Source organism: Cupressus sempervirens, chromosome 7 (genome assembly GCF_028749045.1).
Source record: "Cupressus sempervirens isolate cs-2001-9-10 chromosome 7, ASM2874904v1, whole genome shotgun sequence".
NCBI lineage: Eukaryota > Viridiplantae > Streptophyta > Pinopsida > Cupressales > Cupressaceae > Cupressus > Cupressus sempervirens.
In genome coordinates, this window is record NC_143124.1 from 668064328 (window position 1) to 668208506 (window position 144179).

General features: G+C 36.2%; 1 protein-coding gene across 1 annotated transcript; it reads left to right on the forward strand.

Annotated features, from left to right (window-relative positions):
• Positions 1-38033: 38033 nt before the first annotated feature.
• Positions 38034-101552, forward strand: ATPQ (ATP synthase D chain). Its single transcript, XM_089792506.1, has 5 exons — positions 38034-38252; positions 55524-55605; positions 87023-87087; positions 100981-101067; positions 101172-101552. The coding sequence occupies exons 1-5, from the start codon at positions 38091-38093 to the stop codon at positions 101271-101273; spliced, it is 498 nt and encodes a 165-aa protein (XP_089648632.1). The 5' UTR covers positions 38034-38090; the 3' UTR covers positions 101274-101552.
• Positions 101553-144179: the final 42627 nt, after the last annotated feature.

Below are 144179 nucleotides of genomic sequence, written 5' to 3' on the forward strand. Positions count from 1 at the left end.
AGCTATTTTAGAAATCCTCTTCTGAAGGATTCTTGTTTTGTTTGTTTTGGGAGCTATGAGCATGGGATCTTCACGAGGTTGGTCTTGTTGGATTTAGTTCGGGGAGTTTATGCTTTGTCGTCCGTTTCAGCAGATTTGGTGGGTGATTTATTTTATTGTGCGAGTTACTGTCTCTGCCCCTTTTTCTGTCAGGTAGGGCTTTCTCGTTTTATTGTTTTCACTCCATTTTAGCTTCTGTTTCTTGTAGCAATATGTTAGGAGGTTGAGAACTAGTGATCCCCTCTATTTCTGTATGTTGGTTCTGCCTGGTTGGTCGGATATGAACGTTTTCCCTATTTTTGAAATGTAGGTTTAGGTTTTTGAGCCGTTATGCTAGCCATTTTTGCATACGGTGTCTAATTTCAATTATTTTTGGATTTTCAGGGTTTTTGCACCCAAAGGCCAAATGGGTTTTAATTTTAGATTTTTTCCAAAATTTGGGATTTTTACCTCATTTTGTGTGTCACGGGCTATTTTCTCAGGTTTTCTTGGCACAATGTGGGTTGTCGACTTGAATGATCTGTTTGGATATCCCTTAGACCACTTTTGCACTTTTTGTTGCATTGAGAAGCATGTAACATCCGTTATCCCTATTATGTTTTCGGTTGATTGACTTTCTATTTGTGTTCTCATCTAGTCCTTGTGTTGATCTTCATGACAATGGTGTGCCACACATGAGTACATTGTCGGGTGACCTACAGGGCCCGATCTTCCGTGGTACTTCTGAAAGTTTTGATTATTTGGGATGGGTTGGGAATCTTGCATGCCTATGGGCACTCATTGTTGGATGAGCATGTGTAGGGTAGGGTAGCATATGGAAGGGGCTTCTACCTCGCAGCCTGGTGATCATTGTGCCTAGAGGGTTGGTGAAGGAAGCTTTAATTAAGTGATAATTAAATAAAATACTGGGTGGTAATAAACTTAAGATAATAAAAGATTTGGGGTGCTAGAGCCTTTCCATTGAGGGATGTTGAATCTGCACAAGTCCGAGCTTGGGCTTTTTGATGCCAAGCGACTCTCCATGATGTTAGTCCCTACATAGCAGCCCATCAAGATGTCTGACCAGGACCTATAGTTTATGCATTATTTATGTCTTGGATTCAGTCATCGTATTGCTTGGTGTGTGTGTTAGCAATGGATGTTGTTTTGCGTGTGTTTGTGGTTGGTTCATTATCTCAATCAGCATGATGGGTGTAGACCTACGTGTGCCACGTGATTGGGAGGCATAGCTACCTTCACCATTACTAGGGACCAGTGTACAGAGACAGTCTTGTATCCTAGTGCAACCATTGTTGGATGTTATCACTTGGTACTTCAGTTTACGAAGTATGTTTTCTTGTGATTTATGCTTTCATTGGTATGCTTGTATATCATGTTTAGACGATGATAGTTACTATCACATTTCCTTATTATGATTATTAGCATGTGATAGGTGAGGTGGATTATCTTATGCTTACTACTAGCATGTTAGATTTCCTTATGCTTATATTGTAGCATGTTTAGTGGTGACGTCCCTATCACGATAGTACTAATGATCTGATCGATGTCTTAGGATGTTGTGTATGGGGGATGGCTAGGGCCCACAATGGTCTTATGATGCCATTGATGGTTGGGAGGAACCGCGTACTTAGTTTGGTTATTTTTCTCATTGTGATGTTATTTATGTTTATATGTGATGTTGCTTTCAGTACACTGCGATGTTTCCTTTCTATACTTTCCTTCACTATTGATTAGATGGTTAGACTTTGCTTCTTGTTTTTAGTCTTTCAGTTATGATTCGAGTGTTCTTGCCTCAAAATGTGGATCCAGTACTCCCTAGTGTGGAGGAACTTAGTTTCGTAGTTTCCTTAGCTTTTTATTGCTTTTTGTGTTTGCATGCTGATTTAAGTTCTTGTGCAAGATTGCACTTTCTCATGCGAGGATGCAAGTCTTTGTGCGGTCTGGTGGGTTTCTTTGTGTGGCTGGGCAATTCCTCGCATGAAACCCTACACCAATCTAGGTGTTTTGGTGGCAAGTCTTCGTGTGAGAAGGCACTTCTTTGCACGACACTATGCACTTCCTCATGCTAGAAGGTACTTCTTCAGGCGAGAATTTGGTATCTTGGGCTTCACGCAAAAAATAGGGGCTATCTAGGCTTGTTGGAGAAAAGTTCAAAAATTGGTTTTAGATACCCTTTTTGGTTTTACACCTTCCTAGTTCAAAACAAATTTCCTTAAGGAGTTTAGCATATATCGTTTAAGTTGACATATATTTTAATATATGCAACGATTCATTTGAGATAGGATCCAGACCTCTACGAGCTAAGATAAAGATTCTAGAAAATTTCAAGGCTTCAAAAATCCAGACTTAGCCAATTTTCAGGAGTAGCAATTGTCTGTCAACTTGGTTGATCTCGTATGATATCTTATTTATGTTTTGGTTGGTAGTGGCATTTGGATATTTTTTGGTGTTTGGTTGATTGTCCTTATACTTAAGATATATTTTAATATATGCAACAATTCATTTGAGATAGGTTATAGACCTCTACGAGCTAAGATAAAGATTCTAGGAAATTTGAGGGCTTCAAAAATCCAGACTTAGCCAAATTTCAGGGCTTCAGGATTTCAGACAACCAATTTTCAGGAGTTAGTAATTATCTGTCAGCTTGGTTCATCTCCTATGATTTCTTATTTATGTTTTGGTTGGTAGTGGCATTTGGAGATCCATTGGTGTTTAGTTGATTGTCAGTCTTCCATTGCGATCTTTATGATCTATGTAGGTTGTTATCATGTGCACTTACAATTGGTTTTTAAAAAAATAAAATTATCTTGCTTGTATTTCATCCTTGTTTCCAAGGATCTTCGAGTGGGGCATCACATGCCCTTTAATTAAATAAAAAGACCCCTTTCACCACTTATCCTAAGTTGTACACATAAAATATTTTTCCCAATTTAGAAATAAAATAAAAGATTTTTTGTCTCACATGGAGATGCAAAAGTCAACTCTTTCTTATTGATGGAAATGATCTTGCACATGGATCATACAAAAGTCAACCCTCCACCCTTGATTAGATCTTCTTGTCTCATGATCTCCACCATTCGTACTTCTTTAAGAAGGAGATCTCTCTCCTTATCTAAGGATCAATCTTCTTTCCATTAGTGTTATTATGTAGGTTTTTCTATAGGTTTAGCCCTTGAAGACTTTGTCTCATTTCTTGCATAGCATTATAGCTAGTTTCATATATTATTAACATAGTTTCTCTTATGCATTAGAATAACACACTTAGCTTAATTAGGAGGTTTGTAAAATTTTCATATTGCTAGCTTAACTTGCAGTCTTTGCATTCCATATTAGTTAGTTGCATTTTCATAGCCTTAGTTACATTTGCATATCATTCCATGGTAGTTCTTTGACACTAACACTCTTTCTTTTGTCTTTGAATCTCTCATTTCATGGTGTACTTGCAAGGGGTTGCATCTCTTAGGCTCAGTTGAGAGCTCTTTATTCACATTCTGCATCCCTTTGCATTCCATGACTAGGGAGCTCTAGGTCACCATTTGGGACTCTCGATCCATGAGATCTCTCAAATAGAAGGACCTAGAGAAGTACACATTTTGGCCTGTACACTTACCAAGGTAAAATGGCATGGCTAAGGGGTGTCAATTGATGCAATTAAGGATCCTATTATTGAGTTTGTAGTCTGAGTAATTGCACACAAATTCTATCAGTCAAGCTGACTAAATAGTGTACCATGTGTAGCAGTAGATTTGGGCTACAAAATTGTAAAGAAATATCATAGCTCCAACCTGGATGAGTTGCAATTGATCCAATTAGCAAAAAATATTTGCACCATTGAAAAGGCTAAGAACACCTCATGTAAGTTTGGCTCACTATTGTTGTGCATATTCTTTTATGTACAAAAGTTATTTCCTACCATTGGAGAATTGTTTTGACAAATCTAGACCTGTAACCGAGTAGATCAATGGTTGCATTAAACAACTAGAAGATAACTTTGAAACTATTTTGGATGAGTATTTTGATGAATTCAAAGAGAAAATGAAGAATAGAATGAGAATCCCTAAGTCATTTGTTGATCATTACTATGATCACATTTCTTTCATGGTGGATATCGACTTCACCTATGCACCGGTAGTCAAACTGAGGGTTGCATGGCTAAGGCCAATGTAATATGAAGTAAATGTTGATGAGATATTTGCAACAATTATTGCATCACTAGACGAAGAAATTGGTAAGAATGCCAAGACATTTGGTGCATATGAAACTGCCAAGGTAAAGATGCTCATGCAAACAAAAGTGCTCAACATGGACATAAAAAGAAAGAAGATGATAGCAGATCTGGAAGGTAAACTTGGAGAGACACCTTAGTAGATCACAAAGGGCAAAGGACAAGTTGAGGTGATTGAGGAAGATGAAGAAGATGAATCAAAAGGAAAAGAATTAGTTGTTGCCAAGCCTCAAGTACCAAAACAAATGACTATTGTAATTTTAGATCCAAAGGTCAGGAGGAATATAAATAAAGGGGTTACACCTCCCTCCTCTACACCTGAAAGGAGAGTAAACATGTAAGGATCTAAGGCAACATCTCCTACAACTGTTGAGCCAAAGAAAGGGACTCTAAAGATTGCAAAGCTAGTTAAGGGCAAGTCCCCAACAAAGAGGAAACCAATAGCTAAAGGGATTAAGCAAGGTCAAAAGAAGAGACCAAGAGGAAAATGATAGTAAAGCCTAATGATGAAGAGGAAGATGAAGGAGAAAGAGCCAAATCTGATGACATGAGCATATTTTTGATTGCTCCCAAGCAACCTCCTTGGGACATTGAAAAGGTGTGTGATAACATCATAAATTCAGCATGAATTTCAAGTTTGAAGCATGTAAATATGATTCTTTAGAGAAAATTGATAAAGAGAAGGTTGAGCAAGCAATTTTGGACATGATGATCAAGTCTAAGTACACACCTATAGAATTGGGTGAGGCAATACTAGAAGATTTGTATAATAAAATGGATTTCAAATGGAAATGAGCATTAGGTACTGAGAGACAAATAAGGGAAACAACCTCAGCCCAAATAATGCTAGATTTAGACAAGACACATATGTCTACAGCCTTAAGATATTTTTCCAAGAAATTTGTACCAAAGCTAAGGGCATAAGAAATTTTGCAAATTAAAATTGAGCAAGTAGAATAAGAAAGTAATGTGGTTTGGAAGAAAGCATTGGATTGTTAGCTACAACAATTGAAGAAGAAAAGGAGGAATACGAAGTTGAATTGGATAATAAAGAAGATACAAATTAATTAGAAAATCTTGAGGAAGAAATAAGGAGAAAGATAGAGGAGAGTGAACAATAGGACGTTGCCACTATTGAAGATATACCCAAGGATACATAGTTAAGAAATACCTTGACTGAGGAAAATCTTAACAATGAAACATTCATCAAGGCAACCTTAGATACACCTCTACAGTGCATAAATCTAGTTTTGATAAAAGTGCATGATTACCCCAAGATAGAAATTACTCCAACTATTGAATTAGCACCTGGTAGTTATATAATAACTACAGTCATAGTTGAAGAAAATAGCATACAAGGTGTAACTCTCAAAGAACAAGGTAGAGCTATAATTACAATTCTACAACCACCGCCTGAGGCAAACCTTGTCATTGATGCAAAAGAAGAAGAGGAGAAAGATAAAGAAGACAAGTCTACAATTGATGCCTCGGGACCTCACATTGATGGAACAAAGGAGGTTGTATAATCAAATACCAAGGAGCAACAAGAGCCTAAAGAACAAGAGGCTATACAGGCACTAGTTCAATTACCATGTGTAGAAACCCCTACACATACTAAAAAAAAAGATTCTCACTACACCTGAACAACTGGTGATTACTACACATCAGGAGTATGTTTCAGTTGGTATTGACACTAGTAAAGGATAGGGTGAGCCGAGACTGAGCATGGACATTTCATCCTTACAACTTGTAGTGCATGTCCCTAGTTTACATTTTGTTATTATTGTTGAACTCTTTTAGGCCAATTTTATGCTTGTTGATTACTAGCATTATTTTGAGATTATCAAATATTATTTTAGATTCAGTTGATTTATGATGAGATTACTTGGTACTATATATTTCATGTATGCATGATGATTATTATAGTGATTTTAGTTATTGATGATGATTAGTTAGATGGATTATCATATGTGTTTTCTTATGGATACTTCAATACTACACGTGTATGGTGTGCGTGTATGTTTTCTTTATGTATGGCATTTCTGATATGGTTAAGGAAGGGAGTTGTAGTCACCTACTAGTCGGGATCTACACGATGCACCACTTCCTACCATTATCTATTTAGTTTAGAATATTGTGTTTGTACATGCATGGATTTTATGCAGATTACAAGTACTGGGTATCGACTTCCCTGAATTGCTAGTGTAGAACAAGATTTAGTGTGCAAAGAACATTAGCAATAAGGAAAACATTCACAAACATAAAATTATATTCCCATGTAAGATTAGACAAAAGAAGGTGTAAGAGAGTGCAAACTAAGAGCAAGATCACTCCAAAAGCCTCCTTGATGTTGTAGATGCATCCTTTGATGTAGATGTATGCTCAAGAATATTGCTCAAACTTCAAATGGATGGATGGGGTGAGTGAAAAAAGGTTTCAACAATGGAGTCATGGAGTGATTTTGCCATTATAATGGTATTTTGGTAGTTTATGAGCTCTCAAAATAGCATTATAACTTTGCATGGAAGGTGAATGATTTTAGTGAAAAGAGAGGGTTCAATTTATAGGCAAAGGGCTTGAGGGATGGAGGGGTAAGATGCAAGGATGGCAAGATGGTGAGGGAGGGCTAGGATGCACTTAAAGGGGAGCACATGGATTGTGTTTGTTTAGCACCAATAGGGAGTGGACACTTGTCACAAGGAGGATGGGTGTGAGAGGATAGGATAAGGGTTGGTCAAAGGCTTGATGAGGGTGGTTGGGTATGTAAGAGCATTGAGTGAGGATGTAAGAGCATTAAAGACTTTGTGGTTGGGATAAAGTTTTATGGTTGGGATATTTTGAGGGAGGAGACTTTGGTTTGGTTTAAGAAAGTCTTAAGCTCACTTAGGGAATGTGACAAGGTTAGGGGGGGATTAGGCTTGGGTTAGGATTAGATTAAGGATGTTAGAGATGTGCAAGTGGATGGCATTCATGAGGGTGGGTGAGTTAGTGGCTAAGCTAGGTTAGTATGGGTGGATGGGGTGGATTTAGGCCATATGGAGGATTAAGAATAAGTTAGGGGCTATTAGATTTGAGGGTTTTATTTATCAAAGTGATTTATTTAATAAATGAGGGTTTTGGAATTAGATAGGAGAATAGGATTAATTGACAAATAGTGGGTTATTTGATTTATCAATTAGGACTATAGATGATTAATTAAATTAAACAGTTAGGGGATGGCAAATGATTAATTAAATAGAAATTTAATTAATAATGCCTTTAGAGATAGCTAAATAGGATTACCAAAGCAGTGTAATCAAATGTAGGTGTCTACATTTTGCCCCTCTTTGACATAGTGTTGAAACAACACTACTTCAAAGAAGTTCAAATGGAGACGACACGAGGAAGATCTTTTAGCAACAAGGTTGCCCCAATCTCGGATAAGAAGAGGAGAGACTAGACTTAGAGATGCCCCCTCAAGAAGGCGACGGAGAGAGAGAAGACGAGACTCGATGGCTTCTTGAAAAGTACAAGAATCCAGGATAAGCAAGGAGACTCAAATTGACAAAGAGAAGGGGCTGAATTAGCTCAAACTCTCACTACAGGAGAATGATAAAGGGAGGTCAGATGCACAAAAGGAAGCAAGCTTAAGACGTTCCAGGATTGGGGGGAGGATGAAGGAGCAGAGTACTATAAAAAAGAATCCAGGATAAGGGAAGGGATGAGGGGATAATGGAGATGAAGGAAATCCATTGAAGCTTTTTGAGCACAGGGATACTTCAAAGAGAAGTACCACCATGTAGTTTAGCACTAGATTTGCTATAGAACTGTTGGTTAATTGCCAAGGTTACCAAGAACATCAAGGTCGTGTCACCAACCATCCAGAGGACTGACGAATGGATGCAAAACAAACACGCAAGGGTTGCCCCAGCACCGCACATGAATCCCAGAGGAAGTAGCATGAAAGTGATACTAGGTAGCCCACAAGCAGAAAAGAAAAATGAACAAAAGATGTAGAGGTGTGATTTAGCTAAAGGATGCAATGGAATAACGAACCAAGATGTGCGATGTGTGCAGTATGTTTGAGCAAGGACAAACTGGCACAAAAGCTGGAGAGATACAATGATACTAGGCTAAAGAGGATGTATAAACAGATGGACCAAGATATGTTACAATGGGACAAGCTTTGTTTTCTTCATGGTTTGGGAAATGGGAATGTTTTTGAAGGGGGGGAAGACCAAGAGGGGTAGTCAGGGCACCGAGGGGGGGCTATAAGGGGTCGGAAGGGGGCTACGAAGGTTTATTGGCACTCAAACAGATGAGGAGATATTGTTGTGAGGAGCTCTACATTGGAGATTACGATGGTGGGTCGTGGGTGACCAGAGCACCAAGCGGACATTGTGCGACAAGTACGAGTACGGGGGACACCAAATCGATCGGTAGGGCCAAAAACCTTGTCTTGCTTTTGCTTCGTTTAGATTTTATTGCATTCCCGCGAAAGCAAAAATGCGATCCCATAGGCATGGGTCCGGTGGGAATGCGAGTGGGATCAGCGGGATCGCGATCTCGCGATAGTAGCTTAGTCGCGTAGGACTAAAATGGGTAGCAGACATTTTGAGCAGAATCACGATCCCGGGGTAGGAGATTTTGCGAGAGCGTTGGAAAACAGGTGGGATCGCGTTCCCGCAAAAATGAATGCAAGTTAGGGCACGGGAACGCATTCCTGTCGGCTAGGGATGAGAAGAGGCAAGGGCAGGCAAAGGCGCATTTTTGGCAGAATATATTTCAATGGGAATGCCAGATGGGAGGTTAGCGGGGAAGCGTTTGCGAAAACGCAAGTCAAAGGCGAATGGTAGAAGAGTCAAAAGGTGTGATCCCGTGAGAAGATAAACCGGTGAGAACGCGATTTTATTGCTGTGGGAACGTGATCGTAGGATTGCTGGATTAAACAGGAAAACGAGGAAAGGTAAAGAAGTGAACTCACGGGAAGATAAGCTGCCAGGAACGAGATTTTGTAAGCGTCACGAGATCGCGAGTTCGCAGGAACGTGGCCGGTGAAACAAAATGCTAAAAAAAAGGTTGGGATGGGTAAAGGGAGGGATGCAGGATGAAAAACTGATATAGAAAGACTGATATCTAGCCGGTTTTGTGGTGTGCAGTGGTCGCTGGATGCTTTAGTATCACGGGAGCGGTGAGCGGCAGTGCTGTGTGCAGGAGGGATGTTGACGCCGGCAGATTGGGCGAGGATTGAGGTGATTGAACTAGGGTACCTGGCAAGGTTGCCCCATACCCGGACTTACATGGCGATGGTCACAGCGTTGTGCGAGAGATGGCATAGTGAGATGGCGATGTTCCACCTACCGATGGGGGAGATGAAAGTGACACTAGAGGATGTGTATCGGATATACAAATTGCCGGTACGGGGGATGCCAGTCATGACGATGAGAGAGATGATAGCGTTATGCGATCGTTCAAAAACTGATGGGGCCAGGAGTTGAGTACAAGATCTGGCGAGGACAGTTTATGCTGGACGAGCATTTAGATCGAGTGGCGGCAGAGAGGAGGATCTACGTTTATGTGTTAGGGCTGGTTTTGGGGTACATTGCCCCAGATGCAGGTGGTATAGGAGTTACACTGGCGCTAATTTCAATGGTGATGCAGATAGTGGATGTGGGGCGCCCAGTGGTGTGGGGTTCTCTGATGTTGGTCGAGCTATACCGAGACCTCCACCAAATAGTGTACCAGGGTGGCAGTTGATAGGGGAGGAGCATTGGGTTCCCTACATTGTTACATGTGTGGGCTTGGGAGCACATTGCCATGTTGAGGCCTTAGGGGCAGAGAGACAGACAGGCGGAGGAGCTAGTGGCATACAGTTGGGCTGAGCCCCTGACATACCATCATACAGATTTAGTAGATTACTAGAGGATGGCCATTGATGAGATAGCAGTAGTGGTGTGGAGGCCATATATGAGCCTAGGACCGTGGGCTGAGGAGGTTGAGCATTTTTCGTACACTATATCGTCGTGTTTTGTGTTTGGACGGTGGGAGTATGTAGCAGAGCAGTACAGGCCAGACAGGACACTCTGACAGTTTGGGTAGTAGCATGTGGCTCTAAGAGAGCCACATTGGTATCAGCGGGTCACATGCAAGCCAGTGTTGATGTACGGGCCATCCTTACAACGCGACGGGCTGTTAAGAGCATGGCTAGAGTTGGAGCCACAGAAGTGGGTTTGGTTTGGGGGGTTAGCAGATGTGGGCTCCACTTAGGAGTATCAGGACACATGGGTGCGATTGAGGCTGGTGAGGAGAGCACAGGGGATGAGGGCGATTGTGGTGGCGAGCGAGCTAGCCCAGGCAGCCCGACAGGGGCGATATGTGGCCAGAGGATTAGAGCAGCGGGCAGTAGTAGTTACCTAGGAGGAGGAGCCAACTCGACAGAGGAGGAGGGTTTGGGGGGAGGAGAGAGGAGCTCAGCTAGAGAGGAGATCGAGGGAGCGGCAGGAGGTGCCAAAGAGAGGAGGAGAGCAGGGGGCAGAGGAGTAGGGGCCGCAGAGGCCAGCAGGAGGAGATGTAGGGGGATCGTCTGCCCAGGGAGGAGATGATGGATTGGCAAGACGTTATGTCTCAGCAGGCTCATGAGGTCGTTAGCCATTTGCTCCAGGATACACAGCAAGAGCGAGATCAGCTCTGGATAGAGCGTGATCAGTTCAGACAAGAGCAGGATGTAGCGCAGGGGTAGGCAGATAGGGCAGGGCTTGAGGTGGGCAGATTGTAGATGGAGCTGGGGCGAACGGAGGGTAGGCTACAAGTGGTGAACCTGGAGAGGCAAGCAACACAGGGGAGGTTGGATGCACTAGTGGCGGAGGTGGCGACATTGAGAGCGTAGGTAGCAGTGGGAGGGGGCTTGGATGAGCTGAGGAGACTGTGGGCCGAGGTGGAGGATCTGAGGGAGAGGGCTAGATTTTATCGGGGTAGGTATCATGCAGCGGTGCCAACATCCCAAATTGAGCATTATAGGTGACTGACTCGGTCAGGTACAACAGGGACACATACAGGGATGTAGAGTGGAGGAGACAGTGGATGGAGCACTGGGGGCTCACAAAGGATAGGCGGATCTCAGCACATAGGGCATAGTCACAGGACAGGACATAGCCAGAGGCGAGACACAGGGATGGGGAGGGATGAGGCAGAGAGCTCTAGGACAGGAGGGGGATTGATGAGGCCACCACCTCCACCACCAGTAGTGCCAGGGGCAGGGAGGGAGGCAGAGTAGTGACCAGTGATAGGCTGAATTTTTGTCATATGATGAGTATTTTGTGTAGAGCGACCATTTTTGGGATACATGGAGATTTGTGTGCAGGCTCAGACCCGTTTGTATGATATGGACATTTGTATATTGATGGACTGTTATTCTTTCATTCTTTCATTGATATATAGATATGATGATTCTGGTGTTATATGTGTTATGGATTGTGTGGATGTTGTTTGTATTGTTACTATGCTATGATATGTAGGATGTGATGTTTGTGATGATATTGCTGACGATTTGTGATGCAGGATGATATATGCTATGTTTTTATGATTGTGCTGACAATTTGTGATGCAAGATGTGATTTTTTATGACATTGTGTACAGGATACAAATTGATTTTGATGTGATTTTAGCTATGATAGTGTAGATATGATGTGTTTTTAATCTATGATATCACAGATGTGATGTGATCCTTGATGACATGATTTTCTTTATGATGTTGTAGATGTGATGATGATGAGATTTCCTATAGTATGATAAGTTTTTGATATGATGTTGTATGATGATAGATACAAACTATAAATGTAAAATAAATCATCAACTAAAGGATAAATAACAGATTTATGATACAGAAAATGAAAATAATGTCATGACACTAAGGATATGTTAACACAAACTAAAAATAGATCAAAGATTAAAACAAATAAATTGGTAAAATAAAATGAAAATACACAAAATGAAGTACAACTCTTAAGGATGAACGTTAATGCTAAAATGAAACCTAACCTGATGAGAAAGGATGATAATGCTAAAAATGAAGCACAATCTAATGATGAATGACTATGCTAAAATGAACCATAATCTAATGATGAATGACTATGCTAAAAAGAACCCTAATCTAATAATAAATGACTATGCTAAAATGAACCCTAATCTAATAATGAATGACTATGCTAAAATGAATCCTAAGAGAGAATAGTGAATTTATGATATGCTAAAAGAACACAAACTAAAAGATACATCTATGATTTATGATAATCCCGCGAGAATAATATAAAAAGATCAAGCATAATGATATTCTGTGATATGATAAAGGATATAAGTGATGATAATATAACATATGAGATTGTTAGGAGATGCAAGACAAATAATGATGGTGGAATAAGATAACCAATGTTTTGACTTAGGATAGTGTTCTATGATATGGAAAGTGATCATAGGAGATACTGACTCTAAGGAGAATAATGTTGGAAAAAGAGTAACCAACAAACTCGCAGTCATGAGGATAGCAGAGATTTGAGAGGTAGGATAGTAATTTATGATAGGGATCACATCATGATGAGAGTAAATAAGTTTTCATGTTCGAGGCTTTGAATCAAATGATTCCGAGGATGTAAAAAGTGATAGTTCAAGGGAGAGGGGTGATGACAAGGAGGAGGATACCAGGGTTTCTAAAAAAAATGAGATGTAGGGGAAACTTGAGCGTGGGGTACTTCGGGAGGAAGTACCACTATGTAGTGTAAACACTTAATTTGATATAGGATTGTTAGGGATCTGCCAAGGTTATTAAGAACGTCAAGGCCTTTTCCCCAAAATTCCATAGGACTGACTCAAACAAGCACGCAAGGATTGCCCCAGCATCACATGTGAGTCTTGGAGAGATCAGTTTTGGAACGATCTTGGATGATCCACAAGCAAACAATATTACCCAAGTGCATCATGTTTTATCGAAAAGATGAAAACATGTTTGAAATATGCAAGGATAATATCAACTAACTCTCAATCAGCGAAAGACTGTGATCGAAACCAACCTTCTTAGTTGCTCCAGTCAAAAACACCATGATATGAAATGATCATGGCGATCTTGAGGAGGAAAGAACAAAAGGTTCGTGGAAACAATCAACCAAAAGGAGAAACAATAAAAGATTCCACAAAGTGAAAAAGGAAACTTTTGCCATAGAGATCAATTGACGAGCTACTAACAGGTTGCAAACAAGACCTGGATAGTATGTACAAGTGAGACTAGTTAAGGACATGGGAACTCGAGATTGGATAGCAAAACATAGTAGGTATATGCGTGACAAGGGAAAGCTCAGGATGAGGAGATAGCATTGTCATAATACATGGTTTTGTTGAGGTGGGTTTATGTAAAGCACGATTTATGTACAGGGGTCTGGATACTACTATATTCATATAGGTACGGTAAGTGGGAGACAAGGTTTAGTGCAGGGGGTATGAGACACATGTTTACATGGGTAGTAAATGTTACATAAGGTAAGGATAAAAAGCATGTGATAGGGTAGATCTAGGAGAGTACAATGGTAGGGTACATCAAGTATGGTACACGGGATGCTATAAATGAGATGGGATGTTACACAGTGTGAAGTGCTAGAGGATGATGTTTGCGAAGTATGGTGAATAATGATAGGGAACACCTTGGAAAAGCGGGTGGGATGAGTGGTAGGATATGGAGGGGCGGTAAAAGAGGTGTGTGTCGATAATAGATAATGGAAGAGTTGTAGTACACCTGGTGCCTATTTGCTAAGTTTTCACCAGGGACCTATCCAAGGTGCTTGAATTGCCAAGTTTTCACCATTGGACGCTTGATTTTATGCCTTTTTTTCTTTCCTTGATTTGCAAATTTTATCCTTAGGCATAGAATTTCTTGAGGTGAATAATGTTGGTAGGATCATTTAAGACTTCACCTTCAAGGGTAGATAACTGGTAGGCTCCTGAGCCAAAGGATGTCATGACCACATAAGGACCAAGCCAGGTGGGCTCGAACTTGCCCTTCTTTTCTCTGTCGGCTTGAACCTTCATATTCTCTTTAAGGACCATGTCACCTTCCTGAAAACTACACGGATGGACTTTCCTATTGAAATTGCGCTTGAGACGACTTTCATAGACCATGAGATGGTCATAGGCCTGTTGCCTTCTTTCATCAAGTAGATCAAGTTGAGTAAGTCGAGCCACTCTATATTCCTCATCAGATATCTGTCCTCAAAGAGAAATGCGAAGTGATGAGAGTTAAACCTCAATAGGCAAGACTGCTTCAGCACCATAGACCAAGGAGTATGGAGTTGTACAAGTGGATGTACAGAATGAAGTGCGGTATGCCCATAGGGCGGGATTAATTTGCAAATTCCAATCACGGCCAGAGTCATTGACAACTTTCTTGAGGATTTTGAGGAGGGTTTTATTAGTTGCCTCAGCCTGACCATTACCTTGTGGGAAATACGAGCTAGAAAAGTGGTGATGTATGTGGAGGGAAGTGCACAATTCCTCCATATTTAGGTTTTCAAAATTACCTCTGTGGTCTGTAAAAATGGTAGCTGGGATGCCAAAGAGACATATAATATGATACAATATAAACTTGGACACCTGAACTCCCATGGCAGTAACAAGGGGAACTGCCTCGACCCACTTAGTGAAATAATCAGTGGCAGTGATTATCCACTTGTGCCCTTCTGAAGAAAGTGGCACAATAAGACCAACAAGATCAAATCCCCAGCAGGCAAAAGGCCATGGTGGTGCAATGAGCTGCAAGTCCTGTGCTGGAGCCTAGATTAAGTTAGCATGTTGTTGACAAGGTAAACATCATTTTACAAATTCACATGCATCCTGTTCTAGAGTAAGCCAATAATATCTAGCCTGAAGGATCTGCTTTGCTAGCACCATCCCGCTCGTGTGAGCACCACAAAGTCTAGTGTGTACCTCTTTGAGAGCCATTGCAGCCTCATTTTGATCTAAACATCGAGAGAGAGTATCATGATAACCACACCAATATAGGGTTTAGGCGATGATAGTGTAATGGGAAGCTCTGCGAATAAGGTTTTGGCACTGGGTTCGTGTGAGGTGAGGAGATATGATACCATGTAGTAGGTAAGCGTGAATTTCATGGTACCATGGAGATTGGGGACCAACCAAGATACATACCTGTATTGATTCGTCATTCTCATATGTGGGTTCATGCAGCTGCTCAACAAAGAATTCATATTGCGTAGCTTCGTGCAGCATTTCCAAGAGGGAACCAATAGTAGCCATAGCATCAGCTACCTTATTCTGGAGTCTAGGTATCTGCATGAAGTGGATCTGAGTGAAATGCTCTGTTAATTGATCAACCAGATCTTTGTAAGGTAACAACTTGTCATCCTTGGTCTAATATTCATTCAATTCTTGCTTGATGATAAGCTGAGAGTCACCATAGACCTAAAGCTCTGTGATATTCCATTCAATGGCGATCTTGAGTCTTGCCACAAGGGCCTCATACTCTGCAATGTTATTGGTACACCGAAATTGTAGTTTGAAAGATTTAGGGATATAATCACCTTGAGGTGTAACCAAGAGTATGCCCATGCCGGAGCCATGAGAGGTATAGGAGCCATCAAAATATAGCTTTCAGAGTGATGGTGTTTCTATCAAACAGAGGTGTTCGTCGAGAAATTCTATGATGAGTGGGCGATCTGCAATTGAGGGTGCATCAACCAAGTGATCTGCAATAGCTTGACCTTTGATGGCCTTTCTGTCAATATATTGAATGTCAAACTCACTGAGAAGCATAACCCATTTTGCCAGACGTCTGGTGTGAGAGAGCATATATTTCAATGGATCAATCTTTGATATTAGTTGCACAGTATGACTCAACATGTAATGACACAGCTTCTAGGTGGAAAATACCACTGCTAAGCATGCCTTCTCCATTGGCATGTAGTTAAGCTCATAGCCCATTAATGTTTGGCTGATGTAATAAATAGCTCTTTCCTTTCCCGCATCATCAAGCTGTGCTAGAAGAGCACCTAATGCTGTGGGAGTAGTTGTGATGTATAGGATGAGCGGGTGCCCTGCAATCGGAGGAACCAAAATAGGTGGATTAGCTAAGTATTGCTTGATGAGCTCAAAATTGCGCTGGCAAGCTGGGTCCCATTTGAAATTTTGATCTTTCTTAAACGAGTGAAGGGTTGACACTTATCAGCAAGCTGAGAAATGAATCATCGAACTGATTGGAGTTTTCCTTGCAAAGAACGAAGGTGTCAGAGTGTCTTAGGGGGAGCCATATCCATGATGGCTTTGACCTTCTTAGGGTCAATCTCAATACCGCGCTATGACACAATGAAGCCGAGGAGCTTTCCTGAAGTAACACCGAAGACACACTTCTTTGGAGTTAGCATGAAACGATATTCTGCCAGTCGGTTAAACACTTCCTCGAGGTGAGATAAGTGATCTAGAGCATTGAGAGATTTGACTAGAATATCATCTACGTAATCCTCAAGTATCTTATGGATTAGGTCATGGAAGATGACCATCATTGCGTGATGATAGGTTGCTCTGGCGTTCTTTAACCCAAATGGCATCATATTGTAGCAAAATGTGCCCCAAGGTGTAGCAAATGCTATTTTATGCTGATCTTCCTCTGTTATACAAATCTGATTATATCTAGAGAAACCATCCATTAGTGACAAGAGTTCATGACCTGCGGTGAGATCCACAATCATGTTGATATTTGGCAATGGAAAGTCATCCTTTGGACAGGCTTTATTAAGATCCCTGAAATTAGTGCAAATCCTGATATCACCAGAGGGCTTGGTAACATGTACCATGTTAGAAATCTATTTAGAATAATCTATTGGTCGAATGATTTTGGCCTCCAATAGCTTCTCTAGCTCTGCTTTGACTAATAAAGCCACCTTGGGGTGCATTTTTCGAAGTTTCTATTTGACGGGCTTGGCCGCTAGATCTACTGCCAGATGGTGTACAACTAGTTTGGGGTCCAACCCTGACATATCCTAATATGACCATGCAAAGCGGCCTATATTTTCACTGAGGACTTCAAGAAGAAGCTCTGCTTGTTTAGAGGGTAAAGAGGTTGCGATGTATGTGATATGTGGTATCTTTGTCAGACTGATATTTATGGGCCGAGTTTCTTCTGTCAAAACTGAAAATATAGGAGGTCGATGCTCCTATGGGGGGAGGATGAAATCTCCATCCTTAGGTGCCTCTGAAAGGTTTTCACTGTTGGATACGTCCTTTATTTCTGTTTCATGTTTTGAGTCACCCAATGGTGCTCAAGAGGATTTTTTACCATGGGATATTTTTCTTTTATCTTTTTGCTTTTGTGTTTCTTTTGGAACTTCATTTTTGCGGCTAGAGATTTCCTCCTCCCCGAAGTAACCTGCTAGATCCAGCTTGTAGACATATGCCAATGGTGGAGGTGGTTGTTTATGTGGCATTTCTGCCCTCATGAATTTAAGGAGCATGTGCTCGGTAGAGAACTCATCAACATGAACGACACTTGGTTAGTCCCAATCTATGAGTTCAGGGTGAGCGAGGGGGAGGTCTATAAGGTTCAAGGATAACTAGTAGAGCATAGAGGCTCCGAGGATTATTTCGTCAAGGAAAATATCATCGTAAGCTTTCTTTTCAACTTCCTTAGGGATGTCTTCAACCTCAACGAGAGTGTTTTGGATGTTCGTAAAGGCGTGGCCTTTCGTTGTAGTGCCCCCAGTTGCGGGGAGTCCATAGCCCAAGCCTTTGGTTTTCTACTCTTGGTGTGCTTCTATAGGCTGTCTCATACCTGATTCCTGGCAGCCTAAACCACCTCCTTGATAATCCCATTGCTCCGTGGCCAAGCGATGTGACCAAGGATATTTCTGTTTAAAGTGATCAAGAAGTGCTTCATTTTTAAGAGGTGGCTCCTTGTATAGCCATGTGTTAATGTCTGGTGTATTTTCTGCTCCATCAAGGATACCTTTGGTGACAAATGTGGTAGGGCCCAACTAGTGAAGTCGAGAGGTAGTTTTTGATATAGGGCCTTAATGTATTGGGCGTCCTTGAGTATGTGGGTCAAGTGGTAGAGCGCCAACAACAAAAGCATTTGTAAGACTATACTCACCACAACCTTGGTAGTTGATCTTAATGGTGGAGAGAGTGGAGGCTAAAATGGTGTTCGAATCGTGGCAGGTGCCAGAGGAGCTGGCCATGGTGGTGCCAATTTCGATCCCAGGACAGTGATTGGTGTATGAAGCTTCAACCGCATTGCAATAGGCAAAGGGTTCAGGGTCTACATGGATGGTTATCTCAGTGCCAATATGCAGAACTTTGACACACTGATGATATGTGGATGGAACGGCCTTCATGGCATGAATCCATGGACGAACGAGGAGGATGTTATACGGAAGATTAAGATCAACTACATGACAAAGTGTTTCTTGAGTGACTGGGCCGACCCTGATAGGGAGCAAGATGGTTCCTTCAGTAGTACGCTCTAAATTGTCATATGCCTTGATGGTGATCACTTCATTGATGATATCTGCTTCAGTATATCCTGCCTGCTTGATGAACTTTAGAGTACATAGGTTGAGAGTTGATCCATTATCTATCATGACACGCTTAATTGCAAAGTCAGAAACCATGACAGCTATGCGAAGTGGGAGGATGTGGTAGGGTTCAACTGTTGGGATATCAGTGGTTTTGAAAGATAAGGCACAGGAGGCCGAAAGATGGCCAACCAAGTTGTGAAACTCAGTGGCGTTTATGTCGGAAGGGACGCGTGACTCATGTAGAGTACTGTCAAGGATCTCTTGATAAAGTGGGCTTGTTCGTAAGAGATCCATGATTAAGATTTGGGCTAGCGTGTTTCCAAGGTGTTCCAAGATGTTATATTGTGGCCCTAGTGAAGGTGATTCTAATGGAAATGCTCGGGATGGAGGTGGTCATGCTGATGGTGGTCTGATTTGTGTGGATACAGATGGACCAGCTATATTGAGTCGTGTTCGATGAGTAGCAACTGCACATTGAGTGTCTGGGCCTTTGATATTGATGGCATTGATGGATGGTTCAACTTGGGATATGCAACCAATTAAGCTACCATAGTTTAAATACGCTGAGGTATAATTCTGAGACGTGTGTCGGTTGTCACCTTGTTTACCCAGAGCTTTGTTAGGTTTGTTGACAGGAGGGTTTGCAGGTGCCTTTCCCGGGTTTGTGTTATGAGGAGGTAAAGCATTTTGATACATCATTAATCCTGCATTAGGTGAGGGTTGTGCCCCCACTGTGATCTCCTTCCGGTCAATGAGGTCCTGTACATAATCCTTAAGCTGCATGCATTTAAGGGTAGTGTACCCTTTGACACGATGGAATTTGTAATATTCTTTATCTTTGTACCAGGATGCTCTAGACTGATTGGGTTCTAAGGGTTGCGTTTGTGGGTATCGAACAAGGTTATCTTTGGCCAATTTTTCAAAGATTGTATCAAGAGGTTCCCCCAATGGGGTGTATGTTCGTGGTTGCCTCTGAACACGGGGTTTACTACCTGCCGCCAATGTGATAGCATTAGTTTGATCATGAGGAACCTGTATTTGCTGATGAGTTTGCATGGGTGGTTGGTGACACACAGGAGGTTGTTGTTGATAAGTTTTTTATTGGCAAAATGTGGTGGGAACATTGGTAGCTGCTCCAACAATATGGACCTGTCGAGTGTCAGTGGCACCATCCGTCACTGTGTTCTTGTTCTTGTTCCAATATCAGGTTTTGTTAGTGTTTGACCCACGGTCTTGGGTATTTTCCTTGTACAGTCTGATGACATCGTCCTTAATGAGACCTTGCTCAAGGCCCATTCCTTTTTCTTTGATGTCCTTGTATGTTTGCAAACAGTTCATAACCATGTGATGAGCGAGGCTAGGGTGTGCGTTGCTTATGAACATCTTGACAAGATGGCGCTCAGGGATGGTGCAAGAGATCCTTGTTGTGAGGATCTGCCAACGTTGCAGGTACTCTGTAAGACTTTCCCCTCCTTTTTGTTTGGTGTGGACAAGGTCCACTACAAATAATTTGGTCTCAACAAGATGGGTATATTGAGCAAAAAAGGCCTTAGAAATTTTTGCAAAAGTTTTAATAGTACCTTGAGGGATGCGACATAACCATTCCAAAGCTAGTCCTGCTAGGCTCTTGGGAAAGAGCAACATGAGGAACACATCACTATAAGCTACCTCTTGAGAATGCATATAGAATTCCTTAACATGTGTGACTGGATCACTTTTCCCCCTAAATTTGTCAAACTTGGGGATCTCAAAATGTTTAGGAAATGGAGTCAATGTGATAGTCTTATCAAAAGGGTATGGGCAATCATTTTCAAATTTGAAAGTCTTGGTGTCTGTCCCATCCTTGAGGGCTTTGAGGGCATTTTTCATTTCTTCCCATTCAGACTTTACAGGTGGAGGAGTGGATGCCCTGGTGGAGTGGATGCTATGGTTTGCTGGAATGTGGGTTGTACATACTGTTGCATCTGCAAAGGTTGGTGTGGTGGATAACCATAAGGTTGCTGCCCTATGAGATAGTTCTTTGTGGGTGCTTGGGCATACTGCTGGTGTGAAGATTGCGGCTAGAATGGTGGTAATGTAGACGATGTTTGTGCCATGCTCTGGGAATATATACCATGCCCAATATATGTAGGTTGCGCGCCTGCTTGGGAGTAGGACTGATTTGGAGTAGGCGCAAGGTAATTAATATGCGACAAAGGGTTTACTGTAGAGAACTGCAGTGGCAGTGGATTTGGGCTATTGCCTAAAGGTGGCATGGAGAAATAGTTGGTGAGGGGTGGGAGTGAATAGCTATGTGAAGCAATGGATGATAGTGTAGAAGGTGTGAACGTGACTGTAGTGCTAGGGGGAAGACTAATGATAGGTGCCTGTATCGCAGCAAAATTCCAAGGTCCCAAAGGAAAAGCGGCTGAAGAGCTTTGGCTAGTTACAAAGGGGTTGATAGTAATGTTTGGTGGGATGGAGGATGAGGTATTGGAACCTAATGGTGGTATTTGAGTGGCAAATGGACTAGATGTGATATGGGGTGGAAACGAAAAGGTAGTGTTGCTAAGTGCAAATGGGGGATTTGGTGGAGCGGAAAAATGGGTGGTGGAAACAGATGCAAATGGTATAATTGAGGTTGGTTGAGATGTAGTATGCACTAATGGTTGAGTGAGAGTGGGATGAGTGTTCTGTGGAATGGGAACCGACACCTGGGTTGAGGGGATATTTGGATCTACTGGTTCTACCTGAGGTAGTTACCATCCAAACAATGGGTGAGTAGAATCTGTTATGTTGATAGGTGGTGGATGTCCAAACTCAAAGACACCAACATTGTCTCGTAAGAAATTTTCCATGATGGTTTCCTTATTGCGATCTATGATGGCATTTACGATAGTAGCATGACCAGGTTGATTCATGAAAGCCTCAATATCTATGGATGATCCTGGTTCTTCTAGGATTTGTGGTGGTGGGTCTGATGGTGTCATGGATACCACAGAGTACGACTGAGCTCGAGATGTGTTACCACTATGACTAGGATCCATGTCCTTTTTTCGTGTGTGCCTACCAAAACATGTGGTGGGTGGCATGAAAGGATGCTTCTCCTAAATGCAGTGAGGGATGATACTAAGGGTGTCCAAATGATATGGTGCTAAGTGCAAGAAGCTTGTGTGTTCCTAAAATATGAATGCGGGAATGTGATGGTGATGCAAAAGGTGCGACCCTAACCTTTGGCTCAAGGTGATGTGGGACTCCAAAAGCACCCTATTCCTAGCAAAGTGTTGTGTTTTGAGGATGCTCAAGATGATGAGAGATGTGATGCAAAAATGTTTCTAAATGAGTGAGGAAAAAATGCTAAGATTTTAACAATGCAGGTGGAGGATTCTTCTTCAACAACCTAAGATGAGAGGAGATGGTCTAACTTCAAATGCTTAGATGGGATAGTGCAATTCCTAGATGAGAGACTAAACTTACAAGTGTGTAAGTGTGTGTGGAAAAAGGAAGGACCTAATCAGAATGAGTAATAGTAGAGTTGTCGATAAGGCTCGTATTAACACAACATCAAAGGGTTAGGTTTTGGATTTTGTAGTCCCATTCTGTTTGCAAAGCTACTTCAGCTCTGTCTTTCTCAATTTGATCCAATTTGGCAATCCTGGGGTTGGGGGTATGCTTCTTATGCTCTGCTTCGATTTCCTTGTAGGCTGGTATTTGAGGAAGCTTAGCCTTCTTAAACTTAGTCTTGGGATGGCTTGACATGAGAAATTTTTGAGGATTAAAAATCACAATCGTGGAGTTCTTTGGAGGCAGTGACTACGCTAAGTATGCCCTGTGCTAGGATTGACCACGCTTGGGAAACATTCATTCAACAAGTAAAAGATCAAGCAATAGATAAGAACAACCAGATAGAAGTATTGATTCCCAGAATGTGATACTTGTGCCAAGGAGTGTGTATGTTTTACAGATGTTTCGATCAGTCACTTTAAACACATTAACATCCTAGATGGTTGTCTACAAGGCTGACAATTGGTTTAGCTAGGGAGTCCTTGATATACCCAAGGTACATGAGGCCCAAATCTGTAGATGAAACCAAAAAGATGTCACACAGCCGAGAGGAGCGATAACCCACTTCTCCTCTTTCACTTCTCAAGGGGATAAAGTTCCTTGAGGCTTAGCCCGAGTGACAGAATTTTGATCCCAAGAGAGGTGTCTTTGGATTCACCTCCTGATCTTTATACTCCGTCGGAATGCTAGAGTTGAGGTCGTCCCAAGGGGTGATGAAACCCCTGAGTAGGCCTCCTAAAACTTTAAACAAGATTTTGGATCCTAATCTTATGCACCCAAGATGGCCTTGAAAGACGACAAGGGGAGAGAAGACTTGGATGATCTTGGGCTAAAAGACAGAGTTCTTTTCCAATTGACGCTTAAGTTTTCTGATCTATACCTTGCAAGCACTCATGTTTAAGATACAATGTTTATTCCAATTTTGAAGCATCAACAAAAGAAAATGCGATCAAAGAATGAAAGAAAAAATAAGAGTTAGGGTCAACACAAGTAAACTCAGGCGCCTGGAGGCCCTCCACGTCAAGTATCGATTAATTTTCTTTAAGGCATTCAAGATTGATATGTGAGTTTGTTTTAAGCCCAAAAAAAAGATGTGTAAAATATGATTGTCAAGCACGCGCCCGGAGGCCCTCTACGTCAATTGGTTTTTGTTCAATTTTAAAGTCCAAACTTGAAGTTTGATTGATCTAATCTAGATTTGTGGACATTCACGAAATCTTATAAGTTAAGATAAATCCTCAAAAAACTAATTAAGTAGAATTAGATTAGAACACTTAACACCTTTTTCAAGTGGACCCATCCCCATATATGGCATTGATATTGCAACCAATGGTTAGAATGATGGGCGGTTAGAAAAATGGTGAGTCCAAATGAAAACCACTTAATTTGATTTTTGTTGATTTATGTTAACTTAACGAATTTTCTAAGTGTTCAAAAATTGACTTTTCCTAAATTTGCTTGCAAAAGATAGATTTGTTTGTTCTTTTCAATGTACCAAAATGAAGTGTTTGATTTGTGGGGTTGTTAAACATACAAGTTCATTTTTCCCAAATTTTCAAAGACAAGTGACAATGACTTTACCACGACCAACAAAAATTGACAGCGTTCTCGCAGAGAAAATGCAAGAAAACGCGTTCTCGCAAGTGTAGCATTCCCGCAAGTAGGTTCGCGATCCCGCTGGAAATTTCTTTCGCGGGGATGCATTCTCGCAGGCCTACCAAGGCGCGGGAATGCCAAGAAAACTAGTAAAAATAAAAACAAAAACCAGGGAGCTCATTTTGAACAGAGCAATCTCGTTGGTTTACGATTTTATAGCATTCCCGCAAAGCGAGACTGACAGTCCCACGAAAGATTAAGTTAATACAATTTTTTTACAGTAGTTACATAAAAAATGCATTCTCGCAAGCAGGAATGACGATTCTGCCTTTCCTGAGCGCGTTCCCGCTGGAGAATTTGTCGGCGGGGATGCAGAGAAAGTTTTTTAGTCATGTGGCAGCTGTCTGGTGATAAACTGCGAACTTGTTGTTGCGGGTTCGCGTTCTCGCCGGCTAATGGCCTCGTTCTCGCGTCGCGGGATTGCGTTCCTGGGGTAGCGGGTTTGCAGAAAAATGCTAATTTTTTAGGTCTCAAAAATAGAAAGCGATGAGATGGTCGGGAGCACGATTTCCAAAAGGTGACCTGCGTACCTGCAATAAGATTAGCAAACCTAACACAAAAACCTATAAGCAAACAAGGTTAAATTGGTTAGTAAAAAAAAGGTTAAAACAAGGTTAGATTGACCCAAATGCGAGGTCCCACTAGGTGTGCCAAAATGTAGAACAAGATTTAGTGTACAAAAAACATTAGCAATAAGGAAAACATTCACAAACATAAAACTATATTCCCATGTAAGATTAGACAAAAGAAGGTGTAAGAGAGTGCAAACTAAGAGCAAGATCACTCCAAAAGCCTCCTTGATGTTGTAGATGCATCCTTTGATGTAGATGTATGCTCAATAATATTGCTCAAACTTCAAATGGATGGATGGGGTGAGTGAAACAAGGTTTCAACAATGGAGTCATGGAGTGATTTTGCCATTATAATGGTATTTTGGTAGTTTATGAGCTCTCAAAATAGCATTATAACTTTGCATGGAAGGTGGATGATTTTAGTGAAGGGAGAGGGTTCAATTTATAGGCTAAGGGTTTGAGGGATGGAGGGGTAAGATGCAAAGATGGCAAGATGGTGAGGGAGGGCTAGGATGCACTTAAAGGGGAGCACATGGATTGTGTTTTTTTAGCACCAATAGGGAGTGGACACTTGTCACAAGGAGGATGGGTGTGAGAGGATAGGATAAGGGTTGGTCAAAGGCTTGATGAGGGTGGTTGGGTATGTAAGAGCATTGAGTGAGGATGTAAGAGCATTGAAGGCTTTATGGTTGGGATAAAGTTTTATGATTGGGATATTTTGAGGGAGGAGACTTTTGTTTGGTTTAGGAAAGTCTTAAGCTCACTTAGAGAATGTGACAAGGTTAGGGGGGGGATTAGGCTTGGGTTAGGATTAGATTAAGGATGTTAGAGATGTGCAAGTGGATGGCATTCATGAGGGTGGGTGAGTTAGTGGCTAAGCTAGGTTAGTATGGGTGGATGGGGTGGATTTAGGCCATATGGAGGATTAGGGATAAGTTAGGGGTTATTAGATTTGAGGGTTTTATTTATCAAATTGATTTATTTAATAAATGAGGGTTTTGGAATTAGATAAGAGAATAGGATTAATTGACAAATAGTGGGTTATTTGATTTATCAATTAGGACTATAGATGATTAATTAAATTAATCAGCTAAGAGATGGCAAATGATTAATTAAATAGGAATTTAATTAATGATGTCTTTAGAGATAGCTAAATAGGATTACCAAAGCGGTGTAATCAAATTTAGGTGTCTATAGCTAGGATGAGCATACCCTATCGCATTATCTCAATGGTAAGAGAGGGGAGATAAATTCTTAAGTCCAAATCCTGACCTTTAAACCATTTGTCTTAGAAAATTAGGACAAGTATCTGTGTTGTTTACCTTCTGAATGTGTCAAATGACGTTAATTCATGATTATAACCCTTTAGTTTGATCTTGTATGTATTTTTCTATGATGGGTTTTCATATTTTTGTCCTATAAGTCTTTGGTAATTTTTCTATTAATAAAGTCAAATTAAATAATTAAATTAATGATTTAATTTAATGGAAAATTACTATGATATTTTAAATATTTAATTATATTTAATTAATTGGGAAATTAATTAAATTAAAATAATTAAATTTAAAGATTAAAGTTATAAGTTTAGTTTTAGAATGTGATAATATTTATTTAATTTAATAATAGTATATTTAGAGTTCATTTTTTAAATAAATGTTAAATATTATTATTTAAGTTAATAAATATTTTATCAATTAACGTTTCGAAAATAAATTAAAAACTGAAAAAAGATATTAATTTATTAAAAGTTTTAAGATTGCATAATGTGTGCATGAGATTAAAATCTAATAAATTAATTAACAAGAGAAGTCAAGTGAACTTAAATAAAGTTATTTTATAATTTAATAAACATGCATGGAAAAGATAAAGAAAAGATAATAAGAGTTAAAGTCTAGTGAGCAAGGAGTCCTCTCAGGTGATCGCACAATTAGTGTCCCGATTTTAGGAGAGAACTCCTTATCAGCAATTGAGGGTTCATTTTCAAAGGACCATGAATTTTGGAAGAAGAATTTTTGGAAGAGAGAAGGTTTTGAAAGGAGAAATTTCTCTCACAAATCTTTTTGGGCATAGCGATTTAACATCAAATTCCAAGTAGATTCTTGTGATAAATTTGCACAGTTAATTACACTATTTCTTTTCTTGTCTTCTTCGTGTTTGTAAAATGATTACTTGAATGATTCCTTGAGATGAGTGCTTTCAATATTGTGAATTTCTAGTATGCATATTAATTCTTCTGTATATGTAGAAATTGAAATATCTTAGAAAACATCGTCCAATAATTTTGCAAATTAAATTGTAAACCGGGAAGGGTTTTGAGTTTTAAAAAGGAAAATTTAAATAGAGAATTCAACCGGTTGGTTGTGTTTTCCCTATTAGATTAATACTGAAACTTGTTATTAAAATTTTAAAAAAAAATTAAATGAAGAAGGTAATTGTTTTCTTTGAAAAATTATATAAAATTTAATAAAATAAAATTTATTGAAAAATGAAATTCTTTTTAAAAACAATATTTTAAATATTTTAAAATCTACATATTACATTGGGGAGGGCAGGGTAACCCTGAGGCACTGTCTACCGTGCAACATATATGCACCACTGTGGAAGGAAAATATAAAAGAGTTTGAATATTTAACACTGGCTACAGGTGCATATAAGTTGCCACGTAGCCATTGGCAAACCCCACACCCCCCTGTACCTACTGTCAGCCTTTGAATGGGTCATGACAGCGGGTACCCTGCTGCTCGTAGCAACAATTGTACTGCTGTCTGCGGCAGCAGAGGTATAGACTGTTGTAGGTACATGGTCAGCGACCTTTTAAAGGCATCAATTTTGCTAATGCGATTTCCTTTTTAAAAAAATTAGTTTTTAGTTTTTTTAATTGTTTAATAATTTTTTTCATATTAATATTAAGAATTTAAATTATAATTTATTTAATAAATTTAATTAATGTTTATTATTTTAATAAATAATTAATAAAAGATTAAGATAATTATTTTATAAAATTTTTAATTAATTTAATTAAATTAAATTTAACTAAGTTCAGTTAATGAACGAAAGTACTTAGTGGATTTAGATTCATTTTATTAATAATAATATTAACTTTAATAAAATTGAGAATAAGTTTTATTCGAAGATCAATAGATATTACTTTAATAATATAAATGAATAAATAGTTGTCCTTAGAGTATATTAGGAAATTAACTTAATATATAATGGGGATAATTCTATATTTTTATTCAAATAAATGAATGGGTTAACTTGTAAGATAAACTGAGAATCTTTTCACTTGAAACGTACATTGAATGAAAACTGAAACCTTACACTTAACTCGTCATTATGTTTTCATAGCAAACCAAACTATGAAACCTACACTTTGTTTATCTCTATGTTGTCTATGTTTTGGGTTGGGTTGACTAGAGTGTTGACCAGTTTTAGGACGTCTACCAGAGGCTTGGGAGTTTTGTGAGTGTGGTGTTATGTTGAAATGTTCTTGATCTTTTTAACTCAACCATGGTAATGTGTTGGTATGCTCTATGATCAGTGTGATTCTATTGTTGATTATTATTTTCATTGTCAATGTGGGATAGCGAGATGAATGCTATGATATATTTGACTTAACCATTTTGAGTTTTCGATCAGTATTTTTGGGATACTTTCTCTTTGCTCATAAAGAACTGATGGGTATTGAGATTTATCTTTTGATGCTTTCCAGACACTTGCATAGGACTAAGGTGATTTACTATGATTCTTTGATTTGTAATTTCATGAACTTAGGGTAGGTTATGTATATGTAATGTCAGGAAGTGGCTTGCAATGGAGGTTGAGGCCCTAAGTGGCTACCAAGGTAACCCATTGTAAGTTGTTTAGTAAGTGAAAACACTACACTAAATGAGAGTAAAATGAACCTAATAAGAATCTTTGTATGTCCTTGCCCATGCCTCAAGTGCTGGTATAGACTAGGATGGGAGTAGAGAGAACACTTGGTTGTGACCTTGCATCATTAGTATGTCTTGTTAGTATGGGAGGATACTAGTGTCGCATAGGGTCACCAGGGGGCCGGGGTCCTAAGAAACTGCCAAGGTAACTCTAGCGTTGATTCGTGCGATGACACTTGCCCGCTTACATAGTAGGTTTCCTACGTGTCTTTGTGTGCCTTTGGGTTTTGATGTTGATTTATCTTGAAACCTTTGAGTTAAATTACTTTTAGGGTTTCTTGGACTCAGAAAGTACTTTTGATATTTGGATTGATATCCTATATGGGGCTTGAGACTATCTCCTTAGCATGGTGGGAGTGAGCCTTTTTGGGTTACCACGTGGTCGAGTAGTAGTGCTACTCTTACCATTGAGATCCATCCATTGATACTGTGGCTAGAGTCTCCTTGTCTACATTTCCTTTCATTCTATCTTGTATCATTATGATGGATGGTTATATCTTATGATGGATGTTTATATTTTTATGATGGATGGTTTCATTTATTATATTATACTTTGTGTCATGGATCCAAGAAGGATAATGTAATTCTATTTTTATAAATGTATATTCTTTTAGCCTTTCATACCCTGTGACATGCACATTGGATGATTGAGCATTCTGAATTTTATTGCCAAGTGGCATTTAGAACAAATGTATATTTTTAAATTGGACTTTGGACTTTTAATTATTCTTTTATGTGGAAGTGGTAATTGTTAGACTTACTATTAATTATATTTAAATGTGATTCAACATCTTGGGATCCTTAAGGAATGTAATCTGTGATGTTTGCTTAATTATGATTGTATGTTATTACTTCCACTACTTAATGTTTGATGTGTATGTTATTCTTTCTTTAAAAAAAAAAATGTTTGGAAAACTTAGTAAAACTTTAGGTTAATTCTTTTGGATCCCTTGGTGGGGTTTTACAACTCACAGTGTCAAGCAACAACACACCGAGGAAGAAATTTTTGAAAAAGAAGGCCAAATCCCCTCTTAGGCCTATAACATTAGATAAGGTCATTGTGCTACCTAACTATGACTATGAGAACATACCATTTGATCAGATGCGAATTTTGCAAGAGTTATTGAAGAGGAAGACCAAACAAGAGGAATTGAAGAAAGAACACCAACAACAAAAAAGTACTTCACGAGATAAAAATATATTTTTGTTGATGCATTAGAACTTCAAGATATTAATGAATAGACTCCTATTTTAGATCAGCTAGATCACATTGTTGAGATGGTCAACAATAATGATATTCAGGCTAATGAAAAGTTAATGAAGTGGTCTGAAAAGAAATTTGAGACTGAAGTTCTGGAGAAAGTTTCAACAAAGATTGTCATTAATCAAGTTGAACTTTCTACCCTTGTACATAATTTAGAGGAAGTTATACAAAATGTTAATTCTTTCTATAAGAATCTTTGTAATGTAGAGTTCTTTACTAAGGACAATCAACACTTTATTGACAAGCTTCAGGTAGATTTGAAGTCAACAAGACATTCTTTGAGCATGGATGCAAGTTCAAGCTCCTTTCATTTTCATAGGTTGACTTATGCCCAAGGAATATTATTCAAGTTGATGCCAATGATGGAAAAATAAGGGTAAAATTGATTGTAATTCAGACAATGCTAATACCTTATTTGGAGGCCATGCAAAGGACTTAGTACAAAGAGATTTGCATCTCTCAATTGCATACAATTTGGTTGATCTAGCTACTAAGCTAGAAATCAAAATACAAGTTGTAGAATTTGTTAGATCCAGTTGGGATAATGCATTGACCATGATTCTACATATTGATAAACCATTTTTTGGCAAATATAATTTAACCCTAACACACCCACATCCATTACTGACAAAAACAAGGGGGAATCTCTCTCTCTCTCTCTCTCTCTCTCTCTCTCTCTCTCTCTCTATATATATATATATATATATATATATATATATATATATATATATATATATATGAAGGAGAAATTAGCTAAAGATCGATAATGTAATGACTTAATCAGGAAGGTATGACATAATGTAATGTAATACTCATTTTTGAAGACATGTATATATGATGTGTATAGTGAAGTCTTTATGAAGATCGAGTCACAATCTAAGGGGGAGTACTATTTTGCAATTTTGGATGTAATGATCAATCATGACAAAGTGTTTTTGCCACTAATGTCAAAGGGGGAGATTTTTGATCTCCAAGTCATGTTGCCTATCAGTGTCAAACACTTAGTCATTTCCTAGGTGGAGTTGGTCGGTCATCACTGTGACCAAGTCACCCAATGAAGGTCAAATGATGCATTTGGACTTGTTTACGTTTCAATTTGAGCCAAGCAAGTCTTCAGTTTCCAAGCACCCCAATATGTATAGAGTAACAGCTTATGTCGAGTGAGTTGGAAGTCAATAGATGCCAAGTTAAACTGAGTTAGTTCATGCTGAGTTACACACTTAGTGCCAAGCACTTAGAAGTCAAGTGACAACATTAGTATTAGTCATGATCGAGCATCAAAATATTCATGTGCCGAGCAAACCAGTTTTGTTATATGTGTTTGGAATGACACAAACACTTATGTAAACCATTTTTGCTGACTTCTATACACAATTTGATGATAGTTGAGACAATTAAGGAGTTTTTTCCACATTTTGTCAGAGATCATTAATCCCTATGAAGGCATTGTAACCAATTAGAAAAATGGAAGGATTAAGTGGCAAAAGGGAGAAATCTAGATCATTGGTTATGATCTAGAACCTCCTCCAATTCGTTATTTAAGGAGGATCTAAACCCTAAATCAGAGAGAAAGCAGAGAGAAGTGTGTATGCGAAAGAGGCTATGTTTGGATATTAGAAGAAAGAATCAAGTAGAGCAACCAAATAGTAAAGTACATGATAGAGTTTATCATATCAAGGGAAGGACCAAGAATTGGAAAGAAAAGATCCATAATCAAGCATTAGAGTGCTAACTAAAGGATCAAGTATTAATGCATTATAGCAAGTGAATTAGGGTAAATCTCTTAACTGAGTGGTCTTAACAGACCTATACAATTCTCCTAACAGAGTACTTACTCAATTGTAAGTTTAAATCCTTTAATCAAGATAGTCTAAATAAGTCTTGTGAGCTCTTAGCAAGGTAGACCCCTCACCAGATAGATCACCAAAAGTGATCAAACATTGTAGCCTTAGCATATACACTTTATTGTTGTAGTTATGAAGATTTGTGGGTTTCATCCCCACCCTAGTTTTACCTTCACCTTGGAGGGTTTCTGGTAACCAAATCTTTTGTGTTATGTGTTTACATTTACTTTCATGTTTATGGATGTGATGAATAGTTAGATCTATTTAAGTTTATGATAATATGATTCATGATGTTGATATGAGATGAGTTAATCGTGAATGCATTTGATTTGTTTCAAGAAGATGATTTTTTTATAGATCTTGATTCACCCCCTTCTCAGTATCTTACTTTCCCAATAGACTTCCAACAAAATTGAAGTACATGAACTGTGGCTTCAACTATTTATGATTAGAAATAATACTCAAATTCAGTAGACTATGCTTGTCTTTACTAGAAAATATTAATTTTCCTCTTCCTTGTCTTTTTTCCTCTAATGTAGTGGACTCTACATTCACCTCTATTAGAAAATAGTCCAATGTCTTTGTTCCCTTTATTTGTCTTTTTTTCTTAATCTCACCCCTAGTTGTAGTCTTAGTCTTCAAAGTAACGCTCTCTTCTCCTTTTACCATCTTAACACTCTGTATAACTCCATGTAGGCCTCTAATAGCATGCATTTCTAATTGCAACTAATATCTCTATTATCTTATCTTGAGGCAAGTTGTGCATTGTTAATTCATTCTCCTTGTTACATCAGTTCCAACTATGATTTTTGCCTATACATCCTCTTTCTTTTTAATCTCTCATTTATGCATTCTATTACACAATTATCCTCCGAGGGTATGATTTTCAATTTGGCCTCAAGTTGGTATGTGCAATTTTGTGTACAAGAGACCTTGTTTTAGCTTACAATGAGTTTAAACATTGTTGTCACACTCTAGCCATATGGATTTTGGGAGGAAGAATACATAGTTCCACATTAGTTGTTTATTGATTCTATTTACATCAATATGGTACTTGTAGAAAAAGAAAAACAAAATTTGAGGATGCTCCATTTTAAAAAGGATTATGTAATCTTGATTGACAGGGTGAAAGATTAATCCAAACTTGATTTTGTATATCTTCTTATTCACTCTTCATTTTGACAACTCCTTTGTTGTGGAACCTTATTAGTTTAAAGTATGTTTCTCTCCTCATTGTTGATATTTTACATCTATTTATTATGTATTTCAAACTCTATTGGTTTATCATTTAATGAAATTGATCTTTTATATGGATAATTACCATAGAGTATCAATTTTCTTGGCTTCAACATTTGCACCATCTTAGTCAATCAACTATTTGCATCCATTATTTGTGCACCCAGAATCAAAGGTATGTAACTTTATCACATTTAACTATAATTTGCAAACACTACAAACAAGAAATTTCCACAATAGTTTCTTCTAATTTTACGGTTATCTTATACTATGAAATGAGAGAGAAAAAGATAAGCATTAGTATACATCTAACGAGTGTTGCTTGTAGGGATTTTCCATCTATCCTCTAAAATAGAATCTCAAGTCTTTGTTGTTGATTGTTTTGCACGAGATTTGATCAAAGATCATATGATGAAGGAAATCCAAAATATGTTTTTCATCCATAAGTCTTATGATTTTGTCTTCATATATTAAACCAATGATATTGTAATTTTTAAGAAGCAACATAACTGTGGAAAAACAATTTAAAGGGAAGGTCAAGGTAAAGTTTATAAGTAGTTTGTAGGTAGGAAATTTCTTGAGGACTCCCTATTAAAGGTCAATTTGGTTGATACCGTATATAAAGATAATACTTTATTTCCAAATGTCTTGGTTATTGCCAAGGATCAATTTACTTAAATGGCTTTACCATTGTCTATGCTTGAAGTTAAGGAAATATTGTTGTTCTTATAAAATCAACTTACATATGTTGCTTTACTTGACATAGTGCTAGAAATGACATAGACACATAGTGTGAGATAATAACTTAGAAATTTAAATGGAAATAAACTATTCAAAGAACACCACTTTAACATTGTGTATATGTTAGAAACCCATTGTGTGAGAAATCTTCCACAAGTATCTTTAAGTATAGCTCAAACTCTACCATGACTTGGTGCTGGGCAAGTAGTCTTAAAAGTCTACCAGTAAAAAGATATAATGAAGTAAAATATGAATGCTTCCCCAAGGACCCAAGCACAATCTTTTTTGTAAATTGATTTGGATTCCACACTCCAAAACTCTCATAATACTTATTAGGTGAAGTTTTTTTTATGTATTGTTGTGGCACATTTATAGTAACATTTATGAGTAGTATATTTTAAACCCTAGAAAAAGACTTATTTCAAAGGTTCTTTACAACTTTTGGCAACTAAGTGGTTTTTGCATTAGATTTCTCTCAAGCAACCATTTACATACCCCATTGTAGTTGGCAATATAATGTACATGTTATTATGTCTCATGGAAGTATCCACCTACCCTTGTCATAATTATAATAGCAACACCTTTTTGGTATAACTGGAACATCATTAATATGGACCTCCTTTTCTATGATGAAAATGTGAATAAATCCATAATGTGCTTTCATATTTCCTATTATTATATATTCTTTAAACTTAGAGATCATGTCGATGCTCTTTTTTGGAAGTACAACAAATTGTGCATGGTATATTGTGTCAGGAAAATGATTCCCATGTTGGTAGTGGTATAGTATTCTCTCGCCATAAACCATTTTTTTAAAGTTTGGCTTAAAAACTATAGAAATTTTCTAAAATAATGCACAAGTGATTACATGAGGAGTGTTGATTGCACAAGTGGCATATATCCAACTCAAAGTCATAGTATTGGAATGTGAATCGACTTAAAGGTATTCACGCAAGAGATTGACACAATAAACATTTGAAATTAGCATTCATAATGATTATATTTGCAGAATGCCCATAATCAAGTCCACATAATGCATACCATAACTTGATTATGGGTACTATGTAAATATAATCATTATGAATAGATGTTTATTCAATCTCTTGTCTAAATGTCTTTAAGTTGATTCTCATTCCAATACTATGACTCTGAGTTGGATAAATGTCACTTGTACAATCAACACTCCTCATCTAATCATTTGCATATTACTTTAGAAATTTTTTTGTAATTTTTAAGTCAAACTTAAAAGATTAGTTTATGGTGGGAAAGTAATATACCACTACCAACATAGAAATTGTTAATTGCCAAATCATTTTCCTGACACACTTATACCATGCACAAGTCATCAGACTTCTGATGACACCTAAATAATTTTTTACATATGTTCCAACAAGGATGTTGTACACCCAAAGACATCCTCGTCGATAACTTCAACTACTTGCCATCGAAATATCAAAGACCACTGATGGAGGTTCCAATGAGAATATCGTACACCTAATGACATCATTATCGGTCTTATGCCAGCCAAGTTGCTTTCATAGCTTGTAGTTCCCTATATTTTACTAACAATAAATGGTGTTGGTATTCCATTGATGTCTAATTTTTATGGATAGCCTTGGCATTGGAATTCCAACAACTTTAATGCCTATTGGTAATTCCAACGCTTATTCAACGATGAAACATTTTGTTGGTATTCCAATGGTAATCCGTCGGACTATGTGACAAATAGCCATTGAAAATTAGTCCCAAATGTAGTAGTGTTAGTGAGATATATCAAGAAAAAACTTTAGTAGAAACTATATTACTTGAGAATAGAGGAGGGTAAACAAATTACAGATGACCTAGAGCTATTCAATATGGTTGTGTCTCAATTATCACAAGTCAGTGTGAAGGTAGACAGGGAGGAGAATAGTTAGGTCTTTCTTTGTTATTTGTTTAGTTTGTGAGATTCTCTTAGTATGGACGTTGATAATACTTATACTATTTTTAGGATGGAAGCTATTGTAGGCTATTTTATTTCTAAAGAGATGAGGATGAAGCTGTCCATTAGTCCCAAGGAATCTCTAGTTGTTTGTGTAAAACCAAAGGTAAAAGACAAGAAGAACAAGAATCATAATAAATCCAAAACCAATGGGCAATCCAAATCTCTTGTAAAGTTCAAAGGTATTTGCTAGAATTATAGTAAGTCTAGATACATTTGCAAGGAGTGTAAAGAAGAGAAGAAGAAGAAAAATAAGGAAAACAATTTTGATTTTGATTCTCAAAAGGAAGACATTTTTTGCAACTTTGGTTACTCATTCATGTAATTACGCATGGTTGATTGACTCAAGTGCATTATTCCATATGAGCTATAATATACATCAATTTTTGAATATAAATAATTTGATGGAGCTAAGGAGTACTTGGACATGAAATTCTTTAGTTAAAAATTATATGTTATGGTAAAGTTAAAATTAGGTTTCTTTATGGTAGAATAAGAAGGATTAACAATGTGTTGCAACTACTTGATTAGATGACTACCTTCCATTAGTACTCTCCTCGAGAAACACCATTTGTGCTAGTTCGAGGAAGGATGATTCATATCTACAAGGATCTTCTTGTGCATGTATAATTAAATCTTTGACAACATCAAACTTCTAAAGCACCATTATGAACATATCTTCACCAATCAAAACTTTATTGATGGAAAGCCAAGAGTGGAAAGAAGCAAAGATATCTTCCTAGAGATCACTAATTGTGGATATATGGAGTAAACTTGTTGAAAATTCATAAAGAAACTCTTATTTATCCAAAAATCCTCCCAACAATGAATGACATCAAATTCTTATACCTTGCAAACATTAGTCATTTTTCTCTAAAGAGATGAAGAAGCAAGAGACCTAAGAACGTGTGAGAAAGGGATAGAAAATGTCAAATCAATTGTAAAAGGAAGAGAATGACATAGTGGCATTGCAAACTAGCTATCTCCTGACAAAGAAATACTACATGATATTGAAACAAAATATAGAGCACTTTGACCTATAGAACAATAGTTAACAAAAAACATGATTGTGAGAAAAAAACTAGAGTAGAGAATGTGCTATGGTAATCCCTACGCCATAAATAAGGAAGAGATCTAGACACAAGCCACACAAATTCAAATGCTCATAGATCAAACAAGATGAGTACCAAGCATTTGTGGATCAATATATGCTCTATACAAACTAAACTTAGAATAGTCATTTGTCGATCAAATAAATAGAAATCACTACCAATCCATCCAAAAAACATCAACTTTTCATTTAATGAGTTTCATTTATCACATATGACAATTCAACATGCTATGATAAACCAAGGACATCAAGTTTGACTATTTCAGAGACATGATATACCATAGAGCTTTCCTTAGAAGAAACCACATGTAATGTTGAGGAACCACATGTTAGAGAGAGGAATTAGTTGTGCAGGAATAGCTAACTACTTTCATTTTTGCATCCTTATTTTCTTTTGCATTTAATTTTGAATCCCTGAAAATGTTTATAAGAGAAAAAAATAAACCTTCTTGAATATCACATCTCTTATTTGGAAACAATCTATAAGCTTATTAGCCTCTCCAAATTAGTGCCTATTTGTGTGCTACCATTGCAAGAAGAAGGGACACATTGTTATGAATTGTACTTAGCATGGGAAGGATCTCCTTGATGGAAAGCTTGATACGGATAAGGCATTGGTGCAGATGATGATGAAGGCACAATATGGACTTGACAAACATGTTGATAAATTTTTGTTCCAAGATCGCGTTTAGTTTTAAATATATTGAAGTTTTTTATTTTTAAAAATTGTCAAAAAAATTATTAATTTAATTTTGGAGGCTTTAGATGCTCTAAAGTGACAATCCTAGTAGAACATATAACTCTCCTCCCTTTACCCTAATCAATATTTTGATAAGATTGAAGAGACTTTGAACAAATATATGAATGTCTAATTTATTTTGAGTGATGCTATGCTAACATAATACTCATGTAAGAACAATACAATTAAGCTCTTATTAATTAAATACTTGATTTTTATACAATACTTTAAAATACATTTTACACATTTTATGATCAAATCAATGAACAATGATTAATATAAAAGGAGTCAACTTGATCTCATCATCAAACTTGATTTTAGAAATCCAAAATCACATTTACATTTACAAATCTAAACCTTTTTCAATTCCACATGTATGAAATTAAAAGAAGAGATAGAACTAGAGGAAGTTCATATCCACGCATGTGAAATGAAATTGAATGAAAAGATATATCCAGACGAAGTTCAAAGCTACATAACATGTAGAACTAATATTAATCAAAATTTCCCTGTTAACAAGAAATAAAAATTATATAACTCTATTTCCCTAAAAAATGCAAATAAAATTGTATAAGGCAAAGCGATTGTTCCTCATTTAATTGTTCGCTTTACAAGAAGGATCGGGCAGCAGGTGAGAAGATCGAATCGCAGCTACAAAATGAGCGGAAAAGGGAAGAACATCGCAGAACAGGCCGCGAAGACGATCGACTGGGATGGCATGGCGAAGCTTCTTGTGACTGACGCCGCACGCAAGGAGTTCAAAACCTTGCGTAACACTTACGAAGAAGTTAAACGCACTCTCGACACAAAGTTCAATCAGGTTTTGCATCTGACATCCCCTTTTAATGATTTTTCCGTGTTTGCCCCTTCTGACATTTCAACGAAACCCTAGTTCTTCCCCCCCTTTTGATTCCTACTAAAATGAATGCTAATGTAAACTTACATTAAAAAACAGTTTAACAGTGTTTTAGATCTCTAATATGGTCATTAGATTTTCATTCAGCAGTCTCATAGAGATCTTGTTTTGTAAAATTAGTCCCAAGTGCACTGAGTGAAGATGGTTCAAAACACCTATTACTATGGCATGCGAAAACGCACAAAACAGACTCAGGGGGTTGCGTAGTTATGGCAATGGGACTCGACATTATTAACAAATAAGGTTATCTGTACCTTATAGCAGACATTTGATAAGTTTGCGATTTAGTAGTTGCGGTCAACGATCAAAATTGAATAGGGTTAAGCCTAAATTCTAAGGCCAATTGGGTACATTCATCATTGGCTCAGGTTTAACGGGGCACGTTCAAATGTGGCCCAAGTATAATAGAATGCGGTTCAAGCTTGTATGGATTAAAATCACATTCAAAAACTATGATTTTGGCTCAATCCATATTAAACAGATTACACGAAAATCATAAGCATGTAGGAGCACTTGAAGCAGTCGAACGACTTATGCCAAACAACTTATACTGAATTTAAAATAGTTTCAACTGTAGGAGCACATGAAGCAGTCCAACAACTTATTATTGCTTTGACGACCTATAACTTTTTAGCTAATTTTTAAGAAGTATCATTCCTTAGTTAAATATGGTGGTTTTATTTTTGTCGCTTAGGACTTGAGATAATTGGTACATGACATTTTCCTGTCTTTTGGGAAACACAGAGCTTATATTTAGTTATTCTATCCTTTCATCCAACATACTGATACATAGGATACAAGTATTAAAATCTTTTAATGCTTTTAATGCTAGGCTGCTAGCATTTGAATTAGTGTAATTGTTTTCATTATTCTTAGGATGATCTAATATTGCATAACTTTTTGTAATGTAACAGTAAGGCATGTTGGAAATGGATTGTTCATATTGCATTCAAAAAGATCAAAATGGTTGGGATAGACTTTAGTTTCAGGCAAATCACTCGGTGAACAAAAGTTGTTCGATTGAAGATTTTTCAGGTTGCATACATTTTGAGGTAGTTTGGAGCCAAATGGACAATGCAGTTACATCTTTAACTATTGAAATCTCAGTGTTCTATTGTCTATTCTTTAAACTCTGAGAAATGTAGTTGAAACATTTTTTATCTTCCTCAAGCATGTAGGTTGAAGCCATATGACTTACTATTCAGGCAAGTCCAAGTTGAAAAAAACTATTTGAAAAATTGCCGGGTACTTGATGAAAATTTTGGGATTCAAAAGTTGATTTATTTTTTTCTAAAGGTTCATGTATGAGGCATCGTGAAAAGTTAAAAACACATGGAACACACTTTAAGCATTTAAACAGGTTTACATAGCATTACATTATCAAACACCTGTATCTTTTCTGCCTTTGTGCACATTGGTATTGGCTCTGAACTTGGCGATTCTACTAAATTTGGACCTCCTCCATTTCGCAGGTTCTCTAAATTTGATAGGTTTTCCAAACTTGGAAAACATTACCAATACTAAGGTAGCTGAGAGTTTCACTACCATTATTAAGAATTTTGCATAAAAATGGGTAAAACCTTTGCTCTAATTGGTGGAATTTCTACTTCACATAGCAGTTGAAAAACTCTTTCCAGTCTTTATGCTCTAATTTAATTTTTTCCATCTGATTTTGATTAGATTGATTGCACTTCTCTCTTTAATCTCCTTCTTTCTTGCAGTATAAAAACACACTAAAATAAAGTACCTCCTGAAGTGCCAGGCATTGTTTTATTGAGTTCATTGTGAGTGTCTTGCTGTGTTTGTTTCTTCTTGATCACACTTGTTTCATCTGTGTGAGCTTGCAATGGGTAAAATTGGTATTCATCTGTGAACCCTGTGAGTATACAACTCTGAAAACATCTGTATGAAACTATGAAAGGGAAAAGGTTTGCATTACATACATAGGTGAATTGATTCCTTAAACTACTAATGCCAAACAAAAGGAGTGCGGAAGTAACTGTTGAAAGCTTTTGGTTACATATGCTCACAAGCTAAGTCACAAGGTTTGAGCTCAAGTTCATGTTCAGCAACTATAAAATTCGGTTAAAATTCGACACGACAATTTTTTTTGAAAAAATTCAACAGTATAATTGTTTTTGAAAAAATTCGACATTAAATTCACCTATATAAATTAAATTAAAAAAAATATAAATAATAATTTGAAAAATAAACAAATATTATATATATATATATTATTGAACAATATTGTAACTTAAATATGTTAAAAATCTTATTTTATATATTAATATATAATTTTTGATTGGTATTATTAATATTAATTGATAAATGCATTATAATTTTATATTTAGCATTTTAAAATTTGAATAGAACCAAATTAAAAAAAATCCCATTGTTTCTAAACCACAATTTAAGATGTTTAATATCATTTAAATAAAAAATTTAAGACAAAAGGAATCTGAAACATTTTTTATGTTTTTTCTTAAAAAATTGAGTATCTCTTCATGCAAAATGCAGTCGCAAGAGGGAAGTCTGTGCGTTTAGCCAAAGTTGAGACTGGAAAGTTGAGCATTGTGAGCACGGGATTTGAATATGTATGCACGTGTATTGTCTTTGAAACAGCATCACAACTGCTGTCTGAAACAACATCGCAACAACTTGCATGAATTCCATCTTGTCTGTGGTGATATCCACATTGGCCATGCTAGCGACATGATTTTTTTAACCTAAACTCGAAACCTTACGAATTTATTGGCGAACGACAACAATTTTTAAGAATTTTTTTAAGTTCACCAAATTTCGAATCTCATGGCCGAAATCCAGCGAACTTTGAGACACGGTGCACAAGTAATTTTTGATCTCTATTCTCACCTTGACAAATGTTCAATACCTAAGGAGCATTTTTTATGGTAATATTGATAAAGTTAGGGACCATCAAATTTATATTGACTTGATTAACCTTGATCCTCGTCAGTTTTGATTGCATTGAGGGGAATGTAGCTAAAAGTTCGTAAAATTGATAAATAAAATCCACAATTGATTCTGAATATGCTATTTAAGAGTGGTTTAAGTATTCTTTTTTCGTCTATAGCTTTCATACACTTTGGACATTTATGGAAGCTGCATATACTTCACCTTCTTTTAATGCATTTTCTGATCTTCTGATTCAGGATTAAAAAATTTAGTTCAAATCCGTCCCATCAAGTTTTCTATTTAAGATTAAATTTTTTAATTCAAATGGGTCCCATGAAGTCTTCTAAACTGCATACACGAATGGCTAGGCAACTCAATTCTTAGAAAGAATCAGAGGAACATGAACACAACTAAAATGAAAATAAATGTACAAAAAGATTGACAAGATTCATCATGTGCTTTAAAGCAGTTTCCGTATCCCCTTCATTCGAAAGGTATTTATAGAAGAAGGGAAAATCCATACGTACATACTGAAAATAATCTCAAGTTGCTTTTAACTAAATCACAAGTTTCAACATCTTTATAATCTTCAAGCTTGAAAATCATAAGGTAAGGGACTTCTTGTTATTACAATAATGTCATTCAGTGAGATGGATCCTTGGCTTTGCAATTTCTCATCACATGCTTCTGTCACAAGATACATATGTTAATGAATGAATGTGTGGTAGGGTTTATTGTCATGGGTGAAGTCATTTAATGATGTTTTTTGTGTACCTTGTCAGTTAATCTTGTATCCATCTATTAGATTACACATAACGGGACATGTAAGTGTCAAATTCACATCTAATTTTGTGGTTATTTGAGATATGCATAGAATGACATTGCTGAAGTTGGGGAGACAAATGATCAGTCTTTGTTGTGTGTGTTATCCCATTTTGTTTTTTATGATTCCTCAACTAATGTTCCCACTTAGCCATCTAGTGTGGACATTTTCTAAAATGAGCATTGTGGTCATTTGAATCATGAAGTCCTTTCACGAATGGAGGTTCTAGAGATGTGTTGATAGTTCTTCAATTCCATTTCTTAATGAGTTAGCTTAGTAGGATCAAATCAGTGTTTCAAAGGTACGTCATTGGGATGACTGTTCGGAAAATCTTGATAACATGTTTTGCAAGTCTCTCCTTGTTGATTTAGAGGAAACCTTTGAGGATTTTAATATTCTCTTTGATAACAGTTCTTTTGTATCTTTTATGCCTTCATCTTTGGATACTACTCTTTAATTGTTAAAAATTGCTTTGATTTGTACAAAATCAAGATACATGGGATCTGAACAATCGAGAAGCAGTAATGCTTCTCAAACTCTTCGTAGCTGATGACCAGCTTTCTCAGATTCCATCCGGCAAGACAGCTGCCGAAATCTGGACACATCTAAAAGGTCTTCATGAGACTTCCGACAAGAGCAGAGCCTTCTTTCTGAAAAACACTCTGTTTTCTATTGTCATGGATGAGCGCACCTCGCTCCAGGCACACCTGAATCGGATTCAGGAAATCCGTGATCAGTTACTTGCCATCGGTCGCAAGATGGAGGAAGAGGATATTGTGGTAATCACTCTTCAGAGTTTACCAAATTCCTATGAGCATTTTATCGAGACTCTCAACATCACATCTACTGGTGTTGATCTAAAGTTCACTGATCTTTGCACCCTGCTACTTCAGCAAGATCGGTGGAAACAACAATTCGGTAGCAGCTCCAGTTCCACCTCCACTGAGCAAGCCTTTGCTGCGAAATCCTTTCAGAAGGATAAGGGCAAGTTTCAACAACCATCTCAGCAAAAGTCTTCTGCTCCAGCATCCGATGGTACCAAAAAGAAGAACATTCAATGCAACTATTGCCACAAGTATGGTCACATGAAGGTTGCATGTCGGAAACGCTTAGCTGCCCAGTCTAAGCAATCAGGTTCGCAACCTAAAGCGAACAGTGCAGAGCACACTGAGCAGGTGGAATCTGCCACTTACGCCTTCATGGCTAAAAGACCCGCAAATCATGTACAGTCATTTGCCTGGTACATTGATTCAGGTGCCTCTCGACATTTCACTCACCGCAGAGACTGGTTTACTGACTACCAGCTTTATTCAGATTCTGTTATCTTTGGTGGTGGAGAAGAGTACACGGTTGTTGGTAAAGGCAACATTCAAATTCAGTTTGTTGGGAGGAAGCTCATATTCCTTGATGTGTACTACGTTCCAGGGATGGAACTAAATCTACTCTCGGTCAGTCAGTTGCTGCGACATTCTCCACACTTGGCAGTCACCTTTAGTTCACATCAGTGCACTATCATTGATCGGGCGACTAAGTCTACTATTGCAGTTGGTCTTGAGGATCATGGTCTTTTCAGACTTACTGATTTTGGTGATTCTCAGGACTTAGCTATGGCTGCTCGGCGATCTTCCATCAGCACATTTTGGCATCAGCGATATGGGCACTTAAATGTGCATTATCTTTCACAACTTGCTCGGGATGAGCTTGTTCTTGGTTTGCCAGAGATTCAAACCCAACATCTTGGAGTTTGTGACGCATGTCAGGCTGGGAAGCAACATCGCACACCTTTCCCCAGTGGCGATTCTTGGCGAGCTTCTCAAGTACTTCAGCTTGTTCATGCTGATATCTGCGGCCCTATGGCCACTCCTTCTGTTCTTGGGTACAGGTATTTTTTGTTGTTTGTAGATGATTTCAGCAGAAAAATGTGGGTGTATTTCCTTAAAAAGAAATCCGATGCATTTATTGTATTTCAGAGGTTTAAACCCTTAGTTGAAAAAGAGTTTGGGAAATCTATTATTACTCTTAGATCAGACAATGGGGGGGAATTTTGTATTACAATAATAGATAAGACGTCTATTATTAGTTAATGGTTATCTTGTAAATATCTTTAGCTTTAGTTTGCTTTCGTTTTTTGCTTTCTCTGGAATAGAATGTTTCTATTCTTTACGATCGTTTCGTAAGGAAACATCGTCTCTTCCTTTTGTATAAATTGACCTTTCGGTCTCTGTTATTAATAAGCAAGTATTTACCAATTACCTCGTAATAAGGCCTAGGACCCTTGATTTAGTCTTAGCACTTTTCATTATTGACTTGGAGGTGCAGCACAGTTAGTATAGATATTCATCTTGCATTTTCTTCCCTCATATCTAGATTGGGAAGAGCTCCAACCATTGATCTTTGTTTTTACCTAGTGGAAAGGATATGGGTTGGTACACATAGACCTTCTTTAGCATGTTGATCTTTGTTTTTACCTAGTGGAAGGGATATGGGTTGGTACACATAGATATTCTTTAGCATGTTTTATTTTTCTTACATCTCAGATGTGGGAGGCATTACTTTTTGGGAGTTTACCATTGCATGTATGGGTCGCTGACATTGCTTGCTTTGCTAGGTCTTGTTTCACATTGGCTTTATTTTCATGGATTTTATGAAGAGAAAACAAACTAATTGAGAAGTGACGTGCCTTTCTTTTTTAACATTTAGATAGACTTGGGATAATGGGTATATGTAATTAACCTATTTGATTGGGAACCTGTCATATCTTTATCCACATTGGGTTTAAAAACTCAGATGATATATATTGTAGTTATTTCCTTTCTTATAACATAGTCTTGTTATTCTCATATTTTTTTGCATTTGAAATACTAATAGTGCCATCTTTTTGTTATTTAATGTTTTTTTCATGGCTGATTTAATGTTGCATAATTTCTTTTACATCTAAAAGATGAAAACATCTATAGCTCAGTGTTTAACTATGGTACAAACATAGTGGGAGTGACACATTCAAATTCCTAAATTAGAAAAGATTCTGCCTAGTTAATCTTAGTAAACTCAAATAGGTAAAAATTCATTCAAATATTTGGTAATTGCAGTTGATTAGGTTAGTTCAGAGTAAGTGATGCACATTGCAGACATCCTTTGAGGTAGGTTTTTTTATGGAATGAATCATCATGGAAGAAAGTTTATGTCTTGAAAGTTATAAATTGATTTCTTTCTGTTCCTTTAAGCCAATTGGAAGCATATTTGTCGCAATAGAAAAATACTGCAGAGTTCAACCCCCCTGTCCTGTTGAAGTTTTGGAACCAGAAAAAGTATAAATGCAATATACTGAAGCACACAAAAGTATAAGAGCAAATGACCCAGTTATTTATCCTGCGAAAAGCGTCCTACTAGAGGGAAATACCCAGCCACACCCAAAATAGAAACTTAATTATATTCCAAAATAAATACACAGATCTTAAGCTTCTGTTTGTTAACACTTAGCAATCAATGAGCATATAATGAAGTTTGATCACTTGATTATCTCACAGATATAAGCAAATTAAATGGAGCACACTCTGTAATGATCACATACAGACTAAGCTGACCAATTTGGGTGCAGATACAGATGCCAATGTGAGAATCGGGTTTGCAGATGCACGATTACTTTTTGGGGGGGATGTGGATGTGTTTATATATATATATGCAATAATTAATATATTAAAAAACTCTAGACAATTATTATTACAATCAATTTGATAAAATTAATTAATAAAATTTATATTTGTATATATAAGGCAAAAGCCTCTTATGTGGGAGGTCTTGGGTTTGAGTTTACTCAAGCTTAATAAATAATAATAATAATTAATCACAACACAATAATAATAATTAATCTTGGCTTTGGCATCTTGGTGATAAAAAAAATATAGCTTAACAAATAAATAAATAAGATGACGATATAAATTTTATTATAATTTAATCATAGGTTTTGTAAGAATTTGGTATAGCTCTGATACCATGTAAGAATTTGCCTTAGGGCAAGATTCACCCAAGAACTAAAAACTCAAACACGAGCACAACTGTAGACCAGAAAGCACTATGATCAGAATAAAAATGTATTCGATTCAATATGCATTAAAGTACCCTAGGAGTGCCTGTATATAAAGGTCTTTGAGATGCATTTAGAATGCCTCAGAATAACATCATGATAAGTCATACAACCAGGCACATGTCCACCAGATATGGGTTATCCTCCATTAAGCACGGAAGTAAGTGCGATGATGAGAGAATAAGCCTACAATGGTGTATCACGCAAATTTATGTTGTAGACAACATGTGCTAAAAATGGAGTGCGAATGATTGTGTTGTCTACATGACAGCTCAGTGAATGATGCAAACTCCAGTGTTATGGACACCATGTGCTGAAATAGAGTTGCGTACTTCTGTGTTGTCAACATGACAACTCATAAAGGTACACAAACTCCTAAGTGTCTCACAAAATAAAATAATAAAATAATGCAAAATAATAAAATAATGCATTAACCTAAGTAAACTTAAGTAAAGTGTAAATAGTAAATACGTATTTGCACCAACAGGTTTAATATATATTAAATATCAATACGCTTAAATAAGAAATACAATAAACTATATTAAAAAATATGTTCATCATATTAATATATGATAAAGTAGAAGCCATTGCTGTTTCCTCTCAATCAGATCTATTCACTGCACCCCAGGACTGTTTTCCGTCATGTTGCGTGTGTTCATCCACATGATATAGATGAATAGGGGTGGACATTGTCTGGGCCAAGAGCCATAGTGAGTTGTTGTTCCCATTTCCATGTGATTGATCCAATTGTTGATACCCACAAGACCCAGCTAGATGATGTATGCTAGTTGGTAGTGGGAGGACTTTAAGTATTCGGAGCGTCGATCCTATCATTTTGTTCCCTGCCCTTTCTCAACAGCAGGAAAGGAGTCTATCTATTTGTCTACCTTAGGTGGAATTTCCTCGACACAATTTTTAAGCTTGTAGCTTTTGTCAGATTGATTTTGTCATGAGATACTTTGTTGATGGTAAATCAATAACAATGGCTATGATTCTACATTTGCAGAAACGTTCCTAGACTTTATCATGGTATTAGAGCAGGCTGCAAATGTAAAATGATGCACTGCCTTTGTAGCCCTCTTCCATATCCATTCCCCCTCTTCCATATCCATTCCAAGCTTATCCTCCCTAACAAGAAGCGAAAGAAATCTCATAAACTTGCATTGTCGATGTGAATGAAAGACATGGAAAATTTGTTTAATCTATCAACCACCCGCAAACTCAGATGTGATACAAGTATAGAAACTTGTATTAAAAAAAGGGCAACTCATTAATTATGTGACCTGTTAATGGAGAATTGAAATAGAACATAGAAAAGAGACAACACTCATCGTACTAACAAGGCATAACTAATATATTGCCACAAACATTGATCCCACCACTAACGTGATACATATAATACGGAGCGGTTGAAATTAATATAAGTTTGGCTGCCAAAATGGAATCACAATGAGATAGCCGCTGCCATGCCAAAGGAGGTCCCCTAGACAAACCTGCCACAAGAACATTGAATGCCCATAAGGAAATAAAAGGGTCAATCTGATGGGGGAGCAAGGTAGCAAGGCACAATTAATAAACACAAGTCGGAGGAGTATGATAAGTTTCAAACATTAGGAATTTTGATTAATCTATTGCACACACTGAAAAAGGAAATTCTGACGAAAGACAAGTGTCAAGTTCTGTGGGTTTCCACATTGGAAGTGTTGAACACTAGTGACGAAGACAATTACAAAGAAAATGATGAACTCAAAAGGAAAAGAAATGAACATTCTCGAGAAAAGACAAATATTACATATACAAATTGGTCACTTGGACTCCTCAGAGTTTTACGTCATTGCCATGAACTCACATATTTGTCTCTTGGCATCAATCATAAGAGGAAATGAGGAAAGGAAATGCAAAGTGGACTACCTCCTCGCATATTGAAAACAACCAATCAATATATTTGGCCATACTGAAAATATATAAGAAAGAATCACGGTTCACAACTCGAACAATCACTAATCTCCAAACATTTGTAATAGATAGTGACTTAGACATTTGACATATGAAGGAGAGACTAATAGTAAGTACACTCAAGAATCGTGTCGATGTAAATATGAAAACCAAGAATTAGAAATCAGATAGAAGTACGATATTTTGCACGACTTTGGAAATTATCTACTTCCACATTGGCAACTATCATGTGGAGGGGCTTGTCAAAGGATGAGGAATCAATATTAAGTCTTATCGAGCCCTCTATGAAAGGAGACAAGCTGCCACATTGGATATTGCATGAATCGAATAGGAGATGACAACATTTGAAGTCAACATTTTATGTCTCAGTTTTATAGTGAGGAGGGTCCATTAAAGACGTGGGTACCTAATACCATCAAGCAATTGGAGGTAGTGAAAAGTATTTTGATCACGAGTGGACAAGGGGATAAGAGGGAGGAATCCCTGTCTATATCACAAGTGGACAAGGGGATAAGAGGGAGGAATCCTTGTCTATATCACAAGTGGACAAGGGGATAAGAGGGAGGGATCCCTGTCTATAAACTATTGTCTCAGTTTTATAGTGAGGAGGGTCCATTAAAGACGTGGGTACCTAATACCATCAAGCAATTGGAGGTAGTGAAAAGTATTTTGATCACGAGTGGACAAGGGGATAAGAGGGAGGAATCCCTGTCTATATCACGAGTGGACAAGGGGATAAGAGGGAGGGATCCCTGTCTATAAACTATCATTGCAGAAGTTGTATTGATAAAAGACTCACTGTTCTTATATTTTGTTCATGATCAATTGTGCATTCATAATTGTTCATTTACGGGAGACACTTACTTTGTATTTTATGTCTATCATTATCACCGCCTAATAAGCACAATATGGATTACTATATTAGATGACTAGGCATTATATGTGGACATTACAAAAGCGTTTCAAACATACATTTTTGGGTGAGCCTGTGCCACAGGAGCAAAGAGGACCCATCCCATGCATAAATTAATCAAAAAATAATGAGAGACATACACGATAAATCATGGTTGGTTGAATATGAAGGTGACAAAGATAAGAGCAAACTAATATAAGTTGGTCTACCATAAAGGTAAAGTGTAAATAGAAAGGAGTGGTTGAATTTTGAAAAGTCACAACCTTTGTGTGAAAATAGGAATTCAATTTGAAATCCCTACTATATCATACGAGGAGGACATTAAGAGGAAGAGTGCTAATAAAAGAAGGCAACAACTCATATGTGAAATGAATTTATAAGTATTTAGTATGTCACTCATGATAAGAGAAGGTAAAGAATATAAAGTCATGGAGGGCCACCAAAATGAAACTTGAAATTATAGGAAGTCAAACAAATGGGGTATGTTATGTAAAGGTAACTTGTTTTATTAATATGAAATTTGTTTATATTGTTAAACAAGTTTATAACTTTTCTTATATATACAGAAGATGGAACATATGTTTGTATATTTCAATTAGACATTTATCTAAACTATTCTTTCTCTTATTTTTGTATTTCTATACATACTATATGAGATATGTGTCTTGATCTTTTCCTTTGAGAATGTTATTGCAGGAAGAGGGGCATTGAGATTCAGAGGGAGCCTGACATGTTATTAGAGGCAACCTTGAAAGAGAGGGAGAAGACTGAGGATGTTACTTAGTTAACCTTCAGTGAACTAGGTCTTATTGATTAAGAGGGAGTAAACAATGTTGAGATGGATTCTCTAGTATTGATAGCATAATTCTAGTGATAAGGAAAGAAGTATGAAATGGGAATTTAAATTCAATGTATAATAATGTACTTTTACTTTCAAAATAAGATATTCATATTAACTACCACCTTAAACAAATCGAGAGCAAAAACTTTATTTCAATTAATACAAAAGCCTTTTGAGAGAAAACTTACTAAGGAGAGGGTTCATTACAGTGGTAGTTGAGATAGGAAATATGAGATTCAGTTGAACAAATGTTTTGTCAATAGGGTGGATATACATTGAGATCTCAAATAGATTACAAGTTTACTCCTAAAGCAAATTGGTAGAAATTTTCCAACTCCATAAAACGAAATGAGTGGAAATAATAATATTCAATGTTTCCACTATCTAACTAGCTCATCAAGGTCTTTAGCTCATTTTGGATGGCAAGGGCAACACAAATCAGTTTGGATAAGTGGATCAAGCATTGACTAAGATCATCTCGAATAGACAACCCGACAATTGAAGAGTGTTTCGGTTGGGAAGGAATCATTTGGCCACACATAACATGAGAGCACAAATATGGGTTGATTTAGATCCAATATTTGGATCAGTTTATTTTTTTACTTGCAAAAAGGGTAGATCTTAGATTTGGGGCAATCAATGCGAGAGATGATGCCAAAGGAATCCATATTTGATCTGATGCAAAATCGTTCAATAGTATAAAGAATGAGTGAGACTTTTACATTGTGGGGGGAACCATAGTCAATGTTCCATTCCCACTTGAACCTTCTTTAGAGGGGAGATGTTCCACATTCAATCTAAGAAGACAATTTCTGAATCTTCATGTGCAGATAAGTATTCTTATCTTTTACATTTATCTACTCATTGTAATCTTTCTAATTTGTGATTCTATACATACCATAAAGGTTATTTGCCTTGATCTTTTCCTTTATGTTTGAGGATATTCTTATAGGAAAAGAAGGTTGGTACTTTACATATGTTACCAAATATTGTGTAGACTCAAGCTAATGATAGTAGCTCCAAAGAACCTGATGATCAAGATGGATAAAGTGAGGCTCTTGAAGCAAACATCTTTGATGATTGAGATTATGAGATTCTTCTACATTAAGAGGGAGTATGACACTTCTTCTAAAGGTAACGTAGGAGCTTAGAAGATTGATATTCAGAGGGAGTCTAGAAATACATGTGGGTAATTGCATGATTTTGATGGGCCCAATCTTATGCATATAATGAGGAAGTGATGACTTATCACCAGAAAATTAGATATCAGATTCAAAGTGAGTCTGGCAAGAATCCTTGGGAAAGAGAGTTTCTAAGGGAGTAACTACTGGACCTGACTTCCCAAGATCATTGTTCAGAGGCATAATTTTTTGAGGTGCAATCCTTTGTGAATGATATCTTCTTTATGAAAGTTCTAAGTGAAACTGCTTGTTATAAATTCTTCTTTGTGAGAAAAAATTAAGGTGAAAGTCTTTGTACCACCCTCTGATTGGGTTCATGGTGGTTACTATTTCACATATGATAAGTAATGAAAAGTGACGATCTTTTATTGACATATATGAACATAAGGTAACCATTATAAGATGACAATCTTATAAATGGTAGACCTGTTATTATGACATAATTAAATTGTTGTCCCAGAGTGTTGGAAATCATGATAACGAACAAACAGAAGGTAACCATTGTAAGGTGGTGATCTTATAAATGGCAGACCTTTTATCATGGTTCTTTGGGCTAGATTTTGCTGGACACCATGATAACCAACTTGTTATGGTTCTTTGGGTGGGATCTTGTCCGGACACCATAGTTACTACTATAGACCTCACTTAATGTGTTGTTTTAAAGTTATGGAAATTGCTTCAATTGTGTGTTATGAAAGGTGAGAAATTTAGCCTCATAGTGAATTGAATATCGTATTGAGATGATATCTCTTCATATTCTTGAGAGCATAATGTGTTCTATAAATTCTCCCTACTAAGAGGGATTGTTAAGGTTGTAGCTTCTGTCAAATTGATTTTATCACGAGATACCTTGTTGATGGTAAATCAATAGCAATGGCCATGATTCTACATTTGCAGAAACAATCCTAGACTTTATCAACAGTCAGCAGCAGCTCAAATAAATAAATTCTCTGCCATGCTTTATGGGATTGCAAGTTCAAATATTAAACAGCTTTAGATGGATGCATCCGGGAGGCATCCACAGGGCTTCTGTGCCGGCTTCTGCTTCTCCCGGCCTCCACCTCCGCGTCCTCCTCCTCCTCCTCCTCCTCCACTGCTTTCCTGGGTACATTGGTATATTAGTATACAGATCATACCTACAGAGAATAACAAATACGGAGCTTAAAATGCTGATACACCATATATTTTATAGTCACAAATGCATTGTCTTTAGTTTCACTGAAGCTGCACACCACAATCTTCATCTGAAAGATCATCATCCTTAGGAAAAATATTGATATGCAATACTCAGCCAATGATCCTCTATCCAACAGAACTAAAAAATAGCATAAACATCCCCTTGAAGAATATATAAAATAGTGGAAAAACAAACAGCATAAGCTCCTTTGCTAAATCTGAAGACAGAAATCAAGAGTGCCCTCCATAACTCTTCTTACACATCAGCGGCTCAATGAAAGACTCCATCTCTATGGCATGGACTTTAGGGCAGAATGTGAAGAGACGGCTGTTACCACCGAAACACACCATTCCAGTTACAATAAATCAATAAATATAAACCGTCGGCATATTATACATTAGAACTGACGATATGCAACACAAGGCGATCAGAATTCCAAGTCATCCATACACGGTACCAAGACAAACTGTCTCACTGACAAAGAAGATATACAAACCGAGGGTAATATATATGAAGGAATCAATAACAGTAGCAAGTCAACCTGTTTCAATAAGAAACATCTACTGCTCAGGTCCAGCAATATCATAATCTGAATGATTTCTTTCCCAGCTACTAAAAACATTCACACCTCCTCTTAGCAAGAGATAGATCATTCAAATGTCATGGTGTGTCTCAACTTGACAATTAGTGTGGAGCACAATGAATATAAATGTCAATAACAAAATCTCATCACAGATTTTCTCAATATAATATTGTCATCTCAGCATGACATTCACAATGGCTACACCTAGAGGGTGAAAGAATGTATGACTAAGTCATGGGGTCATTCACATGACATCTACCATGGCTACTCCTAGTGGATGGAACAAGGGCTTTCACTTCAAACTTTTCTTGTAGTGAAGAATGCATTAACAAGGGCTTGCACCTAAATTTTTTTTCACAAAGAAGAATGCACTATTAACAAGGGATTGCGCCTTGAATTTCTCTCACAGAGAAGAACTCATTAACAAGGGATTACCTTGAACTTCTCTCTCATAGAAAAGAACTTTTTAACAAGGGATTGCACCTCAAACTTCTCTCTCGCAGAGAGGAACTCATTCACAAGGGATTGCACCTCAAACTTCTCTCTCACAGAGAAGAACTCACAACAAAATATATATGAATAACTGAAGCTGAGACTCTCTCAACATATATTCCTATATGATTAGTAATGATGGTGCGAAGTCATTTAATAATGAGCTGTAAACTGGGATGAAATATGAATTTTAGAAGTAAAAATGAATGACTGCAAATAATTAAAAACATTATATGCTAAAATAGACAACTAACTACTAAAACTTAGGAATGAAAAAAGATGTAAAACATGGCGATTATAAAAAACAAAAGATGTACACTAAAATCAGTAGCTAACTTCTAAAATTCAGCAACTAAACTATAAATAAAATCTTAAAAGGATCTTTGTAAAAGAATCTTTAACTGCTGTTAAAATTGTGTTCCAAATCTGGAATAATATTTCCTTAAATAAGCTCTTCCCAAACTTCTAATTTGTAGTGAAGTGTGGATTTGACGCAGAGCTTGGCAACTGAAGCTTGAATAATACCTAACCAAATACCACAATTCGATACAAATAGAACAATAATGTCGATTCAAACCATGTGACAACTGATTGAGAGAGATTTATTAGCTTGTGATTTCTCAGTGATGAGAATACCAACCACATCAACTTTACAATATAACTTTCCTTGATTAATTACTAGATTATCTAATCAACAACTGATTGTGTTCACTATTTTCTTAGTACCTTGTGGGTCTACTGAACATGGGACCGACACCTATCTCCATTCTCAAATGCCGAATACAAAACATAAGGTTCTTCAACATCCTATAAACATTCCTCGCTGCAAGCTTGGTTCTTCAATTCGTGTACAAACATGATGGTCTTTGATACCATTCAATCATTTGAAACCAAACTATAAACAATTAAGATTCCAACTGCAACTAGATTCTGTAACAATTGTGGACTCACTCTGCAGTCCGATCCCTTCATTCATTCAACTTCACCTCTCTATGACAAAACCGACCCATAAAATGGATTCTTGATTATTGGTTATTAAAATGCAAGAGCCCGATATTACTGTGGGATTCTTTCATCTGAAACCCAACACATTGAAACTTATCAAACTCCAAGCATCACGAATCCTCACAACCAAATTTGCATCCAAAATATCAATATAGATCTTCGAAACCAAGCAACAAATAATAAAGGATTCCAAATACAACTTAGTTCATCATCATTCAGGAAATTAAGAACAGAGAATTACAAATGAGACACTGAAGAACCCGAAATTCTTAATAGAAAATTTAATCCTTCCTTCATTACTCAATTCCTTATTACATGTTTCTTTTCCTTCATCGAAAACTCCACATTCCATCCTACGCTTCTTCCCTCTACCATCGGGTTTTCAAATTACATAAAGAACTTTTTAACAACCGAATTCAACCAATAACTAATTCAGAGAAGTATCTTTCTCACTACACAAACTGACTCATTCTAATTTCTCTATTGGTTGTTCATGACTGATTAGAATAAGATCTAGGACAAGTAACTAAACTAGAAATGTATCGTGGAAGTTTTCAACTTCATGATTATACAAACTTTTGATTTATTATATCTTAAACACTTACTTCTACCAACCGACTACATAACCTATTAAACTAAGACTTGACCCAACCATTAAAATGCATGTAGAATCCTGGGTCTTTGAAATGATTGGAGTCTCGGAATGCGCAATTGATTGGAGTCCCAAAAAAGCGCCTGCATCAGGATTGGCTGAAGGGTTTTATTTATCCAACATGTCTGTGAGCAATATTTCATGGTTTTCATTTGTTGTCAAATGAAGGTTGTCGAGTCATTGTAATTTAATCATACAGTTGTTTATTGTTATTATACACAATGGAAGATTGTAATTTAGTCATACGCATGCACATGGTAATGCAAGTGAGCAAATGTTTTTTAGCTGGGAATTAGGAATAGTTTCACAGCTGTTGGTTTTAGAATGTGGAACCTTTAGTATAGGGAAAGACCGGGTTCCACTTGTATATTTAGAGGATGCATTTTAGAAGAAATTTGCTTAATAATACCGGAAAACATCTCATGGTGGATTACAATTAGAAAGTAAATGATTTATGCAGGCAATCACAAGTTTCCATGTGTAAAATTTAGTGTTTGGCTCATTAATGCATTTTCTTTTGAATCTAAACCCTGTTTCATTCTCTTTAATTTGCAGGAACCACAACCAATTGATTGGGAACAGTACAGAAAGGGGCTAGGTTCACATATAGTTGACATGTATAAACAAGTTTATGACAGTAAGTTCTATCAACTTATGCCATGAACAATCTGAGTGGCAGACTTAAACCATTGATGCCATTAATCAATTTCCACTTGCAGAAGTATATTTTGCTGCTGTTTTGTATGTCCACATGCCATGTGCCAGTACAGATTTTAAAAACTATAATATGTATATTTAACCTTTTTTGAAATGACCGTGCAAAATTTGAAGTGAGGTTTGTATATTTTTGCCATGTGCAAATAGTTTGTATAGCTTTGAGTATCTTTTTAAGACAATTCATTGCATTCTTCAGTTTGTCTCCCTTCAGAATGGCATGCATAACAATGGACAATTATATGCTGTTAAGTTTTTGGATTCTATATTGTTTCTGTTTGTTCTTGGACACATAGGAAAGATAATAATAGGAGTGAAAGGGTGGGAGCGAGCTTGACAAGCTAAAGCTATGCAGGAAAAAAATCACATACATAGAAATTAAAAGAAAAGTTGTAGCTCTTAGATGTAGGTAATGTTAAGTTTAGCGAATATATAAAGATAAACAGCAATCAAGAAGAACAAAATAGATACAAGGTAGATACAAGAGAGACAAAATTATCCTGGGAGATGAATGGAAAACCCAGCCACACAACCAAAAATATCACTGTTATTCATCATATAATGTTCGAGTGTACAATGCTAGTGGCTTGATTTGATATATATAAACAACTAGAGAGACTCTTCACATTATGACCGAAGGTCTCTTGAATTTTCCAAAACATGACTCCATTTTTCAAATACACAACTCTTCGTATTTCCATGTGCAAGCATCAACACATGTTGTATGACACACGTCTTTAAATTTAATATTACAATTATCATAAATGGCTCCTTTAGGTGAAGATGACCACAACTATAATACCATCCATATTTCTAGAGATAAAGATCTCTGCCACAGCTACAATCCTCAACATTCCTTCTAAGCAAGAGAGAGATCTTTAGCAAAACAGACACACAAGGCTGCAACCAAAAAATGTCAATGATAAATTCTAACCACATAGATTCTCATAAAAAACCATAATTCATGGAATCACCCAACATGAAAAACATGCAAGAATCACAACTAACTTTCATCACAGACTCTCAAAACATGATTATATCGTGGAATCTCTCAACATGACAAACTTGCAAGGTTCTTAATTTAGGGATACTCTGAACGTGATGTTGTCATCATGACAAGCTGAAAGATTTTCACATCATGGTCTCTCTCAGTGTGATGTTATGTAATCTCTTAATGTGACAAGCCTACAAGATTTTTACATCACAAATTCTCTCAACGTGATGTTGTCATGGACTCTCTCAATATGACATCCAACTCATCACAAAATTACTCAACGTGATGGCATCATGGACTCTCTGTATATGATGTTCACTATAATTTTCTTCATAAGTGAAAGAGTTTTTGTCCTTATAACTATTGCGAATTTCACATGAATAAGAACTCATAATCAACAAGGAAAATCACAGCCAAGACTTGTTTCTAACAAGAGTCTCAAAAAATATTAACAACATATATAAGAATGGTGGGGATTCCGATTCCCTCTTAATCAAGAACTACTTCGATCATCACAATTAGATCATGGTAGCATCCTCCCTCTAAAGCTGAACATCTCCATCCAAATATGTAACATCAAAGTAACATCCCCATCTCATTACTTCTTGTTACACTCTGTAACCAAGAGAGATATTAAAAGCTAATAAGATCAACTATAATAGAGATCAATGCTAAAAAAATTGTTATTCAATATTACATAGTACTTATGTCCTTATATAATGGATGCTCAAGAACTTAGCTCTATTGCTTCATGTGGACAACCCAATTGAATAACAATTTCCTCAAACTAAATTTTCTTCCAAAATTCCTACTTTTCCCAAACCCCTCTCCACGTTGCTTAAACAACAATATCAAGTTATTCAATAAAACACACATATGAAAGTCTAACATTACATTGCATTGCAAAGCCCTATCTCCGGCGCTCACCAACATATTTCTATCTAACACAAATATCCACTCCTAAAACCATTGGATGCTCTGAATTAGAACTACTATCACTACAAAATGTAAGGCCATGCATAATTTGCACACAACACTCCAACAATAAAACAATGACAATTTATACCATACAACACCTAATGTCTAAATATTGAAAATGAGCAACCCCTATTTTCTGCTTTTGCTAGCATGTCTATAGACATGAAAAATATCCACTACTGTTGCAACCAAAAGCTCGTCGCTAAATACATATTACCTTAGAACATATCTAGAGTCAACATAAAATGGGATGACAAATAGTCAAATACCAATCTCATGACTACATGTAAATTTCAAGAAAAAACACGAATGAATAAACTTCTCATTCTAGGCGAGGCAAGCAAATGAATTCATGTACTCTGTGACTATTGAAAACATGGAGATAAATTCATATGACAAACCACATGCCTCTAAACTCTAGGCATCAAACTTACATGCAGATGAAGAAGATACAAGAAAAAATAGTTATATGGTGCTAATAGCTCAACAACATATTGCAAGAATAATCTTGAAAACTTGAGTACTATTGTAGTCAATACCTACATGTTTTCTAAAACCAAAAGAACATATATCATGCTGCATAAGATACACCACACACGACACACTCAGAGCATCATAGAAAAAGAATATCTGATACTAGGTATGACCAATATCTACCAAAGAAGGACAAGAAGAAAAATGCGAACCAAGAAGATGAACAATAAGTGAAAGAAGGTAACTGACACTAAAGTGAAAACCAACATCATGAATAATGAACTTGGCACAAAGGAGGAAGTGTATACCGTGTAATCATGATGACTAGAATAATTATGCCAAGACGTTACTATGCCTCACATAATGAATAAACTAAAAATGTGGAAGTCAGAATGGAGTCTTACCTTACCAAAAATGAGGAACAAAGACTACTCAACAAAACCGATGATACAAAGGGGAAGAGAGAATGTAGGCAACAAAAACTTGGACACATTAGTTAAGACTAATAGAAATCGAATATTAACATCGATAACCATACAGACGTTCCTTGAGAAATAAAATGGCATGTAAAGCTACCAAGTCATTAATTGCATAGATTCTCATTGAGCCCAGAAGATGATGAAGCCAAGTCACGAAGGTTTCAAACATAATAAGAAAAATAAAGAAATTCCATGAGAGAAAGAGTCCACGATAACAATACATAGATTTTGAAGAAAGGGCACAAAAGACAGACCCCAGAAAATCACAGTACCATATCATCATACAAGAAGACAGGTGAACAAATAATAGCAACTCGATCTTGAACTCAAACCATGTCTAAGAAACAGTAACAAAATAAAAAACTTCAGCACTCCTAATAGTGCTGATATCTAATTGGGCTTTGATACCATGTTAAGTTTAGCCCAGAAATAAAGATAAATGACAATTAGGAAGAACAAAATAGATGCAAGATACATATAAGAGACACAAAATTATCTTGGGAAATCCCTTCTAGATGAAGGGAAAAACCCAGCCACACAACCAAAAATATCACTTTTATTGATAATAAAATGCTCAAGTGTACAATGCTTTTTGCTTGATGCATTATATATAACAACTAGAGAGTCTCTTCACATTACAACCAAAGGTCTCTTGAATTTCCCAAAACATGAGTTCATTTTTTAAAATACACAACTCTTTGTATTTCCATGTGCATGCCTCAATGCATGTTGTATGACAATTGTCTTTATATTTAATATTACAATAATCATAAATGTCGTCTTTAGCTGAAGGTGACAACAATTGTAATAATGTCCATATTTCTAGAGATAAAGATCTCTATTGCAACTACAATATTCAATAGGTAAGTGACATTTCAAGAAGACTATAAAATATGGAAGAAGATTGTTTTTGGTTGTGGAAGCTATATCGTTTAGGGATTTTTCTCTTATGAAGTGAACCATTGTTACAAGCCTTTTTGACATGTTTATTTCTTCCTAGTTGGGTTTCTTACAAGTTGGTTGTTATTCTAAGAGATATTGATTGGGTTTGATTAGTTCATTTGAGCATTTATATGCAATTTTCTGTTCATTTGGTTTCAAATTTATATGTATTGAATATCAAATAGCATGTAATCTATTATTGTGTGAATGATAGGTAATTTGTTCTTTTCAGCTTGAGTCTGATTGTAATGTCCCCTATCAGAAAGTTTCTTAATTTAATTGAGATTTATGCACCCCCAATTTGATATTTATTATTCCCCGTTTTATCTATTTTTAGGTGATTGATATTCTTAATATACCTTGATGTGTGAAAAGATTCGTCTTTCCATTATATAATTGGTTAGTGTTAATTTATTATTATATTGTTATTTATCATTACTAACTTTATAAATATTAATATTAATGCAATTCATTTTATATTATGATTATTAATGTGCCGTAATATTAAATTCTTATTTTTTAATATTTAATGCAATACTATGATATGATTAATATTAATAATATTTTGTTTATTAGTTATTTATCTATGCTTTTAATTTTTATTTTGACAGGGATATTACAATCCTCCCCTCTCAAATTGTGCTTCTCCTCAAGCAAGATCATAAATTTTCTTGTAGAGCCAATATAGAAAGCTTACAATTGGATGCATGAAAACACAAAGTAGACACAGAGTAGACACATGAATGCATGAAGACACGAGACATGATGCAGGCATAGCATGTATTCTTTGATTAATGCCTTACAGTTTGTAGTAAGGGTCAAGAAAACATTTGCAAAATTTACTTCTTCAATAGAATCCTGCAACCACTAGTGATCATTAGTACATTAGTGTATGTATAAGTTTCAAGAAAATGTGAGTCATGATAAATTACTCCAAGCCGATCCCATACCAAGCTCAAGAGTGGAACTGTGGCCCCCTTGGCCTCGGTGGCAGTGTTTATGCATTTACACAAGCTGGCCTACTTAGTGGGATGCTTGTTTTGTTTTGCTCTTATCATTCTCAGTCGAGAAGAATACTTGGGATGTAAATAGATTGCTTAGGCACCAAAGTCAACGGTCTCCCTCAAGGTTTCTTGTGGATCCAAACCCTTAATCCCCTTTTGAACAAGTCCACAAAGCAATTTCATTCCATCTTGATAAGTCCTCAAGGCATCTTATAGGGACGTTGATCCTTACCCATCTCGAAACAACTGATTGGCTGGATTTACACTAGCCTCTCCCATATTACACCTTTTTTCTCTCTCCTGAGGCTACCCTTATAGGCAAGTTAGTAGTAAACTATATGTGAATTAAAGAGGGGATGCTATTTCAATTATAACTCTGGCTTGGAAGGAATGATGAGATACAACATGTCGCTCGGAAACCAAACTCAACGGTCTTCCTCAAGGTTTTTGTGGATCCAAGCCCTTAATCCCATCTTGGAATAACCTAGTGTTACACTAATACGGGGGTACTTTAGGATGGCGGGACACTGGGGCAATTTTTTAGGATGCGGGGAAAATGGGCCTCATTTTCGGGATGACAGGGGGACGAGAGCAAGGGGAGAACGGGCCAGAGAGGGGTGTTGTATTACATATAAAACTTGAAATGCTAGTTATGAAATGATGTTTCAGTAGTTAACTAGAACATACCAAATTAAAATACTTGAACATAGCAAAATTGCAACATAAATTAGAACCATTGACATTCAACATAGTAATGTATTACATACCTAATAGTAACATTCAAAAATAAAAAATCAAATAGAAATTCAAGTACACATCCCAGCAGTGACATGGTTGCGGAATGGTGGAGGTGGGGGTGCTTGGGTACTCAAGTACCTAGTGTGGGCATGTCTCAGGGACATGTACTTCAAGGTTTGGGAGGGGGGTGTGAGTCTTCGGATTACATTGGAATAACCTCAAGGCAACTTGATTTCATCTTGGTTAATCCTTAAGGCATCTTATAGGGCTTTCCCATATTGTATCCCTATTTGTTTCTTCTATTTTAGAATTATAACGGTCAGAGCAGGGTGTTATTGAAATAGTTTTTCCCGTAATACCAAAATATCCACCTTTCTTCCATCGTTGTAATTGTGTGTTGTATTTCCATAATTATCATTTCCATATGTCTAAGTACAAGTCACCTTGGATTGTATCGACTCATTTATTATTTGTTTCAATCATGTGCTTATCATGATAATATATCTTATCTTTTATAATATCCTTTAAAATATAGTCTTAATGCAAGTTGATGACATCCCTATATCATTTAATATACCGATTACCCTGAATTAATTATTTACCTCTTTAATAAAACATGTCAGCTTTAGTATGGTTTGCTGCTACAAAGTAAAGGAGTTATTTTTTGATAACAATTTCCATCTAACTTGTTAGATGGCCAGATGGAGATTAATATGTCACTACCATTGAAGACCATGTTGTTAGCTAATCATTATCTCCTCTATCGCTACTTTTCATATGAATTCTACTTGTGCTATGATATGGGTTTTACCACGATTTACAAATCATGTATTGGCCTATTATTATATCGTTTATCAATCTGGTATTATGAATGATTCCCATTGATATATATGGACTAGTAATATCTTAGTAGAGGATCTTTGAAGAAGTTCTTTAATTGGTTATATGCATTCTTTTGAATTGGTAACTATATATATTCTTCTAACTATTGCACTTACCGTTTCTTCATTAGTGAATTACTAGTGTCTATTATGGATGGTTTCATTTTCCTAAGGATTTCCTTCTACCACCTTAGATGACTCCTATTACGGAAGTAATTGGTAAAATACTTGCTTGTTATTAACAGAGACTGAAAGGTCAATATATACGAAAGAATAAAACGATGTTTCCTTAGGAAACAATCGTAAAGAATAGAAACATTTTATTCTAACAAAGCTAAAAAACGAAAGCAAACTAAAGCTAACTAGATATTTACAATAGATAACCATTAACTAACAATAGTTGACTATCTATTATCGTAATACCCTCCCTTAATCTATCTAGAACACCAGTCTGTCCTCTAAATTTGACAAACTTATCAGGACCAAGAGGCTTGGTGAGAATGTCTGTAGTTTGATCTGTGGTAGGAACATACTACAAATCTATAGTCCTGTCTTCAACTAGCTGTCGTATGTAATGACAGTGAATATCCACATGCTTGGTTCGTTCATTTAAGATTGGATTTCGTGCTAACTTGATAACACCTTCGTTATCAACAAACAGAGTAGTCGGTCTTGTTGGTGACATTTGCATATCCCTAAGCATCTGAAGAAGCCAAACAACTTCACATCCTGCCTTAACAGTCCCTCTGTATTCGGTCTCTATAGAGGAAAGAGAAACTGCTTGCTGCTTCTTATTGATCCATGTGATTGCACCGGATCCCAAATTGAACACATATCCAGAAGTTGACTTTTTATCATCAATAGAGCTTGCCCAATCTGAATCTGCGAACCCACTGAGTTTAGGATTAGAACTTCAAGAGTACAAACGTCCATAATTTGAAGTGCCCTTCACATAACGAAGCACAGGCTTTGCTGCCATCCAATGATCAACCTTAGAAGCTGTCATAAAGCATGAAATATAGCTGACCGTGAAGCTGATATCAGGCCTAGTAGCAGAGAGGTAGATGAGGCTGCCTACTAGTTGCCTGTATGTGGTATCATCAATGGAAGGAGAATTAGACTTTGCGGATAACTGGAGACCTTTTTCCATAGGTGTAGATGTAGGCTTGCAATCTTGCATAGAAAATTTGTCTAATAGGGCCCTGACATATTTGGACTGAGAAATGAATATACTAGAAGACTGTTGCCAAACTTCAACACCTAGGCAATAATGCATGAGCCCAATTTTAGCCATATCAAAAGACTGGCATAAATTCTATTTGATTCCTTAAATCAAAGATGCCAAATTGCCAGTGATGATCAAATCATCCATATAAATAACCAGATGGATGATGTCACTGTCAGTAGTCTTGATGTACAGATTTGAGTCTAAAGAACTCCTTTTGAAGCCTCAATTATTGAGGTACTTATCAATTTTTATGTACTATGCTTGAGAGGCTTGCTTCAAGCCATAGAAAACTTTTACCAATCTGAGAACTTGATGGTCTTTACTAGCAACCTTGAAACCAAGAGTCTGTGTCATGTAGACCTCTTCATGGAGATTACCATTCAAGGAAGCACTCTTGACGTCCATCTAATGGACTTTCCAACCACACTGTATTGCCATTGCTAGGACTAATTTGATGGTGCTCATCTTTGTAGTAGGAGCAAAGGTATCCTCATAATCAATGCCTTGACGCTGAGAAAAGCCCTTCGCCACTCAACGAGCTTTGTACTTATCCAAAGTACAATATGATTTGTATCTGATTTTGTAAACCCATTTGCAGCCAATGGGTTTCTTCCCTAGTGGAAGATCAGAAAGGACTCAAGTGTTGTTCTTTAGCTGGCTCAAGTGTTCAGATTGCATGGCCTATTCCCACTTTGGAATTCCTTAAGCCTCGGAGTATGTTTGAGGTTCAAACACACTATGAATGTTGGCTATGAGAGCAAAGTTAATAGATTTTGTACTTTTTCTCTTTTTCCCAGCAGTTCTCCCATCTATGAGCTCATCATCACGAAGATGAGCGTCTTAGCCCACCACTTAGGCCAGATAGGAGAATGACCATCATTAGTATCAGGAGATGCTTGGTGATTAGGGTCCTCATCAGAAGAATCGAGATCAAAGTCAGGTGAAGCATCTACAAATTAAGGTGATCCTGCAGGAGAAGCCAGAGGTGTTTGTACAGGTATCACTGGTATAACTAGAGCTGTAGGAGCTACTATAGCCCTCCCATCAGGTGGACCTAATGGAAGCCGAACTCCCAAATCATGAGCCTTCATAGGCTGGTTTGCAGGATCAAGGATAGGAGAAACAAACATGAAATGTCCTTGCTGCTCATCAAAGACCACATCATGATTGTAGATGAGATGAGATGTGTTTACATCGACCAGGCGGTAGGCTTTGTGAAGACTGCTATATCCAGCAAGCATGAGTTTTTGACTCTTGGCATCCAACTTGGTGCGTGACACTTTAGGGATCCAAACAAAAGCAAGGGAGTAAAAAACCTTCAGGTGACTGATTTTGGGCTTGTGACCTGACCAAGCCTCTTCCAAAGTTTTACCTTTGATCGCTACTATGGGTGATTGGTTCAACAGATAAACTGCAGTGTTAACTGCTTCTGCCCAAAACTTCTTCGAAAAATGTTTGTGTTTGAGCATGGATTGAGCCATCTTGGTGATTGTCTTGTTTTGATGTTCAACTACATTGTTCTGTTGTGGCTTGTGGTGTGTGGTTAACTGGTGCTGGATGCCATGTGTATCCAAGAAGTTGGAGAAAACATTAGAACAAAATTTCCCCTCATTGTATGATCTAAGAGTAATAATAGATTTCCTAGACTCTTTTTCAACTAAAGGTTCAAACATTTGAAATACAGGAAATGCATCTGATTTCTTTTTAAGGAAATACACCCACATTTTTCTACTAAAATCATCAACAAACAACAAAAATACCTGGACCTAAGAACAGAAGGAGTGGCCAGAGGGCCGTAGATATCGACATGAACAAACTGAAGTACTTGAGAAGCTCGCCATGAATCGCCACTGGTGAAAGGTGTGTGATGTTGCTTCCCAGCTTGGCATGCGTCACAAACTCCAAGCTGTTGAGTCTGAAGCTCTGGCAATCCAAGAACAAGCTCATCCCCAAAAGCTGTGAGAGATAATGCACATTTAAGTGCCCATATCCCTGATGCCAAAGTGTGCTGACAGAAGACCATTGAACAGCCATAGCTAAGTCCTGAGAATCACTAGAATCAGTACGTCTGAAAAGTTCATGATCCTCAAGACCCACTGCAACAGTAGACTTAGTCGCCCAATCAGTGATGTGCATTGATGTGAATTGAAGGTGACTGCCAAGTGTGGAGAATGTTGCAGCAACTGAATGACTGTGAGTAGATTTAGTTCCATCCCTGAAACATAGTACACATCAAGGAATATGAGATTCCTCCCTGCAGATTGAATTTGAATGTTGCCTTTGTCGACAACCGTGTACTCTTCTCCGCCACCAAAAATAACAGAGTCTGAATAAGGCTGGTAGTTAGTAAACCAGTCTTTGCTGTTAGTAAAATGGTGAGAGGCACTTGAATCAATGTACTAGGCAGACGACTTCACATTATGTGTAGGTCTTTTAGCCATGAAGGCGTAAAAGGTAGATTTTGCCTGCTCAATGTGCTCTGCACTATTTGCTTTGGGCTGCGAACCTGATTGCTTAGACTGTGCAACTAAGCATTTCTGACCTTCAACCTTCCTGTGTCCAAACTTGTGGCAGTAATTGCATTGAATGTTCTTATGAGAACCATCTAATGCTGGAGCATAAGACTTTTGCTGAGATGGCTGCTAAAACTTGCCTTTATCCTTCTGAAAGGATTTTACAGCAAAGGCTTGCTTTGTGGAGGTGGAATTGGAGCTGCTAGCAAACTGTTGTTTCCATTGATCTTGCTTAAGCAATAGGGTGCAGAGATTAGTGAACTTCTCAACACCAGAAGAGGCGATGTTGAGAGTCTTGATAAAATGCTCATAGGACTTTGGTAAAGTCCGAAGAGTGATAACCATAATATCCTCTTCCTCCATCTTGTGACTGATGGCAAGTAACTGAATACGGATTTCTTGAATCCGATTCAGGTGTGCTCGGAGCGAGGTGTGCTCATCCATGACAATAGAAAACATAGTGTTTTTCAAAAATAAGGCTTTGCTCTTGTCAGAAGTCTCATGAAGACCTTTGAGATGTGTCCAGATCTCGGCAACTGTCTTGCCGGATGGAATCTGAGAAAGTTGATCATCAGCCACAGATAATTTGAGAAACATCACTGCCTCTCGATTATTCAGATCCCATGTATCCTGATCAGAACCAAGAGCAGTTAGACGCTTTGTAACACCCAGAACAAGTTGATCGGTGTTCTGATATTCAAAAATTGCAATGATCTACTACTTCCAAGTGCCATAATTTTGACCATTGAATTTGGATTTGTGCTCGAGTAGAATGTGTGTCAGAGATGCCATGGCAAGTTTTTCCATGAAAAACAATGAACATTTGTGAAGACACGTTCTTTGAGGCAAAAAAAGGAAGACCTAGAAAAATTGGAGAGTGATCTAGAAGAGAGCTCGAAAAACCCAAAAGAAATATGGTGTCGTTTTCTGGATCTGTTGGCTCAAAAATCAAGACACCCAACAAAATTTGACAACTTGGTTGAGCTCTCGAAAAACCCACCAAGAAGCTGTGATCAAAATTTTTTTCAAGCCCAAAAATTAGAGTTTTGAAGAAAACCCTAGTTGACAACAATGGTAGAAGAAAAATTCAGAAAAAATGGTCGTTTTTCGTCACAGATCGCAGCTACAGGCAGACGTGGCATTTAAGATGATTGTATTGACTCCAAAAAATGGTGGAATGTGTAGTCATGTGAGCTTGAAAGAGAGGCAGAGCTGTTTGATAAAAAACGTGATTTATGTACAAAAAACTAAGAGTTTTTAAGTCATGATTTTGTTGTAAACAACCATCAATGGCAGAAACCCACGTTTGCAGACTAGAGGCGATCAAAACGAAAGAGATTTTGGAGCTTCGATTTGCATCATGCAAAAAATCGCGATTTTCTCTTGTGATTTTTTGATCTTCAATAAAAAAATGGAACCCTAAAATGACAATCAAAAAAGAATTTCTCAAGGCAGAAAACCCTTGTCAGGTTGTAGAGAAAGAAGAAACCCAGAAATAATTTCGAAAATTTAGATATCGAAATTATAATTTTTTTGAATTTTTGTGAAGTATTGGCTTTGATACCATATTAAGGAAGTGATTGGTAAAATGCTTGTTATTAATAGAGATCGAAAGGTCAATACATACAAAAGAATAAAACGATGTTTCCTTAGGAAACGATCATAAAGAATAGAAACATTTTATTCTAAAAGAGAAAGCTAAAAAATTGAAAGCAAACTAAAGCTAACTAGATATTTACAATAGATAACCATTAACTAATAATAGACAACTATCTATTATCGTAATAACTCCTTCCCCAGTACTCCTTTACCGACTCTAGGGATGTTTCCTCCATGTTTAACTTGCTTGGATTTGCCCTCTCCATTCTGCATCACACCTCCTCCCTTGGTCATAACCCCAGGTGTAGGATTACTTGCCATGAGTCAATGGTTCGACGGTTTGGCCTCCTTTAGTGACTCACAACAACTTGTTGTGAACCTAGGTAAGACCTAGGTTATGGTTTTCAATTGCTTCAAGACCTCACATCTTCATTTTTACTTCTAGGGCATAGAGATCAAGGTCGCATCCTCATATACTTGGGTGTTAAGTTCATTGGACCCCGTATTAGTTTGAGACTAGCCATGCAACCTTGGGTTAGTAAAGGGCTCGATTGCCTTGCTGTGATCGAGAGACAGTGTTGTAACCACTACTTTCAGGACACCACAACCAAGTTGTCCCTCTTGGACTCTTTGGTCAAGTTGATTGTCATCTATGGCTCCATTGTGTGGGGTCCCTCTCAACTAAAGTTAGACTGAGCTTCCGTTGAGAGAGTTCAAACTCTGTCTTCATCGATTCACACCCCACAGTATTGTTCTAGCTGAGTTTGGTGATCACCCTTTCAAATTAGGCACAAATTTTTATTTGATTTGGTTTCTCCATCGACTTCGGAGGTTGGTAGACTTTTCAGAGGGTCGTCATAGATATTCCTTTCTGGCCTACTATTCCTTGAAGGCAGTCGCCAACTCTGATCCTAGTTGTAGAGCTTGTTACTGTTTCGCCCAGGCCTGTGCCCTTCTTGGCTTGATTGTTATTGTGATGGGCCGCCTTCCCTCCCTTTCAGTTCTCCTAGGACGCCTCTGCTCGCCTTTTGTCACAACAGGAGTTGAACACCCAAGTCGGATTGGACATTTACAGACAATACATCACAACGTTTTGGAGTAACCCTTCGGGGGAGTTCCGCCTTAGGATGGCCTTCTATGCCAAGTACTTAATTGATATTTAGCCTTAGGATGGCCTTCTATGCCAAGTACTTAATTGATATTTAGGACGAGGCCATTATGCATCCTTGGTACCTCACTCGTCGTTGGACTAATGCCTTTCACATTTCCTTAGGATCTTTCAGGGTGGCCTCCCATAGGCTTCGTATTCAAACTAACCACTTGATTGATAGGGAGGACATGATCTGTCTCCTTTGCCACCTTGGAGAGGTGGGAACTGAGACCCATTTCATTTTTCATTGCCCCATCTACTATGAGATTAGTGGGAGGCTCCATTGTTTGTTCAGGGAGTGCGAGTCCTTTCATCATTTTTTAGATACACTGAACAGTGGTGTCTTGCACATTATCTTCAAGAGACTTTGCAGCTTCGGGATCACACTCTATAGCTTAAGTTCCCATTGAGACAAACTTAAGATCAGCTCATCACCTGATTCTTCACACCCATGTCTCTTGTGTGGGGAATGAAGCGGTTTCTCTGCCCTACTTCGAGTCACACTAGATTGTGAGGCTTGCAGAGGACACACCCAGTAGCACCATCCCACTTCTAGCAGATCTTAGAGGTGTCAATCCAGGGCACTTTCTCGCCCGGACTGCACCCTTCTATTCTGGACTATTTCTCGTCTGTGAGGAGTTAGTTTCCCTCTCTTGTTTTGCTCCCTTGCTGGCATTTGCCCTGACGTACTATTTCCAGTCCCTTAGATCCTTGTTGGTCTCTTGTTGGACATTAATAAAATTATCTTATCTATTTGTGTATCTCACCTGACCTAGTCGTTGGGGTGCTTAACTCTATACCTGATCTACTCCAATCATATCCTTATCTATTTTTTCTACTCGTATCCCATGAAGACATTATGTCGTTTTGTCGTGTCCCATTGCTGAGTCCAAATTTGTTGACTGGATGCCGCGTAGGGTTTATAATGACTATTTTTTAATCTCCATATGTCCATTTTGATTATTTTCTTCTAGATTCAATGTTGCTTCTTGTTTGGATTCTTGATATAATTAATTATTATTTTCCATTACTTTGGTGCAGTCGTTTTTAATCTAGTTTCTGTAATCCCACTCAGATTAGTTGCTTCTGATTTTCCATTTGTATAGTTTAAAACTTTAAATTACTTTACAGTGAAGCATTTCTCTGGGTTTACGGTCTTTGATAGAATATTGCTTCATTTGTCTTGCCTTTTTAATATTTTTTCTGATAAGTAGTTTTTACCAAAGAACATGTAAATTACTGATAACGTAAAGCATTTCTCTGGTATTGCAGTCAGAATTATATTTAATTTGGTTCTCTGGTCTTTTATGTGGTTTTTCTGATTATGGTACCAACTAGAGTCAATATTTTTATATCATCTCAATTTCTCCAGTGGTGATGCCATGTTAGTTGCTTTCGCATATTAAAGTGCAAATTGATATTAATGAGAAGCTGTGATGTCCCAAATAAAATTGTCCTTATATTTTCATTCTTCACCGAGCACCATATACCAATGTGGAATTAGCATGACGGTTATTAATATGTCTAACGCTTACTAAAGTCTTCCTTAAAAATATATCTGATAGTTTATTTTTTCTTGTTTCTTGCTTGTAATAATCTTGATCAATAATTAAATTATGATGCTTCCTCTATCTCACAAGATGACAGGAACATTCTCTGATACCAATTGTAATATACCCTATTGGGAACTTTCATAATTTAATTGAGCTTTTTGCAGACCCAGTTTCATTTTTCTTATTTCCTGTTTTATCTCTTTTTACATGATTGATATTCTTAGTATACCTTGATATGTGAAAAGATGTGTCTCCATTATATAATTTGTTAATATTAATTTATTATTATATTGTTATTTATCATTACTAATTTTATTAATATTAATATTAATACAGTTCACTTTATGTAATGAAATTTAATGTTTTCTAATATTAAATTCTTATATTTTAATATTTAATGCAGTACTATGATATGTTAATATTATTATTATTTTATTTATTTGTTATTTATCTATGTTTGTAATTTTATTTGACAGGGATGTCACACTGATGTTTTTTGTGCATTCTCTACAGTATGTCTGGTCTCTTTAACTGTCCCTGAGATTCCACGATAGGCGTTGAGAAAGTTTCATGGAGCATCATAAAACACGATATTTGTTTCTTGAATTGCCTTCAAGAATCCAACATTCCCCATCCCCAAAACTTGTTGACTTTCAAAAATGTAGAGTAATGAAGGGGTCAATTTGGGTGCTTAGTTCAGTTTTGCATTCAGTCCTCAAAGTGACATGTTCTTGTCATTACTAATGTGCATCCAATGCAGTTACAGATGAGCCTACATTGGCTCTATAAACTTAACAAAACCTTCTATTTTTATGAAATCTACCCTTAAAGACTTATATAATGCGTGTTTGTCATCTACATTTTGAAGTGCTTCAAAACATAAATGATTCATACTCTTCATTGCGTTTTATAATGTCTCATTTTCAATTAATTTTGTGATTGTGAATTGAAGGTCAATTACCTATTCATGACTTTTCCTTGGCCTATGTGTTCAGAAGTTGCTAAGGTTACATGTAAGTTATAGGAGTGTTGGAGTTATCTTTTTTGGCACGCTGCTTCTTTAATTTTTCCTTTCCTTCGTTCTTGTGGGAGTATCAAGCTTGCCCTTCTTGTCACCTCTTTCCTTTTTCATTATCAATGTTTTCAACATCTCCATATTAGTATTCAATTTATGATTAGTTTGATGTTGCAATTAATTAAGAAGTGGATCTTCCCACCCAAAAGTCATAGTCAAATCTCAATGGTTCATATTTAGATGTGGCTACATGAAAGGGATGAAGAAGGGAATTTGAGTCAACTGTTTAAATGGAAACAATAAGAGAGCCATTTTGATTAGACACCATAGCCTACTGCTCGCTCTCATGGTGCCATTAATGTAGTGGTTGTATCCTTAGCTACCCTTGATTTATGCAAGATCAGAGTATTAAGTTGAGTTGAGATTCATTTCTAGTTGTAGATTTCAAAAGGGTTTCAACCATATCAAAAGGTGGTTGCATCCTAGGAAGATTCATTCAACTTTCTACACACAAAAACCCTAATAGGAAACCTTGTTCTAAGCATTTGCATCAAAATGCTTAGATTTGAGGATGAAAACCCTTGGGTTTTATGTTTATTTGAGAAAGGGGACAAAATATCCTTTGATCTTGCGAGTCAAAGGAGGAAACTTCTTTGATTTGAAAGGATGAATCTTATCTAGATTCCTTGTAGAGTTTTGACGGATAGGATATTTTTCTTTATCAAGTCTAAACAATTGTGAACCGAAGGTGAAAAAAGAAACTACCTAATAAACTAAAGACTAAGATGACCATTAAAGAAAATCACAATATTTTAATACCCTTCTTTACTGGTCATCTGACTTCCTTACACAAGACTACATGTTTTGTGGTCATACAGTCTTCATATCATTGTACACATCTAAAATTGACCCTTGACACTTTTGAATTTTACCCTTTTAATTACATCTTATTTAATTAATGCCCCACATCCATTTAGCCCCTTCCTTTATGTATTTAATTAAATTTATTTAATTCAATATGTTAACTTTATTATTCTATAATCCTAAGGTATTTGAATTTTATTTAAATACTTAACCCCTAATGCATTAAATTTCATCTCATACATTTTGTCCTTCTAGTTTAAATAATCTTATTGTTAACATTTCGTCTTGTAATCCATGAGTGAATTAATTAAATTAGTCCAATTCCAAATCTAAATCCCTAGCCTAATTCCATCACTATCACTTCCAAACCAACTCTTTTGACTAATACTAGACTAATTATCTTAATTTGAGGTTTTCAAAATAGATTAGTGGCCTAATGTTGCTCACAGATATGAGAAACCTTTGCCAAGGTGGCTAACCACCTTCCTAAAATAGTTAACTACATCCTTACGTAAATGTCCCCTCTTCCCTCTTTGGGATTTTCTCACATGTTTGAGCAACCTTTTGCCTTTCAAAGCCTTCCACTTTGTCCTCTTCATTCAATTAGCCATCACCATCAAGGTTGTTCACACGTGTGTGAGCAATTCATGCCCTTTGCATGGCCAGCCACCCTTGCTTGTGCGGCCCTTACGTAGCTTCCACATAAGCTCCACCTCATCTTCACCTCATTGATCCTATTCCATTGGATTTTAAATGTTCACTGTCCATTTCCACCCAAACTCTATAAATAGGAGCCCGTCCTTGAGCAATTCATCCATCTTAATTGGCATTGTTAACTTGCATTTTAGAGTTTTTTTATAGTATTTTAATCATTTTAGCTTATTACCTCTTAGTAGTTTCAATATCATGTCATTTTGAATCTTAATCACATAGTATAGATCATTTTAGCAGTCGATTTGCATCATCCTCATTATCATTTTCATTTAGTTTTCATTTAGTTTGATCATTTCATCTCTATTGTAGAGTACATTAGCTTCATTTCCATTATGTTAGCAAGCTTTTATCTATTGGGGATACATTTGCTGTGTTTGGACTTTGGAGAGCATACCTACATTCTCCATTGAGCAAATCAAATGGAATGAAGGGTGCCTCCAGTTCAACTCATCAGAGGCATGTCTTAAAGTCCCTGTTTTATATCTTGTTTTTAATTATTGTTTGCATTGTTTGAGCTTGACGACATAGGTGGGATTTACACATATATGAAGAAAGCATCCAGTCTGATGTTGGGTAACATGGTGTCTTGCTGTTGGTTTTAGGGATTCTTACTCATTTGTAATAGTTTGGAGGGTTTGCTGATCTTTCCCCAAAATCGTGGTAGTTGTTACAGGGAAGGATGATTTTGTTAAGGTTGGACATTTTGTGATGATTTTTGTTCAGAGGTTCTACAGATTCTGGCAGCGTTAGTGACAAACTTATCTTAGTGGCAAAGTCAGTGACAAACTCTTGTCTCTTGTTGCAAACTATTTTGAAGAAGGGGACAACCTTCTCTTCTCTTTTTGTTTTTTTGGCTACTTTTGGTCTTTGACATTTTGCAGATCAAGGGAGGGTCTAAAAAACAATAGTGTTCTAAAAAATTTATGATCACAAGACAAATACATTTCTTTGTCGAGTTTTTTAAAGAATGGCCATTAAGGGAGGATATTAAATTATTGTTTACATCCTAGGTTCTTGCTATATTCAGCCTGTTCTTTTAGAACCTCGGTTAATGGTCATTTAGACTTTATTTCTAGTTATCTTAATCATTGATAACTTTAAGAAACCCCCTTTAGGAAAAAATTATAAAATTTTGGCAAATCGAATATTAATTTAGGGGAAAAATAATAATTTCTATTGGTGATTTTTTTCAAAATCGTATGAAAATTCTACATAATCCTTGCAAATATTTTATTATTGAAGAAAATCACAGACAGAAGTACACATACATAGAAACCATGATTTTATTATTATTATTTCTAATGGATCCTAATTAATTAAATTTAGCCCACTTTTATCATTATAGTTTCCGTCCAAATTATGGAATGGTGGTTTGGGGGTAGAACCCCTATTATTTATAATCATTTGATGATCCTAAATCAATGGCCTAAATCCTATTTTGGGCCAAACTTTTAAAAGGATGCCAAGATTTAAAGAGAGTCCCTGAAATAAAGATACATGTCCCTAATCAAATCTATTTTGGGCCAAAGTGAAAAAGGATAAAAAGTTTCATGGAAAGTCTCCAAAATAGAGACATGTCAAATCTATTTCTTAACATGTAACCTAACTTAAATTCTTACCAAATATTGGTGACTATGACCATCAATTTAAACAAGCCTTGGAAATTGTAGGCAAAAATATTTAATTTGTTGTGTGGAAAAATTAGATTCCATTGGCGAAGCCATTTTGTAGTCGTAACAATCTGGCCTTTTCTTTTTTGTTGTCTATGCATGTTTCCAACACAATTTCAGATGACTAGAAATTAAAACTTTGTTAAATTTTATGTCACTTTGTGAATTTTTAATGCAGCTCTATTGTTTCATGTCATGGGTATATAATGAATATGGGAATAGGCTATTTTAAAATTTCTTATTTTTTCAACTATGTTACACCAGGTTTTTGGGACACATGGAAGGGGAAACAAGTTTTTGGGACTTTTTTTGGCCGAAGCAAGGGATGGTAGGGGACGACTACATATATATATATATATATATATATATATATATATATATATATATATATATATATATATATATATATATATCATAGTTACACCGCCTTGTGAGATAGGGGGACAACGAGATTGGGGGACAACTTTCTGAGTTGAGGGGACAGAGGGGCCTTGATTTGGGGACGACAGGGGGACGGGGGGGTGGCAGGGGGAGTAGGGGTGTATATACTATACATATGGTACTCAAAATGCTAGTTATGAAAATATGTACTACAATTATACAATATAACTTGATATAATCTTATAAAGATGTAAAAAACAGTAAACTTAAACAATAAAAAATAAAAATTGAACATTGCATTGTAGTTTTGAATTGGAATATCATGATTTATGATCAAATGACAAACAAACAATGAACATTGACATCGAACATCAGCAAATATTAGTCTATATATCAGTCTTCAGATCAATAGTATGAGTATCTAGATTCTACTATCTAAAAGTAATCAATGATCATATGAGTCATGACATAAAGATGATTATAATAAGAATCATGTGCCATGAATCATGATATCAAAATAAGTATATAATATTATAATGCAAACAAAAGCTACAAGTCTCCCCGCGCCCACAATATAGGAGACTTTGTTGCGTCCCCCCGCAATAAAGGAGACTCCGTTGCGTCCCCCGCATTAAAGGAGATTCTGTCACGTCCCCTAGCATTAAAGGAGACTTTGTCGCGGCCCCTAGTACCCACACATAGGAGACGTCTCGTAGTCTCAGAGATATCTCGCCGTCTCCGGCATAGGTGGTGCTCGAAGTGGCGCCACCCGACATGCCAAGACGCCGTCCCACCGTCCCGGGGATGTCCCCGTCCTCGAGATGACCCAGATTTTTTCTTGGGGGGGGGGCGCGTCCCCGTGGTACACTGATATATATCTATAGACTATAGTTCTAAATTTTCAAATATATTCACGAATTTAAGAATTACATTACATTGTCACATTCCTCCCAACCACATAATTTAGAATTATCAATTCCATTAAGCAAATCAGCATAGAACATAGTGTGAAATTGGATCACCATGTAAGAATACTGAAGTCTAAGAATAGGAATATAGGATGACATTAAATAAATCAAATGAGAGAATTAATCTACTTCTGGGTATTGAATGAATCAATCTGCCATGGTTAGGCAATATGTTTAGACTTAGAGCCCTTCCTTGTGGGTTTTTGAGAAGATATAACCTAATTGTGCCAAATTGTTCCTAGACAGGTAGCAATCGCACAATAGTGTATCTCTGGGCACTTATTACTTCTGTTAGAGCATTATCAAAGCTAGAAATGAGTATTCCTCAACCCAACAAAAATTATTTGCAAGTCTGCAATATGAATATCAAACAATAGTCAAATTTACAATCACTTTTAGGGCTGGTTTGATGAACAAAAGTTTGAATTTGCAGTCATAGTTGGATGTTAAGTTTGTAATGACTTCCAAAAAACTAAACTTTCAACATATGTTATGTAGAATATATATAATGACTTCCAACTCATGGGGCCCACAAATGGGCAAACATTGCCATTTTTAAAAAAAAATTTATTTTATTTTGAAATCGAAAACTTAAAGCAGTCCCCAAGACGAATAAGAAATAATTGCGCAGTCCCTGGGATGGTCTATAATGCCCCTGCTAGGGAGCCAGAAAGGATAAGACTACATGTTACCCAGAAAGGATAAGACTACATGTTACTAAGTCTGGTGAATAAATTTTTTTTGAATTGCTTTCACTTACTAGTTTTCCATACCTTAGATGTAACAATCCTAATAGGTTTCCTAACATCGTTCTTAAACAACATCACTTAATCCCAAGTTCAAGAGTTAGGTTTTCTCATCGAACCAACTCAATTCATATTCCTTAATTGCTCCTCACTAATTTAAGTTAAACCAGACAACAATTAATGTCCATTTCTATGTTATATTAATTAGGGTTTTAAATCATCTACTTGTCTATTGTTAGATCTACAAGTAGGACCTAACCACTTTTAATCAGGATAATCTACATCTAACCTTATAGAAGTTAGGGTGTGATAGTAATCACTTGGATAGTTATTTCCCAACCATTTATTTCTTAAACCCAAGCATTATTTTTACAACTTCAATTACTTTTAACATTACCAAATTAGAAGCTAATTTCATAAGATTTATAAATCAAATGCATTTATTTATTGTCAATGTAACCGGGGTGCATGCACCCGGGTCAAAAGCTTGGCGCACCCGGTGCGCGTGCGTCACGCACCCAAGCACCCCCGCCTGCGGCTTTTTCGCCGCCGCACCCCCACCGCACCGGTCGAGCACCGGGTGCTTGGGTGCTTCTCGGGTGTGCGAGTGCGCCACGGGTGCTCGCGGGGTGCGTCGAGAAGAGGCCCAATTTTTTTTTTTAAAAATAATACTTTTTGCTTTTTTTTTTGTTTTTGTTTTTTAAGTATGCTAACCCTAATTGGGTGTGGGTCCCATGTAGTCTATTTGAAGGCTTAATAAGACCAATAGATCTCTTATTCATTTCATCATTTCATTTCACCATTTTGGAGCAGCAAGGAGCTAAGTGAGAAAGAGTGTTTGGAGGAGCTTGTGAGAGATTAGTGGGTGGTTTTGCAAGGGATTGCAAAATCAAGAGGAGCAAGAAAGTTTGATTTGGCAAGTGTCTCCTCAAGTTCGAGCCTTCAAGGTAGGGTTTTTTTTATTTTACTTAGTTTTTTTGGTTTTAAAAATCAATTTATAATTTTTAAATTTAGTATTTAGTATTTAGTTTTACTAAGTTACTTTCAAGTTTCAAGTTTCATTCTTGAATCTTGTTGATAGTTGACTAAATACGTTTCAGCATATGCCATATTGCCATATTTTTATTTTAAGAACAATGAAAAAAATTAAAAATTAATATAGATAATAAAATAAAAAATCATAGAACTAAGAAGATTCAACTATCAACAAGATTCAAGAATCAAGAATGAAACTTGAAACTTGAGAGTAACTTAGTAAAACGTTTCAGCATATGCCATATTGCCATATTTTTATTTAATATTTTCTTTTAGTATTTAGTTTCATTTTTTAATACTTTAAATTTTTAAATAGTAAATGCTAAAATTAAATAGTAAAGTTTTAAGTTTTAAATTATTTTTACTTGGGCTCAAATGTATCATGATCATTTTTATAATTTTACTTTCATTTTGTGAAATGCAGTTTTATAAATGGCTTCTAGATCCAGCCAAAGTGCAGAAGACATGGAAATTAATGAGCCAAGTGCATCTGATTATGAGCCTGAACTTGAGCTTGAAGGAAGTGATCATGGGGCTGATGTAGGTGGTCAATTTGAGCCTGAGGAAGAGCCTCCTTATGTTGCACTAGGGGTGCCTTCTACTGATTGCCCTTCAGAGATTTTGAAGAAGTATGCTAGGGGCCCTTATGACCCAAAGTCCCCACTTAAACAGTTTGCTACAAAAATTACACGCCCTACACCTTCAGGGGGTGGCACGCGCAAATGGAAGTGCAATATATGTGGAGCAGAATGGTTTGGCAGCATTACAAGAGTTAATTCACACCTTCTTTTTTGGAGTGGCTATGGTGTGAACCCATGCATGTTCTTATCAAATCCTGAGAATGTCAGATACAGAATTGAAGTAAATAAACTATGGGGCATTCCTGATGATAGTGTTGTTCCAGTGCCTAGATCTTTGTCTGCTAGGCAACAGGTACAGCATATACAACAATTATAGGGGCAGCGAGATACATCTACTCGTATCTTGCATCAGAGAGCAGGGACTATGTCACCTACACCATCATTCTCCTCACCTACACATAGTTCAGCAGGGGACAGCAATAGGGGGAAACGAAAAGCAACTGCAAGTGGTACTAATAGTATCCCCATTGCTCATTTATTTAACATGCATGCAAGGGACCGGTTAGATGATGCTGTTGGTGATTTCTTCTTTGCCAATGGCATCTCTACACATGTGGCTAGATCTCCCTATTTTTTGAGGATGATGACCATGGCAGTAAATGAGGGAGAGCCATCATATGTGCCACCAGGTGACCACAAGTTGAGGACTACAGTGTTGGATAGAGCCTATGACAAGGTTGGGATCTTGATGGAGCAAATGAAAGCATGTTGGATGGACTCAGGTTGCAGCATTATCATGGATGGGTGGACGAACATTAGTCATCGTCCACTCATCAACATTATGGTTACATGCACGGAGGGCCCATATTTTTTGAAGGCAGTTGATTGTTCAGGGCATCGTAAAGATGCTGATTTTCAGTTTCATGTGCTTAGGGAAGCCATTGAGGAGGTTGGACCACAAAATGTGGTCCAAGTTGTAACAGATGCAACACGTGTGCAAAGCTGCAGGGAGGCTTGTTGAGGCAGCTTATAGGCATATTTGGTGGACTCCATGTTGTGTGCATGCCATGAACAATGCACTAAAAGACATGGGGAAAATAGAGTGGATTAGAAAGTTGGTTAATGATGGGAGAGAGGTGCAGATGTTTATCTGCAATCACCATACATCACATGCACTTTCCAGGAGCTTCGCAAAGAAGCAATTCCTGAAACCAGTTGAGACCAGGTATGCATCATATTATATTCTGTTGGAGAGAATGATTGAGTTGCAAGAACCATTGCAACTCATGGTTATGACACAAGAATGGAATCGATGGCCACAGAGCAGGGGAAGAGGGTAAAGGAGACAGTGAAGAGTGATCAGTTTTGGAGTGATGCAAAATACATAGTCTCCATCATTACTCCAGTGTTTCAGGTGATCAGATATGGAGATGCAGATTCACCTAGCCTTGGAGAGGTTTATGAGTGCATTGATTCCATGCTTGGGCAGATGAGGGCTGTTGTGCGTGAGAGAGACCCCACTCTAGCATTCTATACGGAGCACATTGAGCCTATCATTCACCGCAGGTGGGAGAAGTTGAACACTCTTTTGCACATGGCTGCCTATGCATTGAACCCGAAGTGGTACATACCTAGGCCTGGTAGAGTCACACCACTTCGGGATGATGAGGTGAAGAATGGGTTCTTTCGATGCATTGCCAAAATGTATGATATTGAGACTGCTAGTGAGATTTGCACCGAGTGGTCCGAATTTGCTAGTCTTTCAAGTAATCCTTAAATCTTGATTCAGTGCTCTAAACTCTTTATAATTATAAGTTCTTTTGATAATTAATTGTTACTTATAAGTTATAACTTTATTTAAGTTATTTATAATTTTAATATTATGTTGTAAACTTTAAAACTTGTAACTTGTAGGATACTCGGATATTGCAAAGGTGGATCTCAAAACCATGGCACAAAAGAATCCCATTTTGTGGTCAAAATGTCATGGGTCACAAAAGTTAAAGATCACCTCACTAGCCATTCGACTGCTTTCTCGGGTTTGTAATACTAATAACTAATTCCAGCCCTTTACAATCTTAACTTGAAGAGTTTTACCTTGCTGATTTTAATTTATGATTCATTGATTCAATAATTATTAATCATTGATTTACCATTTATCATTTGTTACAAATTGTATGAACATTTGTTTGTAACTTGTAAATTGTAACTTTCAACTTTGTTATCTCAAGTGTCTAGCTCCTCAGCTGCAGAGAGGAATTGGTCCACCTATAGCTTCATTCACTCTGTTAAGAGGAATAGACTTACCTCTAAGAGAGCGGAGAAGCTAGTTGCTGTACATGGTCACTTGTGGCTCAAAGATCGCAAGACACGCGAGTACAAGGAGAGCCCTGTAGCACGATGGGATGTGGAGCCAGAGGATCCAGCTCAGATTGATGAGGATGTCGATGCAGAAGCCAATGTAGGGCTAGTTGGTGTTCCTTTAGAGGATCAGGATCTTACCCAGGAGGAGTCTAGTAGTTCCAGTGATGAGGACTTTGGCATAGGGGATGATTAGAGAGCACTTGAGAATCATCCATTCTCATTAATGGCATTTTGTCATTTTGTTGATTATACTCACTTTGATATGGCTATGATACATTATTATTATTTCACTGTTTCATGCTATTCAGCTCATTGTTATCATGAGCATCTTTATGATATATGATATTCATAAAATCATATTTGAACAATGAATTTTGAATCTTGCATCTTGAACTAAGTTAATTTGTCAAATGGTCATGAAATTTCAAGTTTCAAGTTTGAACTTATGGTTTGTGAATCACATTTTAATTTTCTCTATTCATTGTAGTCAACTATATTTGATATGTTAATGTTACATTGTTATATAATATATTGAAGTATCATTTCATAATTAGCATTTTCAATCATATATATTAATAATATTATATATATACTATGCAACCCCCTCCCCTCACTCCCTCTCCTCCCCCCTCCCCTGAACCCCCCCTCTGCTCTCCCGCCGCCGCACCCTCGCCGCACCCCTGCTTTCCCCAAATTGAGGCTATTTTTTTCCCGCACCCGAAATGCGTCCTGACCTCCCCCCGCGCCGCCACACCCCCGCATTGGGGTAACACTGTTTATCGTGCAATAAAGATACACGAGATAGATTTAAACCATTAACAACGCATGTTAACCAAATCATCTTCTTTTCACTAATCAGTTGATAAACCATTAACTACACATGTTAACCAATTATCTTCTATTCACTAATTACTTTGATCGTCATCTTCTATTCATGGTTCTTTCATTTATCATACATATTATCATTATCATCATCGAAACACAAAGGAATATACAATGCCATGACATCATCCTAACTTCACTCATCTTTTGAAATAATACAAAATGATCACAATTCCCGTATTTCTCCTAGAGATACGCTTTACCCTTTTACATAGCTTTTCAATACTTATACATATGAACTCATATTTTCTTCAAGAGTTTATCTAACAATATTAAGTAGATTTCTTCCAAGGAAATGTAGCATATAGGCTTCAAGAAATAAACTTCAACATCTACTCAGAAGGGATCCACATAAAGCCATCCATAAGAACTCGAACAATTCCTCGAAAATACTTTACCATCCCACCACGTAGAGCCATAGGAGACAAGACCATGATCCACATAGGTTCCAAGGCAATCTAAGGCTTATACTTCAAAATCACAGTACAAAGATAACAAAAAGCCACATGAAGTCATAAAGCAAATGGACAACCATAAACAAAAGCATGTGTGAGAGGTTCGACCACATTCAGGTGAGTGTCATTGTACATTCCTATATGTTGGGATCAACCTGCAAGGGAGCCAGACCATCCTAGAACATTGAATATCCCTACTCGAGTACTCCAATAGAGATATGTACGACTTGGCATAGTACATTATGACTTGCCATAGTACATTTATGTAATGTTGGGATCAACCTGCAAGGGAGCCAGACCATCCTGCAACACAAAATGTCCCTACTTGAGTACTCCAACATGCACGATGTCCAATTATCTTGATTAATGTGAATTCCCAAATCCCCATAACCCATTTATTTTATTAATGTTTCCTCTTGATTACTAAAAACTCACATGTAGAGCTAGCCTGCACAGGGCCCTGGTCTTTGTCATGTCCCCTCTTTAGTCTGACTTGCAGAGTTATGTGAGTTAGCTTATCATGGGTGTCTCGTAGGCAAGCAGTTGTGGATAGAGACTCATATAGGATATTTAGTGACTGAGCTTGACTTTACAGGTAATTGGGATCCAGTTGGGTGCAATTCCTTGATTTTGGGGTTATCCCTACAATTTAGAAGAATGTGGTAGTTTCTAGATGTGAAGTTCCACGAGACCATTCCATGGTGTCAGTTTCAAGATGATAGGGTGTTCCCTAGTTTCTAGGGGCATCCCTAGATTATTAGGAAGGGACTGCTAGTTGATCCATCTTGTTCGGTATTAGTCATAGACAAGTGACATGGTCAGTTTCACGTTTATTTGGTTGATTTGGGCTTTTAGAGGCAAAATGGGGAATATTTTAATATTTTAAATAAATCCTAGGTTAGCATTTAAATAATTAATAATAAGCTTATTTATATAGCCATTTTAGAGTAATAAGGGAATATGGCTTCGTTTGATTAGATGTGCCCTTGTGTTATAGCTTGTTGGAAAGGTCTTGAGTTATTATAAACTATTTTCACTATCCAGGGACTTTTTGATGCTACGAGTTATGACATTTTATTAAAGTAATGTTTTTCCTATAGTCTTGACGCCTTTATTTGGGAAAATGTTATTTTATTATAAAGTGCAAAGTGTATTTCTCATTTAGGGTTCGATTTGCACTTGGGAGGAGTTATAAGGAGACAGAGACCTAATTGTTCATTATCGTTTGGCATTTTGAAACTTATGAGTTGTGAAATTGCTCTGGAAGGGCGATTTTGCGGCTTGGGGCGAAACCCTCAAGTTTGGACTGTTGAGATGCAAACCTCAGTAGATCTTTGTGATTGGAGTTGTATTTCATTGCATTTAGATTGATAGAGGAGGTGGTTGATTTATCTTGGCACTATCATTTGAGTGGAGTAGGACACTTGTAGTTGGGCGGCCAGCTTTTGGCAACATGCATTTCATTGCAGCAGCTCACGTGGGGGTTGGAGAAGGTCTTTTCTTCATCATTGGATGCCATAGCTTCCCTTTGGCATTGGACGGTTCATTGCAACAATTTCTTTAGGGTTGAATCATTCTCAAAGCATCTCCCTATAGCTGGTGTTGATCCCTGTTTAAAACAGTATGTATAATGGCAATGATCTCTTTGAAGTTAATATATCAGGTTGCTGGTTGGTTCAGGTATGTACTATTTCAGAATTCAGTAATGATAAAATTTGCAGCATATGTTTACATTCTTAAGTGCTATTTATTTCCTATTTGTTATGCAATTATTTTATTTCCGAAAAACCCCAAAAAATTGAAAAAACAAGGAAAAGGAAAAAGAAATCAGAATTCAGCTAAAATCATTCAGTGGTAACAAATGCTAGTCATAGATTTCAGATTTTGAAACAAACAGTAATTTCTACGGTCACCATAATTGTGAATCTTTTAGTCTCTAACACATAGGATCCTCTAGCAACCACTTCCGGGCCCCAACACTTATGGTGAGCCACCCACTTAGGGTCTCTACCCTACTCACCAAAAGAAAACAAAAGCCATAAAGAGTTTTAGGGCACAATATACCTAGGGCACAATAATCTTCTTACAAACTTGCCATCGAATGAAGATGAGATAAAAGAAACAAACAACTAATAACTTATTCCTTTTACCATGGTCCTTGAAGAGTACAATAAGTGAGATGGTAGATAGTGGGTTTCGTAGTTAACAAGTCAAATGTTCAAGTCTCCAAAAGAGTTATGGTGCATCCTCTTTTATCTTATTATTTTTAATTTATTTAATTACTTTTGCCTATTTATTTTACTTCATCTATTTACAAAATTAGTTAAACTAAGACTCATCAAACAATGTATCTAAACTAATGCCATACTTATAACTAATTGCAAATGTATATTTATTCAAGCATATATGCGTGCACCCATATTTACTTAGATATATATCCATGATTAACCCATACAGACATCAAGAAATCAACATCACATAAATCACAAATAAAATATCACTGTATCAAGGTGACATTTGAACCACTAGTATAAAAATTAGATGTCACAATACCAAATTAGAGTTAAGATCCCCCAATTGGTAGCAGATTCTCTAATCAGGAATTCGAAGCTTAGGGTGGCTATATAGATCATGGTTCCATCTCCTTTTCAACAACTTGTTCGAGGATTTTGAGGCACACTTAGACCTGTGTAGCCATGTGGAGTTAATGCCTTGTACTACACACGCATGCATCACCAGCAAACAAGATACAATACATATGCGTGTATGCACAAACATTGATAGGCAAGGGCGGAGTAGTGTGATATCATGTAGATTTTCCGAAGAAGTGACTACGACTGCCTCCCCTCATCCAGAAGACACGCCAAATAGAGTAAACACACACATATAAAGCACAATTTGATTAGTAGGGTTAATTAAAATCAAATCATAATCGTAAATTAAAAGCATCCCTTTACAACATGTCCAACCAAGGTATGAAAGCATGATCCAAGGTACAATTAAATAATATATTCAAACCATATATTTAATTTCCTAAGAATGTTATATAGAACATGATCAAATACAAAGCAAGTCCTAAACATCATAAGTAAACAAGGATGTGTATGATAAGGATAGAGGTGTTTTTAAACATGTTATAACAAAAGAACCTAGTTGATTTAATTTCCTTCAGAAGGTTTCCAAGTAGATAGGTATCATTATGTTAGTGAGCATTTGAAGGTTATTGTAGTTTTATTTATGCTAGTGTTTATCAAGATATGAAAATTGAGGTGCATGATAGATAACCTTATCTTCCAAAATAGCCCAAGTGTACTTATACTATCTCCGAACTCTACTATTGCATGGTTAATGCTAGCTAGAAATGTATCAACTGTTTCTAAATTTCTCAAGGATGTGTCCGACTATCTTGCTTGAGTGGGGATGACTTGGAAACATTTCCCACTATCCCCAATTCCCAAAAACTCAGGGCTTAGTGTAATGAAACCTTGAAGACTTATTTTCCAATGATAAATTGAACTTCAATTACTTGATATAAATTCCCATCCTCAAGAGGCTTAGTCGTTGTTTGATTTATTTTACTCCATGTACTCTCCTTCCATTAATGCTTTATACCAACATCAATAGGTATATTTCCCCTTTTTGACTTATTTATATCGTTCCACTTTCAAATCATTGCTTCACTTCCCTAACATAGTAATATCCTTTAAATTTATGCTTGACTTATTTCATCACTATTTTAATAATCACTTGTAATCTCTAAGGTGTAAACCTTACTTTTTCCTCATTATACATTTATTGGCTGCTATGTTTTTTTCTCCTTATTATTTTCTTCCTCCTTTGGTTTTATGCGATGCCTATGTTAATATATATTGATATTATCTTCATCTTGCACTTATTTGCAAATTCTTTCCATATAATTTTGAAACCTTTGGATCCCTTATTTCTTTGGCTTATTCCATGCCTTCTTGAAGACCCCGTTCAATATGCCATCGCTCCTATATTGACTTTACCTAATCTTGCATTCTAATTTTTTTGGTCAACTTTATTCTCCTTTATTTACTACTAAGGTACATTTATTTATTATATCATGTGTCCCCTCTTGTTTTTTAAAAATATAATGCCACCCTACTAATTTTATTCGCCACTCCCCCTTCAAGTCCCTTTTCACTCCCCTTTCTAAATAGTTCCTTATAAATTGTCTAAGCACTTCATCATGCTTCCTCATTTCTCATGGGCCCCTGATCCAATTGGGCGCCACCTATTTGATCAAGTACTTTGGTTAAATGCGATCAAGATATATAATATGTATTTTATATTAGGGATTGTTTAAAATTATAAATTATTAGATATTATTATTGTTAATAGAAATCAATTAGGTAATAGATTATTATTTTGTCTTGAAAATATACAACATTAATACTTTGATAATGATGTTATTTAATACTAAATGGATTAACCATATATTTGTTGATGACATTTATTTTGATGACTCAATGCCTTTTATTATCAAGGATGCATTGTAACGGTTCCATAGAAACATGGTAATCAAGATCACATGGATTATGCATGTATTTCATTATTGATGTTCCACAATTTATGTAGGTATGTACGTTTATTTGTAATGATATTACTAATTATCTCATAATACTTGATTATATATTATTTAGTTACATCTTAATAATATATCACATTATATTATTTCTTATATTTATTTAATCATTTATAGTTGTTGGGTCTCATTTAGGGAGGAGTCATGACATACTTAGGGCCAGAAGCACGTCCCCGGGTAACATAGTTTTTCTCCATTGTTGCCCCTATAACTCATCCCTCTCTCGGAAATACTATGGAACATAGGTAATCATTTATAATATACTGTAAATCTCAATGACCAAATAAATATAATGTGATTCAAAATTGGTTGGTATATGTCCCAGTACAAACTGCGGGTTAAGGGCATAGCATGTACAAGAAAATGAATAAGCCTCGGCACAAATTATGTGCTAAATGTTTAGATAAAATAGATCTAGTGATCTTTATGTACTTGTTTTATATTTTATCATCTCCCACATTTTAATATGTTCTTGAATTTGTTTTGATTGGTGTAATATTTTATTTTATTTGTTTCTTGTCAGGTATTGAAATCCCCAAATATGTGGATAAAGTCACTCCACAATACAAGCCAAAATTCGATGCCTTGGTGAGAATGAACACGAAACTAATACATTTTATTCTTACATTTTTCGTACAATGTCTTAAAAGATAAATATCTTAGGTAGTTATTGGATTTTGTTTGGGTATAGATTTTAATTAAAAATGAACTGGTCCAGAAGAGCATTTTCTAAATTTTAGTGTATTCGTTCTAGTTTAAGACAGAATCAGTTAGCTCACTGCTTATTGTCTTTTGAGATGCTCTGTTTTTTCAACTTTTATCCTGCTTTATATATTATTATTATTGTTGCAGCTATTCTAGAAGGTGGGGCTATTTGTGTGGACTCTAAATCAGATTGATAATATTATGTGGGGTGTTCGTTTGTGATTGTACCACATATCTAACACACTTAGATATGTTAGGATTCTTTATTGCCAATTTACCTGTCCAGGAAAACAAACTTGTGAATTTTACGATTTTCTCTCTAGTTGACAGCTTGTCTTTTAAAAACATTTTATTTAAGTTCTACCTAACTGGCTTTATATTATTCTTTCAGTAGCTCTAGAAGGTGGGTTATTTGTCCATTATGTTGATAGCATAACTTTTGTTCTATGTAATTGTGGATGTTCCTTTATGTTTGTATAACATGTGAATATCAGTTCTTCCTGGATCATCCAGATGTACCAAACTGATTTTCGTAACCATACTCTTAGGTTTTTTGGGGTAATAATGTTCAGATATTGAAGGCCTGAAAGAATTGGTCAGTTTCTTTATTACCAATGGGATTGACTAGAAGGCAAATTTTGAATCTCAGTGTTTTCTATCTTATCTAAGAGAGTGAATCAATTAGTTGACCCCACATGTGCTCTTTCTCTAAAATACTATATGAGCTGTTTTAGGTGGCGGGGCTATTTGTCTACACTCTAAAATTTAAATCATACAACTATTGTTGTGGGTGTATGTTCCTTTGCTCTTCTAACACATCTGAAGATAATTTCTCCCTGGTTCACCCAGACATACCTGACTGATTATCTTAATCATATTTTAAGTTTTCTTTTGGGCAATAATCTTCGTATGTATAAGGACTGAGAGAATTAAATAGTGCCTTTCTTTAATGTCAGTGCACTGGTCCAGGAACAAATTTTTGAATGTCAGTTTTTTTTCCCTCTAATTCAAGATAGAGCGGATCAGTTATTTTATTTCACTGATATAAGCTTAATACGAAAATAAAGATTTTCTCCTGTTTGATATTTTATTTCAATTTTTTTGGAGGCCACTTAACTGACATTGTTAATGTTAATCCTGAACTGGCATATGCTTTACAATTTTATCTCTTACATTGTAAATGCTTTCTGCAATTGTAGCACACTCTTTAGTTCTGGAATATAGTATTTAGTATAGCACCCTTTTCATGCCATTGGAAAAGCATCTATAATTGTCAACTGATTTTCTCTTTTAAAATGTGACATAAAATTTTGCTAAGCCTTTCTAAAAGAAAGAACCTTTAGTATCATCGATTTACAACATCAACTGTTTCAATATTGTCATTCCTTTGATTTTTAGTTTCTCCTTTGGTTATTCAAGAAAAGCCAACAATTATATAGCAATTACTTGTTTCCGTCCTCTCTAATTAGCTTTCACAGAATCTCCAAATATTCTGGGGGACAGGCCTTCCAGTTATCCACATTCCATACCCCTAAGCACTCAAAAACCCACTTAACTAGGCAATCAGCCACATTATTCTACTCCCTAGGAATATGATAGAAAGAAATAAAATTTAGAGTCCACAAAGATTCAGGATCTGCTTAGCTACTACAAGTCGAACTGCCAAGAAGCTTCATCAAATTGACGATCATTCAAATATTCCATTTCTAACCTAAAGAACACCTCTCTCAACTCTGTGTAAACTAGAATGGTCTCAACTCTTGCCAATACCACCAATTCTCGCTTTGACAGGATTTGTTCTAGATGACCCATCAGTATTGACCTTCAAAACACCCCCAATACGTGGGTGCCATCTTCCCTCTACAAATTTTCTGTTTAGAATGTCACCAGATCACAATCCTCTACAGGAGAAGACAAATCATACTTAGCAGAAATAGTCTCTTGAAGTTTGTTGGCGATCTTTCCCCACACCAAGAGGCCATCAATTTTAGAACCTTTAAAGATTTGCTGATTCCTTTCTAACCATGGTTTTTAGATTAAAAAAGTTTGGGAAATAATCCAAGCAGTCTGGAGAAAAGAAGTCTTCTTTGTGGGCTGACTATGGCTCTCCCAAAAGTCCCACCAAAGAGGTAGCATGAAGACAAGCATGATTCCATGCTTCCCACCATAAATGCCAGATCTCTTTCGAATGAGAATGATGGTAGAAAAAATTGATGGGCCTGAAAGCCTCTTTTCCTTAAATTCTTGCAGGTGGGGGTATCCATGTTGGGCAACAAGACAGGAAAATTTGCACTTAGGGCAAGAAAAAATATTTCAAAACTGCTTCTACCAGGGCATACCTCCCTGACCATAGAGCTTACCATCCAATGCAAGGTATGGAGAAGTAACTGAAATTTTTTCCTTTGGATCTGGACTCCAAGCCAAAACTTGCAATCCAGGCCACTACATAATCTTCCAGCTAAAATCTCCTTAAGTTGTTGTTGACTCTCCTCAGGGCCCCTGACAGCCCATTCATGAGGATCTTTATAAGTGACTTCCACCTGCCTCCTGAGCATGAGGGTTTTAAAATCTACTACCCTGTTCCAACCAGCCTCACTCAAACTATTGGACAAGGGGTTGAAGATTCCAAAACTAAGGAATGATTCTGCCTGAAATGAGGATCTGTCCCAAATATTACATACAAATCCAAACGAGGCCCTCCTTGATGAGTTTTGCACCTCTTTTAAGAGTATCCCAAATCATACACTTCCCCTCCAAACGTCACCAGGGAGCATCAACACCGTTCACCCCCTTAGTTATTTATGGGAGAGAATTCCAGCTCAATCTTGATTTTGACATGTACAACATCACGTACACAACTTTGCAGCTAGAATCTATCTAATAATACCTGCAGGCCTAAGACCAAGATCTCCTTCTTGCTTAGGCCTGCTGACTAGTTCCCATCTTACCAGATTCCATTTAGAAGCAAGGAAATTTCTTGACCAAAGAAATTGACGTGAGAGAGGACTGAACTCCTTAACAAAGCTAGAGGGGGCAACTTCCACAAAACATCTGTAAATATTTAGAGCTTGAACTACTGACTTCAGAAGTCGATCTGCTTGCTGACAAGAGCCACCTACAGGTCCAATGGCCAACCCTCTTCTGAAATTTATATCTAGAATCTCTTGCCAGAATTCTATCAACTGAGATCCCATACCAGAGCAAGAGGCCTAATCCAAAATGTGAGAATTTAACAATTTTTTTATGAATAGCCCAAGGTGTATTGGAGAAGAAATAAAAGATTTTACCTGATTAATCTTTTGCTCCGAGGTAGCCAAATAGGCGTCCAAGGGTCTCCTAAATTCAACAGCTTCGCTGATGCTAGCTCTGCTAATGAGAGTAGTGTCATCAACAAACTGGAGATGCTTATAAGGAGGCAGACTATTGCCCCAGCTCCATCTTTGAATCAAGCCTTGTCTAACTCTAAATTTACCAAGCCCTTCAACCATGATGATAAACTATAAGGGAGAGAAGGGGTCTCCTTGTTGAAGACCCCTGGAAGCCTGAAACAACACAGAAGGATCTCCATCATCCAGAACTGAAAATGAGGTGGAAGAGACACAACTTGTGAACCAATCCACACTTTCTCCACAAAATCCAAAAGCTAAAAGAATTATTTGTTAGAAGGTTCATTTAATCTATCATAAGCTTCTGGCATATCCAACTTGATAAACATTGCCTTTTCTTTAGAAGTTGCTATAGAATGAATGGTTTCAGCTACAATCACTATCTCATCAAAAATTTGTCTGTCTAGGACAAAACCACCTTGCAAATTGGAGATCAGAGTCTCTCAACAAAACCACATTACATAGTGCAATGTGTTTAAACTAATTTATTATGTTTGCCTTCTCTTTTTTAGGAATCAGAGTAATAAAAGTAGCATTCATAGCCCTTAATATTTACTTATCCCTGTTGACTTCCAAACTTCTGCTAGATGGTCGAGTTTAGTAATTTTCCAGAATTCTTGAAAAGATTAGATTGGGAAGCCACCAGGGTCTGAAGTTTTTACCTTCTTCATGCAAAACACATCTTCTGCTTCCTGCTGCAAGATAGGGCGAGTGAGAGCTCTATACATTTCATTGGAAACAAGTGAGGAGAAGCAACTAAGAATAGAGGACTCATCCTCTCTAGCAGGGAGGGAGTTGTTCTTAAACAGGGTGAAATGCTTCCCGAGAGATTTTACCCAAAGAAGAAAGATGAGCCCCCTCAGGAGAACAAAGAGGTAATAGGATTTGCCATGTTGTCTAGTCCTGACAGAGTTATGAAAGAAGCAATATTCTTATCTCTTTCCTGAAGCCAATCAATTTTGGATTGTTGTTTCAAAAGATCTCCTCTCCAAGTTCCCATTCCTCCATTTTTGAATTGCCGTAGCCTAGGGGAAACCCCTGATAACAGATTATTCAAGTAATAGAATCAAGCTGAGCTTGCATTGCCATTTTGTTGAAGTGAAGATTTCCAAAACTGTCTGTTCCAGCTTTTGAGGTTATACGTTACATATTGCAATCTCTTGACAATTCCATCTTTTGAGGTTATACATCACATATTGAAATCTCTTGACAAAAGTATACATAGCTGTGCCATGGGAGGGTTCCTCTTCACACCACTAGTCAATCATTAAATACTGGAGAGAAGGATCACGCAATCACATTTTCTGAAAATTAAAGGAGGTACATTTTGAGATTGCAGAAGGAAGCATGGAGATTTTAATTGGCCAGTGATCAAACCCTCTCCAATCCAAAATCTCTGAAGTAGTATTCCATCTATCACTCAGACAGAAGCAAGAGTCAAGAAATGTATCTAGTCTCTCAAAAAACTGCTTCCACTCTTGTTCTATTATTCAAAATGTAGATACCATTACCCAGCTTGACATCAATCACATTGAAGAATTCTATTTTCTCATTAAGGAGAGTGGCAGAATGGTCAAGACTAGCCAAACCCCCCCTTTTATTATCCAAGCTACAAACTACATTCAAGTCTCCAACAATAACGCAAGGAATATAGGGTACTAGAAAACAAACAAATGTGATGTGACCTCACAACCGCAATTTGCCTAAAATATTGGTAGGCGCATAAACATTAGTGAGAAGTCAGGTTTTACCTGACTCCAAGCTAGTAGCAACTATGGAGAAGAGAGGATTGGCTTGAAATCTACCATTGCGGGACAACATTTTTAGAATCTGAGGAGAGAGTCAATCTGCTAGGACTACCTTGGGTGCCCAAGAATTCACATTCACCTCGAGAGACCAAATACTAGAAGCTTTTATCACCAGAGTATCAAGTCTATCAACTGTTGAACATAGTTTTCTGAATGAAAACAATATCAGAGACATGAGAAGCAATCAACTCCCGAACAACCTTTTGTTTGGGTATGTTGTTCAACTTCCTTACATTCCACATTGAAGGGAGAAGTGGGAATCAATGAGTTTTACAGATCTCGACTCAACCATTGTATCCAATGATCTGGACTTTTTCTTGATCAGTCTTTCATCCACTTGTTGCAAATTTGTTTAAAGACCTTTTTAAGGGGCTTCTGCTGTAGGCCTACAACAGGTGGAGGCTTGTTGGTTGTCAGCCTTTCCAAAATCTGAGGCCACCTTTGTCTTTAATGGAACAGGGGCCATGGCAAAACCCGAGACATATTGAGATCCTTGATATCTTGAACCTGAGAAGGCAAATCAGCGGTCATCTGCCCCGCCCAGTTGGTCCCTTGTAGATTCCCGTCTTTGTCCTCATCTTGCATAACACCCTGTATCTATGCTCCGGAAGAAAGTTCAACTAAAATTCCTTCCCCTTGGACTAAGTCATGCAGAACAACAAATTTTTTGAACCTTGCCTGTAACCTCTACAGGCTATTAGCCCCACTATTTCACTGAAGGGTCAAACCCTCCTTTAGTTATATTTAAGGGGAGGGAAATAAGAAAATCACCAGACATTTAATTATCATTAATTGAATTTTTAGGTCCCCTATTTACTTCATTACATTTTAGCTAAACTCAGGACATTCTTTTTTATTCTTAGGTCACACATTTTCGCCTCTTAGCATAGGATGATGACACTTGTTTTGATACAATAAAATCCTCACCTAGTTTTCTTTTTATCCTTTTCACAAGGATCCAATATTGTACATTGAACATTGTAATCAATTATCAAGAGATTATCATATCAGCCACTTAGTTGCATTTGTATAGCAAAATTGGTTACTTGTTCTCTCTATTTTGATAGGTCTTTTGGTTGTAGCCGATTTCGAGGAGTTGTGGGGTTCAACAGTCAACAAAAATAGATTTAATCAACGTTGGACAGGGAGACTTTGGTACATAAAACCCGATTCGTTTGTGGATCTATAGGGCCTCCATCCCCGACTATTGGACTGGCCATTTGTTTCTTCTTATGAGTTTGTAGTTAACTTTTCTTTTGAGAGGAAATGGTAGGAGTTAACTTCTCTTTTGAGAGGAAATGGTCCACATACAACTCAATTTACTTTGTTAGAGTAAAGTAGTTTATTCTAGGGGAGAATATTGTTAAAACTGAAGCCCAAAAATCAATGATAATAAACAACAATAAGAAAGATCCAATGTTGATACAATAATGTTGATACAATAAACACCAGAAATATCTTGGGAAAACTCTTCTAGAATGAAGAGAAAAACCCAGCCACAGAACAAAAAAAATCATTTTATTGATCATAAAAGTTCAAGTGTACGATATCCTTTGCTTGATGCGAATATATAGCAATAGGAGAGACTCTTACATTATAACCGAAGGTCTCTTGATATTCTCATAATTCCTATAATTAATTATAACTTTTCGAATATTCATGCCTCAATGCATGTGAATGACACATGTAATTTACATTTAAGATTACAAATTAAACTTAAGTGTCCTTTTCAGCTGAAGATGACAATAACGGTAATAACGTCCAGATTTCGAGAGAAAGATCTTTAGCTGATTAGTCACACAAAGCTGCAACAAAGAAAATGTTAATGATAAATTCTGATCATACGAATTCAAAACATAATTCATGGAGTTATTCAACATGAAAACCTATAACAATGAGTATATTCATGTAATCACTCAACATGAAAACCTATAACAATTACTCATATTCATGGACTCTCTCAACGTGAACTGTCATGGAATCTCTTAACATGACATCCAACTCCCATCACAGAGTTTCTCAACGCGATGACATCATGGACTCTCTCAACATGATGCTTACTATCGCATAGTGAAAGAGTTATCATAGCTGATCTTACAATCTCATTTATTCACACAAGAATAAAATAGGCAATAACAAACTAAGACTTGATTTCATTTAAGTCTCAAATTTTATAAATACCACAAGCATCACAAGCATATATGAGAATGAAGGGGATTCCATAAGTACTCCCTCTTAATTATGGAAGCTTCCTCTAAAGCTCAACTTTTCCCTCTGAAGTTGTAATCCTTATCTCGTTACATCCAACAATCAAGAGAGATTAAGATCAATCTATCATATTAGAAATATTGATACAATAAGTATATTATTTCCAGTTATATATAAAAAAAATCAGGAACTCTACAAGAGTAATACTAATCTCTATGTTGATGTCAAACAAGGTCCATTCAACAATCATTGTAGCCCTCTTGCTACAAACTAGAAGGCACTTAAGCATTAATCTTCCTCCCTCCATTACTGACAACTTTCACAGCTTCAGGAAGAATAAAAAAACAGTTATTACTTAACATTCACTATTCTCAGTAAACAAATCAATTCTAATCTAAATATTATTCCAGTTCTTATCTGTATATAATTTCATCTCATGAATAATATACACAATAGACATAGCAGAATGATACTTATATCTGGATGCACAAAAATTGTTGTCCACGTCCAGTAATCATAATTTGCAAGAGGTCTGGCAGCATGTGTGGCTGTCCCTGACAAAGCTGAACTCTGATATGCTTTGCTCCAGTGCTCAAAAGAGACGACAGTTACACGCATGGAATCACATAAGATACTAGGTGGTGACTTATCATAGTCTTCACCAACAATTACGTGGAATCGAAATATAATGTAGAAACATGGACACATGGCATGAATATCCGTTTGACATACATCGTCATCTCCTATGTAACTGCTGCTTTTGACAGGTCAGAAAGAGTTAAGGTAGAAACCGATAGGGCCAAAGGGAGATCTACAAATTGTTAGCACCTATCTTTGTCTTTCTTTGTCAGAGAAAATATGATCATGGCCTGTTATCATTCCAGCGGGAACCCATCTTGTGCTAATAATTTCTAAAAGCACCGTTTTATTTCGCTTTTCTCTTGATGTTCTTTTTCTGCCCCTCTTCTACCAACAGCGATTAAACAAGCAATATTTGATCTTCAAACAATAGATGCCAAAAAAAAACCCATTGAACAATAAGCGCTATTATTGGAGGAAACTGTAATGGAGGGAAAACGTGAAAGACAAGCCTGAAATTCCCCCAACTTTTGCAACCAAAATAGCATTTACAAAATCGTGAACTGCACATAATCACTATATAAAAAAAAATTGGCAATTGCTAATAGAAGAGGGGAGGTGAGCAGAGAGGATCTAATTTTATGCAATTTTAGCACCCACAACCGTCCCTCCTGCAGTCGCGTTCTCCTTGTCAATCAAAACCTTGAGAATATTTACTGCCATCTCTGCTGAATGGAGATTATGACCCGATTATCGAAGCTGCATTTTGCATGGTGGGAACCATCGTGAATGTTCGAAGAGAATATGAACGCTTGGTATAGCACCACTCAATAATGAATTGAGCACCAACCACCATAAAGAGCGATGATTACAAGAGTAACCATCAATATTCAGAAAGGAACCAAAATGTTGACATAATAAGGAAAAAAAAAAATGATTCAGTTTAAAACTGATGTCAAGCGTAATTTTACTAGATCACTTACCATTCAGAAGTACAAATCTCTGGTTATCAAACACAAATTGTCATCTTCTTTATTAGAACACGGTACTGGCCTTGCATGCTTTTCTTGACATAAGTCATGAAAATGGCTGCAATTTTTGCTATGTTTCTGCTTGCCTTTACAATGTGGTGCAGACTGTCAAAGTCCTGATCGAATGGCTTAACTCTTTCCCATTCGCTAAGACTTCCTACATAGAGAGCCCAAGTTATCAGTATCCCAGCCACGACTTGACAGAGTCATCCAAAGCACAGATGGTTGCCCAGGGGTGCTGGACGAATGTTTTACTATAGAAAGACTCCTTCCTTGAATTTTAGTGTTTCTAGATCGTTGTACATTATCCTTTATTGCCGATGTCAACTTGGTTCTGATACCATGTTAAAACTGGAGCCCAGAAATCAATGATAATAAACAACAATAAGAAAGATCCAATGTTGATACAATAAACACCAAAAATATCCTGGGAAAACCCTTCTAGAATGAAGGGAAAAACCCAGCCACACAACAAAAAATATCATTTTATTGATATAAAAGTTCAAGTGTACAATATCCTTTGTTTGATGTGAATATATAACAATAGGAGAGACTCTTCACATTATAACCGAAGGTCTCTTGACATTCTCATAACTCCTATAATTAATTATAACTCTTCGAATATTCATGCCTCAATGCATGTGAATGACACATGTAATTTACGTTTAATATTACAAATTAAACTTAAGTGTCCTTTTCAGCTGAAGATGACAATAACGGTAATAATGTCCAGATTTCGAGAGATGAGGATCCCTATGGAAGCTACAAACTTTAACAAATATAGGCTTTTGTCTACACTTAATGTCTTGCATTTGATCGATCACAAGACAATCGAGTACTAGGAGAGTTTGGTAGCATGGTGGATTTTACCCAAACAAATCTCTCTTGATCGAGAAGGATCAAAGGCCACATTCAGGGGTTGGGTGGTATGCAAGCGTAGGAGCTAAATGTGCCAAACAGTTTGGTGACGAGGAGTACGTTTCCATGATTTCTATGTTGGAATTTTAATTTGACTATATATCAGACCATTGTACTTTGATTGCAAACTTGGTCAATCAGAATTTTGGATCAAGTGATAGTCAAATTGCTGACAAAAAGGATAAATTGCAGCTTCTTTTACTATTTCTTTGTATTTAATTTTTTGAATAGAAAATATTATTCCCTCTGCTTATCTAGCTAGCTTCACAAGGAACTTCCATTATCTGGATATACGTTGCTTGGTGCCTTTAATGTTTTTCAGATTCTTTTGGTTGGTAGTGGCTTTTGGTTTGCCATCCAAATGTCAGTGGCCTTTTTTGGGTTGTTAAACTTGTGAATTATGGGAGTTTGATTCAAATACAACATCCAGAGGCACAGGGGACTTGATTCCATGTGAATGTTGGTAAAGTGCTGTTGCTTTATTAGTGGGCAGCAGCTCAGGGATCATTCATGTCTCTAATGATATGTTTTTGGTTTAATCAGGGTTCTATTAAGGGGCCCCAGCCTGCTAAACAACAAATATACTAACAAAAGCAACTTTTACATAGCAGATAAACTAGTCTTTAAACTGACACACATGACAGGAAACCCTACCATTTTAAACTATTGCATCCCCAAGATATAACGAAAAAGAGCTTAAACAGAACCAAAAACCAGCCACATGCTGCACCTTAGGGGAGTTGCCCACCTCAAAAATCAGACGATGTGGTGGACAAAACAGTGTCTACCAGCTTTATTATGGACATCATTGGTAGAAATGTTTACAACTTCTATTGGGTAAAATGTGGCACTTCTATCCAAATCATGAAATGGATACCTTTTGTTACCTCAGTTGTATGCAGAGCACAAACTAGTAAACTACATTCCTATCTTATAATACTGGCAGCCTGCATCCATTGGTTAATTCAAGCACACTAGTACACTGGCAAGCTCCTATATTTTTCATTACTAGGTGGGTATCTTGGTAGAATGCATTGATTGCTCTCACAAGCTCCAATAGGGCTATAAACCCTTCAAATCTATAAGCATCTCTTCCACTCCCCATGCACTGGTAATTCGCCTGGAGCAGGATTGTTTTTTGTCCTCTACAGATATAGATGTTAGATGCTGCAGGAGAGCTTCCAATTTCCACACTTAGCACACCCCCTTTAATTTCTTTTAGCAATCTCCTGTTATTGAATCACAATTGTTGTGCTTACAATTGTCACGCAAATCTACGGCCTCAGGGACAGGTTTTACTACTGTTAGCTTGCCCATGTATGATCAACTGAAAATCTCCTTAACCCATACTTTTTAAATTGAAACACTAAGAAAACAAAGCTAATCTCTTCTTGTTTCCTTATGAGTCATTACCTTGTACTGAGACACCCTTCAAGAAAAACAATACAACAGAGAGGAGCTGTGCCAAGCCACCATATGACATTCACACAAAAAACCATTGCTGTAAGCTCTTGCAAAGCCTGATGTAATTGCATCACCTTCGATAATAATATCATAGAAGTTTACAGAAGCATGTAAAGTAGGAAAACATTGGCATATCATTATAGTAGTATCCCCACATAAGGCAATGGGCAGACTATCTATTTAATCTAATGTGCCAACTCATTTTTCTCTATTGACAATGAGCTTGTGTAGTGTGATCAAATTTTTATCTCAAAATGCAGCTTCTTGAAATGACCGTATAGGCCAAATAGGGCAATTTTTCTGTTAACTTTTTCCTTTCCTAATTTGCAATCCTCTTAACTTATAACTTGTGGTATCCTTCCACATCCAATGCTTTTAAATTGGCTAGCAAAACCTCACTCAGCCTCATTATTTGTTTCCAAATCAAGATGTATAAAACCTTCAAATATAAGAGTATTTCTTATAAGAAAACCAGCCTCAATCCTGCATTGTCGTCTTGTGCAACATCCAAGTACAATTTCAGCCCTTCCCTAGTAGCCTGCCATTACCATTTTCTATAATCAGTTACCTCGTCCATTAAATCATGAACAAGAGTACGTCTCTAATATTGTAGTTGTGCATGTGTTCAAGGCAGTGTTATTTCAGTTCTCTCTAATGTTGTATACGTGTTCAAAGCTGTATTATTTCAGAATATGCTAGGTTGATGCCAATCCCTGTAAATATAGGGAGAAGACTGTTCTCTGTAGTCATCTGGAGGAAGTTCTCTCGGGTATAAGAAAGTGGAAAAAAAATGCTACAGGGGTAGTTGGAGCATGACAAAATTAACAAGCTAAATATATATATTTGTGAAATTAAATTAGTTTAACAAGTTAATTGAATAAGTTCAATGCATGGTTACACTATCACATGATAGTAGTATTTCACACGCCTTACTAATTCATAAGTTAGACCCAGGAATCTGCGAATCCTGGCGAGTCCTGAGTGGTGCCTGTGACTCTCTAAGAACTCTCTCTAGGTGAGATCCACTAGAAACTGTTATTTTGCCGAGTCCTTCCCAGGCGTGCTAATTTTTGGTCTCCCAAGTTGGGTTTAACCTTGCCAAGTCTGTGCTGAGTACGAGTCTTGTTTCATGATTCATAGAGCTTCTGTTCGCATAGGTATCTTAAAGATACTTGCCTGTCTGTGCTGAGTACGAGTCTTGTTTCATGATTCATAGAGCTTCTGTTCGCAAAGGTATCTTAAAGATACTTGCCTGCTATTCACAAAGTTGACATTTTAATGTAAATTTTAAGTACACGCCGATTGGTATTTTTTTTGTTGGATTTTTTTCATCCAGTTATTAGCACCTGAGAAAAATATTAGTAATTAATAGGCTATTTAACAAACTTAAATAGGAATTTTAAAGGGATGATGCATAAATATCTACAGAATTTTTATGAAGTTCTATCGGTGTTAAAGATGTCCCCATGTTTGTCTCCAAGACAGGGAAATGTATTAGATGGAAGAATAATTACTAGGTGATTGTGGTATGAGTTTCCTGGTAATGTCATTTTTCATTAATGGTCCTCTTGTGATTTTGGGAACTTGCAAAATTTCTACCTTTTTGTATAGTCATCTATAACTGTCTATTCTTATCAAATGTTTCATTGACTGTAATGGTTGATTGCAAGGACATTATACCTTCAATTTATGCCACTAACAGATATTTGTGATCACGATTGCTTGATTGTCATTTTTGGCATGTTTCTTCTTGGGCAGTCTTCGGATGATTTATAAGTTATTCTTTTCAATTAAAACAACACCTATATGGATGTATGCTATCTCTATATTGTAAGATTTTTGGTAATCCTTGGTCAAGTGCTTGGGATCCATGTTTCATTGACTGTAATGGTTGATTGCAAGGGTATTCTATGCCACTAACAGATATTTGTGATCATGATTGCTTTATCCTTTTTGGCATCTTACTTCTTGGGTAGTCTTCCAATGATTTCTAAGTTGATCTTTTCATTTAAAACTGCACCTATATGGATGTATTCTATCTCCATATTGTAAGATCTTCGGTTCTTCGGTAACCCTTGGTCAAGTGCTTGCTGTAATTCATCACGTGATAAGACAGTAATGACTTTATTTCTGTTTATACGTATATATTGCAGTTTACACATGAAGTTTTGTATCAATATAGCAAAACAAAGCATAGATAAATTATCTTTGAAGTGGACAAGCCTGCCAATAATCTTTGAAACTTAGAGAATTTGCCAATAACTTTGAAACTTGTAAACATATTTTGATAGGACATATAAATGATGTTTGGTCTATAAAGGATTTGATGTAAAAGTTCTCATGTACAATTCAGTGGGCTGAATTCTTCTTTCTTTTGTGTAGCTTAAGGAGGCTAAAGAAGCAGAACAAAAATCATTGCAAGAGACAGAAAGGCTGGACAAGGAAATTGATAAGATTCGGGAACTGAAGGTCAGTTTGTTCTGAGCTTTAATATTATGCTTCTGTTGGTTTGGATTCTTTTCTTTTCCATGTGAATTTTGTGATAATTTGGGAACTCAATCTTGTGTCTACAGAAGAAAATTACAACCATGACTGCAGATGAGTACTTTGCAGAGTACCCAGAACTCAAGAAACAGTTTGATGAAGAAATTAAAAATGATTACTGGGGATATTAAGGAGAAGCAAAATTGTGGCCACTGCGTATGAAATAAATTATGTTATGCTGGTAACATTGTGATCCATGAAAATTTCCAACAGACAATTGCTAGATTTTGGAGAGCATTTTTGCTGCTAATTAGTTTAATTGTGAAACATGTGTTTCCTCAAGAGCATGCTTCTCTAGCATGTTTCTAATTCAAACATTCATTCATGTAAAACATTTGTTTTCCATGACTTAGTAATGCTTTTTGCAAATTTGCAAGTGATAAAAGCTTACACAATTTCATCTGGAGTAATTTTTTTTTGCCCCCAGTATCATGGTCTAATGCCACCTGTAGTGAAATAATGTGCTTGAGAATTATATAATTTGAAATAATGTGCAAATGCTTAATAATAAGCCACTTCCAAATTGGATGGCTACTTCCAATAGGCTCTACCAAGAATTTAGGCACATTTGAGATAAAAAGCTAGCAACCAACTCTTATACGTACTATATTAATGCTTTGGATGCCGCCCAGTCCAGTTTAGTTAAGATTATATGAATGATCATGGACTTAAATAAGAGATAAGGTAGTCAGAAATCCAGTACTCATAAGGTATCGCACACTAGGGAATTAATGGCATAGCAATTCTAGATATGAGGGACTACTATGATAGTTGGCGTTGATTGTGTGAATATGAAGATGCCTGTCGAAAAATTAGGTTGTGCTATGTTGCAAGAACAAATTAACATAATTTTATGCTGATCTAAATTTATTTAAGTAGGCTGGTGTGGGATCCCTGATGGCAAAAGCCATCCTTAAAAAGGAAGCGTGACAAAATAAGCATAATAACTTAACACACATTACAGGCAGACTTGTGAGGATGGGGATTTTTAAGGTTGAATAATTACTTTATTTTAAACTATGGAGATCATGACTCGCAAAAATATTTTGACGTTAATTTCTTTTCATTGCATGTCTTAATTAAGTAAATTCCACTTTATTTGGGTGAAACTTCTTAATCAGACTCAACTATGAAGGGGTATTAGCGCCATGTAGAAATTCCCCTTACATTGAATCTCTGCACCAACCTCATTAACATCCATGGGCAAAGTTTGAAGGGGGCAAAAGTTTGATTTTTCTAGCAGAGCAAGTGTATTTTTTAATGGACGCTGCTCGCTGCTATCCTACAGACAACAGACAAAATACACCTTAGAATAAAATTAAAAAAGTTGGAAACAGAACTGATTTTTCTGAAATTTTTGGCATTTGCTCTTCATGATCTACATGTTTTGTAGTCGAAAACAACAAATTTTTAAAGAAAAAATCACTAGTTCTGAAAAAATAAAAATGTTTGACTTTTCCAAACTGTAAAAGCTTAGTTGCAGTTATATAATTTGGGTGAACGTTCGAAGCTTTCAACACTTGCAAAGCTAGAGTTCATAAGGTGTTATTCCGTCTTCAGTTTGTTGATTGTGGTATTTTATTTTTCTCATGTTAAGTATTTATTTTACTTGTTTATTCACACAAGCCTTAAACTTATTTGACAAGATGAAATATCCCAAACTGGACATTTATTTGATTTCCTTTTCAACAATATATTCATGACTGAACATTGTAAATGTATTATAAACACAATCGAAACCAGTAGAAATTCCAACAAATATTTACCTAGCGTCTTCTTGAGTGTAATATTCAAAACCCAAATAGGCAAATGCAATACGATACAACAATAAATCAGAAGATTCTCCACAAGATAATAACCTATTATTTTCAAAATTATATTCAAGATTTGAGCACATAACAATGCGTTACAAACCAGTAATATAAAACCAGCAAACTCTTATAAACTCCTTAAAATATGTTATTGCAAATTACAATACGATAACCGACATTAACAAATCTAATCTTAGTTATAGTTTAATAGTTAGATTGAAATACTAGAATAAGAACTTGAAAGCACATATGAAACACCTGAATTGATGTTTCCTTGGAAAATGGGTTTGCATCCATTGTTTGTCGGCACAAGGGGCTACCTCTTCATACTAGCTGAAAGTTGAAGCTTTCTGAATAACTTTCACAAGAGAGAAAATTGAAATTGAATCATAAATCAAGTATGCCAAATGAATGAGTCATCTTTTATCTTCACAACTGTGACTCTTCGACTCCCTTCTTGGCCTTTTGTTTTATCTCTCTTTGTCCTTTTTAGCCCACTTTATAATATTTAATTGATCTTTATAATTTAAGTCCATGCTCTCTAAGTCAATTTGAATATTGTACAAATATGTTTTTAACTTTTCTAATGTCCCAAAAAGGGGGCATTACAAATCTCCCCTCCTTAAAATTGCTTGTCTTAAAGTGAATATTGTACAAATGTCTTTTACTTTTCTAATGTCCCAAAAAGGGGGCATTACAAATCTCCCCTCCTTAAAATTGCTTGTCTTCAAGCAATCAGTACCAGATCCCATACGAGTCTATAGGTAGCCCTATAGCCCAATTTGAAAACAATTACGACCACACTGCGAAGCAAGGTGTCACTTTGCAATCCATCTCTCAATCAGATCCTTAGATCCCATATAACTCTATGAAAAAATGCCACATCTATAGACTGTACAACTATGACCATCACTGCATCCAACCTCAAATTGAATATAACTGCAATCAAGTTCTCAACAAGCCATAGGATAAACTCCTGGATCCCAAACACTGATGGCATAACCAATTGATACGATGAGATAAAAATGTACTTAGAAGCTATGTATACCCCAGTAGGTGGTGACGACTCGTCCTAAATAGATGATGTAGGAAACAAGCTGTTCAAAAGTTGAAATCAATACCAAGGGCACATAAAAGAAAGTATTGCCATCATTACGTTGATAGATAAGATAAGATAAGATAAAATTATTAATGTCCACGAAAAACCAAAACGGTTTATGGGACTGAGCATACAAACAGAAGAGCCAACCAAGCAAAGGCACCAAACGGTGACTGAAAAAGAACAAAGCAACAAGAAGAAAGAAAGACAAAGTAAGGAATAAGGGTCCTTCATTGTCACAAAGAAATTCGTAATAGAGAGGTACATTCGTGGACAATCCATAGTCTTCAGATGCCGTGAAGAACCCCTATAGGACTGATGCTGCCTATAGAGACTGGTACAATGTCTGACAGATCTGGAATGTGAACTAGTGGAAGACCTTTTCAAACCTCGCGAAGGAGACAAGGGTTAGGAAAAGGTGGTAATGAGCTGATTAGAAGTCCATCTCTGATGAAAGGACTGCAAGGTATTCTCTCAAAGATGGGTGGCCTCCTGAAGATAAAGTGCCAAACACCGCTGATCAATATAACTGAAGAACATCGAGAGAGAAGAACAGTCTCTGAAAAGGCAATAGAATCTCCCTCTGATCTCATAGTAATGAGGACAACGAAATATGAAGCGAGTCTCGGTCTCAACCTCCATTAGAGTGCATAATTGGCATAATCGATCAGCTTGATCCATATGGTGATCAGTTCGAGCCTTGAGACGATGAGAACCAACCCTAAAAGAGCCCAAAGAGAACTGTAATGCATGATTCCAACGCCGGTAAAGATAGGCAGGGTGAACAACAATACATCCTGAATAACAAGAAAATGCTCAGCATAAAAGGCCATCTTAGGTTGCAAACCACCTAGGGGATGGCACCAAGTAGTGGTAATATACTGCCTATAGATATCCTATCTGACATGCTCATTCAATTCCTGACGAGAGGGAAGAAGATGAGCTGGGGCATCTAGCTTAAACTGATAGGGAGGAAGACGATCAATCTCAATCCCGATCGAACCCAACAAAGAGGTGGCCTGAGCGTACCAACATCTTGATCTAGCAGAAGTGTCAGATCTCATAATCTCCACCGAAGAACAATATGCCAAAAAAGAGTATCTATGTCGGTCAACACCTGTCTCCATAAAACCGCGAAGCCGATGAAGAAACCAAATCAAGTAAAAAATAACGGCAAGTTTGAGAGGATGAGCACCAAACTCCGCTAAAACAATGCTGAGGGGTGAATCTGTGACACCTAATGATACGACGCAACAATAATGTCTGGACCCGCTCAATAGAAGCCCAATCAGAAGCAACAAGAGAAGGTCCCCAAACCACAAAACCATAGAGGACTGTCAGATGAACCAAGGAGTCAAAAAGGGACAACTTGGACGAAATATCTTGAAAATGATACTTGAAGCATTGTCTCTCCAGCAAAGCCAGGGAGCCCATACCCTTATTGACTTTGGACTGAATAGCAGGGCTCAAACTGAAATGTGGTCCTAAGAACTTCACACCAAGATACATGTAAGAGGGAGTAATCTTAACCTCTTTCCCCTAGAAGAAGAAATGGAGATGAGAGGTCTTTAAACAGTTAAAGACCATAACCCGTGTCTTAGATAAAGTGATCACAAGTTGTCGCTGAGTACAAAAAGAAGCAAGACTATCGAGGAGTCTGTGTAAGCTATTGGGAGAAGAGGCCAAGAGAACGACATCATCAGCAAAGAGGAGAATAGAGATCAGAACCTGATGTAAATAACACCCATCTCTTGGTTGAGAGGATTTCATAAGGAAATCCTCCAACTCATCAATATACAAGCCAAACAGTGTAGGGGAAAGAGGACAACCCTGCTTCACGCCAATGGTGCTTTGAATCAGATCAGAAAAGCCCTCCAGAGTTCTGAGCCTACCAGTAACCTTTTCATAAAGTCTCAAAATGGCAGTCTGTAACATATCTGAAATCCCAATCTCCTGAAGCCGCTGAAATAAAGCCAACCTAGGAACATAATCAAAAGCCTTACGGAAGTCCACAAAACAACAATAGACCTTCCGAGAGCGGTGTCTAGCCTCCTCAATGATAGCCCGCAGTGTAAAAACATGATCCATAGTCTGGTAGTTTGCCCAAAAGCTAGCCTGACCTCTCGCCCTACATCTCCATCTATCAAGCTCACTGGATAACATGGTGTTCAGAACAGTGGCATAAAGTTTGGCAAAAGTATGACCAATCATAATAGTTCTGTAATTTCCTGGATTAGAAACAGACCTAGACTTGTGAATAGGGTAAACAACATGTCTAGACCAAGAATCAAGAAACCTTGTGCAAACCACTCTATTAAAGAGTGTAGGAAGGTAAGATCCAAGAACTGAAGCACCAAGTTTGAAAAGTTCTGCCTGAAAACCCTCTTCATCAACTGCTTTGTCGCATCTCAAAGATCTGATGGCCTCCATAATGCTAGAATAGGTGAACAAATGGCAGTGGGGAGGTGGAGTGGAGTAGAGAGGAGGTTTCCTAGAAATGTCATAAAGCGTCATGATATGGGAGGTTAGAGAACGATAGTTGAGAGTGGAGGATTGGGGGGGGGAGCAACGAGGGAAAAGGGTATGCCAGAAGATCTAGGGATTCTGGATAAGTGTGGAGCAAAGGGTTCTGCACTGAAAAGAGGCAAAGGAACGTTTCTTATGACGAAGAAAACGCAGATAAGAAACATGAGAATTCCCAAATACATAGGGGTCATGAGAAAGAATGAAGCTGAAAAAGCATTCCCTATGATCAACACATAACTCTCCTTAATCATCCACTAGGACCTGTTTAACTGTTGAAATATGAAATCCATCCAACCTATATATAAGTTAGAATTTGGAACCATGTAAATGCTAAACGAAAAAGGGGCAATAGTAGTCACTTCACCAGACCAATCCTATGACCAAGGTTCACTATTAAGAATTGTAGCTTGATCTGAATCTCTGGAATCAAGGTCATCCTCTTCCTAGAAACCAAGAGGAACTCTCTCCTCTACTTCAAAAAGTGGATTATCGAAAATCCAAACAACGTCTACTTCAAACAAAGGGTAGTTTATAAGTTAAATGTGATCTAAAGTTTTGGAACTTGGTCACTTGGGGCAACTATCTAAATCATACGTCTAGTGAATGCTATCAAGTTCATCAATTACCTCTAGGAAAAAATTTTGTCGTTTTTTATCCTCATGTTCTTGAGAGTGATTCATGATCCTAATATGATTTTGTGCCTCTTGAAGGGATATCCGAGCATCATTTAATGCCTCATGAGTATACTTATGCTCTCTATTGAGCTCCATAATCTCCTTCCTTTCTTTGTTCAGCTGATCAATATGTATTTCAACAATTTTAAGAATGTTATCCATGTCGGAAAGCAAACGTAAATAATCTTATTTCATAGTTTCAAGGGCTGTTTTGATCACTTGTAAATCAACAAGCAGCCAATTTGTTTCCACCCCCTTTTGAACCTTCTTATAAAGACCTTCCACCATCTTATGAGTGCTATCATAATGTACCAATGATGCCACAACCATTCCTTTACTAAACTTCAGCTAGTTCTCTAAGGTATGCATTTCATTGTTTTTATGTTGAAGCGGTTCATCATTTCACATCGTCATCTTAGATTGTTCCTCTACATTCATGTCATGGGCATCAGAGAGATATGGTTCATCATACCAAGATTGCATCTTGTTATAACCTTGTGTGCAGTCGACCTCATCAACCTGTTTGTCAAAGCTAACCTCCAAATCACCAACGAAGAAACTCGCACCCTGTGTAACATCTTCTATGTGATCGTGAGAAGATTGCAATCAAAGGTAGTTAATTGTTTTTCTCTTTCAAGACCTTCTATTTGATGATTTTGGTTAGCTGGGAATTCTTCATACACACCTTTGCATTGGTCTTTTGCAAGGAGATCTCAAACCAATTCCAAATACTTTCTTTTTGTCAATTCAGTCTTATTTTGTTGCTTTAGATGAAGATCCAAGTAGTCAATGAATGATAAATCATTCTAAATTTGGGTAGGAAGTTTTTGATACTTCTTGTAGATGTTAAGTATTTCTGTTCTTATATCTGCTGATTGTGGCCTCCACAGTTCAAAATATTCAACTCTTTCTAAATATCTTTTTGTGTGTTCGTGTTTCAAACTGCACCATCTATGTTCATCAAATTCTATGCTACCACCTCCAACCTTCTTTATAGTAGTATTACTTCTTGGCGACAATCTTCTTGTATTTACATGTCTTTTGGAATAATTGTGAAATTCTTGCTCTGAATTTACTTCTTCACATTTATGATTTTCTAGAGAACCCATAACCGTAGGCTATAAACATGAGTGGGTTATAACATTTTTTCAGTTTGTTGTTGCCCTTTCAACCTTTGCATCAATCTCACCCATCAATGACACTTGCCTAAAATATTCATGAACGTATTCATTTTCACAAAGCTAATGGGTGCCATCATTTTGTCTTGAGCTTCATCTGCTGATTATTTTGCAGATGTGAAGGTTCTTGAAAAAAACCCAAATCTTTGAAAATGCTGTTCTTTTGTTGCATAACATTCAGGGACCCATATCCCCATCCTTCCATATGCTCATTGTCTACATTGCTTAGCATTGCATTTGGTAAAAACCTGTGGGGTCTCGTCTGCTCAGTATTGTTCTGCATATTTCCTCTTGCAAAGGCTTGAAGATGAGTGTCCATGTATGTTTGCTGTTCACCCCCAACGTCACTGCTTACATATGCTTCCATATGTTGTAAAGGTCCAACTGGAATTGATCCCCAACCAAGAATTGTGTGGAGATGTTTGTACTAAGATAAAATCATATCTCATCATTTGAAGAGACGACTTTATATTCCTCCTATTTTAGAATGAGTACATTGCACTTTGAATATAGTTGCACAATAGGAAAAAAAAATCACCACATTGATATTTTCACATCCCACTAATAATGTTTTGAATGGTGATCCCTGGGTCTTAGCCACATTAACTTAAAATTAGATATGGACAATGAAAAGAAAAAATTGTCATTCTTGAAGCTTCAATCAGTTGAATAACACAAGAATGTGTTTTCCAGACACAATATACAAAATCAAGCTGTGCATCATCTGTAAGACCTTCCTTTCCATTAAGTAGCACTAATTCACCATCAATCCATTATAGATTGTGAAAACCACCCCTTGCGATTCTTCCTTGTACCTAGCAATTACTTACAGTTCCTTTGGATAAATTCCACGAATTGATAGAGAATTTGTATTGCCTGTTTATTTATTTATTTTTTTCCCAAAAAGTAACCTGGCCGGTAGGTACATTCAGATTACCAATTAATCTTATTTATCTTGCATGATAGTCACCTTGCAATTCCATGCTATCGGCCTATCCTTTTCAATATCGTGGGACACACTCAAATGCTCCAAGCAGCATCTTTAAGGCTTCCAAAAAAGTAATGTCGAAGAACATGTAAGCTTATAGTCTTCTTCGCAGTCAACGCCTCTTTTCTACCTTCTTCTTTGAAAACTTGTAATCCTATAAGCTTTTTAAAATCGTTATTTTTATTGCCTCCATGCTAGAGGAGAATTCCTTCGGTTACATTCGCATGATGGTAACTTTGCTCGCTATGGTGTCCACTTCCTAATCTTCTGCTACCGATTTTCTAATTTCTGCAATGTGTCTATAAAAATGGGAGTTGTCCATGTTTGCCCTGGGCACGTTTCTCTCTCACCCGACACATTACAACTCACAGTATGGCATACCACATGTCATTGTATTAATGCTAACCAACTCCTGCCAAAACTTACTAAAAATTTTGATTATAACTCCCTGAGTGACATTACATCTTCCCACTTGAACTCGTTATCAATCCAACGAAGGTAAGAGCAAAAATATCTTGAAATATCCTGAGGCTACCATGAAGACTTGACTGTATCGTCCATGCCACAACTTGCAATGCTGTACATATCTGCTGGATGAAAATCTACACTTAGAACTTCATTTCGATGTCCCCCAGCTAAAGAAGGTTACCGCATGCTTGAGTAATAAATGTTTATTGCTACCTTTTCATCCCTGTCAAGCGACTGTGAACTGGCATTGACCTGTACAATCTTCACCCTTGTGTGGGCCCATGATGGTCAGCAATGTAACTTCACGACGTTGTTGGAACACGAGTTACGGGCTGTGACTGTTTACCACCCGCAAAACTATGGGTCGACTGTTGCCTCTACTTGTCGACCTTGACTCTATCTACTATACTGGAATCGTATATCAAAGGTTTTAGGTTTAGAAGATGAACCGACCAAGCTTCTATTAACTTGCGGTTCTCAAAGATGCAATTACAATAATTGCAACATTATTCCATTAATGACTTCCTTACATTCCCGACAAGCTTAACTCGAGCTGGCAACAAATTCACAAATTTTTCTTTCCCGCACCCAAAAGTAATGAAGGGAACAAAATCAACTCCAGCCTTACAACTGTGATTGTGAATATCATAAGGCAATATAAGAGGAAATCACAACTTGTCTGCGGCAAATTCTGGAATAAGTTCAAGCTTTATCCTCCTCAATTTTCAAACACAAAGTTCACCAAGCAACTACACTTCGTTACTGACAACTAGTTCTGATAAAAGATCTTAACATCTGTATTGCCATTGCTACATGCATATATTTTATTGTGGATTTCTGTTGCTAATATCACAACATCTGTGTCACCTGTAATGTTCTGTAAGGAATATAACCAAACTCGCAGATTCTGTAATTATTTCTAAAACCTCACAGGTTGCAGAATATGAGGCTATGATACCACTGAAATATTCCAAACCGGATATTTACTCGATATCCTATTCAACAGTATATTCAGGAGTGAACATTGCAGATGTATTATAAACACAATCAAAACCGGTAGAAATTCTAACATATATTTACCCATTGTCTTTTTGAATATAATATTCAAAACCCAAACGTAGGCAAATGCAATACGATACAACAATGAAACCGACAGATTCTCCACAAGATAATAACCTATTTTTTCCAAAATAATATTCAAGATTTGAGCATATAACAATGCATTACAAACCAACAATATAAAAACCGACAAATTCTTATAACTCCTTAAAGTATGTTATTGCATTATACAACAAGAATACAATAACCAACACTAACAAATCAAATCTTAAATACAGTTTAATAGTTAGATTGGAATACAAGAATAAGAACTTGTAAGCATATGAAAAACTTGAATTGATGTCTTTCCGGACAATGGGTTTGCATCCACTGTTTGCCGGCACGAGGGGCTATGTCCTCATACTAGTTGAAAGATGAAGCTTTCTAAATAACTCTCACAAGAGAGAAAATTGAATTTGAATCATAAATCAAACATGCCAAATGAATGAGTCTCATCTCCTTTTCTCTTCATAGCTATGACTCTTCGACTCCCTTCCTGGCCTTTCATCTTATCTCTCTGTGTCCTTTTTAGCCCATTTTATAATATTACATTGACCTTTATAAATTGAGTCCACACTCTCTAAATCAATTTTGATATTGTACAAATATGTCTTTTACTTTTCTAATGTCCCAAAAAGGAGACATTACATAAGATCAATCAATAATTTATGCTGAACTGAAAAGTACATGATTGGAATTTGAGAGAATGAGTATAAAATATTGATAATAGACACTGTTTAGAGCAATAAGTTTGCCTCCCTTGTTTTTCAAAGTAGACTTCTCCATTAACTACAAAAGTAAAGGGAATGATGATTTTCATTGATAGGCGATCTAAGGGCTCGTGAAAGCACACTTATATTGAAATAGACAAGGATTTTATGATAAAGTGTTATTAATAAAAAAAAGGTTTTAGAGGAAAAATTGATAAATATTATGTAATGCTTGAAGTTCTCTTGGAAAAACTTGACTAACTTGCATGTTGTGATCTAGCAAATCAACCAGGAAGGAAACTAGCAAGTTTGAAGGATTGAGACACAAACCAATTAGCCACAACAACACAACCAGAAGAGTACGACTTCAAGTGGACACAATGTAGCAAAGGTAGAAGCTAGCTAGTCAAAGTGATTTAAAACCAAGCTTTCATCAAAAGGTTCAGAAGAGGGGTAGGGCAAGAATGAAAAGTCCTTTCAAAGTTTAAAGGAGAAAATCAAGCCAAAAGGACTCTCAATCACAACATCCTGTTTTCTCTTAATCATGCAAGACTCATCAGCTTTAGCTATGTGTTCTCGCTTAGGAGATTCAACCACCTCACCATTATAATAATGGGTCTATTTCAATTGATTCCAACACTTTCACAATACAAAAATGCTGAAGACGTTTGGGAAGATATCCTTAGAAATATGGATAAATGATTTAGACTCACAATTATATAATCGAATCTTTGATAGCAATACATGGTTTAATGAATTTTTAAATAGATTAAAAAAAATAAGAATACATTATTATTATGCTCACTTTATAGTAGAATGGTCAAATGGGCCATTTTATCTTAGAAGGGGGTTATGAGCCATTTTAACCAAAAGAGCATCTTTCAAATTTTGGATTTAACAATTTTGTAGCTTTTAGGAATTTTGCGCTATTCTCATGAAGCTTTTTTTGGGAATTTTTCTGGTTTAGAAGATGAAAATATGATAATAAGAAAAAGTGGGATCTTTGGAAAAGTATGCCGGATTATAATGTGGAAGTAGACATATACTTTGTAAAATGTAAATTTTGATCCATGTCATAATTAGTTTAATAATTATGAAAATTGTATTGTTTGATTTTGATTATGTGTTTGTCAGAGAACGTGATGAGTCTAGGGTTTACTTATTAGAGTTTATTATGGGAGCAACTTCTAGTTAGGGTTGGGAAACAAAGTGTTGACAAAGTTAATGTGCTAGGAAGTTATGATTAAGCACTAAAAACTAATTAAGACATGGGTAATGAATTAACTAAAGAGAAAAGATGGCCTCTCGTACCTAGAGTATAAGATAGGCTTAAACAACGACTGTATTAGTGTCATTGCAGTGCCCTGAATGTTTGCATTCAATGTTTGTGCTTTCTAGGATGTCGATCCTTGGATGACTTGAATTGGTATCAGGTGTTGTTATGACTGCTTCATGTAACTTTTTGTAAATTTTGTGTTGGATAGTTAATGTTGTTCGGCTATGTCAAACCACGATCTGCTGATTTCCTTTCCAGGTTATGGATCACGTGGATGCATTAGCTCACATGTTGTTACTTGAGATGGGATAAGTGTGTGCTTACCATGTGACCACATTTAAGCTATTCTTTGATGTTGGTGGTTTATGTTGTGTGTGACTACTTACCATGTGATTGCATTTAGGCTATTCTTTGGTGCTGTCAGTTTATGTTGTGAGTATGATTATATTTATTGGTAGCTCGAGGTATGCCATTAGTGTTGTAGATATTGGATTTTACTTGCATTTCATTTGTGGCCATTATTGCATAATAGTTTTGTGATGTCTTATTATACTATTATGCATATATGGTTACATCATTTTATGGTATATTGTCATGACATCATATGACAATGACGTAGTGTATCAAGGTATTATGGATTCAATGAGCTATACTATACTATTTTCTTGTTGTAATAACTCATTCTAGGGATCTAGTGGATGTTGATAGTGATTAGATTACGATACTCTTAGTTAACAATTTCATTAGATATGGTGTGTTTAATGGTGGACGTTAGACGATGTTTACTATCCTAGGATAGAGGAGGTAGTGAATTGTGATGTTAATCGAGGATTAATATTGTTTATGTTAGATAACGGTATCATGATTTTATCCTTGACTCGCTACCACACAATATGTAGATATGTAAATAGTTATATGATATTATTAATCTATTTTGAATATGGGTTAGATTTAGAAGTTATTTGGTGTTATTTGTTATGGTGATATCTTATTTTGATAGATTATTTGTTATGTTGATATTATTGATGAGATTGAGTCCTAAATGTGGTGGTTGATGTGGTCGAGGTTTGTTGTTTGGGTTTTCCTAAGTGTTACTAGGGGAATGAAACCTTATTATTTAATTTGGCTCTTGAAAATTTCTTATGTTGATTTCCTAGATTTTATTGTTTAATTTTGTTGGATAATTTATGCACTTGATGTTAAGGAGGGTCATGAGTATGTTCCTTGGTTTGATATGTTGAAAGATATTCAAATTGTTGATATATGCATTAAATTTGGGATATATATATATATATATATATATATATATATATATATATATATATATATATATATATATATATATATATATATATATATATATATGATAAATAAGCAAAAAAAACATTTTTTTATTAATAATCAAAATGTACATCTTCCTCCATTCAATGTAGGCATTAGAGTTACAAAATCAAGGAAAGAAAAACCTCTGGTACAACCCAGGGCTTATGTCCAACACATTAATTACATACCATTAATGAGACATACCTCATCTTACAATAGATATTAGAGAACTTCCTTAATATATTATGGTTGTTACATTAGATTACATTTAAAATTATTATTTACAAATTATTTGAGGATTGATTGCTTAATTGTAGAGATGGAGATCCATTTTTTCTCTATCCTATATCTCCAACTATCATTTTTAAAGTTGTTAAAATTGTCGAAACATAGACATGACATATGATTCAAAGCTTGCATACAAGATATAGTTAGAAAATCAAATTTAAATTGTAATAAAAAATCTTGGAATAGAAATATGTCATCTTATTATCAAACAAAAATCAACTCGTAACCTCTACATAACCTTATTCGGACTATTTCACAATGGGAGAATACTATTTTGTATTCTAGTTTGTTGAGGTTAGAATATAGAATTCAAATACTTAGGGAAGTGATTAAAATTAAAATTAAAATAAAAAATATCATAATCTCCTTTATGAAGCTGCTACCCAATATCACAATAGCAAGAGATTAAAGTATATTGTGACCTGATAAACCCTCATCAAGATATACGCCTTCATTCATAGCATGATAAGATATTATTAGTGCTATAATATTTTGATTAATCCTATTAAAATTTTATTACAAAATTGAAACATGTTTAGTTTGAGGAGGATTCCCTGTTTCTCATAAACACATGAACTGATTAAATTGAATCATGGTATTAATTAAAACCATCTAAATATTTAAAGCTTAAAAGATACTATAGATTAGATGTTAAAATTTTTTGGTTCAAACATTGTTGAACCATCTAAACCTAAATTATCCAACTTGTTAGCCTCATTGTTTCCTTCCCTATAGGTGTGTTTAATGCTAATGTTGTTAAAATATTTAAGCATTTCCCTTATTCTTCAAAGTTTTGAGTTTAGGATCTAGTTTGGGCTAGAACCCAATCTTAATGCATTGATTATGACTAAATAATCCCCCTAAATTTCAATATTTTTAATACCCATGGTTTTACACATGTTTAAACCCTGAGAACGTGAGTGTAGTTTTGCAATATTATTTGTAGTTGTCCCAATGTATTTGGCAATTTTGCCACATATTTTTTTTGTTTGAGTTACGTATAATACATCTAATTCCTTCCCTACTTGGATTACCATGGGTTGCACCATCAAAGTTTATTTTATACCAAAATTCTTGTGGAGGTGACCATTGCCATTCTTTCCTACCAATTCTAGAATCAAAACTACCTTTTCCATAATGTGGAGGTACATTGATGTTATGCCATTCTTGGCTAATCTCTTTATCCCATTTGTAGAAAATACAATCATATGCTTTCATCTCTCTCAATATGTTGTTAGAAATTTCCATAGTATCTGCTTCGATTTTGTTGAGGAGATTCCCACATTCTAACTTCTTATCTTGGAAGATGTGACAATTGCGTTCATTCCAAAGTAGCAAATTATGATTGAGGGGGAAATCTTGGTAAGGGAAAAAATGTATTATTCTTAAACATAGTTTGCCAACACTTAAATAAATCAAAAATATTATTAGGAAGAGGAAATTAAAATTTTAATTGTTGAAGTAACCAAGACTAGCATTTTTGAGCATAGGGACAATTGATAAGGATATGACCCACATCTTCTTTGTTGGACTCATAGAGTAGACATCTACAAGGACCTTCAATGACAATATATTTAAGCTAGTCGGTTGTAAGAATGCATTTCTAAAGAGCAACCCATGAGATCATACCTGCTTTGGGTAAACAAGATTTATCCCAACATAGATGAAGTGGTAAGTATGAAGTCGACTAATTATTCTTTTCAATTAGAGATCGATAACCTTCATTGACCCTATAGGAACTTGATGCTTAAAGCTAATAGATTAGAGATTTCTAATTTTCATCATTTGAGAGATTTATTTTCAAGGGATTTCTATTCCAATTTCAAACTAGGCCCCCATTCAAGAAATTCTATGTAGTTATTTAGAGTCCCCTCCCCATAAGTTAATAAAAATGTTCTTTATATTAGGATATATATCATTAGAAAGAGGAGGATAGCCACCCCAAGAGCCATTCTACAATAATGCTTTATCACCCAAACCAATATCCTAGGAAAGTTTCTCAATTACCACATTTATGTATTCTAGCATAAAATTCCATACATTTGATCCCTTATGAGGGTTCCTAGTTTTGAAAATATTGGTATGATCATCTGGATTGAGATATTTCTAGAAACCAATTTTTCCCCATTTCCTATTAGGATAGAGATACAAATTTTATCCTAGCTAATTAGAACCATTTTTTTGTTATTGGAAACACCTTCCCAAAAGATTTTTTTTCATTTTCTTTTCAATGGACAATTTAGCTTTGGTAGATAAAGGAATAGAAGATATCTAATAGGATGGAAATGCAGAGTTAACATATTTTATCGTGGTTAATTGACTTGCATTTGATAGCCATCTTCCTTTCCAATTTTTCATTTTGCAATCAAATTTATTTATCACAGGTTCCTAGATTTTTATGTATCTATTATCCTTTATGGGTATACATAAATATTTACATGGCAAGGTCCCTATTTTAATTCCCAATATATTATAAATGTGTAAAATTTTCCAAGATAATTGAGCGGGGGTAATTAAAACAACTCTCAAAAAGTTTATTAATTCTAAAACATGTAATCGAAAGATGCAACAACCATAGAAAGACAACCATACACAATAACACCAAATATGTTAACTAGGGAATCCCTTGACCAGAGGGAAAACCAACGTGGGAATGATGCCGACAAGATGGTGTACTAATACAGAAGTTCCTTGTGAAAGGATGTGACCATATTAGAAGTCAAATGAAATATAATCAATACATATGAGTCCCTGTTAGGAGACTTTGAATCTCTTTTCAGAGATTCCAACCCTATTAGGAGCTGTACCAACCTTGTTAGGAGTTGAAAGGAGGACAACTAAGCCCACTATTCCAATAGCTTCCTACTGTCTTGACTAAACAATCTTTAGGATAAATATCAGAGTTCTTGAACTAACTAAACAACAACTTATTTGCCAATACAATTCCTTTGAAGTTCATAGTACATCCTTAACATCAATCCTTGCTCTAATCATACATAATTCACATCCAAAGCTCACATAACATAATAGTCACCCACACTGGATACTTTACCACACAAAAATAAACTTTCCTTTATAACAATTCCTAATAACTAATTGAGTCAGCCTTGAGACTTTCCCAATTTATAATGAAAATTATAAGACTTCATTAAGATATTACATTATATGTTACATTACATATAACACTTCCCATAATGATATTAACAAAAATCATCTTCTTGGGAACAAAACACTAAAGAGTTTTCACAAGTCATCACATAATGAATATTTGAATTTTCCATGTTAACCAAAGAATCATAAACATGTCTTCTACCATAATCCAAGCCCACTAAATGATCCTCAACTTCACCGAGATGATATAATATAATTACCAAAATTCTCTTTGAGAACAATCTCCACAAAACTTTCTATGACTCTCACAAACATTCATAACTCTTTCTACAAACATAGACATAACATGAAGACATGTTCCTAAATATACCTTCAAGTGCACATAACATAACTCTCTGACGATGAACCTCACCAAATGAATCTTCCTCTGTAACTCTGGCTGAACTATCCAAAAAATTGATATGTTGACTATTGATCTCTATGCCTATGTTGCCTATTAGTGTCCAAATACTTAGTCATTTACTAGGAAAGGTTGAATGGTCATCATTATGACCGAGTCATCTAGTAAAGGCTAAGGACTTGTTTATTTTGCATTACTTGCCAAGCAAATCAAAGATTGTCGAGCACCCCAGTTGAGATCGAGTGCATATATAAGCAGCGTTATTACAATTAAGACTAAGTAAATTGAAAGATAGTTTTTGTCAAGTAAACAATAAGAAACATGCATATAGAAGCCAAGTTCCAGCATGAATGTCAACAATGATCAAGCGTTAGAATATTTCGATGCCGAGCAATCCAATTTTATCATATGAGTTTGTAATTGCACAAATACCTATGTAAACCATTTTTTGTCGACTTCTATACGATATTTAATAATTGTAGAGACAGTTAAGATGGCGATTACAAGTCTTTATAGAAGGGAATGATCTCAAGGAAAAAAAATCCACCAATTAGAAAATCAGAAGGAAAACAAAAAAAGAATATAAATTTTACACCGTTGATTATGATCCATAAATTTTGAAGATTATCTATTTAAGGAGGGTCCTAACCCTAGGATTAGTATGGAATGCGTGGCATAATGAAAATGTGTACGTGCAAGTGAAGGAGCGAACAAGGATAAAACAGAGCAAGAAAGTATGAGTCTAAAAGGAGATCAAATAGAGCAATACAAGCAGTGAAGGACAAATTAAGATATCTGATTGAGACTGTGAGCATAGGAGATTTGAAATAAACTTGTAGAGAAAAATGAGGGTTAGGTACTAAATTAGTCTTAATAGATTGAGTTATAGAAAATCTCTTTACTAAGTGATCCTAACAGGTCTATTTAAATATCCTAACAGAGTCCTTACTTAATTATAAGTATAAAATCCTTTAACAAGGTAAGATCTAGTAGTTTTAATAGCTTTTAACAAAGCATACCCCTCACAAGGTAGATCATTTATTATTGTCAAACATTGTAACCCTAACAAGTTAATTTTATTGTTGCAACAATGAAGATTTGAGGGTTTCATCCCCAGCCTAGTTTTACCTTCACATTGAAGTGTTTCTGGGTAATCAGACCATTTGTGTTATGTGTTGAATCTTTTCATGGATGTGATGTATTCATTTAGAATTCAACATTACAGTTTTGATGTTAGATCTAAGATATGAGATGAATTAGGTGTGAGTTCAATAATTTGGTTTTGTAAGTAAAACTTTAAGATCCTAATTCACCTCCCTCTCAGCATCTTGTTTCCCATTAAATCCTTCCAACAATTGGTATCAGAGTGAAGTTCTTTTGGAAGAAGTCTAACAACTTGAGAGGATCAGATCTTGGAGATGAAGGAATACAAGATAGGAAAAATCATTGAGAACCAGATGATTGAAATCTAGATCACGTTGCAACAAATTGAAGGAGCAAGAGAAGAGTTAAGGAAATCACTGAGAAAAAGGAAAGATATAACAATTTAGCAAAATGACACACTATAGAAGGAAATAGACACATAAGGACTATTTGATAGTGGAAAGACCAGTGATAGCAATAAAGCAATAGTAGAACTATTGGAGAAGAAAAGTACACTAAGAAAAGAGGCAAAAGGACTCAAGAGAGAACATGAAACTCAATCAGTAAGACTATGTGAAGTAATAGAGAAAAAGAAGAAAGTTGAAGAAGACAAAATCATGGTTGAAGAAGAAAAAAGACAGATGAAAACCAGACTTGAAGATAGATCATTTGAAGTAGAGAAGCTCACAAATAATTAGTTGGACATGATGAATCAATTGATAATTTCTACTCAAGAAGCAAACAAGGACATGCAAATCACAAATTTAAGGTCACAAAATGAGCAATTGAGAAATGAGTTAAGGAATGAAAAGGAATTTCTGGAAAGAATGAACAAACCGAATGAGGCTATCAAATACTTTGAAGAACTGATGAAATCACCTAGATCAACAAAATATACTTCTAGATTGGGATACAACAAGCTCTTTCCATCTACTAAAGAAGGAGAATCATCAAACAATGGAGAACAAAGAAATGGAAAATCCAAAGGCAAACATACATGTCATCATTGTGGTAAACTTGGCCACACAACTAACATATGGAAAAGTAAAAATGGTATGCAAACTTTTAAACCTAAGCCTATTGGTAAATGTTTTAAATTCAAGAAGGTAAGACATCAAGCACATGAATGCAAATAAAAGAAAAGTGATTCACTCACTACATTTAAAAGATACTTCTATAACTATCATAAATATGAACATAAAGTCAAGTAAAATCTAACTAGACACTTGAGAAACAAGTACATGCACCAAGAAAAGGCAATTCCTACAATTGGGATTAGAATACATGGTATACTTGTCATTATTGTGGAGAATATGGACACATTCTAGAGAACTGCATTAAGAGACATTTCATAAGAAATTACAAGAAATGGCTAAATGGAGAACTAGTATGCTTCGGTTGTCTCAAAGTTGGACATGTTATTAGAAATTGTAGAACCAGAGCATCTACACCAAACAATGGAAATGATAGAGGCAAAGACAAATTTGAGGGAAAGAAAACATGGAAAGACATAGTGAAAGCTGGAAGCAGTAGAGCAAGTGAAGTTGAGATCACCCAATCCAATGGATCATGTGATCCTACCATAACTAACTAAATGAAGAAAGTATGTAGGAACTATATATTCAATGATATATCTTACATTAGTACCTAACATAGGTGTGCTAAAAGTTCATATCTACATAAGAAAAGATGCATCAAGAATAGATCCATAGAAAGGAAAGTGAAAGATAATCATTTACTACACAGAGTACCAAGTATTAGTGATCCAATCCATATTGATCAAGAATTTCATTATGGACCGAGCGATTGACTGAGTTGATGTGTTGACTAAATGAATTAGTGTTGGTTGAGTAAGGTAATGTTAATTGAGTGTTTATGGAACTTGAGCCAACTGTCATACACCTACCAAGTACAAGATCATTTATTTCAAATCTACAATGGCAAAGTGAAGGTATTTATCAAATTTTGAGAATCATTTTTAATTACCAAGTGATTTTAGAGTTCACGAGTGATTGGGGCGATTAAGGAAAATTTAGCGACGAAACAAGTAAATCACTCTGAAGCATTAACGAGTTTGATAAAGTGAGTTAAGTGTCATTTTTGGTGCCGAGTTAATTATTTTCTGAGGATATATTAGAATATTTTGAAACCCTAGATTGAAATGGCATCAACAAGTAAAATATTGAAAAACAACAATGCTGAAATTGTGAGGAACGACGAATGTCCTCCACCAAATTTCAGGGATGGTGTGAATTTTGAAAAGACTGAAGATGATATTAGCACCTTGTCATCAATTCTACCTAGAGTTTTAACCATTCAAGATGTAAGATCTTGTTATTTGTGGAAAGTAGGAGAAATAAGAGATTTCAAGATAATGGGAGCTATGAGAAGCTATGCAACAATGGAGCATTGAAATATGAAAACACAACCATTTCTAAAAAAGGGCTTAACCATGCCCTAGGTTTTCCAAAAGTCTTCAAAGTCTAATGGATGAAAATACTGCTAAGCCACGTGCACAATATGAAGGTATGGTTAGAAGAAGGACCAATCAAGATCAGCAAGGCCATAATACATTGAGTTATTGGATACCCCACCTTGGATCGAGAGTATAAGGAGTGCAACACAAAACGAAATTGAGAAATTGACCAAAGCAAAATGGAATGGTTGAGGGATGTCAATTGATGTGATTAATGATCCTATAATTGAGTTTGTAGTACATGTGATAGCACATAAATTCTACCAATCCAACATATTGAATAGTGTGCCATGCATTGCAGTAGATCTAGGCTACAAAATTGTAAAAAAGGATCATACTTATGATCTTGCTGAGCTGCAACTGCAATAGTTGATAGAGAATTTGGGAGAAATTAGAAAAAAAAGGAACACATCGTGTAAGTTCAGATCTTTGCTAGTCTATATATTCTTTTATGTACATAATTCTTTTCCTACAATTGGTACTATAGTGTGGGATAGACACAAGACTATTGGAAATTGTTAGAATATTCAAATGGGAAGAATACTTCTAAGAGGGGGGGGGGGGGTGTGAATCACAAGTACCACACTTTAACCTTTTCAAATCCTTTAAAACAAATAATTGAAAATAAACATATTAAATGAACATAAAATAAACACATGCATCAACACACATAACACCAAATTTGGTAACTCGAAAACCCTCCATGAATAAGAAGGTAAAATTGGGGTGGTGATGATACCCACAAAATCACTGTAGCAATAATTGTTTGACCACTTCTGATGGTTTGCCCTATGAAAGCCTTGCCTTGTTAAAGGCTTTACACTGTGTCAATAGTGACCTAGTTAAAGGATTTACAAACACTTTACATGAAGAGTCACCCTGTTAAAGGATTTAGTCACCTCTTCAAAGGATCTACAAAATAGCTGTTAATCTAACCTATCATTGTCGGGTTTTTACTATCTAATACAATGGCTAGAGTGTATTAGAAATCTTTGACCTAATTGCTTACAATATTCAATTTCTAATTTCAAGCACTTGATCTGCTCATTCTAATGTGATCCTTGCTTGATCTGATATCTGTTCGTATCCCTTGTACTGTTCTAATTAACTAGATGTGTAATTGCTGCTCAATTCACTAAGTCTGTGATGCCCTTGCTGTTTGCCCTATTCTACAATTTTGCTATCTGCTTAGCAAATTCCTTAACTTCTATTCAACAACTTAAAATTATGGGGTCTAAGCCTTCTTATAAAGACTTTTTAGACTTAGGGTTAGGTATGGATCTACGATCCATATTGAATCTTGAATTCTTGCTCATTCCTTGCATATTTCTCATTGGTTGCATGCCTTTTCCATTTTTCTGATTGGTTGCATGTTGATTGCATAGGAAATATAAAAGATTCATTCTTATCCTTATTATCCTTCAAGATACTCCTATGTCAGCTCAAAAAATTGTTTACATCTTGCTCAACATCAATTGTGACTCAACACCTATATATCACTCAACACCTGTTGGAATTCTGGCTTGGCACATACTATAGCCCAACATAAGTAGTGTACTTGGCTTCAATGTAGAAAGTGGTTAAGTGTATTGACACCCAAATTTCAAAACCATTCTAAGACCAAAAATCTCCCCCTTTGACATGAGTGTCAAAAACACTTAAGTAAACATTACTGATCTGATCTTATGAATACCCTATCCAATCTACTCTGCATATGTACACAATTTCAAAATTTGTTCAAAATACCTTATAACTCCCCCTGAGTTGATTGTGCAATTTCATTCTTTGCAACCAAATTTTGTGCTGAATGTGCCTGATATTCTTTGCCTTTGCCCTATTTTTGTAGTCTGTACCTATGTGCTGATTTTTGTTTTTTTGTTTTTTGTCTTTTATTCATATCTCCCCAAAACATTATTTCTCCCCCATACTATGTACACATTAAGTCTTATCTCCCCCTTAGTCATATCTTCCTTATTATTATTTCTCCCCCTTTTTGAAACTTATGTCTAAGGGTTCTAAGGAGTAATACCATATTTTTCCAAAAATGTGTTGTTTATCTCCATTATCATTTTTAGAGCTACATCCTAATTCTCCAAAGCAATGTCTAGTGACTTATGCTGGATGACAGTCTTTACAGCAAGATGTACAAGCCCATCTAATGTAGAAATATTTGGATCTTTCTTTAAGATAGTTTTAGCATAGACTTTTTCTTTATGGAGGACCTCCAAATGTGGGGTTATGGAGGATTGAATCTACACCAATTTGGCCTTTATATTGGCCTCTTCACTTGTAAGTGCAGCTAATTCTCTTTGAGTTTGAAGCGGTTGGGAAAAATGCTTCTCACTTTCAGCTAGATCCCTTGATAATTGCATGCTAGAAATCTTCAAATTTCTCTCCAAGCTCAATATCCTCTGTTTTATCTTTTGTGCAAAATTGGAAAAATCACACAACTTTTTGTATAGTGAGAAAATGTTCTCAAGTATAGTTTTGACCTTGTCAATTTTCTTGGCCAATTCTACCTATTCAAGTGCTATAACACTAGATATTTTGTCATTTACCTTCCCTTGAAACTTCCTTTCAGACCATTCCATAAGTTTAACATTTGTATCTTGGTCTTCACTAGTCACCTGGTCTATTATATCTGATAATTGTTCTATTATAGATTTTGATTCATTTGGTGACTTCAAGCTAAAGGCATCCATAAAGATGTCCTTAATCTAATGTAGTGTTTTCTTATGCTTATACTCTTTTCTAAGTATTTCCTACCTCTTTCTCCTATTTAATGCATCTTGCATCTCAATAATCTACTCCATGGTGATAGTCTTTGAGTCATAGGTAGGTATTACAATGTCTTCATCTAACTCAGGGTCTCCATAGTGAAATACCCTAGTCACCTTTGTAGAACTCAAGCCTAGTGTGGAGATTTGAAAAGGTATGGTTTCAGCGCTCGACTTTTGAAGGGTTATTGTAGGAGTGCCTATTTTTGGTAGTTCCACCAATGTCTATATAACAGCCTGCTCCTTTTCCTTTGATGTATCCTCCTTCTCATCAGACTTCCCTTCTCTTGCACTCGGCTTCTATGTGCTATCCCTTGTTGCTATTGCAATTGTTGGAGATGGTAGTGGAAGCATTAAAATTTGAGTTCTAGTAGCTATATAGATGAAAGGTGGTTCCTGTAGTTTTACCTTGTCTCTTTTTGGTTCTGGTATTGCCTTCTGTAGCTCATCTACACTCACCAATACAGGGTTTGTACATAACTGTGCCTGTAGAGTGGATTGGTGAAGGATCTTGGAGAGATCCTTTGCAGTTAGGGGATTGATGTTTTGAGCTGAATTGTTAGGAACATCCCTGATAGTAATTGTGTCTGCAGGTGTGATGGTTACATGAAGAGGGCTAGGGGGTGGCATTTGTGTGTCTTACACAATTTTTTGCTCTTGCTGATGTTGTTTAACTATTGCCATATATTCTCCCTTTTGTGTTTCCTCCTCCTCACCTTTTTCTTTATCTTCTTCATCTTTCTTTTCTTCTTCTCTTTTCTTTTCTTGTTTCTTTATCCTCTTCCTCTTTGTTTTCTTCTTCTCCTTTCTCTTCCTTCTCTTCCACTTTCTTTTCCTTTATCTTCTCCTTGGCAGTGGCCTCTACCTTATTTGCTTCCTCATTCTTGTCATCAGTTATCTTGTAGATTGTCTTCCACAATTGTGTGGATTTATTCACTATAGTCTCAATCTTATTTTGTAGGATGTTGAAAGCTCTATATTTAGGTGCAAATTTTCCACCATGTTTCTTATTAGCCTTTTTTATTTCACCTCTTTTCAGGTCAGGCATCACTTGGGCTAAGGTAGATTCTTTGATCTCCTTTTCCATTTTCAGACAATAATGCCATTTGTTTTCAACTATCTCATATAGCTCTCTAGGCATGGTATTGTCTAGCTCTAGAGGTGTATTCTTAAATTCAGCCATCATGGCATATACAAATTACTCTATTTTATTTTGCTCTTCTCTACTTAGCTTATTGAAATCAAGACTTTTCAAATCATTTAAATGTGCATTCTTAATATTTTCACAAATCTTATCTATGGCAGATTTGGGAGGATGGCTTACCACTCTGAATTGGTTGATATCCTCTGACTTTTTTCTTTCCTCATCATTAGTGTCTGGTTGTGCTACATACTTTCTTCTCTTCTTTGGCACTGCATCAGGCTATTTAGTAGCCTTCTTCTTCTCTTTTGTTGCCTCTTTGGCCTTTTGTGCGGATGCCCTTGTGCTAGCTCTTGTTGTTGGTTCTAACTTGGCTTGTGTAGGTTTGGTTATCTTCTTGGGTTTGGGATGAGCTGGAGGTTGAGTTTTAGCCTTTCTCTTCTTTTGCTCAACTTGTGTAGGTGCTTCCTTGGATTCTTCTTCCTCGACACCTTCCTCCTTGTCTTCTCCTAAGCCTTGTGTTAACTCCATTGGGACTTGCCCTTGCTCTTCTTCTTCTTCACTCTCTCCTCCTTCTTCTTCTTCTTCTTCAACACCTGCTTCTCCTTCAATATCTACACCAAATTTCTTCTTTATCTTCTTCACTAATTTATCTTTCCTCTTAATTACAGAGGCTGTCTTCAATTCTGTTTCAACTTTGGATTTGACAACATCATATGTGCCAAAATGAGGAGCCTCCTTATCTATCTCTTTTGCAAGCAATGCTGTGATTGCTGTTGAGGCTTCATCTACATCAAGTTCATATCCCAATATCCTTAGCCATCTTACTCTTGGAATTGCTACCTAGATATAGGTATAGTCAATGTCAATCAAAAACCATATGTCATTGATGTGTTATTCCACTAGGGAAACTGGTATTCTTACCCTTTGCTTCATGGATTTCTTAAAATCCTCAAAATAGCTTGTCATTTGGGCCTCAAAATTATCACCCATCTAATTAATGAACTCGTTGATTTGTGTAATTACAATTTTGTTTGGGTTCCAAATCACCTTTCCAATCGAAGGAAATTCTTCCATGACATAAAAGAATATGCACATAAGAACTGAGAAAAAACTGCATTAAGCACCTTTTGATCTCCTTATTGCTCCTAGGTTCTCATTTATTTGTCGTAACATTAGTTCTGCTAGATCATATGAATGATCTTTCTTCACAAGTTTGTAAGCTACATCAACAACTATACATGACACACTGTTCAATCTGTTGGATTGGTAGAATTTGTGAGATATCACTCTCACTACAAAATCTAGAAGGGGATTTGTTATAGTATCAATAATCATACCCCTCTTATTCCACTTAGCTGCTATATTCCTTTCAATGATCTCTTTTGAATCACTGCATAGGTTCTTAGGCCAATCTAGGGTTGGGAAACTCGTAACCCTATGTACTATCCTCTTGGTAATCTTCACAGGTCCTATTTCCAACCACAAACATCCATTGTGAATTCTGCTGAGGATAATCCATATCCATTCTGTTTTGAAACCTGTAGGGTAAACTAGGGCATTTGTTAAACCCTTCTTCTCAACTATATGAAATTCATCCTTTAGAATTTTATTTTCACATAGTTTGTCATAGGCTTGAAATATTTCAAGGTCTCCTATTGCTCCTATCTTGTAGTTATAACACTTCCTTATGTCTTGCACCATGACAACTTTTGGTGGAATAATGGAAAATGTGCTAGTAGGGTCATTTCTATAGGCGACTTTAGGGATTGGCCTAAACTTGGTTTGTTTGACCTCATTATTGACTAGCTGGACCTCATGACCTTCCTTTCCCTTGGGGTTCTTGGAACTAGAAGCCATTATACCAAACTAGGGTTTTAATATATTAAAAACTTTAACACTGCGTAGCTTGACACTTGATAAATACCTTAAATCGATGAATTTTATGCTAAATTGCTATTGAGATTGGTGCAAATGGCTTCAAGGTTGCTCTTTGATCATTTTTGCACTCTTCTTGTCTTTTTTGTGTATTCCAATGGCATAAAAATGATCAAAATTTGACCTTATACCTTTCAAAACCTAGCATTAAATGCTTAGTGCGTACAACTGCAAACTCAACACTTGAAGGTTTCAAAATGACTTGGCTTCAATTGGAGCTTTAATCAGCATCAACTATTAACTCAATCGCTATTAACAACTTGGCATCCAATGGAGCTTTACTCAACATCTGAGGATAGTTCAGTAGTATTTACAAAAACTTCAAATTTTTACTTGGCATCTTTGCTCATGCTGATTTCTTCTTTGCAGTACTTCTTTGTCTTGGGACTGATGTATGATATAACTTTGTTTACTAGTCCCATACACCTATTCTTGCTTAGTTGGATGAGATGTGATCACTTGACCTCTTGGGTGAAGTGATCCCTCCATTTGATATGCTACACTCATCTTTCTTCTTCCAAGTCTTGTTCATTTGCCCTCTGATTTGTTCAAGATCAACATTCTCTTTTCCTTTGTTGACTTCTATCTTGGGTGCTTTTGACTTTTTTGGGCAACTCCTACTGATATGACCAGTCCTCAAGCAAGTGAAACATGTGGTTTGACTTAACCATCTTCTGTAATTCCCTCTATAATGTGTCCTTATGCAATTTTTAGGGACGTGTCCATAGTCCTAATAGTAGTGACAGTTATACTTGGTGTTATAGTCCCAATTACAATGATGACCATGGTTATTTTCCTTTACAAGCTAATTGAGTGTCCACATAGGCTTTGATCTACACTCAAATGCTCTATGTCCATATTTCATGCAATTGTAGTAGTGACTTTCAAATCTTGGTGTCCTCATGGTCTCGGTTTTGCATTAATGTGCTTGATGTCCTTGCTTTTTGTACTTGTGAAAAAAGCTTGCATTTTCAGGCTTATCATGCTGATGACCATCCTTGCTCTTGCATACATCAGAGGTATGTCCCTTTTTACCATATTAATGAAAAGTAGGTTCAGTGTTCTTACCTTTGTTACTCCTTTCTTCTGCAGTCTTGGATGATTCTCCTTGTTCAGTGCTGGTGTAACCAAGTCCTGTAGTATCATTACTAGAACTTGGTGATTTTAGTAGTTTCTCAAAGTACTTGATAGCCTCATTGGGTTTGTTGAAGCTTTCTACTATCTCCTTCTCTCTTTTTAGTTCATTTTGCAGTTGATCATTTTGTATCTTCAATGTAGTGATCTCAATGTCCTTCATATTCAATAAATGATGAGCATTCATCATTTGGCTTAAGGTGTCAAGCTACATGTTTGAGATTCTTTCAAACTCAATTGTCTTCTCCTCCAATCTATTGGTAAGATTTCTCTTGTCATCTTCTATCATGGCCTTGTCTTCAATGGCTTTCTTCTTTTGTTCAGTCACTTCACAAAGCATTATGGCTTGTGACTCTTGTTCAAGCTTGAGTATTCTAATTTCTTCAGCTTGTGCTCTATTTTTCTCCATTAATTCAGCTATTGTTGCATCAAATTCCTTGGAATATCCATTGGAAAACACTTGTGTGGTGTCAATCTCTTTGTAGTTTATGTCATTTTCAGCTATGGATATATCCTTCCTTTTTTTTAAGGACTTTCTTAATTCCTCTATGGCTACCTCCAATTTGTGTAGAGTGAGATGCACATCAATCACCTGATTGTCTATGATCTTCCTAAGTTTGAAGACTTCCATCTTCAAATCTCTTCTCTAAGCTGTTAGACTTCTTGCGAGAACCTTTTCTTTGATCCCAATTGTTGAAAATTGTTGGAATATTCAAATGGTAAGAATACTTCTAAGAGGGGGGGTGGGGGGGGGGGGGGGATAGTGAATCAGAAGTACCACACTTTAACATTTTCAAATCCTTTAAAAAAAAAACTAAAAGTAAAGTGCATGTAAACATATTAAATGAAAATAAAATAAACACATGCATCAACACACATAACACCATATTTGGTAACCCAGAAACCCTCCATGAATAAGAAGGTAAAACTAGGGTGGGGATGATACCCACAAAATCACTGCAGCAATAATTGTTTGACCACTTCTGATAGTCTACCTTGTGAAAACCTTGCCCTATTAAAGGCTTTACACTATGTCAATAGTGACTTGGTTAAAGGATTTACAAACACTTTACATTAAATGTCACCTTGTTAAAGGATTTAGTCACCTCTTCAAAGGATCTACAAAATAGCTATGAAGCTAACCTATCATCATAGGGTTTTCACTATGTAATATAATGGTTAGAGAGTATTAGAAACCTTTGACCTGATTGCTTACAATCTTCAATTGCTAATTTTAGGCACTTGATCTGCTTAGTTTGATGTGATCCTTGCTTGATATGATATCTATTTGTATCCCTTGTACTGTTCTAATTAACTGGATGTGTATTTGCTGCTCAATTCACTAAGTCTGTGATGCCCTTGCTGTTTGCCCTATTCTGTAATTTTGCTATCTTCTTAGAAACTTCCTTAACTTCTATTCATCAGCTTAAAATCATGGGGTCTAAGCCTTCTTATAAAGACTTTGTAGACTTAGGGTTAGGTATGGATCTAAGATCCATATTGAATCTTGAATTCCTGCTCATTCCTTGCATTTTTCTCATTGGTTGCATGCCTTCTCCATTTTTTTGATTGATTGCATGCTGATTGCATAGGAAATATAAAAGATTCATTCTTATCCTTATTATCCTTCGAGATCCTCCTATGTCGGCTCAAAAAATGGTTTACATTTGAGTTTGTGAAGGCACAAACTCATATGCTGTTTTTGTGTCACTCGACACATACTGGACTACTGGTGCTTGGCACATATATTATCCTAATTTGCTCAACACCTATTGCATTCTGTCTTGCTCGACACATGTATGATTCAAGCTCACTCGGCATATGAAACATTTTGACTTTCTTGGCATCAACTATGACTCAGTACCTATTTATCACTCGGCACCTGCTGGAATTCTGGCTTGGCACATACTGTAGCTCGGCATACATAGTGTACTCAGCTTCAATGTAGAAAGTGGTTAAGTGTATTGACACTCAAATGTCAAAACCATTCTAAGACCAACAAAGACAACTATGGAATAGATAAATGAACCAATAAATTAGATGGGAGAAAACTTTGAAGCCATAATGGATTTTTATTTTGAAGAATTAAAAATTATAACGAGAAACCGAATGAGGATCCCCAAATCAATCATAGATAAATATTATGATGAGATATGTTTTGTAATAGATACAAATTTTGTACATGCTCAGGAAGTCTTACCAAGAATTACCTGGTTAAGGCTTATTCCTTATGAAGTCAATGTTGATGAAGTCTTAGTAGTAGTGATTGCTCTTTTGATTGAAGATATAGATGCAAATGTCGAGCAATTCAACACACATGAAACAATTATGGCTGAATTAATGTAGAGACTAGTGCACCCAAAACAAAGAAAAGAAAAAGGAAAAGTCTCGAGGATAAGGATATTGAAGAAGGGGAAGGATCATAACAACCTTCTAAGGCTGATGAAGGAAAAGGAAAAGAACTAACTATTGCCGAGCCCAAGGAAACTAAGCAGAAGAAAATAGTAATTGTTGATCCTAAGGCTAAAGATGTCCAGAATATTGTTACACCTCAGGAGCCAAAAGGAAAAATCATAACAAGATCAAAGAAAACTTAGCCCTTAGTTGTGAAAAGTAAAGCAAGTCCATCTAAGAGGAAACCAACTATCTCACCAAAGAAGGATATACAAGAGAGGCTAAGAAGAAAAATGGTCATCACACAAGAGGAGGAAGAAGATGAAGAAATAAAATCTGATGAACCAAGTAAACTACCAATCATGAAAATAATCCCTCCAATGACTATGAATTAGGTATGTGAAAATAATAGAGAATCAATTTTTTTTGTAGGATTCAAGGATATTCATTATGATTCTTTGAATAATGATGATCAAGTTAAGCTTGAAGAAGCTATGATTGATATGATGAAAAAATTTAGATGTAAACCCTTGGAAATGGGAGATGGATTCCTAGTAGGCTTGTATAAACAAATTGATGCTAAATGGAAGTGGGAATTATCTACAAAAAAGAAAATAAGAGAAACTACATTGGCACAGGCTATGCCAGACTTAGGGAAGACACATATGTCTATAGCCCTCAAAGATTTTATAAAGAAATTCATGCCAAGGGATAGAACATAAAATTTTGAAATATAAAACTCATGTAGTTGAGCAAGATAGTATTCATATATGGAAAGAAGCATTTGGATCACTTACTCCATAAGTAGAAGTTAGAGATAAGAGAGATGCAATAGAATATGAAGATGCATATAAGATAGAAGTTACTAAACTAACAAAAGAAATTCGACAAGTAGTAGGCCAATGTGAACAACAAGAAGTTGTTACCATTAAAGATATTCTTGACACACTTTCATAGAATTAAAATGTACTAACTGAGGAAGACATGAAAAGTTTAATGTTAGACACAACTCTACCTTGTACAAATCCAGTTTTGTTACAAATTATAGATTATCCAAAGATTGAGAATGCGAAGACTAATAAATTTGAGGTTACATTAGTTAAAAAGAATACAAGTGCTAAGAAACAAGGTAAGGCTATAATTATGTTTTCAAAATTTACTTGTATGCCTATGCAAAAAACATAGGTGAAGATAGAAGAGGTCAAGGGCATAGAGTCAATAGAAGAGGAGAAGACACCAAAAGAGCAAGAATCATTGACTAGAACACCTGAAAAATAGGTGACACCTACTCAAGAGAGACAACACCAGATATATAGATTAATTGAGAAGGGTAAACAATTGCAACTATCACTACCCAGTGATATAACCCCACGATCTCAGATTATGAATCAATCTAAAGAGATGATAGATGAGTCACTAAGTATAGATGAAGTAATTAATTTACCCATTATTGACTTGAATAATATGAAACTAGAGAAAATCCAAGAATTAAAAACCTTATTGAGCTGCAAGGCAAAGCAAGAACAACTAAGGAGAGAGCAAAAAAAGAAACAGGTATTACACACTGTTAAGGACATTTTTGTGGATGCATTTGGCATAATCGATGTAAATAATTAACATCAAATTTTGGATCAATTAGTGTATATAGTTGATAAGGTTAAATTAGAAGATATTGAAACCAATGAAAAATTGATGAAATGCTTTGAGAGAAGATTTGAGCATAAAGTATTAAAGAAAGTCTCTTGTGAACTTGTAAATAGACAAGTTGAACATTCCAATTTAGTCACACAATTAGAGGCAACTTTGAAGACTTTTCATTCATTATACATGAGATTATGTGATGTTGAGTCATTTGCACTAGAAAATCAACCTTCTATTAACATATTACATGTTGATTTGCAGGAAAGTGTTGTTTTATTGGGCAAGAACGCAAGTTCAACCTCACTCTTATACAATAAGTTGACATTTCATCATCAAAGGTTAGCCAAGCTCATAACTAGAGATAGTGAAATAAGGAATAAGTTTATATTAATTCAATTCCAGTTATTACTACATTTGGAGATAATTTAGAAAGAAGTGTCTATAGCACATAATATCTTGACGAAATACACACATTTTCCACATATTGAAGGTCTAATTGATCTAGCTATCAAGCAAGAAATTCAATTTCAAGCTTTGGAAAAGGTAAAGGACCAATATAATAAAGGCTATGCAAATTTTTTGGCAAGCTATAAACAATTTTTCGATAGGAACAAGTTAGCCTCTGCAACCCCAAGCCCTCAATGACAAAAACAAGGGCACAATCAAAGAATGTAATAAAATGTAAAGGGAAATATGAGAAGAATGTATTCAAAGGGGAACCAAGATCATGATTTTAAAGGAGTTATTAGATGTCACATCATCAAAATTTGTCACATTGTAGAATTATCATCTTAGGGGGAGCATTGTTATTTGCATGGAAGGATAATTCATGAAAAACTATTTTTTCCACTAATGCCAAAGGGGGAGATGGTTGATCTCTACACCTATGTTTCTTATTAGTGTCCAAAAACTTTGTCATTTACTAGGCAAGGTTGAATAGTTATCACTATGACTGAGCCATCTAGTAAGAGCTGAGGACTTATTTATTTTACATTACATGCCAAGAAAATTAGAGATTGCCGAGTACCCCAGTTGAGACCAAGTGCATATATAAGCCAAGATATTATAGTTAACACCAAGTAAATTGAAAGATAGTTTTTGTTGGGAAAATAGTAAGAAACATGCATATATAAGTTGAGTGCCAACATGAATGTTAGCAATGACCAGGTGTCAGAACATTCAGATGTCGAGCATACCAATTTTGTCATATGAGTTTGTAATAGCACATACACCTATGTAAACCTTTTTTTGTCGACTTCTATACAATATTCAATATTTGTAGAGATAGTTAAGATGGAGATTACACGTCTTTACAGAAGGTAATGATCCTGAGGAAAACAAATCAACCAATCATAAAATATGAAGGAAATAGAAAAAAGAAGATGGATTGTAAACCATTGATTATGATCTAGCACTTTTGAAGATTGTCTAATTAAGGAGGGCTCTAACCCTCGAATCAATATGGAATGCATGGAAGAATGAAAGTGTGTATGCACAAGTGAAGGAGCAAACAAAAAATAGAAAAGAGCAAGAAATGATGAGTCTAAAAGGAGATTAGATAGAGTAATTCAAGCAGTGAAGGATAGAACAAAGATATCAGATTGAGACATTGAGCAAAGGAGATCCAAAATTAGCTTGTAGAGAAAATTGAGGGTTAGGTACTGAATTAGTTTTAAAAGATTGTGTTAGGAAAAATAATTTTATCGAGTGATCCTAATAGGTCTATGAAAATCTCCTAACCGAGTCCTTACTTAATTATAAGTGTAAAATACTTTAACAAGGTAAGACCTAGCAGTCTTAATAGCTTTTAACATAGTAGACCCCTCACATGGTAGATCATTTATTATGGTCAAACATTATTGTTAGAATCTGAAAAGATTAATAACCCAGAAAACTAGTGCAAAGAGTCAATATCTAAACTATGAATGCAAATGATACAAAACTAAAATAGCATCATAGAGTTAGTCTCCAAGAGAGTAATGCAAATGATGGAAGCAAAATAGCATTAAGAGGATGCAAAAACAAGAGATGCAAATACAAGCCAGGTAGCATACTTATATAGGCTATGAAGAGGGAGGAAGTGGCAACACCAACCAATGAGGAGCAACCATCTATTAGACTAAAGATAGCAAAGTATCTTCCCAAGATAGCTAATGGATCCTCACATCTAGGAAGGTGACACCTTACAACCATTCACCTAATAAGGCATGCTTTATTAACCTAAGAGAGATTATTAAAAGTGTAGGAAAAACCTAGCAAAATAGGAAAAATAGAAAACTACACTAACACTCCCCCATAAGCGAAGCTTAGGTGGATGTAGAAATGGGTCCCGACAAGTCAAGCCTGATGAGGTACCCATGTACATAAAATTTCCCCAAAAGAGAGAGAAAAGAGACTCCCCAAAGAAAATTAGGACTCCAAGTGAGAGGAAGAGGCCCCCCCAAAAGATGAAGCATCTCGCACCTTCAGCAAAGCTTGCAAATTTTGTCCGGTAGATCCACTTACATCGAACAAGTTTTCTTTCCTTAGGAAAAGGGACAAGATCCCAAGTGCGGTTCCTCATCAAGGAACTATACTCTTCCTGCATAGTTGTATCCCACTCAGAAATACCAGAAGCCTCATGAAAGGACTGTGGATTTGAGACAGTAGCAATGAAGATATGTAGAGCATCCTGGAATTGTGAACGAGTCTGCTTGGTGTCTAATGGATCCCCAACCTAATCACCTGCAAATTGAAAGGTCTGTCTAGCCCAAAGTGGACCAGAAGATGGAGAATCTAGAGGAGAATCATCAACCTGTAAATGATGACTAGGAGAGGAAGGAGGTGAGTCCTCTAAATCACTCTCTACATCAGAAGTGGAGGTAGAAGACTGCACAAGTGAATTTGACCCATTAGAAGATCTATCATGGATTCCAAGTGACTCCAATGTCAAAGTAGAAGGCAACTCTGTGACCATGCTTTGTTGGTTAAGCTGATGCAAGTAGTGGAAGTTAAGATGGCTAAATCGCTCATGCCATAATCTGCTCACATCATTAGAGTGAGTGAGTAAAACAGTCAAAGGAGGATCAGGAACAAAGTGAGAAAACATATAGAGTCGTGACTGATGATCTATCTCCCAACTACAACAGTAGAATCATTGTGCAACTCATGTATCTCCACTAAATCAGGAGTGGACTCAACCCACTTTCCTAAACCTGTGTGAGTGATCTGGTGTACCAATAGGAGATTAGTTGACAATGAGGGTACATAAGGAACATCATGAAATGTGTCATCCCCCACATCAACAGACCCTCTCCCACACACCTCAACAAGAGTGTTATCACCCATCAAAATAGACGGCATAGTACACGGCTCCAAGGATGCAAGTTCTTCCTTAGATGAAGCCATGTGGTGTGAAGCACTCAAATCAAGAACCCAAGTGGATGGTGAGGAAGCAACTGCAAAAAGGGCCTTTCCCTTTCTTTTCCCCTTGCTATTTTCTTTTTCTTTGTTAAACCCTTGATTAGAACTTTGTTTGATAGACTCAGGAACACTGATATTATTCTTCTCAAGAATGTATGTTAAGTGATCAAGTTGTTTCTACAAACACTTATGTTCATCATGACTAGGTCTTTTACAATAGGCACATTTGACCTTTTTTCCCTTAGGCTTATCACCCTTGGAAGATGGTGTATCAATAGTTGCTTTTGAAGAAACCAGCATCTGATCCTTCTTCTCCTCACTATTCTTTTGTTTCTTGTCCTTACTATTGTTGTTACTACTTCGTCCTTGTTGTTCTTTTGTGCCTTGGTTGGTAGCCAAGGCATGTGACTTAGAGGACTTAAAAATGCCCATTTGGATTAGCTTGTCCTATTCTCGAGTGAGATTGACAGCAAAATCATCTAAAGATGGCATGGTGAATTGAGTACCAAGTGCACCCTTAGTAGCATAGAAGGTAGAGACAAACACAAAATATTCTGAACTTAGCTTAAAGAGAATACTAAGAATCAGTTGTTCATCTTTCTTTTCAATTCCACATTGTTTTAACTGCAGCCTTAGTGATTTCAATTTGGTGAAGAAATCTTGGATTGTGTTGAAATTGCCTAGACTCAAACTAATTAATTCATTTTCCAACATATGACCCCTCATTGAATTTTGTGTGCCAAATAGTGTTTCTAGCTTTGTCCATACTTCATTTGGTGTATCCAAAGACTCAATGTGAAATAGCAAGTCAGGAGAAACAGACAAACACAATGTTCCAAATGCCTCATCACATTTGTTAAACCACTTAGGCTTATCTTCATCTTTAGTAGATTTAGTTTCAAGTCCCATAGTTATCCTATTTAATCTAGCTTTCCTTAAGTGAATTTTCATGCATGATTTCCACTCAAAGTAATTGTATGGAGTTAGGATGGGCATATTTTTTTGATCCATGATGAAGAAATGTAGAGAAAAAATGCTAAAAAGAAGAGAACCCAGCCACGACAATGCCCCCCACTTTTTACTCAATCAAAGAACCCCCCCCAAAGAAATATGATTTGGCACTTTATTTTAGTGCATTTACAACTACCACTAGAAAGAAATACTTAGTGGTCTTGATTTCAATGCATTACAAACCCTCATGAAGAGCATATGCTAAAAGTGAAACTTGGGCACAATAATCAAGGAAACAAATAGCACCACTGCGATCTACTCAAAAAATCACGCACTTTCAAAAAAAGAATCACCTTGATACGAGGTCGTATGAGAAAGTTATGATCCTTTGAAGTTTTCAAAACGAGAACTGTGCACAGTCACGTCTGAGAATCTGCGATTTCTGAAGAATTCATGCATGAAAATAAAAAAACAACTCACTAGTGGATAGAGCACAAAAAAATAGCCAAGTTCATAACAAGAATCATCAAAATCAGAGTCCGTATGAGCAAGAATGAGACATTTGAAAACTACGTTCAAATCTGCGACTGCCAATGGAGAGGGGTATGGCTGTAGCTTTGCATGCTCGATTCTGCAAAATATATAGCTTACATGCAAAATCTAAAAGATACCCAGATGGTTTTTCGGGGCTGCAAACAAAACCCAAAAAAACATTTTTCTTGCTGATGTATAGAAAATGTTGATGTAGTGTAAATCAAACGCCTTTAATAGTAAAAAGTGGCTCCAAAAATCAAAAAATGACCTCAGCAACCAGAATATGACATGCAAATGCTGGATCAGCTTCCTAAGTCCATCAATGGCATGCTGGAACCTGCAAAACTGATTGAAAACTCCAAATATGCAAGTTGGTTGTCAGATTTGAGATTGAAACCCTAGAGAAAAACCGTTTTTGTTAAAACTTTTCTGATTCTCAAGATCATCCAAAGATGCAAGAGAAGAGCATACTTCGTTTTTCAAAAAACTACAATAAAGTTTATTTGCGCCCCCCCCCCCCCCCCCCCTCGAATCTCTCAAATAAGGAAACTAAAATCTACTCTTGCACATAGAAAAGCTCTGATACCATGTTAGAATCTGAAAATACTAATAACCCAAAAAACTAGTGCAAAGAGTAAATATCTAAACTATGAATGCAAATGATACAAAATCAAAATAGCATCATAGAGTTAGTCTCTAAGAGAGTAATGCAAATGCTGGAAGCAAAATAGCATTAAGAGGACACAAAAAAGAGAGATGCAAATACAAGCTAGGTAGCATGCTTATATAGGCTAGGAAGAGGGAGGAGGTGGCAACACCAACCAATGAGAAGAAACCATCTATCAGACTAAAGATAGCAAAGTATCTTCCCAAGATAGCTAATGGATGCTCACATGTAGGAAGGTGACACCTCACAACCATTCACCTAATAAGACATGCTTTATTAACCTAAGCGAGATTATTAAAAGTGTAGGAAAAACCTAGCAAAATAGGAAAAATAAAAAACTACACTAACAATTATAACCCTAACAGGTTAATTTTATTGTTGCAATAATGAAGATTTGTGGGTTTCATCACCACCCAAGTTTTACCTTCACATTGAACTGTTTCTGGGTAACCAAACCATTTGTGTTATGTGTTGAATCTTTTCATGGATTTGATTTATTGATTTACAATGAACACTATAGTTTTGATGTTAGATCTAAGATATGAGATGAATTAGGTGTGAATTTAGTAATTTGGTTTTGTAAGTAAAAGTTTAAGTTCCTGATTCAACCCCCCCCCCCCCCCTTCAATATCTTATTTCCCATCAAATCCTTCCAATAACTGACATCAATGACAAACATTGTCATGAATGCAATACATAAATGGTCAATCATCTCTTTGACATATTGATAAACTCTCCAATATAACTGCATCAATAATTCATTCTTAACAATATCACCCCCTTTGGCATTGATGGAAATATATGATGAAAAACATAAAAGTTCCATGAATACTAAAATACATTACTTCCTCATATTCCTTTACTCCCCCATTCATGCTACTCATGAATGTAAACATACACCTCTCTCTTAGATAGGTTATAAAGAATTTTTCATATTCAAATTACAACCATAAAATACATAGCCTTTATTGATCAAGAATCAAAGTATAACTCTTTAAAATGCATGAAGAAGGTGTTAATCTCCCCCATACATGAATAAGGTTCTCTCATCCATTGACATCAATAATCAATGTTTTTCATGTATTACTCTCCCTCATTGACATTAGTGACAAAGGTGCCATTATTCCAATTCAATAATCTCTGATCCAATTTATAAAATCTCAACAAAGTGTCGAAAGATGCTATTGAATACCATTACAAAGAGTCCTCAATGACAAATCAAACATAGATACTCCCCCATAGGAGAAGCATCATGCATCTGGTTTAGATAAAAGAATAGTGCTAAGATTCATACTAGATTGATGCAATATGTACATAAACTACTCTAAAGAAGGTTGGGGCATGAACCAAAGTATACCTCTCTAGTACTTTAATGCATCCTTAGTGAAAGGTTTAGTAAATATGTCTGCTATCTTCTCCTTTATGCTAAAATATTTTATATGATTTATTTCTTTGCTACCTTTTCTCTCAAAAAGTAATACTTAATTTAAATGTGCTTTGTCTTTGAATGTAAAACTAGATTCTTTGACATGCTAACTATACTTGTGTTATTACAATGTATGATAATAGGCTTAGTAAACTCAATTCCAATATCCTTCAACATTTTCTTCATTCAATTTTTTTGATTAGAGTTATTTGTTGCTACTACATATTCTGCCTCTACTATACTTTTGAAATGCAATCCTATTTCTTGCTTAGCCAAGAAACTAATCTTCCTCCCAAGAAGAATGCTCCACCACTAGTGCTCTTTCTATCATCTACACTTCCTGCCCAATCAATGTTTGTGTATGCACATAATGTTCACATAATGTGAAATCATGTGATCTTTCATACCATAGGCTCTAATATGGAGTTCCTTTCAAGTATCTAAAAACTATTTTAACTTCTACAAGATGTCTCTCTTTAGAATCTTCTTGAAATATTGCCACAATTTCAATTGCATTAGCTATATTTGGTCTAGTATGTGTTAAATATTGCAATCCTCCAATCATAGATCTATCTTTTTTGTTCTTCACTAGGTAATTCATCTTTGGTTGATACTTTACATCCACTCACCACAGGAGTTCCAATAGGTTTACAATTTTCTAATCCAAATATTTTCAACAAATGCCTAAGATACATAGCTTGTGATATGAAATTTCCATCTTTATTCTGAAGAATCTACAATCCCAAAAAGTATTTCATCTCACCAATCATACTCATCTCAAATTTTTTCTTCATCTGTTTTAAAAATGTCTTGCTAGCTTCATCATTGCCTCTAAAAATGATATCACTCACAAATACAACAACAATCAACAAACCATCTTTATTCTTTCTCAAATACAAATTACTACCTATATTTCCTTTCACAAATCCCAAACTAAGTAAATGTTTATCCAACCTTGCATACCAAGCTCTAGATGCTTGTTTTAGTCAATGTAATGCTCTCTTCAATCTATAAACAATATACTTTTCTTTGGTCAAAGGAAATCCATCAGGTTGTTTAATGTATACCTCTTCTTCAAGTTCTCAATCCATAAAAGCTGACTTAACATTTATTTGTTAAAATTTGAAGTTCTTTCTAGTTTCATATGCCAAAAACATTCTAACTGCCTCTAATCTAGCAACATGTGTAAAAGTTTCCTCAAAATTAATTCCTTCTCGCTATGAATAACCTTTGCAAACTAGCCTTTCTTTGTTTCTCACTACCCCATCTTGCTCATTCATCTTGTTTCTAAATAATTTCTTAGTTCCAATAGCATTCTTATTTTTAGGTCTAGGAATCAATTCTCAATTTTTGTTCTTTTCATCTTGCTCTAATTCTTCTTTCATAGCTTTTATAAAAAAAAGTCTTTACAAGCTTCATCAACACTGTTAAGTTTAACTTGAGATATTAAACACAATTCTTCACGAACTTTATTTTTTGTCATAACTCTTTTGTTCACACTCCCAATGATTTTATTCATAGGGTGATTCTTTGCAACATTCTTGCAAGGAGTTCCTTGGTCAACTCTGATTTTTGTTGTTGGTTTTGATCTAGGTCCAATTCTTAGTTCTTCTCTTTGTAATTTAGTCTACAAATAAGTGATAGTTTCATAAAATAATTCCTTCTCAACATTCTGATTGTTAGTCCTCTGATTAGTCTCTTCATCAGAATCACAATCAAGTGTCCTATCTTGAATTCTAAACTTTTCATCGACTCTCACATTAGCACTTTCAACAATAATCTTCAATCTTTGATTAAACATCTATATTCTTTACTCTTCAATGAATATCCAAGAAACATTCCTTCATCACTTCTAGAATCAAACTTCCCAATGTCATCATTTCTCTTAATATAACATTTACTTCCAAAGATTCTAAAGCATTTTAGATTAGGTGTATTTTCAAACAAAAGTTCACAAGGTGTCTTACCAATGCCTTGTCTAGTACGGACTCTATTTATTGTGCATACTACATTTTTCACTACTCCTCTCCAAAATATATGTGATACAGTATTCTCAAACATCATTGTTGTAGCTTCTTTAGTTACTGATATGTTCCTTCTTTCTACTATCCCATTCCACTGCGGCATCTTAGGGGCTGAAAGTTGTCTCTTTATATCATTATCCCCACAAAAGATGTTAAATTCATTTGAAATAAATTTTGCACCCCTATGTGATCTCAAATTCTTAATCTTAAAATTAGATTCATTCTCAACTCTACTGTTAAATATCATGAATTTCTCAAAAACTTCAAATTTCTTTCTAAGAAATGCTTCCTACATCTTTCTAGTAAAATCATCAATAAGAAGCATAAAGTATCTTTCAACATTAACGATCTTGTTGTTGTAGGGGCACTCAAATATGTATACACAATTTTCAACTTCATTAAAGTAGTAAACATTTTGCTTGGAAATGAACTTTTCTTCTTTTTCATCACACATTCTTTGCAAATCATATTAGTAAGTTTCATAATCTTAGTCAAATATTTAAATACAAATGTTACTAACCTTCACAATATTTATCAAATTTAATGTGAGAAAATCTCTTATGGCATAGCCAAATATCATCCACTTTAGCAACCAAACATGTCATCTTAGTAGGGATCAACTAATTTTTTTTACCTCTTGTCCTTGTGCCAGTACTAATCAATGTACCATTTTTATATTTAATAATACAAGTCTTCTCTATAAACTGCAATTGATATCCCTTGTCAACAAGTTGTCCAACACTTAAAAGATTATGTTTCAATCCATCCACAAAGTAAACATCCTTAGTGTTAGTATTTCCATTAGGAATAATATATCATTTTCCTTTATTGTGACATGTTGCATTATTTACAACTCTAACTATTTTCCTACCATAACAATTAATTCAAAAAAATTATTCACATCTCCAGTCATTTGATGAGTGTTTAAGTTGATGAAAGGCCATCCCCATAGCTCTCAAGAATCACCTACATGAAAACACCTATCATAGAAGAGAGAAGCAAAAACTTATGGAGGCTGGAATTGCCAGATCCATAGATGAGACATTCTTGATGAGAAAAAAGAGAGATTGCTATTATCAAAAGTGAATGAATCTCAATTCTCAATTATTTTTACAATGAGAGATCATCTTTATAAAGGAGATCAAAAGCCTAAAAAGGTCTAACCTAGGTTGCATCATAATAATTAATAAAATAATTAATAATTAGATGCCTAAAGTTTAGTTTAAGCAACTAGAGTTAATTAGGAGATATCTAATTACTCTAACACCCCCACTTAAGATAAACTTAGGGAGCATCTAAAAACTTAGAAACTACTATTGAAAGTAGATTTGGGTCTTGACAACAAAGAAAGCACAACCAAACCTCTACAAAGATGAGAAATAGAGAAAACCATATGGGAAAAACCCTACTCCCAAAAGAGATGAAAAAAATGCTAAAATAAACTAGTGAAAGACTGAAGAAGCCTCCAAACTAGGGAATGTCCTAGAAGATAGGAACATAAGATGATCATGAAGACCACCACTAAAGCATGTAGAAGTTGAAAAACTCTGCCAAAAGTATCTACTAATTTGAAGAACCTCCACTGAAATAGAACTTGACCAGGTAGAGAAGACTATAATTTGCATCAAATTAGGAGGCACACAAAGGAAAAAAATGAACTCAAAGATATAGATGGAATGAAACACCAAAGCCTGAAGAGCTGATCAATCAAACCAAGAAAGCATGAGAAACAATAGAAGAACCCCCTTAATGCAGGCAAGGGTGAGGTGATAGGCAACTGGGAAAGTGGGCTAAAATAATTGCATGTCAAGGAACCACAATCAAGATGCACAAAAGAGTACATATGTGTGCACTGAGGTGATCAATCTCAAACACAACATGAGGTTAATGTCATAGAAGAGACACTCACTGGACAAAGGAAGATGACAAACAAAGGCAAAACATCAACCCCCCATGACACTATCAAAATTGTGCATGTACAATAAGACACAAGATATAGTGAACCATAAGAATACAGTAATTTGCATGAGTGTCCTCAGATGACACTACTCAAATCAGAAGGCAAACAAAGGAAAACAACTCAAATAAAAATATAGATGTAGTAAGGCACTTTATCTTAGTACATTTGCAAGAATGCATATAAATGGTGTCTAAATAGAAAAGAAGAGACATACAACTAATACAAAAGATAGTACGAGTCATGACAAATCATCTGAAGCAATGAAATCGATCCCTGGACCTAAAATAACCAAGTTATGCAAAAAAGTAGAAGACTAAATAGAATGTACTTGGAGTAGAATATGGAAAACAACTAGTATCACTGGAAAGATCTTAGAGAGACCTTTCCAACAATATAAACATTTCCCAAATCAAAGATCATATGCTCAAGATATGTCTCCTGGAGTGTAAAAAGGAACTACAGAATTTGACAATAGAAGA

Excerpts from the sequence above, each read along its gene's own strand:
- ATPQ (XM_089792506.1), top strand. The coding sequence starts at position 38,091 with ATGAGCGGAAAAGGGAAGAACATCGCAGAACAGGCCGCGAAGACGATC. Across the intron at positions 38,253-55,523 it reads TCGACACAAAGTTCAATCAG|GAACCACAACCAATTGATTG; the intron begins GTTTTGCATCTG and ends TTTAATTTGCAG. Across the intron at positions 101,068-101,171 it reads ATAAGATTCGGGAACTGAAG|AAGAAAATTACAACCATGAC; the intron begins GTCAGTTTGTTC and ends TTGTGTCTACAG.